The sequence below is a fragment of the Myotis yumanensis genome, unplaced genomic scaffold (assembly GCF_028538775.1).
Source record: "Myotis yumanensis isolate MYYU_CA2020_CCGP unplaced genomic scaffold, mMyoYum1.0.hap1 SCAF_1, whole genome shotgun sequence".
Classification (NCBI taxonomy): domain Eukaryota; kingdom Metazoa; phylum Chordata; class Mammalia; order Chiroptera; family Vespertilionidae; genus Myotis; species Myotis yumanensis.
In genome coordinates, this window is record NW_027223752.1 from 84,213,440 (window position 1) to 84,356,816 (window position 143,377).

Below are 143,377 nucleotides of genomic sequence, written 5' to 3' on the forward strand. Positions count from 1 at the left end.
TACAATGAGGTTCTGGGGGACTTACCAGGAATTTCACCTAAATACTTTCTGCTGGTAAAGCTGGCATGGCAGCCTTATCAGGAGCAATCTGAGATTCTCTGCACCCCTGAGGGTAGGAGGCTTACCCTGTGCTTCAAAAGGCAAAGCATCTCATGGGGAAAATGGAATGTGCACGTGGCAGATACTTTAGTAACAAAGGAAGAGCTGGGGCTCAGTCCTACAAAGCCCCCAGGAAAAACTGCTGGCCTCAGAAGAGGTGGTATTTTTCCCTCACTCTTCCACATACGTCATTCGTCATTCGTCCTGTTTTACTGTTGTGTGGTGATCGAACCAGACAGTGACACAGCCAAAGGAGAATTGAATGTGCACTATCCTGTGCTCAGTGGCAGCCTTGGGGACAATGTGCACATAGAGCTTCATTTGATGCTGTCAGGGACTGATGGGGACGATAAGACATGGTGCAAAATAGAGAAAGTGTGGCCTTTAGGGCAAGGATGAACATGGAGGTATAAGGAGAGGCATAGTGAGATGTAATAGCTCATAAATTCCTTAGTAGATACGAGACTGTTGATGAATCAAGGATAGAAAAGAAATGGCTTTTCAAGAGCTTCTTGGGATCCCCAGGGAATGGGGTTTGGAGGAAATTTTTAGAACTGATCAGTTGTCACCAAGTACATTTTTGTCAATCCAACAAAAAGCTTTATCTCTTCCTTTTTTCTGTCTCTGTATTTCATTTCTGGCTTTTTTTTAAAATATATTTTTTGTTGCTTAAATTATTACAAAGAGTATTACATATTTCTCCTTTTTTTCCCCCGCCCTTGACAATCCCCTGGCCTCCCCTACCCCACAGTGTCTTATGTCCATTGGTTATGCTTATATGCATGCATACAAGTCCTTTGGTTGATCTCTTACCTTTGATCTCATCCCCTTTGCCATTTAAAAATTACTTTTAAGTGGTGTTATGTGCAGCCCCCTTCCTAATAATCACTACTTTCCCCCCATTAAGTAACCTTTCTAGGAACATGACATTCTAAAAGTGGACAACAAATTAGGATTTCCAGTGTTGCCTTTTCATATGAAGAATGAATTTCATCTTTAGGAATCTCACTAGAGCCAGTGATGGCGAACTTTTTGAGCTCGGCCTTTCAGCATTTTGAAAAACCCTAACTTAACTCTGGTGCCGTGTCACAAATAGAAATTTTTTGATATTTGCAACCATAGAAAAACAAAGACTTATAGTTTTGATATATTTTATATTTCTAAATGCCATTTAACAAAGAAAAATCAACCAAAAAAATGAGTTCCCTTGTCACCTCTGACACGCGTGTCATAGATTCGCCATCACTGCACTAGACTCTCTCTAGGATTTGCATTTAGTTTTCAGTCATTAAAGAAAATTATAGTGAACCACATACCTGATGCGCACACCAATATTATCATCTGACATCTCGCCTCCAACCCAAACTGCAGCCAGACTGAGAGGAGGAGGGTACACACGATGTACTCAGGGAACCTGGGACAGGCGAACAATGGGAGCACTAGGGGTGGATCCAATGTGATAACCCTGTGCCATGGCTTCCTGATGAGAAGTAGACATTCCAACTTGACTTAGTCATAGTATAACCTTGACAATCCTTTCATTGCCTTAAATTGAATAAAAATAAAATAGTCTGTCATAGAAAAAGGAAGGGAAATGCTTGGGGGAATGAGTTAAGGCTGAGAACTCATTTTGATTAGTCAATAACCACAGCCTTGCAATTAACTGCTGTCACCACAAACCAACTTTCCGTGGTTCACTGTTTCTCAAGAGCAGTTGACTCCTTAGTCATTTAGCCACGTGAGAACCTCACTGAGAGATGACTGTGCCCCTGAGATTAAAGTCGGAAATGTTATTTTCTGCAAATTCTGAGACTCTTCATTGCTTGAACTGACATGAGGGAGCCAAATCTTAGGAACACTAGAGAAAGAGTCCCAAGGGAAGGGTTTTTACATAATACAGATGGCGATGGAAAGTCCATGCCTGGGCAATTGTTTCATTCAGAAAGGATGTATTAAGCATTTTCTCTGTGTGTGCCATTCTACCAAATAAGTGGTGAGCAATAATAGATTTAGTTTCTCATCTTGAGGAGTGAGACATACATTAGCCAAATAAACACACATGCATGATTATGAATGGTATCACGTATACTGTAGGAAAAAATTATGAGAGGACGTGACCAGTTAACCTGACCTTTTATAGGGTTTGGGGAAGACTTTTCTGAGGAGGCAACACTTGCAACACATCATGCAAACATACAGATGAAGATGGAAATGTTTCCTGATATGTTCAGGAATTTACCTCAAGGTAATTACACACCTGGAGGTTCTGGAGTTCCTGAGCATTATGAGAAATAATGAGAAATTTTGCTAACAATCAGTTTTTTTCTACTTTTCAGAAAATATGTAGAATTCCAAGACAATATGCAGTAATTAGTAGTTTGGAGTCTTGGAAAATTTAAAGCTTCTATTTAACCAAAGGCTTCATAACAGTGATGCAAAAACTTGGATTGGTAGATGATATTTACAATAACCTGCTGAAAATTGACATCTAAAATATATAAAGAAGTCTTTGAAAACCTTAAGGAAAATAAATCAAAAGTAAATGTACAAGGAATGTTGCATACATTCTCAGAAGAGCAATCTCAAATGACTAATAAGTACCTGAAAGTATAAAGGACCTCACCAGTAGTTAGGGAAATGGTAACAAAAAGCACTATGATTTACCACTTCACACCAAGTAGACTGACAAAAATTATTAAGTTTTACAATACTAAGCATTGTTGGGAGTATTAATTGGAACAAAAACTTTGTCAAGCAATTTAACAATACCAAAGACAACTGAAGGCACGTATATCCTATAACATGGTCATTCCACTTTAAGGACATACCCAGCCAACATTCCTGTACAAGTAAACATAGAAACATGATAAAGAATGCTCACTAGAATTGTTTTTTATTATAAAAAATTGGGAACTACCTAAATTTCCTGAGAATGGATAAATTGTGTTAATTGCACACATTGGGATGTTGTGCACACATTAAAATGAATGAACTATACATACACGTGTTAACATAGATAAATTTCAAAAATATATCATTGATTTGTTTCTTCCAGGGAGGGGAACAGGATGATTAAGAGTCAGAATTGAGAGCAGTATTTTTGTTTTTTGTTTTTAATGCTTTTGGAACCTAAATTTTGCATCAAGTAAACCTATTAAAAAACACAATTTTAAAAATGGTGAATAAGGAGTTCCCACCTAGAGGCGGTCAGCGGTGATCACGCTGCCTTCAGTTGAGTAACATCATTTCCTAGAGGGGATCTGAGCAGTTTCTTCCAGGTCTGCACGGATCTTGTTTTGTCAATGCTATCTTTCTCATTCTTATTTTACACCCTCATTTTGGTGGAGCATGTTCTCAGTAGTTCCTTAGAGCCCTTAGACTGGAAATTTTGAGATCTCAGATGTCTTAAAATGTCATTATTCTATCTCATACTTGACAGTTTGCTTGGGTATAGAATTCGACATCCCTTTGATCCATGATTTTTTTTTTAATTGCTAAAAGCATTACAAAGGGTATTACATATGTGTCCTTTTTTTTCCCCGCCCTTGACAAAACCCCGGCTTCCCCTACCCCCCAGTGTCTTATGTCCATTGGTTATGCTCATATGCATGCATACAAGTCTTTCGGTTGATCTCTTACCCCCCTCCCTCCTGCCCCCTAACCCTCCCCGGCCTTCCCGCTGCTGTTTGACAATCTGTGTGAGGCAGCTCTGCCTCTGTATCTATTATTGTTCAAAAATTTATAATGGTCTCTATTATCCATGAATGAGTGAGATCATGTGGTATTTTTCCTTCATTGACTGGCTTATTTCACTTAGCATAATGCTCTCCAGCTCCATCCATGCCATTGCAAATTGTAAGAGTTCCTTCTTTGGGATATGCCTCAGCTTTTGAGTGGCCCTTTGTCTACAACTGAGCAAGGTGGTGATAAAAGATCTAGCATTTCTACCATGATGGGGCCTCTCAAAAGAACACCGTGTGCTGGTACTCCCCGTGGGGCTGAGAGTCCTTGTCAGGTTTGCAGCCCAGTCTGACAGCTCTCTTGTCTGACCCTGCTCTGCCCTTCCCTGGCATAGGTATCACTCCTCAATAAATCTTTGCACTCTTAAAAAAAAAAAAATAAAATGGTGAATAATAAATGGTGAATAATAAAAATGTTGCAGAGGGCTGGTATAGAATTTTTTATAAGTTTTAATGCAGACCAGATAAAAAGCTACCACATCACTACTGCTCCCCTCATCGTTTATACCACCAAGCTCTCCTAGTTTAACTTTATCTAGATAGAGTCCAGACTCCTCCCTTGGCTTCTCAGCCTGGCCACTGCACTGCCTGGGAAACAAAGCTCTTGGTTTCTTCCATTATTTGCTTCTGACAATAGAGACAATAGGGGAAGAACAATACAGCAAGGAGCAGTGAGGTATCAGAACCTATACAGCTGGGAGAGGCGATGGGCATCAAGCTCTCACTCTCCTTCCACCTCTGGGGATAAACCTGCATGTGCAGAGCAGCCCCTGCCCTGGGCAGCCTTCTTGGGAACCCCAGCTCCTCTGGCTGATCCTTTATTTATTTTTTTTTTATATATTTTATTGATTTTTTACAGAGAGGAAGTGAGAGAGATAGAGAGTTAGAAACATCGATGAGAGAGAAACATCGATCAGCTGCCTCCTGCACATCTCCTACTGGGGATGTGCCCGCAACCCAGGTACATGCCCTTGACCGGAATCGAACCTGGGACCTTTCAGTCCACAGGCCGACGCTCTATCCACTGAGCCAAACCGGTTTCGGCACCTCTGGCTGATCTTGCCAGCTCTTCTTCCTTCATCAAAACAGTTTTCTTCCTTCTGTCAGAAAATTATCACACTGTGTGTGTTAAGTTAGATCAAGGTACTTTGCTGAAATCCGTTGTATACATTGTCAGAATAAATATGTAACTTGGCTGATGACTACCATGTGACTCGCTCAGATTTGTAAGTCCTGGTGACTCTGAGTTCAGCTCTCTAGTGAGGGGGAGCTGACCCTTCCCTTGTTCCCCTTCAGCTGGATGCCAAGGACTAAGCTTTAATGCTCAGTTGACAGTGTCTCAGATTACTAGTTCAATCTCTTCTCTCTTCATTAAGTTCCTCTACTTTGCCTCCTACTAGCCTAGATTTTCCCTGTCTTTGGAGACTGACCCAATCTTCAAACTTCTTAGAAGAGCTGATGGGGAAGAAAATTGTCCTTTTCTTAACTCACTGAAAGCTTGTTGGATATCTAGACCTTCTGCTGATATCTGGTGATCCCAAAGGCCCTTGGCCACTCTATCCGGACCTCCCAGGTCAGACAGGTGAGCCTTGTTCTTAGGTTCCCCTTGGTCTGCTCATAGTTCTTCCTGCTCAGGAACTTGTTCTTGCTTCTATCAAGGCCTATATGCCTTTTAATTGGGCTGATGTTTATGTTTGAGTGATTTTGAGAGTCTGAGTGATTTTGAACCCAATACAGAGAAGGACTAATGTCCGTGGAGTGAGATATCCCAAACTCAACTCTCCAGGTGACTTTGAGCTGTCCCTGCCTCACATTTCTCCCCAGCTCCATTTAAAAGCTTTGTTATGATCACTTCTGGAGTTCGTGATATTTGTGGTAGGCAGAATCCTAAAAGGCAGCCCAGTGAGCCTCACCATTGTATAGTCTACTCCTCTTTGATTGCAGCTGTGTTAGAGTAGGCAGATAGAAAGATATGGGTAGGGAGAGCCGGGGGGGGGGGGGGGGGGGGGAGGCGGGGAGGCAGCTGGGGCTTGCGGGAAATAAGTGCGAGATGTGACAATCTGAAAATAGTCAATGGACGTGTAGGCCCCTACGGAGCAGGAAAGATTCAGAGCCCTCCAGAATGTGGTCTAACTAGTGTCATAACACATAGATGAAGGAGCCTGATAGCTTATTATTATTATTATTATTATTATTATTATTATTTTATAGAGAGAGAAGTGAGAGGGATAGAGAGATAGAAGCATCGATGAGAGATGAAAATCATCAATAGGCCGTATCCTGAACACCCCCTACTGGGGATTGAGTCAGCACTGGGGCACACATCCTCATCGGGAATTGATCCAGGGACCTCCTGGCTCTTGGGATGATACTCAACTTCTGAGCCACACCAGCTGGGATAAAGATGTATTTTTGAGACAAGAAGAGGGGGTGACTTGCTCCTTGCCTAGGGTTTTTTCAGGCTATGCATAGAAATCCTCTAAACTCCCAAATACCAGTACACTTGGTTCAGTCTCAGCCAAATGAACTGCCTGCGCAGGGTGCCCTGTTCGGTTTTGGCTGGCTGAGTTGTCTGCTCAGGTCCTATCTCTTTCCTACAAATAAATCCTCACCTGCTTTTGCTGCCATTTGTAATCTCTTGTTTAAATTCATTTTTACAAGCAAGACAAGCACTGTGGGCATAGAGTACTGTCTCTGGCCAGAGATTATTCCCGGCCAGAGACCCCCATAGCATACTGTTCTCATTAGGTGCCGTGGCTCAGCTTTCAGATTTCAAAACTCTAAGTCCTCTGATCACAAGGTTAGAGAAGAGGCGATTTTGCTCTGCCTTATGTCCAAGATTGTTAGGGCAAGGCAGTAATTGTGGATAACTGGGGAGAAAGGACTGTGAGCGAAAAACAAAAGCAACACTGAGCGTCTGATGATGAACTAGTGCTGAAGACAAGAGGCACAGCTTCCTTCTGATCTGTGCAGCGGACACCCTCAGGTCCTCCTCATGATTTGTCAGGGCCATATAAGGGCTCCAGAATACACTTGTACTTAAACTTTGATCCAGCTGGGGGGTGCATAGGTTGGCCACCTAGCACTCTGGGTCCTCACAGTTGCTTTAGTCAGTCAGTGAGAGAAACCGAGACACGTAAGAGGAGTGGGGATGACCAGCCTTTGGGACCCCTTCCATAACCTGCACACTTTGACCCACTGGAGTGACCCCTTAAGGATTCTGCTCCCAGTCATGACTTCCTCACACCCTCACTCCGGAGCATTATTTTTTCACACATGCCTTGTTATGATTTAATGTACTTCGCCTGCCCACCTGGTCTTCTGGATTTACATTGTCACCATCCTCTTGGTATAAATAGTACTTTGTGGGAAATTGTTGCATTTGCTGCAGAAATAGGGGCAGACACCACATGTTAGAGAAATATGAGCTCCAATTCCCTGAGAAGGAGACAGATACTACCCTTCTCACTTGCACTTTTCAACCCTATCGTGAGAGACATTGGCCTGATGTGCTTAATAGGCATGTCCTTGTTTGCACCTAGACATGGTATAAGCCCCATGACTTATGAGCATGTTGAGGGCCTTATGTTCGGTTTCTTTGTCCAACTTCTTTGAGCCTGCCAATGGAGCCCCTTTGTTCACACTATCTCTGGGCTGCATGGGACTCAGGTCTCCATTACTCCACCCTATAGGTTACTGATCCCTGACTTTCACACTCTTAAGAGCTTTTCCTGATATCTAGAAAAGGCAGATGAGGGCAGTAAGAGATCCTTAATTTGTAACTGTAGGGAAATCTTTGGAGTCATTCCTGAGTCTAGGCTCCCCACCTTTCTTTTGAGTAAACATGGCCGCCTTCATTTCTTTAAGGATTTAACATGCATGAGACCAAGGAGGCCCAGAAATAAAAATACAGGGGAAATAATTGAAAATAAGTGGCAAGTTTCTCTTTCCTCCAGTGCCCACAAAGAATGTGTTACATTATTTTATTCTCATAATAAAACATACGGGGAGGGGTGATCAAACCCATCTTTAAGCCAATTAGCTGGAATAGCCATCCTTCCATTTTTACAAGATCATGGGCTCTAGCAAGCCCAGAAAGCATATTTTAGGGAACAGTACCAGGCCTGCAAGAATAGGGGTATATCCCACAGGAGTCCACTTTAGAGAGGTACAGAAATTATGGAGATGCCATCATAGGAAAAATAGAGAAGGCCTCCTTGTAGGTCAGCACATGGACCATGAGGTAAGGCATACTAGTCTGCGGTCTAGGTTGGCTAGGAGGTAGGGATGCCTACTCCTCAGCAGAGAAGAAAAAGTCCCCTGCCTGACAGAGTAATCCATACTCTCCATAACTAGTCAAATGGAGATCGTTGGTAAGCCTGCCCTCATAATACAGACAGGGTACACAGACGCATGGTAAGGCTAGCTAGTCTGAGGTCTGGAGTTAACTAGTATTTTTCTTGTTTAACCTGATACAGATGGGAAATACCACCTCTATTCTCTAAGACTTGCCTTTGTGATGCATTTTGAAAAAAATGGGATAAATTTGACCTCCAAACTCTAAAAAGAAATAGATTCATCTTTTTCTGCCACACAGTTTGGCTCATAAATTAGAGGATCATGAAAAAGGCAGTCTAAATTACAGTACAATTTTACAACTTGATTTATTTTGCTGCTGACAGAGCAAGTGGACAGTGGTGCCCTATGTCCAAGCATTCATGGCTCTACAAAACGACCCTAGAATATGTAAGGGTCTCAAACTAGACCCTGCCAAGCTTGCTGTAACGGTCCTAAACCCCACCTACTCTTCAGGGAGCCCAGCCCCTCCATACCCAGGAATCTCACCCAAGGATCTCTTCCCATTACTAGAGGCCATGGGACCTTGGGATGTAATTAGAGTACAAGTTCCCCATACTATGCAAGATTTAATGACAATCAAGGAAAAAGTAGAAAGTTTCACAGATGACTCTGACAAGTTTATAAATGAATAGAGAAAAATCACCCAGTCTTTCAATCTAACTTGGAGAGACATTAATCTATTTCCACATGAAGCATTAACTGGCTCTGAGAAAGATATGGTTTGCAGAATTGGAAGGGGATACGGTACTGGATTAAATGCTGAAAATCCGAACTACCCCTTGGGAAATGAGGCTATCTCTTGGGATGACCCAAACTGGGGCTATGATTCTGAAAAAGACATATAGTCTCAGGACCATAGGTTATATTGTTTACTTCAGGGACTGAAGGGAGCAAAGGAAAAACCAGTCAATTATAATACATTGGCTATGATTGACCAGGAACATCAGGAAAATCCTACAGCCATTTTTAGAAAGAGAGAGAGGCAATTGTTAAATTCACTGACCTGGATCCCAGTGACCCTGTGGCACGGTCCATAGTGCTAAAGGACAGATTTATAACCCAATCCACCTCAGACACAAGGAGGAAATTATAGAAATTGGGCATGGGCTTGTCCACTCCCCTTGCTGATATTTTAACAGCCAGCACAGTCTTTTACAGTGGAGACCAAAAGGAGGAAGAGAGCGCCCAGACAAAGGAGGAAAGTGAGGAGGAAAAACAGGCACAATTATTAGCTGCATTATAAGGATACCGGCCACAGCAGGGAAAGCCCCGCCAATGCTTAGGCCAGAGACAAAAGGCCCTCCTGGCTCTCCTGGTGTTTGTCACCAATGCGGAAGCCTGGGCACTGGAAATGAGAATGCCCACAGAAGGGCTCCTGTGGGCCTTGCCCTCTATTATCACATGACAGGCCATTGGAAATGGGACTGCCCCGAGGGCTGGAAGGCCTGAAGGTCAGATTCCCACTCCTTAATGACCTTGAATTGATGGGACCCTCATTCTCTGTCAGCTCCTGCTGAAACCATGGACATTACCTGGATGAAGCCAAGGGTCACCTTAGATGTGACAGGTAGGCCTGTTATTTTCCTTCTTCATATGGAACCGCTTACTCTGTGCTAATTTCCTACTCTGGGAAACTTTTCTCACAAACCAGACAGGTAATGGGAATGGAGAAAAAACCATCTTCAGACATTCATTTCTAACAATACCTGAATGCCTCACCCCTTTGTTGGGGAGAAATCAAAATGAGAACTAGTATAATCTTTTCTGGTCCTGAAGAAACAGTAAACCTTTTAATGTTAGAATCAACAATTAAGATAAGCTATGAGGGAAAACCTAGACTTAGACATAGATCCACAGCTTTGGGCAGCAGGCACACTGAGTCGGGTTACATATTACAATTGGTCATGATTAGATTAAAATGTCCTACAAAATTTCCTCAAGAAGCTATGTCCTATTAATTCTAAGGCAAAAGTAGGCCTACGAGAAATTATATCCAGATTCCTTGAACATGGCCTTTTAATCCCCTACAATTCTCTCCATAACACTCTTATTCTACTGATAAAGAGAAAAGATGGGAACTGTTGATTTGTTTGGGACTTAAGAGTAATTAATGAGGCAGTAGTTCCTATCCACTTTTTGTTCTAAATCCCTATTCTATTCTCAGCAGAATACCATGAGGAACATAATGGTTTTCAGTGCTAGATTTAAAAGAACCCCTTTTCTGTATGCCATTAGACCCAGCCTGCCAATTTTCATTTGTCTTTGAATGGACAGACACACAAGGGTTTCAACAACAACTTACTTGGACCGTCTTTCCTCAAGGCTTCAGAGATAGCCCCCTTGTCTTTGGGCAAGCCTTAGCAGAGGATTTAAAGGACCTAACTCTTGAGCGGGGGTGGGTGGACAGATCTTGCAATATGTTGATGAACTTATCTGTTCCACACTGAAGAATTCAGCAGGAACATTTAATCCAGACTTTAAAATTTTGGGCACAAAGGGGATGTAAAATCTTTAAGGAAAAGGCACAGCTCTTAAAACAAAAGTTAAATTACTTAGGCTTAATTCTCATACCTGGAGAAAGAATTTTAACTCAAGAGAGAGCACAGACAATATAAATATACCTGGACCCATCACGGCTAGACAACTAAGGGCCTTTTGGGAGACTAATAGGACATTATAGGCTTTGGATGTTGGGGAATGAAGAAAAGGTCAAACCCCTGAATAATACTCTATAGGAAATATAATTTGAGGAAAAAAACAGGAAAGGGCTGTATACTGGTACTGTGTGCTTTCTGCTTCAACAGCCATTAAGGGTCTGGGCACTGACAGCTGGATACCCCACACTCCAGTAAAGATGTATTCCAACCCAGATAAAGAACAAACCATAGAATCATCCTCCAAAACCTGGACAATAGAGCCATTAGAAGATTTAAAACTACCCTTAAAAAAAGAAGTTACCTTTCAAGAAAATTTCACAAAAGATACGGATTAATAACAGGATTTTAAAGCAGCCTCTATTCTAGCTTGTTGCTTTTATAGGTTTGTTTTATAGTGTTTGACCCATGCATGTGGCTTTGTACTTTTCCTTCAGGCTGGAACTAGAATTCTCTTAAATGGCTATATAATCATTCCCCTCATTCGCTTGTTCATCTACACACCACCAGCCACCCCATTTGAGGCTTGCTTTAACCCTTTCCATACTCTATGTTAATCAATCCCTTCAGGTACAAGATAACATCAGAATCCCCATCACACAAGACAAGGACTTCAAAAACAGATATAAAACCCCTGTTGGTGGAATCCCCTCACTTCCGACATCCTCCAATGAACAACTCCTTTTATTCTAATACTACTGGGACTCTTAATAACCCTAATTTTTGGACCCCAAATTCGGAACACCCTTGTCTCCTTTGTTTGAGAATGACTCAAATTATATTGGCTCAAGGATTTCAACCAGGCCCAGAAATACACCTATCCTCTTTCAATTAGCCCATGCCACCAAACCCACTAGGTCAGGCTGCATAACGCTTCTACTCCACCCTAACCAGCCACTCTCAGACAGAGAGTAAAGGGTATCTGGCCAACTCACCTCTACATCCAGATTCAGCAGAGAGTAGCTTCAGAAGTCAGAACTATGCCCTTCAGCCTCCCAAATGAATTTGGCCTATGTCTCTTGAGGGGGAAAAGCCTGGGAGAAGCAGCTGGGGCTTGGAGGACATAAATGAAAAAATGTGACAAACTGAAAATGGACAAAGTAGGTGAGCAGGAAAGATTCAGGGTCCCCTATGTGAGCAGGAAAGATTCTGAGTCCCCCAGGTTGTGGCCTTATAGCTTAAAGAAATATTTTTTTTGAGACATGAGGGAGGGGGTGACTTGCTCCCTGCCTATGGGGCATTCCAGCCCACAGGTATAAATCCTCTAAATTCCCAAATATTAGTGCGCTCGGTTGTTCTCAACCATCTGAGCTGCCTGCTCAGGGTGCTCAGTTTGGTTTTGGCCAGCTGAGTTGCCCACTCAGGTCTTATCTGAGTGTATCTCTTTCCTACAAATAAATCCACCTGCTTTTGCTGCCATATGTAGTCTCTTGTTTGAATTCCTTCCTACAACAAGACAAGAACTGTGCAACAGGGTACTGTCCTTGTAGACCGCTGACAGTTGGAATCTGTGAATATAATGAGATAGCACTTCCGTGATTACTTTAGAGTGTATGGCAAAAGGGAGATGATCCAGGTGGGCCCAACCTCACGATAGGAGCCCTTCTAAAGCAGAGAGTATTCTCCTGCTGGTTGCAGAAGATGAAGTCATAGATACCCTAGCATGAGGAGGAAATGCACCATTACTGGCTAAACGATTGAGGGGGCTGTGTGGCAAGGAGTGAGGGCAGCGTTCAGGAGCTGAGAGCTGCCACCTCACAAGGAGATGGGGCCCTACAACTGCCGAGAACTACATCTGGCCAACATCTTGAATAAGGCTGGCAGCTGAGTCTCCTCCAAATCCTCCAGATGAAAGCCTACACTGGGTGAAACCTTGATTTTTGCCTTCAGACGCCCTGAACAAAGAACCCAGTTGAGCCTGCACAGACTTCTTATAGGACTATGAGATAACAGTTATTTTAAGCTGCTAAATGACTTAAATTATATTTTCTGTTACCCAGTAATAGAAAATAAATAGAGCATTTATCAGAGTCAATCCACTTCCCATCTTTTCATCTTTTTTTAATGCTCACCTGAGGATATGTTTTTATTGATTTGAGAGAGAGAGAGAGAGAGAGAGAGAGAGAGAAAGAGAAAGAGAGAGAGGAGACATCAGTGTGAGAGGAAACATCAAACCGTTGCCTCCCATATGTGCTCTGACGGGGGATGTAACTGCAGCTTCAACCAACTGAACCACCTGCCAGGGCTGTAAGTTTTTCATTTCAAATGGCAAAGCTGCACAAATGGTATGACTATATATTTGGCCTTCCCTTTGCTCCTTTCCAGTTATTCATAACTGGGTTCATTACAATGGTATAACCCTCCCCCACCCCTGAGAAAAAATTGCCAGGAAGCTGAAATTTAGATGATAGCCCTGTAGTCTGGTGAAATGAGTACATGTCTGTCAGTGACACCTGGGAACAGGTCATTGGCCAGAGTAGGCATGACCACTGCAAGTGTGGGAAGATTTCTGACACATAAGGTCCTAAACAAAGAAGTTCCCCCTCTTGGCCCTTCCTCTCTTGGGACTCTTGTTGCAGGGGGTGCACACTCTGGCTGCTGCATTTGTCCACACGGCCCACGGTCATGTGGACCCCACACAATGGACTAATGGACTGCAACTAGCCTGCTGCTGTATCAGACCTAGCTGCATCAGGGAATGGAAACTCTGAACTATGGCTCTGTTTTCGCTCTGTCGAATCCTCAGCACCAGATATTCCAGGACTGTATTAAGGGGGAGGGACTTAAACACCAAGGGATGTAACTCCATGAAAATAAACTTTCTACCATATCTCATTCTCCCATGGGGCCTCCAGAAATGCTTATTCTACCAGCACCACAAGAACTCCACTCACACTAACATAGAGAAAGGCCATCCATGCATTTCTCCAATAACAGATGGATCTGAAAGAATGCAGGTGGGGCTGACAGCATGGAGAAGGAACCCATTAACCAAAGTGGGTGCCAGCTCTGAGGAGCCACCAGGTATAACTACTGCACAAGCAAGCAACAATTTTCTAACTACTGGACCCCAGCATGGGCTGGAGTGTTGCAAATTCACCCTCTGGAGGAGCACTGTGTTTACAGTGACCATAGGCCCTTGTAGGCTCTCAGAAACCCTATTTCTCCCAGCTCTGGCAGCTCCCCTCTTTTCTTCCCCAGGGAGAAATATCACAGCCTAGAGCAAGCATGTCAAACTTGCTGCCCACAAGGAATATTTTTGCGGCCCAGCCAATATAACAGTATGTAAGAAATGTTTTAATAAAAATTTCATAACTTAACTTCTTCAATATCCTGTTATACATAACTAGAGGCCCAGTGCACAAATTCATACACAGATGAGGTTAATCGGCCTGGCCAGCGATCAGGGCCAATCAGCGTTGGGCCAGTTGGGGCCTGCCAGCTTGCGGGGGAAGGGTGGAGGTGTGGGAGATTGGCCTCTGGCCCCTGGGAAATGGGCCTCATCTACTACCACCCTTCCCTGGTTCCCTGTCCCAGCCTAGGGCCCGAAGGCCCCCATGGGGTTAGGAGAGGAGGCAACAGTTGCTGGGTCTGGTGCAGAAGGAATGACGCTAGATGCTGCTGTCTGGCCATGGGAGGTTGGCTGTGGGAGTGCACTGACCACCAAGGGAAGCTCCTGGGTTGAGTGTCTGCTCCCTGGTGGTTAGTGCACATCATAGCGACCAATCGTTCTGATCATTCTGGTTTTTCAGGTCATTTGGTCGTATTGGTTGCTTAGGCTTTTATATATACACTAGTGGCCTGATCCTGTGGGATCAGGCCTAAACTGGCATTGGGACAACCCTCTTGCAATCCGGGACTGCTGGCTCCTAACTGCTCACCTGCCTGCCTGCCTGATTGCCCCTAACCACTTTGCCTGCTCATCTGCTCGCCCCCATCTGCCCGGCTTCCAGCCTGCTTGCCTCCAACTGCCCCCCCCTGCCAGCTTGATTGCCCACAACTACCCCACTCTACCAGCCTACTTGCCCCCAATTGCCCCCTCTGCTGACCTGCTCAACCCCAACTGCCCTTCCCTGCCAGCCTGCTTGCCCTCAACTGCCACCTCCCTGCTGGACTGCTCACCCCCAACTGCACCCCCCTGCCGGCCTGCTCACCTCCAACTGCCCCAGCTGCTGACCTCATCACCCCCCACTGCCCCCACCGCTGACCTGCTTGCCCCCAGCAACCCCCTTTCTGGCCTGCTAGCCCCCAACTACCCCCCTTGCCTGCCTGATCGCCCCCAACTGCCCCCTGCCCCTGCTGGCCTGATCACCCCTAACTGCCTCTGCCTCATCCCTGCTACCATGGCTTTGTCTAGAAGGTCTCCCCATCTAATTTGCATATTACCCTTTTATTAGTATAGATTATCAATAACGAACTACAACATTCACTAATGACTGATTACTATAATAGTGTTGCATTCATTTCTCTTATGCGCCTTATGTGCAGGCACACCATTTCTCTCCACTAATATTAGCAGTGAATATTTTAGCAGCTGATAGCCACGTCAGTAGTCTTGGACTGACTTGTTTGGTGTGCAACAGGAAATATTTCGCTTTCAGAGAACAAGATTGTGGTGGGCTGTTTCTGTTTCCCGCAACCCGCACGGGAAAACGACAGGTTCTTGAGCGGAGGAGCTGGGGATTAAGAAATTAAAGAAAGACCAAGATGCAGAAATAGATTTTAAGCTGGGGCCAGGTGGGCGCCATCCTCTCTGATGGAGAGGCTGCAAAGCTGCTGAGCCACACAGCAGGTTTATTTTAAAGGCCTAGATTTACATATTTAGTTCTGCCCCTGCCTGATTAACATGTCCAGCCTTATTGGGGAAGCATGTTCCCAGGGCGTGGCTCTGCCTATGCTGAGTTCAGCTGACAATAATTATAAGAAAATGCCTAGGTGCCTCCCAGGTGGCCCTCACACAAGATAAATAGGTTTATTTGCATTGTGCTTATTTATTTGTGCAGTTATTCAGTGTCTGGTAAGTTAATGTTCAAGAAAAAAATATTAATTGTTATTAAAATGTTCTATTATTTTATGTTAACAATGACTCATTTATTTCAGCCCTTTGTATTCAGCATGTGTCTGTTGAAATAAACCTACGTTTCTATGAAAATTGAAGCTTTTGTTTATTTGCGGCCCACATAAGCTTAAACCTTGTTTATTTGGCCCATGTTAGCCTTTGAGTTTAACATGCTTGGCCTAGAGAGTGAAGGAGCCCCCTCCTGCCTGGGTCTCCAAGTTCCAATTCTTTTTGTTTTATTTTATTTTTTTAAATACATTTTTATTGATTTCAGAGAGGAAGGGAGAGAAAGAGAGAGATAGAAACATCAATGAGGAGAATCATTGATCAGCTGCCTCCTGCACACCCCCTACTAGGGATTAAGCCTGCAATCTGGGCATATGCCCTTGACTGGAATTGAACCTGGGACCCTTCAGTCCACAAGCTGACACTCTATCCATTGATCCAAACCACCTAGAGCTCCAAGTCCCAATTCTTACCCAAACACCCATGTCCTCACAGCCAAGCTGGGAAAAAGCTCAGTATCACCTGCAAGGAAATTTCTTTTCTTCCGGGTTTCCCCCACACAGTTGAATGGCCCAGTAGTAATAATGGCACAAGTGGCATTCGCACTCCCCATCCTTTTGCAAGGCCAGCTCTACTTCCTACAGAGTGTCTGAGCATGTGCCCTTCAGGGTGACCTTCCCCCAGCTGGCCACAGTGCACTTCTGTCCTGGCCTCAGCATGTCCTTGTCGCTGGGCAGTTCGAGGTTCCTCACAGCACCAGTTTGCTTATTTTTTCTCTCCACCTGATGGGAAAGGGCCAAGGGAGCCCAGGTCAGCCTGTAGCCCCTGGGTCTGGACACCTGAGTCACAGAGACTGGCCAGGTGGCCGGGATGGGAAGGGAGGAAGGGAAGTGCTTCATTCGTTTGGAGAGAAAACAATGTGGACTCATAAGAACAAGAGCAGCAGGAGGTTTCCTTACCTGTAGTAACATGACGTCATAAGAGAAGTTCTTAGGATTATTATCTGGATGGGGGATGGCGCTTTTCACCAGGATGACCTGTTGGGTGTTCCCCTGCTCCTCAATGGTGTGGGCCCCCAGGGTGACACTGATTGACCTGCACAGAGAGCTGAGTGTGTGAGTGGCGGGGAGGGGGAGGTAGAGTCACAGGTGATATAGCACAGGAGTCTTGAAGGCAGGTGATTTCAGGGCAGGGCAGGGATGCAGCTAGGGAAAATGGAGGCCACAGGAAGACAGGGCCTGAGTGAAGCTGCTTTTCAGAGACACTAAGGTTAGGTAACCGAGAGCTCTCCCTTACCCTCATTTATTTCAGCCCTTTGTATTCAGCATGTGTCTGAAATATCACAGGGAATACTGTGTTTGCATTTTGACCTAATGCATGTATTCATGGTCTCTGCTCCTTTATTTGCCCATGGTGGTCCCTACCTCTTCTCTTTTTCTCTCAGCTTGAAATTTTACTTAAAAAATCTTTATTGTTGAGAGTTTTATATATGCTCTCCTTCCCCCGCCCCCCTCCATTGACCACTTCTAGCCTGCCCCCACACCCCATTCCAGGCCGTCACCACCCTGTTTTCTGTGTCCATGGGTTAGTTGTATATGCATACAAGTTCTTTGGTAGATCTCTTCCCACCCATCCACCGACCCACCCCTGCATTCCCTGTGAGATTCGACAATCTGTTCCATGCTTTTCTGTCTCAGGATCTATTTTGTTCATCAGTTTATTTTGTTCATTAGATTCCACATATGAGTGAGATCATGTGATACTTGTCTTTCTCTGACTGGCTTATTTCACTCAGCATAATACTCTCCAGTTCCATCCATGCTATTGAAACTGGTAAGAGGTCTTTCTTTTTTATTGCCATGTACTATTCCATGGTGTAAATGTACCACGGTTTTTTTGTTTTTTTTTTTTATCCACTCATCTACTGATGGGCTCTTGGGCTCTTTACAGATTTTAGCTATTATAGATTGTGCTGCTATGAACATAAGGGTGCATATATTCTTTCTGATTGCTGTTTTGGGTTTCTTAAGATATATTCCTAGAAGTGGATCACTGAGTCAAATGGCAGTTCCATATTTAATTTTTCTGAGAAAACTCCGTATTGTTTTCCATAATGCTGTGCCAGTCTGCATTCCCACCAGCAGTGTACTAGGGTTCCCTTTTCTCCACATCCTTGCCAGCATTTGTCATTTGTTGATTTATTGACAGTAGCCATTCTGACAGGTGTGTGGTGATACCTCATTGTTGTTTTGATTTGCATCTCTCAGATGATCAGTGACTTTGAGCATTTTTCATATGCCTCTTGGCCATCTATATGTACACTTTGGAGAAGTGTCTATTTAGGTCCTTTGCCCATTTTTTAATTGGATTGTTTGTCTTCCTTTTGTTAAGTTGTATGAGTTCCTTATTTATTTTGGATATTGATCCTTTATCAGATGTATCATTGGTACATATGTTCTCCCCTACAGTGAGCTCATTTTTCATTTGGTTGATGGTTTCTTTTGCTACACAGAAGCTTTTTATTTTGGTAGTCCCATTTGTTTATTTTCTTCTTAGTTACCTTTGCCCTAGGAGATGTATCCATAAAGATATTGCTACAAGAGATGTCTGAGATTTTGCCGCTTATGGTTTCTTCCAGGATTTTTATGGTTTCACTAGTGGCCCGCTGCACAAAATTTGTGCAGGGGAAAGGGGGTGTTCCTCAGCCTGGCCTGCACCGCCTCCAACCTCTCAAAGGATGTCCTACTGCCGGTTTACAGGGATTGGGACTAAACTGGCAGTCGGACATTCCCTCTCACAATCCGGGACTGCTGACTCCTAACAGCTCACCTGCCTGCTGGCCTGCCTGATTGCCCCTAACCACTCTGCCTACCAGCCTGCTTGCCCCCAAATGCCCCCGCCAGCCTGATCACCCCCTATGCCCCCCGTGCCACTGTGCTCACCCCCAACTGCCCTCCTGCTGGCTTGCTCACTCCAAACTGCACCCTCCCGCTGTCTTGATCACCTCCAACTGACCCCCACTGAAGGCCTGCTTGCCCCCAATTGGACCCCCTGCTGGTCTGCTTACCCCAACGGCCCCACCCCCCACCAGCCTGATCACCCACAACTGCCCTACCTTCTTGGCCTCTAATCGCCTCTACCTTGGCTCCGCCACCATGGCTTTGTCCAGAAGGTCTCCTGGAAGGTCTCTCAGTCTAATTAGCATATTACCCTTTTATTAGTATACATAGAGGCCTGGTGCATGGGTGGGGGCCGGCTGGTTTGCCCTGAACGGTGTCTCAGATCAGAGTGGGGGTTCCCTTGGGGCATGGGGCAGCCTGGGTGAGGAGCCTGTGATGGTTTGCAGGCCAGCCACGCCCCCATGGGGTGAGGGTCCCTGCTGGGAGTGTGTGGCCAGCCTGGGTAGGGGTTGAGGGCTGTTTTCAGGCTGGCCACACCCCTTCAGGGTGGGAATCCTTGCTGGGGTGCCTGGCCAGCCTGGGTGAGGGGCTGATGGCTGTTTTCAGGCTGGCCATGGCCCCCAGCGACCCAAGCTCCCAGCCCCTCCTTTTTTTCTTTTTTTTTCAGCACCTCCTTGAGCAGAGGGAAGGGATTTATTTATCTTCTATAATTGAAACTTTGTAGCCTTGAGTGGAGGCCAGGGCTGGCCAGGGCAGGTGGGAAGCTTGACTTCCTCCATCACCAGGGGCAACCCAAACCTCCTGCTTGCTCCAGCTCCATGGCTGCCGCCATCTTGGTTGGGCTAATTTGCATACTTGCTCCTGATTGGCTGGTGGGCATGGCTTGTGGGTATAGCAGAGTGACACCAATTTGCATGTTTCTCTTTTATTAGTGTAGATGGCTTACATTTAAGTCTTTTTTTATCCATTTTGAATTTATTTTTGTTTGTGGTGTAATTTGGTTGTATAGTTTCATTTTTTGCATGTATCTGTCCAATTTTCCCAACACCATTTATTGAAGAGACTGTCTTGACTTAATTGTATGCTCTTGCCTCCTTTGTCAAATATTAATTGAGCATAATGGCTTAATCTATATGCCTGTTCTTGTGCCAGTCAAAGCCACTGTATTCAAAACAGCCACTGTTTTTGAATACAGTGGCTTTGTAGTATAACTTGATGTCTGGTATTTTGATCCCTCCAGCTTTGTTCTTCTTTCTCGAAATTGCTGCAGCTATTTGGGGTCCTTTTTAGTTCCACATAAATTTTTGGGGTATTTGTTCTAGGTCTGTGCATTATGCCATTGGTATTTTAATAGGGTTTGCACTGAATCTACAGATTGCTTTGGGGGGTATGGACATTATATTGATGTTAATTCCACCAATCCACGAACACAGTATGTTCTTCCAATTGTTTATATCTTCTTCTTTCTCTTTTTTCAGTGTCCCATACCTTTTTGAGTACAAATCCTTTATCTCCTTGGTTAACATATTCCTAAGTAACTACTTTTTTTTTTTTTACAATGGTAAATGGGATTGTTACTTTAGTTTCTCTTTCTGAGAATTCATTATTGGTGTATAACAATACCATATATTTCTGGGTGTTAATTTTGTATCCTGCTACATTGCTGAATTCGTTTATTAAATCTAGTAGATTTTTGGTGGAGTCCTTAGGGTTTTCTATGTTCAATATCATGTCACCTGCAAATAATGAGAGTTTTACTTCCTTCTTTCCAATTTGAATACCTTTTGTTTTTTCTTCTTGTCTGATCATTGTGGCTAGGACTCCCGGTACTATGTTAAATAAGTTTGGTCAAAGGGAACATCCCTGTCTTTTTCCTCTTCTTAGGGGAAATGTTTTAGTTTTTGCTCATTGAGTATGATGTTTGGTGTAGGTTTGTCATATATGGACTTTATTATGTTGAGGTATGCCCTCTATTCCCACTTTGCTGAGAGTTGTTTTGTTTTTTTTTTATCAGAAATGGGTGTTGGATTTGTAGAATGCTTTTTCTGCATCTCTTGATATGATCATGTGATTTTTGTCTTTCAATTTTTTTATGTGATGTATCACATTTATTGATTTGCGAATTTTTCCAGCCTTCCATCAGTGGTATAAATCCTACTTGGTCATGGTGTATGATCTTTTTGAAAAAAATGCTGGGTCCCTTTTTCTAATATTTTGCTGAGGATTTTAGCATTTATGTTTATCAGGGTTATTAGGCTGTAATTCTCTTTTTTTGTAGTATCTTTATCTGGTTTTGGAATTAGGACAATGTTAGCTTCAGAAAAAGAGCTTGGAAATGTTCCTTCTCTTGTATTTTTTGGAATAGTTTGAGGAGTATAGGTCTTATTTCTTTTTGTAATGTTTGGTCACACTCCCTGGTAAAGCTGTCCAGATAAGGCTTTTGTTTGCTGGAAGTATTTGTTATTACTACTTCAACTTTATCAATTGTTATTAGCCTATTTTGATTTTCTGATTCTTCCTGATTCAGTTTGGAAAGATTGTGTTTTTCTAGGAATTTTTCCTAGAAAAATTTCCATTTCATTCACATTGTCCAGCTTGTTGGCATATAGTTGTTCATAGCATTTGCTTACAATCCTTTGTATTTCTGTGGTGTCAGTTTTATTTCGCCTCTTTCGTTTCTGATTTTATTTATTTTCGTCCTCTCTCTTTGTTTCTTGATGAGTCTCGTTAAAGGTTCATCAATCTTGTTTATTTTTTCAAAGAACCAGCTCTTAGTTTCATTGATCTCTTGCATTGTCTTTTTAGTCTCTCTGTCATTTATTTCTGCTGTAAACTTTATTATTTCTTTCTTTTTAGTTACTCTGGGCTTTCATTGTTGTTCTCTTTCTAATTCTTTAAGTTGTACGGATAAATATTTCCTTTTTTATTAAGAACTTCCCTCTCAGGATTGCTTTTGCTGTGTCTCAGAGATTTTGGGTTTTGTGTGTTCATTTTCATTTGTTTCCAGGAAGTTTTTGATTTCTTTGTTGATCTCATTGGTAATTCCTTCATTGTTTAATAACATGTTATTTAGCCTCCATGTGTTTGAATGTTTTTGAGTGTTTTTACTGTAGTTGATTTCTAATTTCATGTCATTGTGATCTGAGAAGATGCTTGATATGATTTCAATCTTCTTGAACTTGTAGAGACTTGTTTTGTGTCCTAACATAGGGTCTATCTTTGAAAATGACATTTGTGCACTTGAAAAGAATGTATATTCTGCAGTTTGGAGGTGAAATGTTCTATAAATGTTAGTCAAATCCATCTGATCTAGTGTGTCAGTTAGAGTCACTGTTTCCTTGTTAATTTTTTGTCTAGAATATCTATTCAGTGAAGTTAACCAGGTGTTTAAAGACCCTTATTGTTGTCAATCTCTTCCTTAAAGTCCTCTAGAAATTTTTTTTTGAAAATTATATATTGAGGTGGTCTATATTGGGTTCACATATATTTACCAGGGTTATGTCATCTTTTAAGATCAATCTCTATAGTATTATGTAGTGACCTTTACTGTCTCTTGTGATGGCCTTCATTTTGAAGTCTATTTAGTAAGATATGAGTTTTGCTACCCCAGCTTTTTTTAAATTTACATTTGCATGGAAACTATTTTTTTTTAAATTTTTTCATTTTCATTCTGTGAGAGTCTTTTGTCCTTAGATTGTTCTCTTGCAGACAGCATTTAATTGGGTCATGTTTTCACATTCATTCAGCTACCCTATGTCTTTTTATTGGAGCACTTAATTCACTTATATTAAAGGTTATTATTGATAAGTAGTTATTTATTGCCATTTTAATTCTTTATGCCTATGTTACTCTTTCAATTTTTCTTCTCAATACAGCAATCCCAGTAGCATTTCTTTTAAAAAAATCTTTATTGTTGAGATTATTACAGATGTCCCTCTTTTTCTCCCCCATAGCTCCACTCCACCCAGGTCCTACCCCACCCCAGGCCCTTGACACCTTATTGTCTGTGTCCACAGGTACTGCATACATGCATATAAGATCTTTGTCTAATCTCTTCCCACACCCACTCCCCTCTGAGAATTGTCAGTCTGTTCCATTTCCTTGCCTCTTATTCTATTCCATTCACCAGTTTATTCTGTTCATCAGATTTTTTATTCATTAGATTTTTAGATTCACTTGATAGATATGTATTTATTATCACTTTGTTGTTCATAATTTTTTATCTTTACCTTTTTCTTCTTCTTCCTCTTCTTAAAGAATACCCTTTAGCATTTCATATAATACTGGTTTGGTGATGATGAACTCCTTTAGCTTTTTCTTGTCTGTGAAGCTCTTTATTTGACCTTCAATTCTAAATGATAGCTTTGGTGGGTAGAGTAATCTTGATTGTAGGTTCTTGCTATTCATCACTTTGAATATTTCTTGCCACTCCCTTCTGGCCTGCATAGTTTCTGTTGAAAAATCAGCTGACAGTCATATGGGTACTCCCTTGTAGGTAACTAACTGTTTTTTTTTCGCTTGCTGTTTTTAAGATTCTCTCTTTGTCTGTAATTTTTGGCATTTTAAGTATGATGTGTCTGGACATAGGCCTGTTTGGGTTCTTCTTTTTGGGACTGTCAGAACCTCCTGAACTTGTGAGACCTTTTCCTTCACCAAATTAGGGAAGATTTCTGCCATTATTTCTTCAAAAAGGTTCTATATCCTTTGCTCACTTTTTTCACTTGCTGGTACTCCTATTATGCAAATATTATTACATTTCATGTTGTTCCATAGCTCCCTTAAGCTGTCCTTCTGTTTTATAATTATTTTTTTTCCTTTTTGATTCTCTGAGTGAGTGGTTTTTTTCTACCCTGTCTACTAATTCACTGATCTGATCCTTGGCTTCCCCTAATCTGCTGTGTAATCTTCCTAATGTGTTCTTTATTTTTGGTATGTCATTCTTCTTTTTTGACTGGTCTTTTTCATAGTTACTATATCTTTTTCTTTGCTGTTTAGCATCATTGCTATCATTATTCTGAACTCTATCTGATAAATTTATTATCTCCATTTCATTTAGCTCTTCTTCTGGAAAATTCTCTTGTTCCTTCAACTGGGGCTTGTTGTATTTTTTGGCTTCCCATTTTTGGCTGCCTGTTTGGGTTTGTGTCAATGTATTAGGTAGATCTGCTATGACTTTCAATCTCTAGTGCAGTACAATGTCAGATGCTGTTTGTGACTGGCCCTGAGTACCCTGATTGGAGCTATCAGCAATCCATAGCTTGTGGCTCCCTCTGCTGGGGCTGGGTGTTTTTGGAAATGACCAAGATGTGCATCAAGGTCTGGTTTATATATCTATATATCTATGTATCTATATATCTATATATCTATATATCTATATACCTATATATCTATGTCTATATCTATATCTATATCTATATCTATATCTATCTATATCTATCTATCTATCTATATATCTTTTATTGATTTTTTACAGAGAGGAAGGGAGAGGGATAGAGAGTTAGAAACATCGATGAGAGAGAAACATCGATCAGCTGCCTCCTGCACACTCCCTACTGGGTACGTGCCCGCAACCAAGGTACATGTCTTTGACTGGAATCGAACCTGGCACTCTTGAGTCTACTGGCTGATGCTCTATTCACTGAGCCAAACCGTTTAGGCCAAGGTCTATGTTTTTTTAGCCCTGGGCCAAGAAGGAGACCAGGCCAACACTCAAAGCCTCCAGAGTTCCACCTCTGCCTGTAGTCTGATTGTTTTTAAGTCTTGATTAGATTCAGGCTATTGACCACAGGATTGGGCAATAGGTTGTCCCACAGGGTGGAGCAATGGCTCCCCCCACTCCTGACAAAAGTTGTCTGGGTGGTAAATGCCTGCCCAAGAAAGATGTCCTCTACAGTGTGAGGAAATGTCTCAGCACAGGAATCTGGGGTTGCTGCCTTCTGAGCCCCAACTCCAGTGGCCCCATATGTGAATTCTGCTCATACAGCTCTAGTCCACTGTGTCCTCCTTCTGGCAGAGCCCAAGGTGAGTGGTTGCACACAAAACTTTGAGCATGGGCCTGCATTTTCAGCTTGCTAGCAGACAGCAACTCTGCTGCTTTTCACAGCCAGATGTTATGTGGGAACCTTTCTCAGTTCTGGTGCTCTGGACTGGGGGCCCATCTTGGGGTTTAGACCACAGAGTTCTCAGTGGGAACCCCCCACCCACCACAGCTGAGATATCTGTCCAGAACTTCAGCTCCTGTCTGTGGTAGTTCAGCCAACCCTTTTGTGCCTCTGCACTTCCTACCAGTCTCTATGCCAGGGGTCCTCAAACTACGGCCCGTGGGTCACATGCAAATACAAATATTGTATTTGTTCCCATTTTGTTTTTTTACTTCAAAATAAGATATGTGCAGTGTGCATAGGAATTTGTTCATAGCTTTTTTTTTTTAAACTATAGTCTGGCCCTCCAACGGTCTGAGGGACAGTGAACTGGCCCCCTGTTTAAAAAGTTTGAGGACTCCTGCTCTATGCAGTCTTCACTTTTCATTCTTGCCTATCAGGGTTTTCTCCAGCTAGTCTTCAGTTGATTATTCAGGATGGTTCTTCAGTATTTCAGTGGTGATTCCAGTTTTGTCCTGGGAGAGTTTCATTGTAGCTTCTACTTAATCTATTGCCATCTTGGAATCTCCTCCCTCTCTTCTCAACTGTGTCACTTGCTGTTACCTCTGACCCTCTGAGCCCAAATCTTACTTGTACTACTTCTAATGCTCTCACTGCTCCAGTCATGATTTCAGGTGGCTCCTCTGATGAGCTCTTATTGGCTTGAGTTACCAGGAGCCTGGGGAGCTGACCTGGCCTACAGCCTGTGGGAAAGAAAGGGTCCTTGCGGTGGTCTTAGGAGTGACCAGCTGTCAGGACAAAGTTCACTCACTAGAAAACTGCCACTCCTAGTCTCCTTTGCATTTTGACTGTGAATGTAGGCCATGTAGGAATGGGAGTGGGAGTGGGGCTTGGCTTCATGTCCCCTGATGATCTCCTCTGAAGGATAAAGCTTGAAGGTGGGTGACTGCCAGTGTCTGTGCTCAGGAGAGAAGGCTTAGGAAGGTGCTGATTTGGTGCTCTAAAGACAATGGGGGGGGACTCTTAGGTCCTCCTCTAGCCCAGGAACCTTCTCTGAACCTCAGGCCTCAGAATCCTCCTCTAAGAACAGGGTACAGTGCTTGCTCTCCAAGTCCTCCTCAGACACATGAATGGAGGAGACAAGGCCTATCTTGCAGATGGTGGAGCCCCAAGGGGTGGAACAGGACTCAGTGAGTCTCCCTGATGTTCTGAGCCTGTGTTGACACCTGATTGGTGCTGTTTCTATTAACCTACCCATGAGCTCATGGAGTCAGATTTTCTAAAGTCCTCTTGTGCTAGTGCCTAATACATCCTAAGTTCTTAGTAAACATTTGTTGGCTGCATGAATGATGGACTCCAATTAGCTTTTGCCTGATGTCTGATGGGATTCAAGGCCACAGGGATGGGGAGAGGGCACAGCCAGAGAGAGTGGAGTAGCCGAGGGCCTGGGAAGATGGGGAGGTGAGGCTGGACATGGGCAGCTCAGGCTGTGGTGGAGCCAAGGCTGCCAGGAGCTTCTGTGCAGTCATCCAGCCACATCTCAGATCAGTCACACCTGGCTCTTCTCCTGGGCATGGCCTGCAGTCATTTTCAACATGACGGGGAGACCAGGTGCTTTTTATTCTTGTGTGAGAGAACTTTGTTGTGACACCTGTTCACTGCAATGGAAGGTGAAAGGCCAAAACCAGCCAGACCTCCTGAGAAATTTAACTGGCTTTTAAGCTGGGACCAGAGAAAACTTCCACGACTATAGCTGGTGTGTCTGAGGTGCCCTCTCCTGGTTTGGAGTGAGGGGTTGTAATTACTTGTCTTTTGTACTTTCACATATTTTGCCAAATACCTTTCTCTGAAAAACTCATTTTCTAGGAGATAACAAAGAGACTAATAGCTGTTAAACCTTTTAGTGCACATCTTCTTTATGGGGATCCTTGTTGAGTGTTTATTCAGCATCTGACTTGTTAGTCTGGGGTGGGATGGGACCAGGCATTCAGAGAGTTCCTGGGCTCAAAAGAAGGGAAAGTCCCTGCCTGTGCTGGGCAGAAGGGGCAGAAGTACAGGGGGTTTGATGGGGGAGGGTGGGGGGCTAAGGCCTTTGGAATGGGGATGGTCACTTACCAGTCCCAGCCTAGAGGCGGGAGGGAGGCAGAAGAAAGACAAACAAGGAGTGGCTACATTTTCCCCAAAGGCCTGCCCAGGTCGAAGCTGCTGGTGTTTCTTGTGTCTAGACACACACCCCTGAGGGGAGCAGTGAGTGTGGCTCAGTGACTTCCCGCACCTCCTTGACTACGCCCCTCTAGTTTTGCTGGGTGTCATCACACCAGGTGTTTGTGGAAGTTCTCAAGCTTGGTTTGGTGACAATGGCACTGTCACCACATTTGCACTCCCACTGCTAAGTCACAAGGTGCAAGAAGAAGGAATAAGAACATGAGGGCCTTGGCTGCAGCCAGCAGGGGCTGGAACCTCAGAAGTCCCTCAGTGACTACACCAAGCCTGTTTCCATGTCTGGGCTCCTGGCTCTTTTCCATTCTGATGAAATCATGAATAATCATTTAACAGGCCAGGTCCAGGTATATGAGAGACATGGCTCCTGCCCTTGAGAAGCTGATATTAGCTGCAGTGATAATCTGTGGCTGGGGTATGAGAAGGGAAGGGCTATAGGGAGGGCTTTGCTCGGTGGTGTGAGGTAGAGGGTGGACTCGCCTGAGGACCAGGTGGCCTGCACACACCCAAATACCTCAAATGGTAGCTCCCTTTCCTCTTTTACCACCACTCCAAACTCTTATTTTTGGAATATTTGGAATCCCCTTTTAAAATGTAAATATTGTATGACACAGAGGGCTTTATTACCGCACAATTTTGAACAGAAGTCCTGGACTATTGCTCATCGGCTCTAGTGTCCAGAGAACCCTGTCTCTGATGTCCCTGGCCTAGCAGTTACATACATTTACAAACACATTATCCCAACACTCTCACGTGTGACAGCAGAAGGAAGAGCAATGGAAAGGAAGGCACTAGGAGTTCTCAACAGCCCAGCCCCAGTTCTGTGCAAGGAGCAGCACCTTATTAATACATAGAGAAACATGCTGAAGGGTCAATGATGATGATTTCTGTGGGGTGGACATCACAGTATTTTTCATTTTCTTAGTTACATGTTCCACATTTAACTATTTTTCTAAGATGAATATGTTTATGTTTATTCCCCAAATACACTTCCCATAGTTAAAGCACACTCATCTATGGCAGATATTAACAAGGCACTATTTAATTTGTACTCTGCCCTTCTAGAAGTTGTATATTTTAAAATGTGACTCCTTTTCTCAATCTAGTCATAAAAAAAGATTTTTTTGTTTTGTTTTTGTTTTTGTTTTTGGGGTGGGGAGACAAACAGACAGACAGACAGATGAACAATGAGAGCTGGGGAGAGGCTGGCTGAGACGGAGATGAAAGGGCACCCTCAGGGTCAGTGTTGGCTGCAGGTGGAAGGGCTGCCAGGACACCAGGGGCTGCACTGGGCTCTGCACTCCAAACAGGGCTGACAGGCAGTTGACCTAGGCCTGGGAGCAATGAAAGGCCTCCTGACCTTCCAAGGCTTTTATTCTATTTGATTTGTAGGGGGCAGTGCTGCATGGGGCGAGCTACACCTTTCCATAATCTTTCCACTGATTTCTGGAGAAGTGGCCCCTTACCTTAGAGCAGCGGTTCTCAACCTGTGGGTCGCGACCCCTCTGGCGGTCGAACGATCCTTTCACAGGGGTCGCCTAACACCATTCTGCATATCAGATATTTACATTATGATTCATAACAGTAGCAACATTACAGTTATGAAGTAGCAACGAAAATAATTTTATGGTTGGGTCACAACATGAGGAAATGTATTTAAAGGGCTAGAAGGTTGAGAAACACTGCCCTAGAGCTTGTTTTTGGATCCTACATCCAATTTCTGGGTTTTTTTTTGTTGCTGTTGCATATTGGCATTGGAGCTATGTGGGGGAGGGTGTAAGTGTGGCTTGACGTAGGAGGATAATGTGGATGAGACAAGAGGGTCCTCTAGAAGAAGGTCACTTTTGGGAGGACATGTGTCTCCCTTTTAATGATGGAGTTTGCATTCTGCCTGGCAGGGGAGCTGGCAATGGGAGGAGTATTGGGAAAGAGCTGGGGAGCAAGGCAGCATGAATTTCATTCTTGATTGGAAGGTGAGGTTCACTGAAGGGGGAAGCTCAAACATGAGAAATGTGAACGGATGGTTGCCGGACACACAGTGGGTAACTAGCTCTGTAGGCAGAAAGAGAAAAGACGGAGCTGGCCCTGGCCTCCTCAAAGCCTGAAGGGTGAGTGGTCTCTCTTAGGAGCAGCATGGGAAATCAGGGACAGGGCAGGCCTTGTCACCTTCCTAGGGCTGGGGTTTTCAACTTGAATCTGATGGTCTTTTTTTTCCTCCTTCAGGAAGCCTTTACCCACCAACAGCTGTGGGACAGCCTCTCCTCTCCAGAGACTGGGCAGTGGAAAAGCTGAGGACATAGGGCTATGGCTAGTTCCCACTACTTCAGGTCGCCTGCAAGCTTGGTCGTACCCAGGGCTGGGCATGGATGATGCTGTTGATCTCAATTTAAAAGCAGATTGATACTTTTCTGGGTCCCCCACACAGATCTCTGTGTCTCAGTTGTAACAGCATCTGTAGCAAGAGATGCACTACTTGTCCCATTGGATTTCCAGCTCTACCTCATGCAGTGTGGCTGTGCTGGTGTTCAGGTCGAGTCGCCCCCAGCTGGCCACCATCCCTGGCTTCACCTGCTCTCCCCTCCTGGGCAGCCTGAGGAGGCTCAAGGCAGCAGTCAGGGTGGCCTTCCTCTGCAGCTGAAGGCAGAGGACAGGAGTTCTCATTGAGCAAGGGCCCAGGGACTCCAGGACAGTCATAGCCTTGGGACAAGGAAAGGGGTCACACTGGGAAGGAAGGACTCATGAGATGAGAAACCCCAGGCTTAAGGTGTGCAAGAGCCAGGGGAACGATGAGCCCTACCTGCAGCAACATGATGTCATTGACTTTGGGGTGATAGTTTGAGTGGCGGATGGCTGTTTTCACAGGGATGACCTCTGTTCACGCTTCCTGATGTTGTGGGCGCCCAGGATGACTGTGATGGACCTGCAAAGAGACAGCCAGGGACGTGGAGGCTCAGCAGATACAGCCCAGGGGCCAGGAAGGAAAGAGGACAGCTGGGGGCAGTGCAGGATTGGAGTGGGGAGGAATTCTAGGGGATGGGGCTGGTAATGGAGCATGCCTGTGCCCTGTGCTGTTGGCAGCTCAGGCTAGGTGTCATTTCCTGGAGCGGTTCTTGGGTGCTCAGTCACACCCTGAGCTTGTCTTTCTCTAAGCAAAACTGTGAATTTCTCACATTTGTACCCTGATCTTCAGGGCACAACCTTAGCCTCTTTCCTAAGCCCCTTTGATCAGTCCCTCCAGTCTTCAACAGGCCACTTGCATCGACCTGTCCCTCTCTCCCCAAAGCTGACCTGTGCTCTGAAGTGCTCCTCTGTGCCCCTAGGTCTGCAGCCCCTGAGAAGAGAGTTCCCTGTGAGGTGCCTGCAGAAGGGTGGGGCCCAGGCTGCGCTCCTTACCTTCCCCAGCAGTGAGCTGCTGTCAGCACAAAGTCCTCACGCACAAGGAAACCCCCACATCTTTTTCTGTCTGAAATCCTGATCCGAAGAAATGCCATGTAGGGACGAGAGTGAGGCTTGACCTCATGACCCCCGATGATTTTCACTGCAAGAAAAATTCTACTGTGCCTGCTGTGCCCATGGAGCCAGAGGCTGGAGAGAGGGACACTGGGAAGGACAGGGGCAGGCGGGGAGGACTTGGGTGGCAGATAGTGATGTCTGCAGTCATCAGCCATAACCAAGAAGACATCCTGCAGGTTCCTTGGGCAATATTCCTGGCTTACTACCCAACATTCCTGACCCTTGAGACTGAGATACTCAGTCTGACAAAGAGAAGAGCAGTCCTAATCCCTCCATTCCTGTTGCAGCCATGCATGTGGGCAATGGGATTTGTGTCTGGAACAAGCAGTTTAGTGCCTGTAGAGCATGGAAAATCCTTCCTCCCATGCTCCTTGGTCCTCTCCCTTCTTTTGAACAAACTCAGAGCGATTGCTGGTTTGTACTATTCAGCAATAGTACAAATAGGACTGAAAAATTACCAGAGAGAACTTGAGATCAAACCAGCCTGAGGGGACAAGGATGCCACCAACTCTGAGATCAACTGGATCCTCAGCTTCTTTACAAAGCTTGGAGATAAGGGTGAAGATTGAGGATAGATTTTAAGACACTGAGTTAAGCCTGTAATGCTATGAACTTCCCTCCCAGGATTGCTTTCGGTGTGTCCCAAAGATTTTGGATTGTTGTGTTTTCATTGTCATTTGTTTCCAGGATGTTTTTTCATTTCTTATTTGATGTCTCTGGTAAACCAATCATTGTTTAATAGTATGCTATTCAGCCTCCAAGTGTTTGAATTTTTGTGATTGTTTTTACTGTAGTTGATTTCTAATTTTATGCCACTGTAATCTGAGAAGATGCTTGATATGATTTAAATCCTCTTGAATTTGAAGAGACTTTGCCTGTGTCCCAGTGTCTATCTTTGAAAATGTCCCATGTGCACTTGAGAAGCATGTATATTCTGTAGTTTTGGGGTGGAATGTTCTAAAGGTGTCGATTAAGTCCAGCTGATCTAGTGAGTCATTTAGGATTGATGTTTCTTTGCTAATTTTTTGTCTAGAGGATTTATCCAGTGACGTTAATGGGGTATTAAAGTCCCTTACTATGATTGTGTTGCTGTCAATCTCTCCCCTGATATCTTCCAGAAGTTTTTTTTTTTTTTAAATGTATTTGGGTGCTCCTGCATTAGGTGCATAAATGTTTACCAGAGTTATATCCTCTTGTTGTATGAATCCCTTTAGAATTATGAAGTGGCCTTTCTTGTCTCTTGTTATGGTCTTCACTTTGAGGTCTATTTTGTCAGATATAAGTATTGCTACCCCAGCGTTTTTTCTATTTCCATTAACCTGATAGATATTTTTCCATCCCTTCAGTTTCAGTCTGTGTGAGTCCCTTGTTCTGAGGTGAGTCTCCTGTAGACAGCATATATATGGGTCATGTTTTCTTATGCATTTAGTCACTCAATTTCTTTTGATTGGAGCACTTAATCCATTTACATTTGATGTTATTATTGATAGATATTTGTTTGTAGCCCTTTCTGGACTTTATGCCTGTATTCTTTCCTCCCTTTCTATTTCTTCTTTTTACAGCATTCCCTTTAGCATTTCTTGCATTGCTGGCTTGGTAGGGATAAACTCTCTTAGGTTTTTTGTTTTGTTTTGTTTTGTTTTTTTGTTTTTTTGTCTGCGAATCTCCTGATTTCCCTTTCAATTTTGATTGATAGTCTTGCTGGATAGAGTATTCTTGGATTCAGACCTTTGCTTTGCAGCACTTTCCTTCCATTACCTTGTAGCTTGATGTGTTTCTGTTGAGAAATCATTTGATAATCTGATGGGGGATCTTTTGTAGGTATCTCTCTCTCTCTCTCTCTCTCTCTCTCACAGCCTTTAAGATTCTATCTTTGTTGTTAACATTTGCCATTGTAATTATGACATGTCTTGGTGTGGGTCTTTTGGGATTCATCTTACTTGGCACTCTCTGTACTTGTGTAACTTTTTTCTTCCCCATATCAGGGAAGTTTTCTGTCATTATTTCTTCAAATAGATTTTCTAATCCTTGCTGCTCTTCTTGTCCTTCTGGTAGCCCTATTATATGTATGTGTTGTGTTGTGCCAAAGCTCCCTTGCCTTTCGATACAGAGACAGACAGACAGTCACACACACACACACAATGGGAGGTGGAGAGAGGCTGGCTGAGGCCGAGATGAAAGAGCACCCTCAAGGTCAGTGTTGGCTGCCGGTGGGTGGGCTGCCAGGACACCAGAGGCTGCACTGGGCTCTGAGCTCAAGACAGGGCTGTGCCAGGCACTCGAGCTGGGCCTGGGAGGAATGAAAATCTTCGTGAGCTTCTCTGATTGGTGGGGAGAGGGCTGCATGGGGTGAGCTATACATTTCCATGATCTTCCCACGAATTTATCTTTGGGTGGAGAAGTGGTCCCTTACCCGAGAGCTTCTTACAGGACCCTCCACCCAATTTCCGGATTCTTTTACGCTGCATATTGGCATTGGGGCTGCGTGGGGTAGGGTGTAAGTGTGGCTTGAAGTAGGAGGGCAATGTGGATGAGTTTAGGGGGTCCCCTAGAAGAGGGTCACTTTTGGGGGGCAGATGTCTCTCCTTTTCCTGATGGAGCTGACATTAGGCCTCGCAGGGGATTTGGCACTGGGAGGCGTATTGGGAAGGTGTGGGTAGCAAGGCAGCATGAATTTCATTCTAGACGTGGAAGGTGCGTTCCATGAAGGGAAGCTCCAACAGACAGGAGTTATGAACAGATGATTGCCACACACACAGCAGGTAACTAACACATGTTTTGGTGAACACAGGAGGAATCAGTGACTTCCACTCTAGAGATGCAAGTTTATTAGGAGACTGGCAGCCTCCCGTCAACCCCTCTGCACAGAGCAGTTCTGGGCTGCACCCTAGAGGAGACAAATAGATCAGTTCCTGGTGCCTCAGTCTGGTCTCTGCAGTTGAAAACGTCTCATTGTTCTTTCTATCCAGGGCAGAAAGCTGGAGATCTTCATTTCAATATGAGGAGTTTTCCCATATTTGTTCCCAAAGGAGACAATGCCCTGGGCCATGTGAACACACATGAGGGGACCCCCAGAGTCGCCCTGTGGGCAGAGAGAGAAGACATTGAGTTGGGTCTTCCCCTGGCCCGCCCTCCTCGTTGCCCTGGGGTGTGTGGTCCCTGTTAGGAGCTGCATGGGAGATCAGGGTCAGGGCAGGCCTTGTCTACTCCCTAGGTCTGGGGTTTTCCATTTGACTCTGATGGTCTTTTTCCCCCTCTAGGAAGCCTTTGCCCACCAGTGGCTGTGGGACAGCCTCTCTGCTCCCCGGAGAGACAGGACCAGAGATTGGACATAGGGATATGGCTAGTTTCCACGGCGCCAGGTTGCCTGCAAGCTTGGTTGTGCCCAGGGCTGGGCATGGACAATGCTGGAGATCTCACCTTAAAAGTAGACTGGTTCATTTCTGGGTCCCCCACACAGATCTCTGTGGTTCCGTTGTAACCGCGTCTGTAGCAAGAGATGCACTGCTCATCCTGTTGGATTTCCAGCTCTACCTCATGCAGAGTGTCTGTGCTGGTGCTCAGGTCGAGTCGCCCCCCGCCGGCCACTCTGCACACCATCCCTGGCTTCACCTGTTCTCCCCTCTTGGGCAGCCTGAGGAGGCTCATGGCGGCAGTCAGCATGGCCTTCCTCTGCAGCTGAAGGTAGAGGACAGGAGTTCTCACTGAGCAAGGGCCCAGGGACTCCAGGACAGTCATAGCCCTGGGACAAGGAAAGGGGTCACACTGGGAGGAATGACAGGAAAGAGGTCACAGGAGATGAGAAACCCCAGGCTTAAGGTGTGCAAGAGCCAGTGGAGCAATGAGCCCCAACTGCAGCAACACGATGTCATTGACTTTGGGATGATAGTTTGGGTGGCTGATGGCTGTTTTCATCGGGATGACCTCCTGGGTCCTCTCATGCTTGCTGATGTTGTGGGCGCCCAAGATGACTGTGATGGACCTCCACAGAGACAGCCAGGGACGTGGAGGCACAGCAGATACAGCCCAGAGGCCAGGAAGAAAAGAGGACAGCTGGGGGCAGTGCAGGATTGGAGTGGGGAGGAATTCTAGGGGCTGGGGCTGTGCACTGAGCATGCCTATGCCCTGTGCTTGTTGGCACACGCTAGGTATCATTTCCTGGAGCAGTTCTTGGGTGCTCAGTCACACCCTGAGCTTGCCTTTCTCTAAGCAAAACTGTGAATTTCTGGCCCAGTGGGAACTAGTCATATCCCTATGTCCAATCTCTGGTCCTATCTCTCCGGGGAGCGAAGAAGTTGCCCCACAGCCACTGGTTGGCAAAGGGGCACAACCTTGGCCATCTTCCTAAGCCCCTTTGATCAGTCCCTCCAGTCTTCAAGAGGCCACTTATATCGACCTGTCCCTCTCTCCCCAAAGCTGACCTGTGCTCTGAAGTGCTCCTCTGTGCCCCTAGGTCTGCAGCCCCTGAGAAGAGGGTTCCCTGTGAGGTGCCTGCAGAAGGGTGGGGCCCAGGCTGAGCTCCTCACCTTCCCCAGCAGTGAGCTGCTGTCAGCACAAAGTCCTCACGCACAAGGAAACCCCCACATCTTTTTCTGTCTGAAATCCTGATCCGAAGAAATGCCATGTAGGGACGAGAGTGAGGCTTGACCTCATGACCCCCGATGATTTTCACTGCAAGAAAAATTCTACTGTGCCTGCTGTGCCCATGGAGCCAGAGGCTGGAGAGAGGGACACTGGGAAGGACAGGGGCAGGTGGGGAGGCAGATAGTGATGTCTGCAGTCATCACCCATAACCAATAAGACATCCTGCAAGTTCTTTGGGCAACATTCCTTGCTTACTAAGTGACTTGACCCTGAGACTGAGATACTCTCTCTGACAAAGAGAAGAGCAGTCCTGATCCCTTCATTCCTGTTGCAGCCATGCATGTGGGCAATGGGATTTGTGTCTGCAACAAGCAGTTTAGTGCCTGTAGAGCATGGAAAATTCTTACCCTCAGGATCCCTGGTTCTCTCTCCCTTTTTGTTCCCAGACTCATGGAGCTCCTGCTGGTTTGTACTGTTCAGAACATTGGGACTAAAAAATTACCTGAGAGAACTAGAGACTAATCCAGCCTCAGGGGACCAGGATGCCACCAACTCTGGGACCAACTGGATCCCCAGCTCCTTTACAAAGCTTGGAGAAGGGGGTAGAGATTGAGGATAGAATTTAAGACATTGAGTTAGAATGTTATGGCCCTTGCTTTGATTACGGAAGCCTGTCCCCTTTGCCAAGATGCGATTTCCTGTGGAATTATTTCTCATTTTGAGCATCCAACCTTCTTCCAGATGCCTTTGCAAAAGAGCCCACTTTCCAGATGGGAAGGGACAGGAGAGCACCCATGGGCCCTCCTCAGGAGCAGCCCTCTGCCCTGCCATCCCTGCTGCTGTCACTCAGCATTAGTCTTGCTGGTCTTTGAGGGAGGTAATATCTAGAGTTGGAAAAGCACCTGGGGATGGTCCAGGGCCAGACGTGTCTGAGTGTAGCATGTGAGCAGGGCTGTGCCAGTACCAAATGGCATTGGGCTTCTGCTGGGGGTCAGTCACTCAGCTGCCTGCGCCTTGGGAGCCAGAAGAAAGGCCAGCAGGAGCAGAAGTGGCTGCATCTCCTCAGGAAGCTGCCCAGGTCAGAGCTGCTGGTGCTTCCTCCTGGTCTTCTGAGCCCAGGGTTCTCTGGCCTTTATCACCCATGGCCCTCTCTGAGTGTGTCACACCGCGGTGTTGTCAAGGTCTTGGGCAATGTGGGTTCATGTGAAGGAGGGAGAGGAAATTACATTCAGATAAAAGTCAACACTGTCAGTTTCACTTGTGTTCAGGTGTCAGAACCTGTATTATTCCCAATTCCTGGCACGTGGTAGGTGCACAATCAGCATTTGTTCACTGATTGATGGAAAAACTGTGCTTTCCAGTCCTCCTGCAGAGAGCAGCCCTTTCTAACTCAAAAGGTAGGTAGAGCCCATGGTGGCCAGCACACAGCCTGAGCCTTGAGGCCAGCAGTGAGGAACAGGCTGCAGGGGACTAAGGCTCCTGAGTGACCAGGAGTCAGTGGACTCTGAGAACATGGTGGGGACACTGGACTAGATGTGAGGGTGGAGCTGGCTCTGCCCAGTGAGAGATGGGGCCAGGTGTTCTGCAGACACCCTGTTGCCCTGTCCTCCAGGGCCCTGCATGGGGTCAACACATGGGGTAACCCTCTGCTAGGGCATAAGCTGGGTGGCAGCTCAGTGACCAGGCCCTGCTGGAACCTGGGCACTCTGGGTGTCCTCGGTGGGAGGGATATGTAGAAGTGGGAGCTCAGACCAGTGTGGTCTGTGGGGCGCAGGGTTGGTGGACTCTGAGGATGCTCAGTGGTCAGCAGGGATGAGAAGGAGGGGCAGCCAGGAGACTGGAGGCCAAGCTAGGCCCTGAGCTCAGAGGAGGGCAGAAAAGGGCAGGGAGAGAAATTCAGCCCAGGAGGGAGTGAGGAGCTTCTCAGGACTTCCCTCCCTCCTCCACCCCTGTCTCTCCTCACCAGCCCCCAGACCCCAAACCTGCCACCCCCTGGTTGCTGGAGAACAATGTCCTGCTCAGGAAGGCCCTCCTCTCCCCTGTGCGGTGGGGCCTCCTGAGCTGCAGCCCAGGCTGTGCCTGCTTGGCGCCCAGCACCCACGTGCTAGTCCTTTCCTCTCAGCATGTAACACAGAGGAGGAAGTAAGAGCTTCACACTGAGCCAGGGGCCTGAGAGATTCATGTTTTCTCCTAACGGTGCTCCTCTCTGTCCTGGCAGAAGGCCTGGCCCTGAAAGTGCAGGTGTGGCCAAGAAGGATCTGGGAATATCTTTGCACGAGGTTTGGGGGTGGTGGGGGAAGGGGAAGAGGAGGAAGTAGAACAGAGAAGAATTGTGCTATTGGTCTTCTGAGCACAGAGCTAGGGCCTGTGAATGAGGGTCAAAGAATAAGCAAATCATCTGAGAGTCATTTATTTGGTTGCTGGCACCACCTCCCTCCCCGCAGTGTGGTCCTGGATTAGCTCCATTATTGAAGATAGTCTGGGTCATGCAGTTGGAGGCTTTCCATGGTTTCCTTTATCCAGGGAAGGAAACTGGCAACTTTGGTGTAGACCTCAGGGGGTGTCCCATCTTCAGGTCCATTAGAGACAATTCCTTGGATCTTATTTTCACACAGGAGAGGCCCCCCGGAGTCCCCCTGTGGACAGAGAGAGGGGAGGACTGAGTAACTTCTCCTGGCCCTGCCCTTGACCCCTCACCCCAAGCCCCTCTCGGAGAAGGCTGCCTTGCATGGTTTCCCCCTTGGAGATAAGCAGGCAGGCAGGTCCCTGTGGTCCCCTCAGCCTGGACATTGTCACTTCTTCACTTCACCTCAGTTGGCAGCTCCCTCTGCTCCCCCAAGTCCCTGTTCCTCTGGCTATGAAGGTGCTGCAGGACTGTGGCTGCAGCCTACAGTGTAAGGACCGGAGAGCCGGCAGGTGGGGCTGACACTTGGCATGGAGAAGGAGCCCATTAACCAAGGAGGAGCCGCTTACCTTGGAAGCCACCAGGTATAACTACTGCACACCCAGGGAATAGTTATCTAACTGCTCTGTCCCAGCTTGGGCTAGTATTACAGATTCACCATCTGGAGAAGCACCATGTTTAGAGTGACCATAGGCTTTTGTAGCCTCTCAAAGGGCCTATTCCTCTCAGCTCTGGTGGCTCTCCTCTTTTCTTCTTGGGGAGAAAGATCATAGCCTAGAGGGTGAAGGATTCCCCTCTTTCCTCAGGTCCCAGTCTGTACCCAAACGTCCTTCTTCCCATAGCCAAGCTAAGCAGATGTTCAGTATCACCTCAAAGGAAGACTTCTTTTTTGAGTCCCCCACACAGAGTTGAATGGTCCTGTTGTAATCGTCGAAGACTTTTTCACACTCTGAATCATTTTGCAGGGTCAGCTGTACCTCCTGCAGAGTCTTTGAGCCAGGGCCCTTCAGTGTGACCTGGCCCCAGCCGGCCACAGTGCACTTCTCTCCTGGCCTCGGCAGGTCCTTGCCCCTGGGCAGTCGGTGGGGCTTCACAGCGTCAGTTCGCTTGATGTTTCTCACCAGCTGGTGGGGAAGAGGCAAGGGAGCCCAGGTCAGCCAGTGCCTCTGGGCTTGGAAACCATGATGGGACCCCTGAGTTACTGGGACTGGTCAGGTGACTGGAGTGGGAGGAAAGGAAGCGACAGGTCAGTCAGAAGAGAAACAATGAGATCTCAGAACTGCAAGAGCAGCAGGAGGTTTCCTCACCTGCAGTAACATGATGTCATTGGAGAGTGTACTGCCATCATAGTCTGGGTGTGGGAAGGCTCTTTTCACTGGGATCTTCTGCTGGGTCTTCTCCCGCTTTTCGATGTTGTGGGCACCCAGGGTGACTGTGATTGAGCTGCACAGAGAACAGAGTGGTTGAGTTTGCCGGTGAGGGAGAGAGATATATCCTAGAGATTATGAATGGTAGGTGATAGCTGGTGCAGGGCATAGGGGCCAGGGACTTGGTGATTCTGCTTCTCAATGACACTGAGGTCAGGGAGCTGGGAGCTCTCTGTTGCCCCCAGGAAATGTCATGAAATTACTTGCATTTGCATTTTGACCCTAATGCATGTGTTCATAGTCCACCGCTGCTTTTTTTGGACAGTGTGGTTGTTCTCTTCTCAATTGTGTTCCTTGCTGTCACCTCTGACCCTCTGAGCCAAAAGCTTACCTGTCCTATTGCTCAGGCTCTCATTGCCCGGTCATGTTCTCTGATGGCTCCTCTGATGAGGTCTCATGGGCTTGAGTTACCAGGAGCCTGGGGAGCTGCCCTGGGCTGCAGCTCCTGGGATGAAGGGCAGGGTCCCTGTAGGGGTCTCAGGAGGTGTAGCCTGGTTGCGTTCCCTTACCGTCCATTGCAGTGAGCAGCTGTCAGAACAAAGTTGTCACCCACAAGGACACCGCCACACCTGAACATTTCCTCCTCATCTCGAATGCGAAGGAAGGCCATGTAGGGTCTGGAGTGGGGCTTGGCTTCATGTCCCCCGATGATCTCCCCTGAAGGAAAATTCTGTTGTACTTTTGTGGTGTCCCCCACTCCTTCGCCCCGCAGAGTGCACCAGGCAGGCATTGGCTTGATGACTCATATGGCTGGCCACTTGGGAGCCTAAGGTGGCATAGAGCTGGGAGTAGGTAGTGAGGGGCCTCCACTTTCTCATCTGGAAAAGGGAACAGCAACAGGCTGGGACTGTGACTTTGCCTGCCACATAGTTGGTGAGAATATAGGTCTCAGGAACAGGGAAGGCCTGGAGGCTCCTGAAAATTCCTCTCCTGACTTCGCTTGGTGTTGGGTGAGCTTTTGAGGCCCCTGTGGTGCTGTGACATCCAGGCAGTGTGCTTTGCAGTGTCCAGGACTTAAGTTTAGGGATCTAGATGCTGACATGTGGGGAGATACCAGGTAAGTGTTTGTGGCTGCTTGGAGGGATGGCTTCCAATGGGCCTCTGGAGTTGGGTTGGTAAGGCCAGTGCTGTGGGATTCTGGAAAGCAGAGAAGTTTGGGGCTGCCAACCTCACTGGCTCATCCTTTAAGGAGAGGACCTCATAAAGGCCTGGGAAGAAAAGCAGAGCTGGCGAAAGGGACTGAGGGGCCTTGAGATGGAGCAGAGGAAACAGCAGTCTTCTGGGGACAGTGACCCCACCAACTGTGGGGTCTGCTGAGCTCTGGGCTTCTCTCCTAAGCAGACCCTGAGGACAGCACCTGTCTCATCACAGACATGGAGGCCAGGACTGCTCTGCCCTCTGCAGTTTCCCAGCCTCTGCCATGCACTTCTAGGAAGTTCCACTCTCCACCTGGCACAGGTAGGGCCTGGGGAGGGCATTGTGCCCCCCCAGCTTTTCTTGAGAATAGGCTTCTGTCCTGTCATTTCTGTGTGTAGCTCATCCAGCATAATGTGTGTGGGTCTGAGATGGGATGGGAGCTGGGGTTCAGAGCATTCCTGGTGGAGAGCTGGATCAGGGATGTGCAGAAGGGCCAGGAGGTCTGTGCCCACTGTGGATGGGTTGGGCCTGTGAGGGTGGGGATGGTCACTCACCTGCCTCTGCCGAGGGGAGCAGGAAAAAGGCCAGCAGGAGCACGAGCAGGGGTGGCTGCATCTTCCCAGGAAGGCTGCTCAGGTCGGAGCCCCTGGTGATTCTCTGTGCTTTGTTTTCACGCCCAGAAGAGGATGGAGGTGTATGTGGCCTTGTGATCTGAGTCCCCCTCTGGTTTTATAGTGCTTCATCCCAGAAGGCTTTCTATGAAGCATCCCCACCCCCAGCCTCCTGCCTGATGATGGTCTCTGTGTGGTTGTGTGAGAAGTATGCAGTAACCACATCAGTACCCACAGCTGATGACTCAGAGCAGACACCTGAGCAGACTCCAGCCCCAAACAAGAACCCAAGCATACAAGGTGGGGCCTGTGGCATGCGGTATTGATCAGCGGAGGTACTGGAGCCCCAAACCTGAGTCCCTAGTGCTAGAATTACCAGTTCCTGATCTCCATGCAACTAAGCTCATCAGGGTAATTTCTTTCCACATGTGTTTAGGTCCTTCTCTGTCCAATGGCCAAACATAGCGGAGATGTGTCTCCTTCCTTTAAAGCAGCGAATTTCAACGTTTTTCATCTCATGGCACATGAACTAATTACTAAAATCCTGAGGCACACTAAATACATATTTTTTCCAGAGCTCACAAAAAAGAGTTATATTTTTGATTGATTTAAGAGAAGTAATTAAATAACCTTTTTGCTCCAAAGGGATTTAAAAAATATACCAGGTGCCTTTCCCTGTATATAAGAATTTCTGGTACCAAAAATTAACTAATCACACACAACTATATTAGCAATGTGACCAATAAAATGCAACTTTATTATATGACCCATATGTTTATAGGGCAAGGCAGGGCATTCACACCGGATAACTATTGTATTGACTGTTGTCATTTTTTAAAATATATATTTTTTATTGATTTAAGAGAGGAAGGAAAAGGAAGAGAGAAATGAAACATCAATGATGAGAGAGAATCATTGATCAGCTGCCACTTGCAGGCCCCACACTAGGGATTCAGCTTGCAACCTGGGCATGTGCCCTGACCAGGAATTGAGCCATGACCTCCTGGTTCATAGGTCAACACTCAACCACTGAGCCATGCCAGCTAGGCTGTTGGCATCTTTTTATTTGATGACTTAAGGGAAAATAGGTTAGTGACCCTGACTAAATAGCCTGGTATTGCATGTTTTAAAAGTTCTTGTGGGACTGTGGTTGAAAATCACTGCTTTAGAAAGAGCTGAGCATCTGATGGGGGAGACAGAAACATCAGGAAGCAGAGTACTGAGTGGAAAGTGCTATGGTAGAGTGATGCAAAGGGAGGAACCGAACATCACCACCATCTACTAAATAGACAGAGCAACCCATTCATCATCACAGTTTCCTCCCAAGGGGTTTTATTAACAAACTAGAGGCCCAGTGCACAAAAATTTGTGCACTAGGAGGGGGTCACTCAGCCTGGCCTGCACCCATTTGCAGTCCAGGACCCCTTGGGGTATGTCCACCTGTCGACTTAGGCCCACTCCCCGGGGGATCAGGGCTAAGCTTGCAGTCAGACATCCTTCTGGCAGCCAGGGAGCCCTCGGGGGATGTTCGACTAAAGGCTTAGGTCCCCAAGGGATCAGGCTTAAACCGTTAGTTGGACTTTTCTTAGTGCTGCCATGGAGGTGGGAGAGACTCCTGCCACCACCACTGCGAGGGCCAGCCATCAGCCAGCTTGGCTGAGTGGCACTCCCCATATGGAAGTGCACTGACCGCCAGGGGGCAGCTCCTGCATTGAGCGTCTGCCCCCTGGTGGCCAGTGCGCATCATAGCAACCAGTAAATCTGCCATTCAGTCAATGTGCATATTAGCCTTTATTATTATTACTAGAGGCCCGGTGCACAAAAATTTGTGCACTCTGGGGAAAGCAGTCTGGGACCCCTTGGGAGATAATGACCTGCTGGCTTAGGTCTGCTCCTGGGTGGCAGAGGGCAGGCCCAATCCCTAGGTGCAGCCCCTGGTCGGGCTCAGAGCAGGGCTGATTGGGGAGTTGGGGTGCCGCCCCCTGTCATGCACAGAGCAGGGCAGATGGGGAGGTTGCGATGCCACCCCTAATCACACTCAGGGTAGGGCCGATTGGGGGGTTGGGACACCACCCCCTGTCACACTCAAGGCAGGATTGCTAGGGAGGTTGCGGCGCCACACCCTGTCATGCACAGAGCAGGGCTGATCAGGGGGTTGGGGTGCTGCCCTCTGTCATGCACAGAGCAGGGCCCATCAGGTGGGTTGGGGCTCTGTACCCTGTCATGCACAGAGCAGGGTCGATCAGGGGCTTGGGGAGCTCCCCCCTGTCATGCACAGAGCAGGGCCCATCAGGGGGTTGGGAAGCTCCCCCCTGTCACGTACAGAGCAGGTCCGATCAGGGGGGTGAGGAGCTCCACCATGTCACTCACAGAGTAGGGCCAATAGGGGAGTTGGGGCACCACCCCCTGTCACAAAGAGAGCAGGGCAGATAAGGGGGTTGGGGTGCCGCCACTGTCACACTCAGGGTAGGGCCAATGGGGAGGTTATGGCTCTACCCTGTCACACACAGAGCAGAGCCTGTGGGGGGGAGGTGGGGGCGCCGCACCCTGTCACACACAGAGCCGCAGGGCGATCAGGGGGTTGGGGAGCTCCCCCCTATCAGGCACAGAGCAGGACTGATCAGGGGGTTGGGGTGCCTTCCCTTGTCACGAACAGAGCAGGGCGGATAGGGAGGTTGTGGCCCCGCCCCCTGTCACACACAGAGCCGCAAGGTGATCAGGGGGTTTGGTCACTGTCCCCTATCACATTGATCCTGGTGTCGGGAGGCATATTACCCTTTTACTATATAGGACAGAGGCCTGATGCACTGGTGGGGGCCAGCTGGTTTGCCCTGAAGGGTGTCCTGGATCAGGGTGGGGGTCCCACTTGGGTGCCTGGCCAGCCTGGATGAGGAGATGATGGCTGTTTGTCACTGGTCACACCCCCTTGAGGGTGGGGGTCCCCACTGGGGTCCCTGGCCAGTCTGGGTGAGGGGCTGAGGGCCATTTTCAGGCTGGCGGGTGACTGAAGCTCCTAACCTCTCCTTTTTTCTTTCTTTTTTTATTCTGTGCCAGCTTTAGCTCTGAGGCTTGGCCCCAGCTCTGAGGCCTCAGCTGCTGAAAGTAGGTTTCTGGCCTTTGTTTACCTTCTGTATTTGAAACAATGTTGAAGTCCTGCTGGCTGAAGCTCGGCTGACTAAAGCAGGTTTCTGGGGTTTTGTTTAGCTTCTATATTTGTAATAATGTTTCTTAGAGTTGCAGCTCAGAGGCCGGCAGCAGCAGGGGGGGAACCTGGCTTCCTCCGTCACTGGAGCAAGCAAGCCTCCCTGTTCGAGTCAGCTGCCTGGCTGCCAGGCGCCATCTTGGTTGGCAGTTAATTTGCATATCTCACTGATTAGCCAATGGGAAGGGTAGCAGAGGTACAACTAATTACCATGTTTCTTATTTATTAGATAGGACTAGAGCACCAGTGCACAAAAATTTGTCCACTTGGGGAGGTTAAGGGGGGGGGGTCCCTCAGCCCGGCCTGTGCCCTATCGCAGTCTGGGAACCCTCGGGAGGTAACGACCTGCTGGCTTAGGCCTGCTCCCAGGTGGCAGAGGGCAGGCCCAATCCCAAGGTGCAGCCCCTGGTTGGGCTCAGAGCAGGGTCGATTGGGGAGTTGGGGCGCTGCCCCTTGTCATGCACAGAGCAGGGCGGATCGGGAGGTTGCGATGCCACCCCTAGTCACACTCAGGGTAGGGCCGATTGGAGGGTTGGGGCACCGCCCCCTGTCACACTCAAGGCAGGGTCGATAGGAGGTTGCAGCGCCACCCCCTGTCACGCACAGAGCAGGGCCAATCAGGGGGTTGGAGTGCTGCTCCCTGTCATGCAGAGAGCAGGGCCCATCAAGGGTGTTGGGGCTCCATACCCTGTCACGCACAGAGCAGGGCCAATCAGGGGGTTGAGGAGCTCCCCCCTGTCACTCACAGAGTAGGGTCAATAGGAGAGTTGGGGCACCGCCCCCTGTCACACACAGAGCAGGGCTGATCAGGGGGTTGTGGCTCCTCGACTGTCACACTCAGGGCAGGGCCGATGGGGAGGTTATGGCTCTACCCTGTCACACACAGAGCAGGGCCCGTGGGGCAGGGGGGTTGGGGCGCCTCACCCTGTCACACACAGAGCAGCAGGGAGATCAGGGGGTTGGGGAGCTCCCCCCATCAGGCACAGAGCAGGGCTGATCAGGAGGTTGGGGTGCCTTCCCCTGTCACGAACAGAGCAGGGCGGATAGGGAGGTGTGGCCCCGCCCCCTGTTACACGCAGAGCCGCTGGGCGATCAGGGGGTTTTGGCGCTGCCACCTGCCACTCCGATCTTGGTGCCGTGAGGCCTCCTGGCTCCGCTGATCCCGGTGCTGGGAGGCATATTACCCTTTTACTATATAGGATTGAGGCCTGGTGCATGGGTGGGGCCTGGTTGGTTTTCCCTGAAGGGTGTCCTGGTTCAGGGTGCGGGTCCCCACTGGGGTGCCTGGCCAGCCTGGGTGAGGGGCTGAGGGCAGTTTTCAGGCTGGTTGGTGACTGAAGCTCCCAACCTCTCTGTTTTTTTTATTCTGGGCCAGCTTTAGCTCTGAGGCTGGCTCCAGCTCTGAGGACTTGGATGCTGAAATCAGGTTTCTGGCCTTTGTTTACCTTCTGTATTTGAAACAATGTTGCGGTCCTGCTGGCTGAAGCCTGGCTGACTAAAGCAGGTTTCTGGGGTTTGGTTTAGCTTCTATATTCTTTACAATGTTGCTTAGAGTGCAGCTCAGAGGCCAGCAGCAGCAGGCGGGGAAGCTTGGCTTCCTCTGTCACTGAAGCAAGCAAGCCTCCCTGTTCGCATCAGCTACCTGGCTGCTGGCCACCATCTTGGCTGGCAGTTAATTTGCATATCTCCCTGTTTAGCCAATGGGAAGTGTAGCAGAGGTACGGCTAATTACCATGTTTCTCTTTTATTAGATAGGATTATTATATAGGATGTCCCTATTTCCTCCCTTTTGCCCCCTCTACCCAGCTCTTGCCCCCCACTGCTCTCTGGCCATCACTATACTGTTGTCTGTGTCCTTGGTTTGTGCATATATTGTCTTTGGCTAATCCCTTCTTTAAATTCACTTCTTTAAATTTTTATTTTCGGATAAGTGCTTATAACTGCAGTATTATATATTTTCTATTATATCATTTAGAATTAAGATATTTTTTAATTGAACCCTTGTAAATTTTAGCACAATTTAATAAATTATGCTAGAAGGAATTAGGAGATTTTTCATGTAATGCAGATACATTTCAATTAATATTTTATTAAATTTTTAATGTTTTAATTTGAAATAATCTCATACATGTAAAAAAAAACCTATAAAATACTACAGCATATTATATGTACCCTTCACCCAATTTCTTAGGTGTTAATAATTTAAACATAACCATTATACAACTAACAAAATTTGGAATATATTTTTCTTATAATCTCTTTAATGTTACTTAATCCATTTACTTTGTTTTTGTTCATCTTCACCCAAGGATATTTTTCCATTGAATTTTAGAGAGAGTGAAGTGAAAGGGAGAAACACATTGATCGGTTGCCTCCTGCACATGCTCTGATAGGGACTGGGGATCAAGTTAGCAACTTACGTACATGCCCTTGACTGGAATCGAACCTGGGACCCTTCAGTCCATGGGCTAATGCTCTATCCACTGAGCAAAACAGGCTGCAGCTTAATTCATTTACTTTTAATCTACATGTGTCTTTATATTTAAAGTGGGTTTTGTTTTTGATTCACCCTCATAAGCTGTCTTTTAAATGGTGCATTTATGCCACTGACTTTCAGAGTGATTACTACCGGCTTCTGGGGCTTCTGGGGTAGGCAGGCTTCTTTTTAATTTTTTTAAATTTTTTTTTTTAACTTAACTACACACAACAAATACTTTGATAGAATCTAAAATACCAAAATAGCTGAGCAACCTTTTTTTTAAGATTTACATTTGTACAGAAACAATCTGTGGAACACCTCACCTCAAAACTAAGGTATCTAAAAACAGGAATTCATCAGTGTCGCTTTAAATAAGTGTGTGATTATGAGTTGCAGTTCCCATTTTCAACTGAAATGTGTCTCTCTGCTGCTTCCCTTCGGTCCAAAGCTTAAGGCCTTGGGAAAGTGGCTGAGGGAAAAAGGGTGGCTGCTCTCCTATCCTTCTCATGTGTGGAGGACAGTGATTGGAAAAGGGTTGTCATGGAAGCCAGGAAGTAAAGAAATCAATTGCACATCTCTAGTTGCCAAGGGTCAAAGTCATAGCACGTCTTTCCACAACTCCCTATCTGTAGATGTAAAGTTCCGTTATAATGGCCCAAATGCTGTCCCCTCCCCGCACGCTCCTCGCCTTCACTAATCATGTCAGTTATTATGGGTAGGCTGTGGCTATGGTCCATACGTCCTCCCTAAAGGCCGGTCATTTTGTCACATTTAGGTATCATTTTTTGCATTATGTCACTTAGATGCTGTGTCTTGTGCCCAGTTAGGATCTACCACCCGCTAAGAAATGCGTCACCCCATCCTCGAATCCCCAAAGTGCCTAAGAGTGAAGACCCCTTGGAGACAGTGACTTTGGTGGAGCACCTCCCAGAGATGCCTAGATCGTGCCATTGATCTTAGTCCACTTGTAGATGTCCTGCTCGCACACTATGTTGGAGTTGATGAGCAGGTATCTGTCGTCCACGCAGAAATGCTTCTGGCAGGTGGCACATTTAAAACACTCCAGGTGATACACCTTGTCTTTCACCCACATCGTCATCTCATAGGCATGGATCAGCTTGTCACAGGAGGCACAGAGACCATCTTGACCAAAAAGCCTGAGATAGTCCCTCTGGCAGAGTTTATGGCCCAGCTTGTAGTAGAGGCGCCGGCCCACCTCACCTAGCCCGCACCCGCAGAGGTCACAGCTGAGACAATCCTCGTGCCAGTACTGGTCGATGGCCTTCAGAAAGTAGTGGTCCCCAATGTTCTGTGGCAGCCTCCACATGTCAGCAGGGACGGGGGGATCTGCAGCACCTCATCCACGGGCTCCTCAGACGGGTCCGGGCTCTTCCTCTCTATGGCCGAGGTGGTGGGGCACTCCCTTTGTGGCTCAGTGCTGGGCTGCAGCCAGGACTCGGACCCCCTTGGGTGCTCGGGCGCCGCCACTCCTGCGCCTCTTCTGGCCGGGGCGCTCCGGTGATGAACTTGCCCCTCCGAGCTCAAGGACAGTCACTGCGCTCCCTGCCTCTCCACCAGTTCCTTCAAGTCCAGGATGGAAAATAGCTTCTTTTCAGAACTGTTGTTCCACAGATGATGTAATTTGGTGGCTTCTCCAATCAGATCGAGGCTGTCACTCCTCTGCCTCCTCAGCTAATTGCCCTTCTTCACACGTGTTGCTAGTTCCTGTTGCCTATGCCACCTTCTTTCCCTGACCGGACAATCACAGGTCCTGGTGGACAGGAAGGCTTAGGGCTGATGGGGCCTTCCCACTTCTGCTCAAGGCCAGTTGCTGTTTGTTGAGTGTGTTGCAAACCCATGGTTGGGGGAGCTGGGCCCCCTGCGGCCCTGCTGTCTATCTGATGTGTGGAGTCTTCGCTCCTGCACTGAGCTCTCAGACCACATGCGCTCTATGTGGAATCTCCAGATTTCCAGGGGAGGTCCTCTGTGCTGTGCCAGATGGCAAGGCTGGGTGGCCCCAATCCTGCTCAGACCCTCAGGCTCTGGCTCAGAACGTCGCAGGCCAGCTTCTGGGGCTTCTGGGGCTTGCCCTGCCTTGACACCCAGGAGCCGCTGATTGGGTGGTCCCAGGAGGCAAGATGGGGCCGGCTTCTGGGGCTTCTGGGATGGGGCTGCCTTGCTGCCCAGGACCCACCAATTGGGTCTGGCGGCCAGGTGGGGCCAGGCCTGCCTTGGATGGCAGCACGTTGGCGGCTCGCACTGTCCCGCCCTGCCTGCAGTATGCAAATTAGCTGCCATCTTTCTTGACAGTTAATTTGCATATCATGCTGATTAGCCAATGGGAGGCGTAGCAAAGGTATGGTCAATTACCATGTTTGTCTATTATTAGATAGGATGCTCCATATGTCTTGTCAACATTTTTAACAAAAGTACTGTCCTTGACATGTAGTGGCCTAGAGTAAGGAATCATTGTGGCCCTTGTAGTTGAACCACTGATTGGCTTAGCCTAGGCCATCCTTACTTTGAGTTGGCTGAGTTCAGTCCCACCCAAACCACATGAACTAGGAGTGGAAAGGGCTGTTTCCTCAATGGAAGTTCAGGTTACTAAATTGTAGATATCGATTAAAGTGAGAAAGCGTACTTGTCAACCAAAGATCAGTAATTGTCCTTTCAGTGTCCTCTGTGCTCTGTGCAGAGCCACACTTCTGCTAGAGCAGGCTTGGCACATAATAGGCTCACACTTACTAAGCAAATTATGCTGATGATCTCATTACACAGTGAAGGACTGTTGCTTCTAAACAGCCTTGGCTCAATTCTGTTCAAAGTTCAACTAAGCTTCTCTGAGTGGTTAGAGTCTGATAATTTAAATGTCCACCTTTACGTTTTCTGTTTTTTACAATTTTTCTATGAGGAATATTATGTATCAAAATACATAATTTCAGTGTAAACCTCTTCGTTGTCATAGCACATACACTCCAAGCCTGTCCTTGTTTAAGTCAGTCTGCCTCGTAGTAGACATTTACAAAATAAAGAACCTTTCTGATGACAGTGGTAAATATCCTCATTAAGAAAAGTTGGCCTTGCGTCCTGCAGCTTTGGCAGCAGCCTCTGGTCATGTCTTTGTTTCTTCTTTTGTCCAGCTCCAGTTTTGGCATTTTTCTGCTGAGACTGAATCTTCTGCTTCTACTGTCTCAGACCTTAGTTGATACACCTGCAACTGCTTTTCTAAAAAACTGTTAATCAGCAAAAATAAAGGGGCTACAGGATCCCTCATTTTATGCTGTGACTTTTTGGGCTTCATGCAAAGACAGTTCTGTGTAGATGTACAGTTGACTCTAATTTGAAAATATGAAAATCAGTCCATTCTTGTCATAAATCTTTTTTTACAATTATAATTATATTAGAGGCCTGGTGCACAAAAGTTTGTGCACTCGGGGGGGGGGGGGGGGGAAAGGGGGTCCCTCAGCCTGGCCTGTGCCCTCTCGCAGTCTAGGACCCCTCAGGAGATAACGACCTGCTGGCTTAGGCCTGCTCCCGGGTGGCAGAGGGCAGGCCTAATCCCTAGGTGCAGCCCCTGGTCGGGCTCAAAGCAGGGCTGATTGGGGAGTTGGGGCGCCGCCCCCTGTCATCCACAGAGCATGGTGGATTGGGAGGTTGCGATGCCACCCTCAGTCACACTCAGGGTAGGGCCGATTGGGGGGTTGGGGCACCGCCCCCTGTCACACTGAAGGCAGGGTCGATGGGGAGGTTGCGGCGCCACCCCCTGTGACGCACAGAGCAAGGCCAATCAGGGAGTTAGGGCACCGCCCCCTGTCACACACACAGCAGGGCAGATCAGGGGGTTGGGGCACCACCCTCTATCACCCACAGAGCAGGGCCGATCAGGGTGTTGGGCGCCGCCACTGTCACACTCAGGGCAGGGCCGATGGGGAGGTTATGGCTCTACCCCATCACACACAGAGTAGGGCCCCTGTGTGTGTGTGTGTGTGGGGGGGTTTGGGGCACTGCCCTCTATCACCCACAGAGCAGGGCCGATCAGGCGGTTAGGGTGCCACCACTCTCACACTCAGGGCAGGGCCGATGAGGAGGTTATGGCTCTGCCCTGTCACACACAGAGCAGGGCCTGTGGCCGATGGGGAGGTTATGGCTCACCCTGTCACACAAGGGCGATCAGGGGGTTTGGGCGCTGCCCCCTGTCATGCTGATCCGGTGCCAGGAGGCCTCGAGGCTCCGCTGATCCCGGTGCTGGGAGACATATTACCCTTTTACTATATAAGATAGAGGCCTGGGGGTGGGCTGGTTTGCTCTGAAGGGTGTCCTGGATCAGGGTGGGGGTCCCCACTGGGGTGCCTGGCCAGCCTGGATGAGGGGATGATGGCTGTTTGCAGCTAGTAACACACCCTTCAGGGTTGGGGTCCCCACTGAGGTGCCTGGCCAGTCTGGGTGAGGGGATGAGGGCTGTTTTCAGGTTGGCAGTTGACTGAAGCTCCCAACCGCTCCTTTTTTTCTTTTTTATTCTGGGCCAGCTTTAGCTCTGGCTCTAGCTCTGAGGCTTCCGCTGCTGAAACCAGGTATCTGGTTTGTTTCAGTTCTATAATCGAAACCATGTATAACTCCAGCTCTGAGATCTGCCGCCTGAAAGCTGGTTTCTGGGGTTTTGTTTAGCTTCTATATTTGTTACAAAGTTTCTTAGAGTTGCAGCTCAGAGGCTGGCAAGTCAGGTGGGGAACATTGGAGTCTGCAGTCACTGGAGCAAGCAAGCCTCATGTTCGCTTCCAGCTGCCTGGCTGCCGGCCGCCATCTTGGCTGACAGTTAATTTGCATAAGGATATGCTGATTAGCCAATGGGAAGGGTAGCGGTCGTATGCTAATTACTATGTTTCTCTTTTATTAGTGTAGATTGATGTTCATATTGTATAAAATGACTCATTTAATAAAGCGACACTTTAATTAAAGGAAAGGAAAATTTGGAAAGTAGAAAAGAAAAATGTCACCAATTTGCCCAAACCTGCAACACAATCCTACATAATAAAGAACTAATATGCTAATGGTCCTGACACCCTCATGCCATAACAACTCATCAGCAGGAGGCTGCGTGCCCCTGGGTAGCGGGGCAGAGCCACCGCATTGCCTCGGGGATGGGGCGGAAGTGGGGAGGTTCCTGGAGGAGGCAGAACCATCCTGTGGCGGGGAGGGCGGGGTGAGAGCCCATAGTGCTCCACTCACCAGTCCTTCACCACCCACCGCTTGCACTCAGCATGCCCGCCACCCACCTGCCAGGGGAAGGAGTGCAGTGCACACTGCCAGGAAGTGGCGCTTGAAACTACAACAGGCGGGAGACTTCCACGCTCTCCTCCAGGGCCATGATGGGCTGGAGCCTCCGCATTGCTCCAGAGATGGGGCGGATGTGAAGAGGCACCCTGAGGAGGTGGGATCAGCCCGAGGCAACTCGTGGGACCAAGGGGCTTGAAGCAGCCAGAGAAGGTTGGAAGGGTCGGGGATGGGACCAGGTGCACTCAAGCTCTGGGTGGAGAGATTAGGGTGACAAGGTGGAGCAGTGGGCAGCTGGGTGGGGCACACAGATGTGCGGGCCATTTGATTTCATGTGCTGGGTCACTTGTGTTACCATAAGAAGTGCATTTTAAGTACTTGGGATCATGCTATATATACAATGTTATATATATTTTATATACAATATTGCTTTTTAAATCTTCACTTAACACTCTGATGTAAGAATTTTCCTGTGTTCTTAAAAATCTTATTCAATGAGACTGTAGTCTCTGTTCCTAGTTATTAAAACTTATAACATGCAGTTAAGTTTTGAAATTAATGAAAAATTTTAAAAACAATTTAATCACAGAGAAAACGATTAAAATGATCTGATTTCAGATTGTTCATTGATAATCATCTTTACTGTATTGAGGTATGAACTAACATATTTTGCTCTCATGTATATTGGCATTTTTAAAAAATAAAAAGGATTATATTAAATATAAGATTATGTTATAACATTTATTAAATATTGGGGTGAAATTCACATAACATAACATTAATTATTTTAAAGTGTACAATTCAGTGGCATTTAGTGTATTCAAAATGTTGTGCAATCACCTCCTCTCTTTAATTTCAAAGCTTTCTCATGACCCCAGAAGAACATTTCATCACACACATTAAGTTGTGTTTACCCACAAATTAATTGGTACTTAATCACTTTCCATTCTCCCTCTCCCAACCCTTTCCATTCTTCCTCTCCCAATACCCAACCCTGGCTTTTGGCAACTACTAGTCTCATTCCTGTCTCTGATGGATTTGCATATCCTATCAAATAAAAGAGAAACATGGTAATTAGCTGTACCTCCGCTACCCTTCCCATTGGCCACTCAGTGAGATATGCAAATTAACTGCCAACCAAGATGGCGGCCGGCAGCCATGCACTGAAGTGAACAGGAGGCTTGCTTGCTTCAGTGATGGAGGAAGCCAGGTTCCCTGCCTGCTGCTGCCGGCCTCTGAGCTGCAACCCTAAGCAACTATGTTACAAATATAGAAGCTTAAAAAAACCAGATACCTGCTTCAGTCAGCCGGGCTTCAGCCAGCAGGACTGCAACATTGTTTCAAATACAGAAGGTAAACAAAGGCCAGAAACCTGCTTTCAGCAGCCGAGGCCTCAGAGCTGGAGCCAAGCCTCAGAGCTAAAGCTGGCCCAGAATTAAAAAAAAAGAAAAAAAGGAGAGGTTAGGAGCTTCAGTCACCCACCAGCCTGAAAACGGCCCTCAGCCCCTCACCCAGACTGGCCAGGCACCCCAGTGGGGACCCCCACCCTGAAAGGAGTGTGACCAGATGCAAACAGCCATCATCCTCTCCCCCAGGCTGGCCAGGCACCCAGTGGGGACCCCACCCTGATCCAGGACACCCTTCAGGGCAAACCAGCAGGCCCCCATGCATGCACCAGGCTTCTATCCTATATAGTAAAAGGGTTATATGCCTCCCAGCACCAGGATCAGCGGAGCAGCGAGGCCTCCCGGCACCGGGATCAGCATGACAGGGAGCAGCGACCAAGCCCCCTGATCGCCCTGCAGCTCTGTGTGTGACAGGGGGTGGGGCCACAACCTCCCTATCTGCCCTGCTCTGTTCGTGACAGGGGAAGGCACCCCAACCCCCTGATCAGTCCTGCTCTGTGCCTGATAGGGGGGAGCTCCCCAACCCCCTGATCGCCCTGTGGCTCTGTGTGTGACCGGGTGCAGCGTCCCCAACCCCTCCTCCCACGGGCCCTGTTCTGTGTGTGACAGGGTAGAGCCATAACCTCCCCATTGGCCCTACCCTGAGTATGACAGTGGCGGCGCCCCAACCCCCTGATCGGCCCTGCTCTGTTTGTGACAGGGGGCAGTGCACCAACTCCCCTATTGGCCCTACTCTGTGAGTGATAGAGGGTAGGTCTCCAACCCCCTAATGGGCCCTGCTCTGTGCATGATAGGGGGCAGCGCCCCAACCCCCTGATCGGCCCTGCTCTGTGCATGACAGGGGGTGGCACCGCAACCTCCCTATTGACCCTGCCTTGAGTGTGACAGGGGGCGGTGTCCCAACCCCCCAATCGGCCCTACCCTGAGTGTGACTAGGAGTGGCATCGCAACCTCCTGATCCGCCCTGCTCTGTGCATGACAGGGGGTGGCACCGCAACCTCCCTATTGACCCTGCCTTGAGTGTGACAGGGGGCGGTGTCCCAACCCCCCAATCGGCCCTACCCTGAGTGTGACTAGGAGTGGCATCGCAACCTCCCGATCTGCCCTGCTCTGTGCATGACAGGAGGCGGCGCCCCAACTCCCCAATGGGCCCTACTCTGAGCCCGACCAGGGGCTGCACCTAGGGATTAGGCCTGCCCTCTGCCACCCGGGAGCAGGCCTAAGCCAGCAGGTCATTATCTCCCGCAGGGTCCCAGACTGGGAAAGGGCACAGGCCGGGCTGAGGGACCGCCTTTCCCCCCCGAGTGCACAAATTTTTGTGCACCGGGCCTCTAGTCTATATATTTAACGAGCCAGGGGCCATTGCAATGGAACAGATGACCGAACAGGCTGAGTGGGGCGACCAGGCTGGCAGGGGGGTTAGTGAGGGACAACCAAACAACTGAGCAGCAGGCTGCATGGGGTGACCATGCTGGCAGCAGGTTAGTGAGGGACGACCAAAAGACTGAACAGCAGGCTGTTTGGGGCAACCAGGCCAGCAGGGGGGGTTAGTGAGGGTCAACCAAATGACTGAACACCAGGCTGCGTGGGGCAACCAGGCCGTCAAATTAGTGAGGGACAACCAAACAATTAAACAGCAGGTTGCGTGGGGCGACCAGGCTGGCAGGGAGTTCAGTTGGTAGCATCCAGGCTGGCAGGGGGGTCAGTGAGGGACAACCAGGCCAGCAGAGGGGAGCAGTGGGGGCAAGTTAGCCGGCAGGAGGGGCAGTGATGGGCAACCAGGCAAGCAGGGGCGGCAGTGAGGGGCGACCAGGCCAGCAGAGGGGAGCAGTGGGGGGCAACCAGGCCAGCAGGGGCGGCAGTGGGGGCAACCAGTATGGCAGGCAGAGGCAGTTAGGGGTGATCAGGCTGGCAGGGGGGCCAGTAGGGGAAATCAGGCAGGCAGGCAGGTGAGCAGTTGGGAGCCAGCAGTCCCAGATTGTGAGATTGTGGGATGTCCCACTGCCGGTTTAGGCCTGATTGGACATCCCCTGAGGGGTCCCAGATAGGAGAGGTGCAGGCTGGACGGAGGGCCCCTACCCCTGTGCATAAATTTTGTGCACTGGGCCTCTAGTTCTGTATATTTCATATGAAAGAAATCATGGAATATGTGAACTGTTGTGTTTGGCTTCTTTTGCTAAGCATAATGATTTTGAAGTTCATCCAAATTGTAGCACATATCAATATTTTATGCAGCAAAATACTATCCTGTGTGTGTGTGTGTGTGTGTGTGTGGTGCCTGTCTTAATTTATCTCTTTATCTTAAATAGACATTTGGGTTGTTTCCACGTTTTGGCTATAGTGACTAATGCTGTTATAAATATTTGTGTAAAAGCTTCATTGTTGAGGATATGTTTTCATTACTCTTGGCTATATACCTAGAGATGGAATTATTGGGTCTTACGGTAATCCTAAGTTTCAGTTTTTGAGGAATCACTAAACTGTTTGTTGTACCATATTACATTCCCACCAGCAACGTACAAATACTTCCATTTATTTACATCTCGCCAATACAGTTATTATTATTGTTATTTATATTATTTATTATAGTCATCTTAGTGGGTATGGAATAGTATCTCATTTTTGGTTTACATATTATTAATAACTAATGAGGTTTAACATCATTCCCTGTGTTTGCTGGGCATTTGTGTATCTTCTTTGGGGAAATGTTGACCTTTCTCACCATCCTCATTCCTGTGTCCCTCAATATTTTCATTGGGTTTTCAAGAGTTCGATCTTGAACACAGCCACTCTGACATGCTATGCCCATTAGGCTGAAACTGAAAAGGCGAGAGTTCAGGGAAACCTTTCTTCTAACTTTAATGTCTAGTCAAATGGCCAAGGCCATGTCGGAAAGTTCTCCAAAATCCAGAATTAGAAATATGAATTAACAGGGGAAAGCTTACTGAGGTGGCAGACAGGTACCTTCCTAGGAAAGAACTCAACCTGGGGAAAGCCTCACTGGAGAGACTAAGTTACTTTCAAGACGTGATCAAAGTTGAATCAAACTAAGATATGCTAAAATTAGTCTGGACTTGTGATTTTAAGAATTTGTGTCTTAGCATAAATTAATAATAAGCTTATATCTGGAAAATAAGATGAGTAATCAGATAAAATAAGATATGATTAGTAAAAATGAACAACTGAGAAAATAATATATAACATCTTAATGCTGGCTAATATTTATTGATCTCTGACTGTAGAGTCTCTCTTAACCCTTTGAGTTAGTTATTAATATTTCATCCATGTCACAAGCGAGAAATCTAAGACCCTGCGAAGGTAGGGGGCTTGCTCTATATCACTCAGCTCATAAGAGGGGAGGGGAAACAGTGTTTAGAATGCAGGGGTGTGGTTCCATACCCTGTGATCTTATCCACAGCTCTACAAACATCATCATGTATTATATTGTTCCAGGAATCTGCAGGAAAATTAAAGGGATGTTGAAAAATAAATGTTTCTGTCTCTATATCTAATGTGGGACTCTTGTTCTCTTAGAAGAGGAAGGTATCTCAGTGGCTACCATATTGTGATGGAAAAGTTCATTTGGATCATGTATTCCCTTTGCTCTTATCTTTTATCCCCTGATGTTCTTTCCCAACATGCAGCAGAATGTCATGCCTGGCCCATGTTGGGCAATCAATCCCCTTGGGCCTTAGCCTCCCACCAAATCATATCTAGTGCTTATTCCAAGTGGACAGGGGCATTCGTTGTAGGCAATGACAATGGCACAATGAAATGACACTCACACATGGCATTTGAGGCTGCTGCTATAAGCCAATTTCCCTGAGCCTGATCATTCTCAGGTTATGCCTGTAATTAGAACCTACAGGTATAATGGACCAGAACTTGGCTGATCTGATCTGTCCATGAGACTCCACTGTGTTGTTAAGAAGAGATTCCTCCCTCAGGTAGGGTTAGCTCTACATTCCTATTAGGAGGGTGGAGTGACATTCAGAATTTTTGGAGTGTTTACATGACATCAAAAACAGTTACAAGGGAGATAATCTGTCAGTGAAAGAGAACCTGGGCTATGTGTTGGAGTGGAGAAGATTGTGCTTCCATCTGGCCCCTGTAGTAGTAAGGATGGGGAGAGAGGGCAGGGATGAGGAGAGAAAAAGGTCTATAGGACAGACGCACATCTATGAGATTTCCAGAGTTTTGGCACCCACTAGAACACTTTAATTTTTTATATGGCCCAGGCAGCAACAAAGTGCAATGTTGGGGATACTTCAGTAAAACTCTGGAGTGTATTTATTGAGTGGAGAGAGGACTATAATGAAAGGGGGAGGAGAAGTGAGCTTGGGTGAAGACAGTGTGCTCATCCTCACCAAACTGGTATTAGTATAACAATAGAGACCCCCAAATCAATTGGTGTTGACTGTGCTTCTTGGTAGGTGACAGTTGAAATGGAGCCGTGTTTTGAGTTGTGATGTTGCCTCAGAGGTGACCTTGAATCAACATCCCCCCCCATTCCCCACCTGAAGATCTTTATCTCCCCCGGAACTTAGCCCACCAAGGTCATTTTTCCGCTCAAAGCATTTAGTTCCCACAAGGCCTGAAGGTCACACCTCACCCGTCTGGTGTGAATAGGTTCTTTCTCTTCCCATCTCACTCTGGGTGTGCACTGCCTTACCATTTCTGTACCGGATGTGGCCAATATTTGGTTTGTGGTAGGTAAGAGGGATGCTGCTAAAACATTTACCAGAATCTCTGGTATATGACTGCTAAACTGGGGGGTCTTTCTTTCTGTCTATTTCTCAGTTCAGGACAGATGTAAAAAAGTATTGTGTTTGGAAAAATCTAATTCACACCTGAGGATGCTTGTGCACATCCCCATCTGTCCCCCAGTCTTGGCATGACATATTCTAGTTGTAGATATTCCCCTGCTGTTAAGTTCCTCTGTTTCTGTTCAAATACCAGGAAGCAACACTGGAGCCATAAGTGAACAAAGAAGAAGATCTGGAGCATCCCAGCCAGCCCTTCAGGGTCTGCCCAGAACTCAGGTATTACAGTAACCTTCTGGGCCTCTGAGAGCCGTGTACCAGTGGAACTGTGGCAGGAGGATTTACTATGCTAACAATGAAGTAGGAGGAAGAAATAATAAGAGGAAGCAGAAGTTAATGAAACAAGAAATCACAAAACAGAGGTTTAATAAAGCAAAGATAAATTATTTGAAAAGGCTAATAAAATTGACAAACGTCTGGAGACTATCATCAAGAAAAAAGAGAGACGGTGCAAATATTTATTATGAGGAACTTAAAAGGAAATATTTTTTTAATAAATGCTTCAGATCATTAAAAGATAAGCCAAGAATATTATAAAGAAAACTTACACTAATATATTTAAAATTTAGACAAAATAGAAACGTCACTGCTAATTTCGGGAATACTCAAATCATCAACAAATGGCATCAGCAATTAATAGTTTTCCACATAATGAACTGATCTAGATGGCTTTACTTTTCAGATACAAAACTTGCACTAAAGTGAAAAATAAAGGACCCAATCTCATTTTATGAGACCGGCATAACCTTGATACAAACAATAGAATAAGAAAGAGAATTTACAGGCCAACCTTATCACATTTACAGTCACAAGCACCCTACACAATGTATCAACTGTGAAAATTAGCCTATCAATATATAAAAAGCTAATACAATATGAGCCAGTTAGATTTACCCTAAAAATGTAGATCTCATTTAACCTTAGATAGGTCAAGTAACATAATTTGCTGCACAAATTGGAGAGAAATCTTATCTTAATAAGAGAAACATAACAGAGAAATCTGATCTCAATAAACATTTCATAAAATTCAACATTCACACATGATAACAAACATACCCTTTTGGCAGATCAAAAGGGGAAGAAATTTCCTTAATGTAATACACAGTACCTGTATAACTCTGGCCGAGCTGCTCAGTTGGTTGGAGCGTCATCTCATTCACCAAAGGGGTGTGGGTTCCATTCCTGGTAAGAGCCCAAACCAAAGATGGGTGTTCAATTTTCCTGGTGCATGATGGAGGCAACTGATAGATGTTTCTCTCACCACTCCCCATTCATCTCTTTCTAAAAATCATTAACATATCCTCAGGTGAGGATGAAAATAAAACAAACAAAAAGACTATAAGCTGTGAAAATGATTAATGAAGCCCTCATCTAGAAAGAAAACCAAGTCCTAGCTAGTTTTGTTCAGTTGATAGAGTGTCAACCTGTGGACTGAAGGGTCCCAGGTTCAATTCCAGTCAAGGGCACATGCCAGGGTTGTGGGCTAAATCTCAGTAGGGGGTGTGTAGGAGGCAACCAATTCAATGATTCTCTCTCATATTTATGTTTCTATCTGTCTCTCCCTCTCTCTTCCTCTCTGGAATCAATAAAAATATATATATTTTTAAAAAGACAACCAAGGTTTCCGTGTTTCCCAGGAGAATGTTAGAAAGCCTTTTTCACCAGGTGCCTTACACACCAAGTGTGTGATACTGGTATCCTCTTTTCATTGGGAGGCTTGTGTTTGGAAATGATCCAAATGGGATCATTTCGGGGACGTCTACACAGATGAAAGGGGAAGATGATGAGGAGTAGGTCTGAGGGGAAACCCAGGGCTGGGCAGAGATGGAGAGGGTTTGCAGGTCGATGGGCACTTTTCTACCTTTAATCCCAGGTCCCTGCACAAAGCACTCTAACTCTGCTATCTGCCTCTGTGTTTGGGGCCCCAGTGTTCTCTTGTCCAGGGGAGATCATCAGCGCACAGAGGCCCGGCTGCAGTCTTGCCCTGATAGGCACTCCTGCAAATTACTGTTCTGTGGTGGGTCCAGGTGCGAGAGAGGTTGTTGTGATGACCCCTCACTGAGCTGGATGGTGAAAAAGCTTTGGTTTCTTAATCATGTTTTAGACAACCAGAATCAGAAATTTATGGGGCCAGTTTGGGCTCAAAGGATCTATTTATTTTGTAAGAAAAACTGAAAAAGAAGATGCTATTCTGGGATGTTACCTGTTGATATTTCTTCTTGGTCCTCTCACTGGGAAAAGTTTATGCCTTATCCTTACTATCCAGAGGCAGGTTCTCCAGGTCATCCCACCAAGTACCCCCCTTTTTGTATTAGTCTTCACCTGAGGATATTATTTTCTATTGATTTTCAGAGAGAGTGGAAGGGAAAGAAGGAGGAAGAGAGAGAGAGAGAGAGAGAGAGAGAGAGAGAGAGAGAGAGAGAGAGAGAGAGAAAGAAGCATTCATTGATGTGAGAGACACATTAATTAGTTGCCTCCTGCACACACTCTGACAAGGGACAGGGATCGAAACTGTAACCCAAGTATCATCCTTACCTGCCCTTGACTGGGAATTGAACCCAAGACCCTTTGGTGCAGTGTGGACATACTGACCACTGAGCCCAGTAGTCAGGGCTACATGTCCCTTTTAAAAGTCCTCACCCAAGGACTTTTAGTGATGAGAGAGAGAGAGAGAAATGGATGTGAGTGAAAAACATTGATCGATTGCCTTCCTTACATGACCTTACTGGGGACTGAACCAGCAACCTAAGTAAGTCCCCTGACCAGGAATCCAGCCCACAAACATTTTTTTGTACCAGAGGATACTCCAACCAACTGAGCTACCTTCCAGGTATCCAAGTCCCTTTGTTAAGATTAAACAAGTTGGGCTACTTCTCTCTCTTTCTCTCTGTCTTCCATTTATTCTAGTTGCCCCTCCACTGGCTTCCTGAGGTGTAAGATGACAGCAACCAAAGAGCTGTGATTTCCCATAATCCCACAGCTAAAATTCAGCCAATCCCCAAACATCCCCACTTCTAAAACTCCATGAAATTCTGGATTTCCAATTTCCCAAGTCCTATATACATTTAGATCTTGCTGGGTTCAGAGACACTCTTCTTTACAAGTACAGCTCTCTCCTACATTCAGATTTTTGTCTCAGACAATCGAATGCTCTCCCCTTCCTGTGACACTCCTCACAATGGCTCTGGAGAAGTCCCATATGCTGAGTGACCACGCTTGCTGAGCAACTTCCTTGTCTCTTAGCAACTTGCTGTGAAGTAGTGACCAGCTGTGGTAATATCACTATCTTATGCACTGCATCTGACCTTGACCCATTCTCTGTCCTCCCTGTCACTGCCTGGGCTTGCACCTCCTAAATAAATGGTTGCCACTGTTATCCTTGCTTCAGGCTCTGTTTCTATAGGGGTCAGGACAGGTCAGAGCAAGGAAGTAGGATTTTGGATATTCTTCTCCTTGTATCTCAGGCTGGAAGTCATGCTCAGAGAGTCTTCTCAGAAATTACAAACAAGATACCCCCGCCCCACCTGGATATTCGTCCATTGAAATATTTTCTTCTCATAATATCCCCTCCTGGCAATGTTTGGGTATTTCTTCTGGTTACTTAATCATGGTTTATGATGCCTTTCCTTCGTGATTTTTACAATGAGTTTCTGGGAGACTGACCAGGAATTTCACCTAAATACTTTCTGCTGGTAAAGCTGGAATGGCAGCCTTATAAGGAGCAATCTGAGATTCTCAGCCCCCCAGAGGGTAGGAGGCTTATCCTGTGCTTCTAAAGGCAAAGCATCTCATGGGGAAAATGGGATGTGCACATGGCAGATACTTTAGTAACAAAGGAAGAGCTGGGGCTCAGTCCTACAAAGCCCCCAGGAAAAACTGCTGGCCTCACTCTTCCACATACGTCATCCTTCCTGTTTTACAGTTGTGTGGTTATCTAACCAGACAGTGACACAGCCACAGAAGAATTGAATGTGCACTATTGTGTGCTCAATGATAGTCTTGGGGACAATGTGCACACATACCTTCATTTAATGCTGTCAGGGAATGATGGGCATGTTAAGACATGGTGCAAAATAGAGAAAGTGTGGCTTTTAGGGCAAGGATGAACTTGGAGGTATAAGGAGAAGCCTAGTAAGGCATAAACTGATAGTTCATAAATTCCTTAGTAGATAGGAGACTGTTGAAGAATCAAGGATAGATAAGAGAATGGCTTTTCAGGAGCTTCTTGGGATCCCCAGAGAATGGGACTTGGAGGAATTTTTTAGAACTGATCAGCTGTCACCAAGAATATTTTTGTCAATCCAACAAAAAGCATTATCTCTTCCTTTTTCTGTCTCTGTGTTTCATTTCTGGCTTTTGATCACATTGCCTTGCCCATTTAAAAATTACTTTTAAGTGGTGTTTTGCCCCTTCCTGCATATCACTACCTTCCCCCTATTAAGTTTCCTTTCTAGGAACATGACATTCTAAAAGTGGAGGACAACTGAGTATCTTCAGTGTTGCCTTTTCATATGAAGAATTAATTTCATCTTTAGGAATCTCATTAGAATCTCTCTCTCTCGGATTTACATTCTAATTTTTCCTTCATTATATAAAACTAGAGGCCCAGGGCATGAATTCATGCATGGGTGGGGTCCCTTGGCATGGCCTGTGGGGATTGGGATGCCTGTGATCCTGCCTGCTGCTCCTGCTCATCCAGACCAGCTGTACCTGCCATGGGCTCGCACCCAGTCAGTCCTGATTGGGAGAGGCTTGCACGCACTGCAGTGGTGCTCACCAGCTGTGAGCCCTGCATCTGGCTCCCATCTGAGCAGGGTTGGGGAACAGGACACAATCAGCCCTCTAGGCAGGTGGTGGGATGCTCCTGCTAGCCTAGGATCAAGATATCCTGCTGACATTAACGCTGGTTGTCGGGAGCCACCTGGCAGCTACTTTTATATCGTTTCTTCCTTGTGGAGCATCTAGGGAGGGGAAATGGCCAGGATGTCCAAGGCTGACTTCCAAGAGGCTGGCGGTGCTGTTGGGATTGTGCCCGCAACACCGGGTCCGTCGGTGCCTGGCTTGTTCTCTGGAGATTGGACCTGCAGGACTACTGAGGGAGTGAGTGGATGTTGCAGGGCTGGGGGGCCACCAGGATGGGTTGATCAGCTGAACTGGGCAGTTAGCTGAGTGGCACTCCCAGTTGCTTAGGCTTTTATAGATATAGATTTACCTCATGCTCCACACCAACATTATCATCTGACATCCCACCTCCAACCCAAACTGTAGCCAGTTGATGGGAGGAGGGTACACATGATGTACTCAGGGAAACCTGGATCGGACAAACAATGGGAGCACTATGTTTGGGTCCAATGTGATAAACCTGTGCCATGGCTTCCAGAAGTGGACATTCCAACTTGCCTTAGTCACAGTATAACTTTGACAGTCCTTTCATTGCCTAAAATTGAATAAAAAACAAAATAGTCTGTGACATTGAAAAAAGAAGTGAAATGCTTTGAGGATGAGTTAAGGCTGAGAACTCAGTTTGATTAGTCGATAACCATAGACTTGCAATTAACTGCTCTCACCACAAACCAGCTTTCTATTGTTCATTGTTTCTTAAGAATTGTTGTTTCCTTGGCATTGTAGCTATGGTGAGAACCTCACTGAGACATGACTGTGCACCTGAGATCAAATTCTGACACTCTTCATGGTTTGAACTGACATGAGGGAGCCAAATCGTAGGAACACTGGAGAATGAGTCCTTAAGGGAAGGGTTTTTACATAATACAGACGGAGATGGAAAGTCCATGCCTGGGCAATTGTTTCATTCAAAAAGGATGCATTAAGTACTTTCTCTCTGTGTGGCATTCTACAACACAGTGGGAATTAGATGGTAAACAGTAACAGATTTAGTTTTTAGTCTTGAGGAGTGAGACATACATTAGCCAAATAAACACAAGTGTATATGATTATGGGTGGTGTCAAATACTCTGGAGGGAAATAATTATGAGAGAATATGACTGGTTATAGGGGTTGGAGAAGACTTTGCTGAGGAGGCAACACTTGCCAGTCATGCAGTTGAAGATGGAAATGTTCCCTGATATGTTCAGGTATTTATCTTAAGGTATTCACACACTTGGAGGTCTGGAGTGCCTGAGCATTATGAGAAATAATGAGAAATCTTGGCAACAATTGATTTTTGTATTTCCAGAAAACATGCATAATTCTAAGATAATAGGCAGAAATTAGTAATTTGGAGTCTTTGAAAATTTAAAGCTTCTATTTAACCAAAGACGTCATAATAACAACGCAAAAAACTTGGATTGGTAGATGATATTTACAATAACCTGTTGAAAAATTTGTATCTAAAATATATAAAGAAGTCGTTAAAAACTTTAAGGAAAATCAATTGTAAATGTATAGGGATGTAACAGACAATTCTCAGAACAATTTCAAATATCTTGTAAGTATCTGAAAAGATAATGAACCTCACCAGCAGTCAGGAAAGTGGTAATAAAAAACACTATGATTTTCCATTTCACACCAAGTAGACTGATCAAAATTATTAAGCGTTACAATACTAAGTATTGTTGGGAGTATTAATTGGAACAATACATTTGTCAAGCAATTGAGCAAGACCAAAGACAACTGAGGGCACGCATATTCTATAACCTGGCCATTCCACTTTGAGGATATACCCAACTGACATTCTTGTACAGGTAAACATAGAAGGATGATAAAGAATGCTCACTGCAATTGTTCTTTATTATAAAAAATTGGAAACAACATAAATTTCCTGAGAATGGATAAGTCGTGTTGTCTGCATACATTGGAATATTATGCACCCATTAAAATGAATGAATTATAACTACATGTATCAACATGGCTAAAACTCAAAAATATATCATTGTTTTGTTTCTTCCAGGGAGAAAACAGAATAACTATGAGTCAGAGGTGATAGAAGTATTTTTATTTTGTTATGCTTTTGGAATCTAAATTTTGCATCAAGTAAACATTTTTAAAAAAATCCAATTAATTTTCAATTTGTTGAATAATAAAAGGTTGCAAAAGGCTGGTATAGAATTTTTTTTTAAGTTTTAATGCAGACCAAATAAAGAGCAACCAGCTCACTACAACCAAACGTTCATAGTTTAACTCAGAGTCCAATCTCCACCCATGGCTTCTCAGCCTGTCCACTGCACTGCCTGGGAAACAAAGCTTTTGATTTCTTCCATTATTTGCTTCTGACAATAAAGTCAACAGGGGAAGAATAATATAGCAAGGAGTAGTAAGGACCTACACAGCTAGGAGAGGCTGTGGGCACTGAGGTCTCACTCTCCTTCCATCTCTGGGGATAAACCCGCATGTGCAGAGAAGCCCCTGCCCTTGGCAGCCTTCTTTGGGAAGCCCAGGGCCTCTGGCTGATCTTGTCAACTGTTCTTCCTTCATCAAAATAGTTTTCTTCCTGCTGTCAGAAAATTATCACACTGTGCGGACTGAGTTAGATCAAGGTACTTTGCTGAAATCTGTTGTATACATTGTCAGAATAAATATATAACTTGGCTGATGCCTACAATGTGACCCGCTCAGATCTCTAAGTCCTGGTGACTCTGAGTGCAGCTCTCTGATGAGGGAGAGCTGATCCTCACCTTGGTCCCCTTCAGCCAGATGCTAAGGACTAAGTTTTAATGCTCAGTTGACAGGGTCTCAGATCACAAGCTCAATCTCTTCTCTCATTAAGTCCCTCTTTGCCTGCTGTTAGCCTAGATTTTCCTTTTCATTTGAGGCTGAGCCAGTCTTCAAACTTCTTAGAAGTTTGCAGAGAAGAAAATACTCTTTTTCTTAACCCACTGAATGCCTATTGAGTGTCCTGACCTTCTGATGATATCTGGCAATCCCTAAGGCCCTGAGCCATCCTATCCTGACCTCCCAGGTTATACCAGTGGGCATTGCTTTTAGGTTCCCCTTGGCCTGCTCAGAGTTCTTCCTGCTTATAAACTTGCTCTTGTTTCTACCAAGGCCTAATTGGGTTTATGTTCATGTTTTCTGAGAGTCTGAGTGATTTTGAACCCAATACAGAGAAGGACTAATGTCCATGGAGGGAGCTATCCCAAACTCAACTCTTCAGGTGACTCTGAGCTGTTCCTAGCTCACATTTCTCCCCAGCTCCACTTAAAAGCTTTGTCATGGTCACTTTTGGAGTTCCTGGTATCTGTGGTAGGCAGAATCCTAAAATGCCTCCCCATGAGCCTCACACCTGTAGAGTCACCTCCCCTTTGAGTGTGGTTGGAATCTGTGAATATAATGAGATATCACTTCCATGATTACTTTAGAGTGTATGACAAAAGGGAGATGATCCAGGTGGGCCTAACCTCACCACATGGGCCCTTCAAAAGCAGAGAGTTTTCTCCAGCTGGTTGCAGAAGATCAAATAGTAGAAAACCCAAGCATGAAGAGGGTTTCTGCCATTGCTGGCTAAAAGATTGAGGGGGCTGTGTGGTAAGGAATGAGGGCAGCCTTCAGGAGCTGAGAGCTGCCACTTCCACCACCTGGTAGGCAGCAAGGAGATGGGGCCCTACAACTGCGAAGAACTGTGTCCTGCCAACATCCTGAATAAGCTTGGCAGCAGATTCTCTTCCAAATCCTCCAGATGAAAGCCCAGACTGGCTGAGACCTTGATTTTGGCCTTTAGAGACCCTGAACAAAAATTCAGTTGAGCCTGCACAGACTTCTGACCTATAGAACTGTGAGATAACAGTTATTAACAGTTATTTTAAGCTGCTAAATTTTGGTAATTTCTTACATAGTAATAGAAAATAAATACAGTATTTGTAAAAGATAATCCACTTGGCACTTTTTAAAATCTTTACCTGAGGATTTGTTTTTATTGACTTTAGAGAGAGGAAGGGAGAGAGAGAAAGAGAGAGAAAGAGAGTGAGAGAAACATCAGTGTGAGAGAGAATCATTGATCCCTTGCCTCCTGTATGTGCCCTCACTAGGGATTAACCACAGCCTTTTTTGGTTTATGGGATGATGCTCTAATTGCCTGGGCCACCTGGCCAGGGCTGTACATCTTTTAATTCAAATCACAAAGCTGCAAAGATGGCATGACTGTATATATTTATATACTAGAGGCCCGGTGCATAGTTTCGTGCACCGATGGGGTCCCCACAGCTGGCCTGTGCCCTCTCTCAATCTGGGACCCCTTGGGGGATGTTGGAGAGCCAGTTTCATCCAGGACCTCCAGGATGCACCAGTGGGGTCCTTCGGCCTGGCCTGTGGGGATGGGGCTGAATCCGGCCCGGTGCATGGATTCTTGCACTGGTGGGGTCCCATATATCTGTGCACCAGGCCTCTAGTATGCATATAAGATCTTTGGTTAATCTCTTTCCACCCTCTCTCTTCTCCCCTTCCTCTGGCTATGAAGGTGCTACAGAGCTGTGGCTGCAGTTGGGTCCTGTGTAAGGACCCAAAAGCAGGCAGGTGGGGCTGACACTTAGCATGGAGAAGGAGCCCATTAACCAGCTCTGAGGAGCCAACAGGTATAGAGTAACTACTGCACACCCAGGGAGTAGTTATCTAACAACTGTGCCCCGGCTTGGGCTTGGGTTGCAAATTCACCCCCTGGAGGAGCACCGTGTTTAGAGTGACCATAGGCCCTTGTAGGCTCTCAGAGACCCCATTTCTCCCAGCTCTGGGAGTTCCCCTCTTTTCTTCCTTGGGAGAAAGATCACAGACTAGAGGGTGAAGAAGTCTCCTGATGCCTGGGTCCCCAGCTCCCAGTTTCTCCCCAAATACCCCTCTCCCAGAGTCAAGATAGTCAGATGCTCATTATCACCTGGAAGGAAGCCTTATTTTCTGATGGGTCCCCCCCACACAGTTGAATGGTCCTGTTGTAATAACAGCGTAAGTGGCCTTTACACTCCCCATCCTTCTGCAAGGTCAGCTGTACCTCCTGCAGAGCGTCTGAGTATTTTCCCCTTAGGGTCACCTTCCCCTAGCCAGCCACAGCGCACTTCTGTCCTGGCCTCAACCTGTTATTGGCCCTGGGCAGTCATCAGAGGGGCTTCACAGCATCAGTTTGCTTGATGCTTCTCTCCAGCTGATGGGGAAGAGGCAAGAGAGCCCAGGTCAGCCTGTGGTGTTTGAGCCTCGACACCAAGGCACACCTGAGTCACTGGGACTGGTCAGGTGACTGGAATGGGAATGAAGGAAGGGAAATGCTTCATTCTGTTGGAGGGGAAACCATGTAGACTCAAAAGAATAAGAGCAATAGGAGGTTTCCTTACCTGCAGTGAGATGATGTCCTTGGAGAAGTTCTTATGATTATAGTCTGGGTAGTGGATGGCTCTTTTTACCAGGAAGTACTGCTGGGTCTCCTCCTTCTTTTCAATGTTGTGGGCCCCCAGGGTGACATTGATTGATCTGCACAGACAGCAGAGTGTGTGAGTTTGGGGGGAGGCAGAGTCAGAAGGGATAAGCCCAGGGGCTGTGAAGGGCAGGTGATAGCCGGGGCAGGGCAGGGCTGCAAACAGGAGAAATCGAGGCCACAGGGGACAGTGGCTGAGTGATTCTGCTTCCCAGTGACATTGAGGTTAGGGAGCTGGGAGCTCTATCTGGGCTTCAGGAAATATGAAATTGCTTGCATTTGCATTTTGACCCTAATGCATGAGTTCATGGTCCACCACTGCTTTATTTGCTCAGTGTGATCCTTTTCTTCCCAACTATATTACTTGCTGTCACCTCTGACCTTCTGAGCCCAAAACTTTCCTGACCTATTTCTCAGCCTCTCATTGCTCAGCCATGATCTCAGAGAGCTCCTCTGATGAGGTCTTATGGGCTTGAGATACCTAGAGCCTGGGGAGCTGCCCTAGGCTGCAGCTCCTGGGATGAAGGTCAGGGTCCCTGTAGGGGTCTCAGGAGGTGTGGCCTGATTGCAGCCTCTTACCTTCCATTGCAGTGAGCAGCTGTCAGAACAAACTTATTTACCACCAAGACACCAGCACACCAGGACTCCTTCTTATCTTTAGTAAGTCATGTGGGGTGGGAGTAGGGCTTGGCTTGGTGTCCCTCAGTGATCTCCCTTGAAGGAAAAGGGTGTTGCGCTTGTGTGCACCCACTAAGTCTACCAGGCAGGCATGAGCTTGATGACTCAGAGGGTTGGGCATTGGGGAGCCTGGGCAGGGAAAGGGAAGAGCAGTAAGCTGTGTCTGTGACTTTGCCTGCCACATAGTTGTAGGTGAGAATTCTGGTCTTAGGGGCAGAGAAGGCCTGGGGGTTCCTGGAAATTCCTCTCCAGACTTCGCTTGGTGTTAGGTGAGCTTCTGAGGTCCCTGTGGTGCTGTGATGTCCAGGGAAGTTCACTTTTCAGTGTCCTAGACAAGTTTAGGGATCTAGATGTTACAGAGCTGTCATAGGGCCTGTCATGTGGGGAGTTTCTCGTGTTTGTAGACTGCTTGAAGGGATGGCCCCATTGGGCCTCTGGAAGAGTAATAAAAACAGAGTTTGAGGAAGGACCGAGGGGCCTTGAGAAAGAGCAGAGGAAGCAGCAGTCTTCTGGGGACAGTGACACCACCAACTGTGGCATAGCTGACCTCTGGACTTTTCTCCTAAGCAGACCTTGAGGACAGTACCTGTCTCATCACACACATGGAAGCCAGGACTGCTCTTCTCTCTGCAGTTTCCCAGCCTCTGCCATGCACTTCTAGGACAGTTCCACTCTCCACAAGGCACAGGTAAGACCTGGCGAGAGTACTGCACCTCCAGCTTTTTTTGAGAATAGGCTTCTGCTCTGACATTTCTCCCTGTTGGTCATCCAGCATCATGTGTGTGGGTCTGAGATGGGATGGGAGCTGGGGTTCAGAGAATTCCTGCTGAAGAGCTGGATCAGGGATGTGCAGAAGGGACAGGAGATCTGCATCCACTGTGGGATGGGTTGGGCTTGTGAATTTGGGGATGGTCACAACTGCTTCTGCTGATGGGAGTAGGAAAAAGGCCAGCAGAAGCACAAGCAGGGGTGGCTGCATCTTCCCAGGAAGCCTGCCCAGTTGGAGCTGCTGGTGTTTCTCTGTACTCTCTTTTAGCTCTCAGAAAATAATAAGGTAGGGATGGGCTGTGTGACCTGAGTCCTCCTCTGGTTTTGTAGTGCTTCACCCCAGAAGCCTTTCTATGAAGCATCCCCACCCCCAAGCCTCCTGCCTGATGATGGTCTCTGGGTGGTTGTGTGAGGAGTATGCAGTGACCACATCAGTTCCCACAGCTGATGACTCAGAGTAGCCTCCTGAGCAGACTCCAACCCCAAACAGGAACCCAAGGGTGCAGGTGGGGACTGCAGGATGTGGTATTGACCAGTGGAGGTACTGGAGCCCAGAAACCTGAGTCCCCAGTGAGAGAAGCCCCAGTGCCTCATCTCTATGCTACTAAGTCCATCAGGATAATTTATTTCACGCATCTGTGTTTAGGCCCTTTGGTATCCTATAGGCCAAATATATTGGAGAGCTATCTCCTTACTTAGAGAGCTGACCATCTGTTGGGGGAGACTGAAACATCATGGAACAGAGTACCATATGGGAAGGGCCATGGTAGAGTGATGCACGAGGGAGTAACAGAGCATGGCCACCATCTACTAAACCAGTGATGGCGAACCTTCTGAGCTCAGCGTGTCAGCATTTTGAAAAACCCTAACTTAACTCTGGTGCCCTGTCACATATAGAATTTTTTTTTGATATTTGCAACCATAGTAAAACAAAGATTTATATTTTTTATATTTATTTTATATATTTAAATGCCATTTAACAAAGAAAAATCAACCAAAAAAATGAGTTCTTGTGTCATCTCTGATACGCATGTCATAGGTTTGCCATCACTGTCCTAAACCAACATAGCAACACATTGATCATTACATCTTCCTTCTCAGGGCATATTTAACATCTTTTAATGTTCAAATGGTTAGAGCAGTAAGTCCATCTGTTATTGGAGAATTGCACGTTCGGAATTTCTCCATTGCTAGTGGGAGTAGGGTTCTTGGGGCCCTGCTGGAATAAGTATTTTCAGAGAACCCCATGGGAGGATGAGATGTGGTAGAAAGCTTTATTTGCATGAAGTTATATCCCTTGGTTTTAAAGTCCCATTTCCCTTACATCAGTCCTGAAAGGGTGCACCTTGGGGCTCAGCAGAGCTCAAAGCAAAGCCATTGTCCAAAGTTTCCATTCCAATGTGGAGCTGGGTCTGGCACTGCATCGGGCTAGTTCCCAGTCCCTCAGTCCATCATGTGCTGTGTCCACATGGCTGTTGGCCATATGGGTGTGTTCAGAGTATGAGAGCCTTGTAAGGCACGAGTCAGGTGCAAGCAGCAAGACAGAAGGGCAAGAGGGCCAAAGAGGGAACTCCCTTTGTTCAGGAGCTTCTGTAGCTTAGATTTTGTACCCTTGCCATTGCCATGCCTATTCTGGCCAATGACCTGTTCTCAGGTGTGACTGGCAGGTGATCACATTTCCTGTGTTATTCAGACCTTACTGGTTATGCATCTATGCTTTCTTTGTCCAATCCCTTCCCCCAGGATTTGCAGGAAACAGACCTGGAGAGTGTGAAACTGCAGCTCCTGACACAAATAGCATGTCTATATTATCTGGCCTTCTTTTTGCTCTTTTCCTGTTAATTAATTAATTAATAATCAAGCTAATTATAATGGTATCACATCTATTTTATTTGTATTTTTAACAAAATCCTGCTATTGACATGTATTGGCCTAAAGTAATAAATCACTGTGGCCATAGAAAAAAGAGAATATAGTATAAGATTTTATTAGTACCTTAGTATTTGGGGTAACTTGAATTTATTGTTACTTATATTTTTCCAACACTTAATTTTGTTTTAAAGACATTAGTCTAATTTTAAAGCAAAAGGAAACAACCTCTGCACATGTGGTAAAGGGGAGTAAAACCTATGCCTCCAATGATCTGGACAGAGATGTGAGGAAGTGATTTCACTACCAGTGACCTTGTGACCTAGGATTTCATGCTAACCTTCCCACTAAAACAAATAAAAACAGAATTTTTAAAGTGTCTAACAACTGTCAAAACCTCAAAGAAATGCCAATGTAGGAGTGATTATCAGGCCCAAAATATAGTAATACTGGGAGTTCAATTATATAGCTATTTATCTGAGGGCATTTGCTGAACCCCAAACCTTTGAACCTAAGTTTAATGACCATATAAAGTTAGGGCCTTAAGCTTGTGTTATTGTGATGGATGTGTACCAAAGCAGCTCACAGAATCAAATACACATCTAGAGAAAATTCATTTAATTCCAGATTAAAACCTCACATGAAATTATTTTGCAAATCTATATATATAAAAGGCTAATATGCAAAGTGTCCCCTCGGGGGTTTGACTGGGAGACCGGGAGTTTGATTGCTCTCTATGATGTGCCCTGACCACGAGGGAGCGGCATGGAATGGAAGAAGGCCCCGGCTGGCAGCTGGGGAAGAAAGGCCCTGATCACCAGCCAGGTCTAGGGACCCTACTTGTGCATAAATTTTGTGCACCGGGCCTCTAGTATAATTATAAACATATGGTCAAATGTAACCAAGATCAACAGGCAAGCAAAGAATTGACTAAGAAACAATGACAATAAGACCAGCAAACAAAACAAAACAAAACAAAACAAAATAAAAAAACAACTACTTTAAATATGGGGACAATATTATTTGTATAATCTGATACAGATTACAAAACAAGTGTGTTGAAATAAAAACAAGATTTAAAAGAGTTGCAGGGAACATAAACTTTTTAAAAGAGACATACCATTTGAAAAATGAACTAAATACAATTTTTAAAGTGAAAAACATAATAACCAAAATTAAAGTCACAGTGAATAAAGTAATTACAGGTTAAAAGAAGTTGAAAAGAGAATTTCTAGCCTAAAGCAGCTTAGAAATAGGTGCCAATAATGGAGCACAGAGAGGCATAAAGACAAAATATAGAAAATAATAGAATTAGAAGGTTGAACATGTGTTTAATTGAAGTTCTCGAGAAAAAAAAAGAAGAGGAAAAGGGATAATGTGATAGTGGCTGAGATTTTTTCAAAACTGATGAACAACATCCAATGAAAGTTTAGGAAATGTAATTAAAATTAAAGTAAAAAAATAAAAAGAAATCAACACTAGATACCAATGTCATAAGAAATGGCTGAAATCTTAAGAAAGGGAGATTAGAAAAACCAGGAATGCAGGAGAGGAAAATGGCGACCAGCAGGAAGGTAGGGAGGGAGAGAGTGTGAGAGCGCAAGGAAGTGATAGAGGAGTGTGTGGACGTGTGTGGTGTGTGTGTATGAGCTAGGGACAGTTAGATTCTGCAGGTCTTCTAAGGGGCTGCTAAACCCGGCAGTCTTAGGAGGCTGAGTCCCGCTCCAAGGGCAGACACTCCTGGGTGGCCAGCACAGGCACAGCAACCACACCATCTTGGAAAACAGAGCTGCTTGAGACTAGGATCCTGGCCTCAGCACCACCCAGTCTGATCTCAGACGCATACCAGGACCCTGCAGTCACTGGGGACAGAGACCTGTGACCACAGCTACAGACCTGCAGACACCAAAAGTTCAGAGATCCCCGCGGCAGATCCATGAGTAACAGAGCCCATCCCCCCTTCCTGCAGGCTTGGGGGCAGCGCCAGAGTAACTAACTGATAGACCCACCCCTTGCTGAGGCCTCAGCGCTGCAGGAACTTTGGCCAGGAAGTGCGGGAGCACCTGGAACTGATCCTACAGGCACTGCGGGCTTAGGAACCCTGGGCTGGGAGCAAACACCCTCGAACAGGAATTTGTCCGCTAGCTAGCACAGGCCCAGGGACCCCGTGTCTCGGGGCAGGAGGCAGCACCAAGCACCAGTGACTTGACTGTGTTTCTTATCACCTGCGCTTGAGATCCTGATTCCCTGTGCATTCATACTAAGAGCCAGTGAATCCAATTCCTGGTGCAAGGGCACACAGAGACCCTGATTCTCAAGGCGAGGTTGTGCGAAGCAACAGAGACTCTGATACTGGTCTCTTGGGAACTCTGACTCCTGGCGCATGCTAGGCGGTTCTGGTTTTCAACATGGTGCAGGCAGGGTCCACGATTCTAAGGGCACATACAAAGCCACATTGAGCGCTGGCAACACTGACTCAGAGCGAGCCTGGTTCCCACCAACCAACAACAACCACACATCTTAGTGTCAGAGCTCTTCAGTGACACTAGGGTGGTGGGAGGCTCCCACTACACACGACCCAGGCCCACGCAACTCAACGTTTGAACCATCGGGAGATAATCAGAATGAAGAGACGATACAACACCCAGAGGAAAGATAATGAGGAATCACCAAGAAAGGAAATTAATGAAGTTGAAGCATGCAACATGACAGAAAAAGAATTCAGAATAATGGTTGTACAATTCATTCACCGGATGGATGAGAAAATCAACAACCTATGCAAGAATCAGGAAGAAATGAAAAGTGATATAGCTATAATCAAAAACACCATGGAAAGTTTCAACAGCAGACTAGAAGAAGCAGAGGACCGAATTAGTGAGTTAGAAGATAAGGCAGAGAAACAAGCTCAATCTGAAGAACAACTGGAGAAAAAAATTAAAAAACAGGAGGAGAGCCTAAGGGAGCTTCAGGACAACATGAAACGAAGTAACATACGCATAATAGGGCTGCAAGAAGGACAAGAAGAGCAGCAAGGATTAGAAAATCTATTTGAAGAAATAATGACAGAAAACTTCCCAGACATGGGGAAGAAAAAAGTTACACAAGTACAGAGAGTCCCAGGCAAGGTGAACCCCAAAGGACCCACACCAAGACACGTCATAATAACGATGGCAAATGTACAAGACAAAGAGAGAATCTTAAAGGCTGCAAGAGAGAAACAGAGAGTTACCTACAAAGGATCCCCCATCAGATTATCAAACGATTTCTCAACAGAAACACATCAGGCCAGAAAAGAATGGACAAAAATTTACAAAGTGATGCAAAGCAAAGGACTGAATCCAAGAATACTCTACCCAGCAAGGCTATCATTCAAAATTGAAGGGGAAATAAGAAGCTTCACAGACAAAAAAAAAACTAAGGGAGTTTATCACCACCAAGCCAGCCATGCAAGAACTGCTAAAGGGACTGGTGTAAAAAGAAGAAATAAAAAGCCCAGAAAGAAAACAGCCACAAGAAAATAGAAATAGCTACAAACAAGTACCTTTCAATAATAACTTTAAACGTAAATGGACTAAATGGCCCAATCAAAAGACATCAAGTGACTGAATGGATAAAAAAAACATGACCCATACATTTGCTGTCTATAAGAGACCCACCTCATTAGAAGGGACTCACACAGACTGAAAGTGAAGGGATGGAAAAATATCTTTCAGGCAACTGGAAATGGAAAAAAAGCTGGGGTAGCAATACTTATATCGGACAAAATAGACCTCAAAGTGAAGGCCATAACAAGAGATAAGGAAGGCCACTTCATAATACTAAAGGGATCAGTACAACAAGAGGATATAACCCTGATAAACATATATGCACCCAATGCGGGAGCACCCACATACATAAGAAAACTCCTGGAAGATATCAGGGGAGAGATCGACAACAATACAATCATAGTAGGGGACTTTAATACACCACTGACATCACTGGATAAATCCGTTAGACAAAAAATCAGCAAAGAAACAGCAATCCTAAATGACTCACTAGATCAGAAGGACTTAATTGACATCTTCAGAACACTTCACCCCAAAGCCACAAAATATACGTTCTTCTCAAGTGCTCATGGGACATATTCAAAAATAGACCACATATTGGGTCACAAACAAAGTCTCCCCAAATTCAAGAAGATTGAAATCATACCAAGCATCTTCTCAGACCACAAAGGCATAATATTAGAAATAAACTACAATAAAAACAACTCAAAATACTCAAACACTTGGAAGCTGAATAGCATGTTATTAAATATTGATTGGGGTACCAATGAGATCAAAGAAGAAATTAAAAACACCCTGGAATCTAATGACAATGAAAACACAACAATCCAAAACCTTTGGGACACAATGAAAGCAGTCCTGAGAGGGAAGTTTATAGCTCTACAGGCCTACCTCAACAAACAAGAAAAAATGGTAATAAATCATCTAAATCTACAGCTCAAAGAACTAGAAAGAGAGCAACAAGAAAAGCCCAGAGTGAGCAGAAGGAAGGAGATAATAAAGATTAGAGCAGAAATAAATGACATAGAGACCAAAAAAACAATACAGAAAATCAATGAAACCAAGAGCTGGTTCTTTGAAAGGATAAACAAGATTGACAAACCTCTAGCCAGGCTCACCAAGAAGCAAAGAGAGAGGACCCAAATAAACAAAATAAGAAATGATAAAGGCGAAATAACAACAGACCCCACAGAAATACAAATGATTGTTAAAAAATACTATGAACAACTCTACTCCAACAAACTAGACAACCTGGAGGAAATGGACATATTTCTAGAAAAATACAACATTCCAAAACTTAATCAGGAAGAATCTAAAAATCTCAACAGGCCAATAACTCTGGAAGAAATTGAAGCAGTCATCAAAAAGCTTCCAGCAAACAAAAGCCCAGGACCAGACAGCTTCACAGGGGAGTTTTACCAAACATTCAAGGAAGAACTAAAACCTATCCTCCTCAGACTACTACAAAAAATCCAAGAGGAAGGAACACTTCCAAGCTCATTCTATGAAGCCAGCATCACCCTAATACCAAAACCAGGTAAAGACAACACAATGAAAGAGAATTACAGGCCAATATCCCTCATGAACATAGATGCCAAAATCCTCAACAAAATCTTAGCAAATCCGATCCAGCAGTACATCAGAAGGATCATACACCATGACCAAGTAGGATTTATCCCAGGGATGCAAGGATGGTACAATATCTGCAAATCAATAAACGTGATACATTACATAAACAAATTGGAGGGAAAAAACCACATGGTCATATCAATTGATGCAGAAAAAGCGTTTGACAAGATTCAACACCCATTTTTGATAAAAACTCTCAGCAAGGTGGGAATAGAAGGATCATACCTCAACATAATAAAAGCCATATATGACAAACACACAGCCAACATTATACTCAATGGACATAAACCATTTCCCCTAAGAACAGGAACAAGACAGGGCTGCCCACTCTCACCACTCCTGTTTGACATAGTCCTGGAAGTATTAGCCATTGCAATTAGAGAAGAAGAAGAAATAAAAGGCATCTAAATTGGAAAAGAAGAAGTAAAACTGTCCTTATTTGCAGATGACATGATATTATAGTTAAAAAACCCTAAAGACTCCATCAAAAAACTATTAGACTTAATAAAAGAATTCGGCAATGTAGCAGGATACAGAATTAATGCCAAGAAATCTATGGCATTTCTGTACACCAATAGTGAACTTGCAGAAAGAGAGACTAAAAAAGCAATCCCATTTACCATCGCACCAAAAAAAATTAAGCTACCTAGGAATAAACTTAACTAAAGAGGTAAAAGACCTCTACTCAGAAAACTACAGGACGTTGAAAAAAGAGATAGAGGAAGACATAAAGAGATGGAAGAACATACCATGTTCTTGGATTGGTAGAATCAACATCATTAAAATGTCCATACTGCCCAAAGCAATGTATAAATTCAACGCACTTCCCATTAAAATACCAACGGCATATTTCACAGACCTAGAACGAACTCTTCAAAAATTTATCTGGAATAAAAAACGACCCCGAATAGCTGCAGCGATCCTGAGAAAGAACAAAGTAGGTGGGATCTCAATACCAGATATCAAGCTGTATTACAAAGCCACTGTTGTCAAAACTGCCTGGTACTGGCACGAGAACAGACATATAGATCAATGGAATAGAATAGAGAGCCCAGAAATCAGCCCCAACCAATATGCTCAATTTATATTTGACAAATGAAACAAGAACATACAATGGAGTCAAGATAGTCTCTTCAATAAATGGTGTTGGGGAAATTGGACAGATACATGCAAGAAAATGAAACTAGACCACCAACTTACACCATACACAAAAATAAACACAAAATGGATAAAGGACTTAAATATACGACGGGAAACCATAAAAATACTAGAGGAATCTAAAGGCAACAAAATCTCAGACATATGCCAAAGCAATTTCTTCATCGATACTGATCCTCGGGCATTGGAAACTAAAGAGAAAATAAACAAATGGGACTACATCAAAATAAAAAGCTTCTGCACAGCAAAAGAAACCATCAACAAAACAACAAGAAAGCCCACTACATGGGAGAACATATTTGCCAACATTATATCTGATAAGGGCCTAATCTCCAACATTTATAGGGAACTCATACAACTTAACAAAAGGAAGATAAACAATCCAATCAAAAAATGGGCAAAGGACCTAAATAGACACCTTTTAAAAGAGGACATTCAGAAAGCCAAGAGACATATGAAAACATGCTCAAAGTCACTAATCATCTGAGAGATGCAAATCAAAACAACAATGAGGTACCATCTCACACCTGTCAGAATAGCTATCATCAACAAATCAACAAACAACAAGTGCTGGAGAGGATGTGGAGAAAAACGAACACTTGTGCACTGCTGGTGGGAATGCAGACTGGTGCAGCCACTATGGAAGACAGTATGGAGTTTCCTCAAAAAACTGGAAATGGAACTCCCATTTGACCCTGTGATCCCACTTCTAGGAATATACCCCAAGAAACCAGAAACACCAATCAGAAAGGATATATGCACCCCTATGTTCATAGCAGCACAATTCACCATAGCTAAAATCTGGAAACAGCCTAAGTGCCCATCAGTAGCTGAATGGATTAGAAAACAGTGGTACATCTACACGACGGAATACTATGCTGCTGTTAAAAAGAAGGAACTCTTACCATTTGCAACAGCATGGATGGAACTGGAGAGCATTATGCTAAGTGAAACAAGCCAGTCAATGAAGGAAAAATACCACATGATCTCACTCATTCATGGATAATAGAGACCATTATAAACTTTTGAACAATAATAGATACAGAGGCAGAGTTGCCTCAAACAGACTGTTAAACTACAGCAGGAAGGCCGGGGAGGGTGGGGGGGCAGAAGGGGGGGGAGTAAGAGATCAGCCGAAGGACTTGTATGCATGCATATAAGCATAACCAATGGACATAAGACACCGGGGGGTAGGGGAGGCCAGGGGAATGTCAAGGGCGGGGAAAAAGAAAGGAGACATATGTAATACTCTTTGTAATAATTTAAGCAATAAAAAAAATTATAAAAAAAAACAATAAAAAAAAAACTATTAACAACAACAACAAAAAAAGACAAAAACCAGGAATGCAGAATGCTTTGCTAGCTGAGACGCTCTTCTATTTCCATCATGTTAGAGGTCTAAGTATGAAACCTGTCCTGTCCAACTTCCTCTAGAAAGTCTTACGTTTAACTCTGGCTTTCTAATTTGTCAAAGCAAAAACTGGAATATAATAAGCCATGTACTTTTCATTATGTGAAAACAAAGAAAGTTCGATAGGGCATCAAGTGAGACAAACATTTTTACTACTTTAATATATTTGTTCTCTTGTTTGTTGACTCTCTTTCCTACTAGAATGTAAGATTGATTAGGCAAAGGAGTCTGCCTCTCTTGCTAGCCAGTTCCCACTATCGAGGCTCTCAAATATTAGCTGTTTGATGGGATAAATGGTTTCAACAATTAATTATGTGGTCTTTATCCAGTAAACTGTAGATAAAATCTGAGACTCAACAACCATTTTACAAATAAATCCACCTTAAATATATAATCAGAAAAGCATGGATTTATGAAATGCCACAAATAGGACAGCCTAAATATTAAGATTAAAGTTGTGTAGACCAGATAATCAGGTGATTGACTGCACAACCCATTTTAATGGGCTGTGGACAATGTACACAAATGGATTTTTGCATAGTCAAAATTGAACTTCAACTCCCGATTTTTGGTCCATTATTATTTCCATTGGGAATCATCTCTCCTCTACTCCATATTAGTTCCCTGTTATTTTCACTAACATAATAGGAGAAAGATTGTCAAGTCTGATTGGATTTATGAGATTAAAAATATTTTATCTGTTAGAAGTAATAAATAATTCACAGTAGGAAGAAAATTATATTCAAATAGCTCGGAATAGGATAGGACACACACAAAAAAAGAAAATAAAAGAAAGAGAGATTAGTAGAGAAAGAAAGATGACTTTCAAAGAATGGTGATTAAAGGCTGAATTCTCAACAGCAACAATGAGTGAAGGCCACCCAGGAAAAGGCAACTTCATAATCCTTTGGCAAGATTTTTAGACACATCTTATAAATTGATTAGTAATGGTATAGAAGTTATGAATAGCTGATGAAAGAATGAGCATATATAGGACACACTGACCAACAAATGCAGATTACACACTTTACAAACACATATAGAATATTTACACAATATTGACCATAGATTAGGCCATAGGTTAGATCTTAAAAAATGTTTAGAGACTTAAAATTACGCATCAAGGTTATTTAGCTAGAAGCTCATAACGTGAATATGAGAAGAAAATTCTTATATTTTTAAGAGTAAAGATATAGACTGTCATGAGTCAAAGTCGAAATCATGAGACCTAATATGGCTGCGGTCTAACAAGTGCCCTTGCTCCCAGCCAGAGACTGGATTTACAGCTAAAATATTGTGCACTCAGCTTGAAAACAAAAACAAAAACACAAGAGAAGTATAGCTGATTGGATGCATTTTGTCTAAGGAGCACTGAGGAAACATGGAGAATGGTAAGAGAGGGGGAATCATAAAAGGAGGAACCCCCCTGGAGCTGGTGCTGGGCTGGGAGGCCCAAGCAATAGTGACTACAAAGCTTCCTCCCCTTGGGAGTGTGGCCTGGCATCCAGAGTATGGATCTCAAACCCTGATTAGCAGCAAAATGGGAAGCAGAGGCCCTGCAGCATCAGGCAAAAGGATCCGGGGGAACTACCTGCCTGGGAGGCTGGGCCCACACCTTCCCACTGAAACCACACACCTAATGTTGGCAGCCCCAGCAGGAGAGATTCACTGCTGGGAAGGATGTGCTGCAGTGTGTGGCTCCAGAATAGAAAAGGGCCTGTGTGCTGCATCCACAGTAACCTATAGAGACCCTCTGCTTTCCTGAAAGGCATTGTACAGAGCCCCACAAAACATCTATATTGTGTGGCGTGGGAAGGGGAAGAGGATCAGAGAGGGATTGGAGCTGGAGACAGGCAGATCAGGAATTGTTGTGCTTCACTGAGAGCTGAGATTCTGAGTGGAGCTATGGATCAGTGTTACAGAGATCAGCTGTGGGGAGAGAGGGGAGACCTGCATGGGGCTGACTTTGTAACCCCTCCTGCTTGGACCTGAGGTGCAAGGACACCAGCTTCTAACAAAGCAGGCTTTTTGGTTTGTTTCTTACTTTGGATGTGTTTATTTTTGGACAGCATCCCATGGCACCACCAGAAAGGTTTATATTGGGGAATCAGACCAGCGAGAGCTGGGTTTTGTATCTGCATTGTGGAGAGGCTGACCCCAGCACCCTGTCAGTTCAGCCAGCCAGTTACTGGGAAAGGAGAGGTAGAATATCTCTACCTCTCTTGCAGGCTGGGAGCTATCCTGCTGGGCACAGTTTGGTGGGGCTAGGCCTCTAGGGAGACTAGCTCAGAGGAGCTATACCAAGAATATGACCCTCAGGAACTATTGTTTGCCATGAGGAAATGCCTAGCCCTCCTACTTGGGGCTGGGCAGGTAACATGTTCACCAGAGACTCTTGTTATTAATCCCACTGAGCCCCGAGCAGTTGAAACTGCCCGTACAGAAAGGGCAGCAGACTATATGCAACCTGCACCTGCATCAGGTCATTATGGTTAGAGGATATGGTAGAGATTGAGGAATATGGCTCTGAGGCAGAGATTCATTTCCTCTCAATGAGTGCCTGAAGGTAAAATCTCTAAGTAAGGGGTCCTCCAGCCCTAGCTATGCTAGCCTCCTTCTACCCTGAAAACTCTTTTTGGAAGACACTGGAGAAAGACCAAAGCAACTGCAGGACGGAGAAGGAGCAGATGACAGAAGAAGGGGCTCCTCAGAGAGCCTTAGACTGGCCAGCTAGAACAGGACACTGAGAGCCAGACTTGGACAGCTCCTGACATGGGCTGACACAAAAGTACCTCCCAGAAGGCCGGAAATTAGCATACAAAACAGTGAGCCACAGACAACATAAGCTGCCCAGACAATCTTCACTTGGCTGGCTTAAAAAAGTTTTGTTTTGATTGTTTTCTTTTGTTGTTCTTTTTTTCAATGTTTTCTTTATTTTTTCTGCTTTATTACTTTGACATTTTTATTGTAATTGTTAAGTTTTTTGCTTTTATCTTTTATTTCTTTCCTCTCTCTCTCATTTTTAAACATATATTTTTATTGATTTCAGAGAGGAAGGGAGTGGGAGAGAGAGATAGAAACATCAATGATAAGGAGTCATTGGTCGACTGCCTCCTGCACCGCCTCCCCACAACCACTGGGGATCAAGCCTGCAACCCAGGCATGTGCCCTTGACCAGAATCGAACCCGGGATCCTTCAGTCCAAAGGCAGATGCTCTATCCACCGAGCCAAACCAGCTAGGACTCTTTCATATGTCTTACTGGTCCCCTTCCTTTAGTTACTCTATCTTTGTCTGCCCCTCCACCCCAACACCTTTTTCTTAGCCATTCTTTCTTTTTATTACCTGTCTCTCTCTTCTTGTTACTTTTGCATAACTTTTTTCTTCTATCTTCTTGTTTTTTTTGAAGTCTTCCTTTTCTTACTCTCTACTCTTATTTTTTGCTTTCCATTCTTTCCTTTCAGAATTTTTTTCTGCCCCATTTATTGTTCAGTATCCTCTTTACTTTTTATTGTTTTGCTATCAACAATATTATCCTTTTCTCTTCTTTTAAAAATTTAAATTATTTATTGAAAATATTACATATGTCTCCCCCTCCCCTCATTGACCTCTCCCTGCTCGCTTCTGCCCCCAACACATGCCCTCACTTCCCTAGTGTCTGTGCCCATTGGTTATGCTCATATGCATGCATAAAAGTCCTTTGGTTGATCTTTTACCACCCCATCTGCTACCCTCCCCTGCCTTCCCTCTGAGGTTTGATGGTCTTCTCATGCTTCTATGTCTCTGTATCTAATTTTGTTCATCAGTTTATGTTGTTCATTATATTAAACATATGAATGAGATCATGTGATATTATCTTTCTCTGACTGGCTTAATTTGCTTAGCATAGTGCTCTCCAGATCCATCTATGCTGTTGCAAATGGTAAGAGTTCTTTCTTTTTTTACAGCAGCATAGTATTCGGGGGTGGGGGCATGTCTGACTGCCAGTTTAGGCCCGATCCTGCAGCAGGATCATCCCTCTCACAATCTGGGACCGCTGGCTCCTAACTGCTTGCCACCTGCCTGATCGCCTCTAACCACTCGCCTCCTTTCCTGATGTCCCCTAACCACTTCCCTGCCTGCCTGATCTCCCTTAACTGCTTGTCTGCCTGCCTGATCTCCTCTAACTGCTCCCTGAAGGGTGGGGCCAGCTGGGGCAAGGGGCCATTGTCATTCTGGTCTCTGGTCATTCCACCGTTTCGGTTGCTGGGCTTTTATTATATAGGATGGTGAAATTTAGAAGGCTTTTATTTTGAGAGTGAAACAATACAAGGACACCTGGATAGATAGCCACAGTCATAATTTCTCTTCAACATTGTGCTAAATATTTTAACTATTGGAGTTAGGCCCAGAAGTGGAAGAATAAGAAAAGGAATTGATATGTAATCTGTATATAGAGAATGCCACAGAATCCGCAGATAAATTATTAGAATTAAGAAGACAGTTTAAGAAATTTGCTAGAGATAAAATGAATTTAAAATGAATCATATGTCTATATGAAATTTTGAAAAATTAACTTTTGAAAAAGGTAATATTTAAATTGCATGAACATTATCAAATAACTAAACATAAAGCTAAAAGAAGATGTGCAAGCTCTCTTTGGTGAAAATTATAAAATTGTTTTAAGAGATACTTAAGAAGTCCTAAATATAAAGATATTCTATGTTTGTGGATTGGAACCAAAACATTTTTAAAAATTTCATTTCTCGAAAAAGTGATGTGTACCTTGAGGTATTTTATAGAACTGAATTGATTCTAAATATATTGGAAAAACAACTGGCCAACAATAGCCAAGATGGGGTCCTGTTGCCCCTTAACTCCTGCACCATTTACACTTCACCTGCTCAACTCACAGGTGCATTCAGCTCTTCTCTCACCTGTGCTTCTGCCAGGGCTGGGAGCCCCAGGGAACACTTGGCACATGGATGTAGGGACGGTCTAGTGTGAAAAATGAGCTTTTATTTGCTTTCCAGCTTACACTTAAATGTGCTGGGTTTTGTTCCTCATATGCTTGTGGTTCATTTGTTATTCTTTTTAAGGAAGCTGTTTTTCCTTTCGATGTGGGTCCCACTTGACTGCTTGTTTGTGCAGCTGTTGTGAATTTGTTGTGTTCTGTCACTCCAGCCATGGGTGGTGCTGTTTGGAGGATACAGGCCTCTGAAATAGGGTCATCTGGGTCACAATGAGCTGCCTTGCACTTGAAATGTGGCATTTTGTGGGTTTGCGGGCTGAGGCTAATGCCCCTACCTGTGCTGTAAGTAAAGGTAAGGCTGCCCTGGCTGCCTCCTCCCTCACCTCCCGGCATGGACTCCACTGAGTGGATTGGAAAACTCAGGAAACATAGGCGTCCATTTCACACTGTCATTCTGGAATCAAACACGATCAGGCATGTGAAATTGTATGTACAATAAAGAGAAAACACTGAGAGTTTATTTATTTTCAAGACAAAATTTCTTGTGGATTTCAAGTACAGACATATCTGTGCTAAACCCATCTGCCTGGTGGAGGAGAGGAACCAGGAAAATTTGGAGAAAATTCCTCATCACGGCAAGTGTCCCAATGGCAGGGACAGAGCCTGTTTGTTCCTGCCACAAAGATAGAAGGACATTTGATCTATTGTTGGATGGCAAAGTGGTACTTGATAGCCATGAGGCTCACAAAGGTGCCATAACCCAGGTAGCCAGCAGGGGGAGGAAGGACCTCTGGCCAGGCCAGGCTGAAAGGGATGAGCTCTTGGGGGATGCTGGGCTGGAAGGCACTGAGCTGGTCCTGCCCAGGTGGGAAGTAGATTCTGGCTCTTCTGATAGGCATCAGGTGGGCTGGCAGTTCAGGTCTGGTGAGGAAGCAGTAGAGGAGAATTCACACAGGACATTGGGAACTGGTTAGATAAATGAGAGAGAGGCTGGCTCAACATAAGGTGGTCTGGGTGGGGGGTGGAGGTGGGGGTAGAATCTGGTGTCCAGATAGAAAACAGGGGCTGGTGTGGGAAGGTCAGCCAGGCAGGAAGGAGGCTGGATGAGTTCAGTGCTGTCCCGGGGCAGGGCAGGGAAATGGGACCTGAGTAGGCTGAGAGTCCGCATAGGAGTATCTGATTCTCCTGAGCAGACAGTCCACACTGTGGGAGAGTCCTGCCCCCACTGGTGAGCGTGACCCGGGAAACAGGAAACAGTGCCCATGGCATGGCCCCCTGGCCTCTAGGGCCCCAGAATTATTCCCCTTCCACTGACCTGCTCCTCCTTCAGCAAAATTGTTGGGTGGTGGGGTGGTGATAGAATTTATCTTAGATAAGAAGTTTCTGAGGCCCAAAGAGGACCATTTCTGAGGAGAGAGGTATTTTCTGTTTTTAAATAATGGACCTCCCAGAGGGTTAAACACCAAAGAGGTGTGCTTGCAAAATGGATGAGAAACTATACTGTATGGGGTTTAGGGAGGATGAAGGCTGGGGGGAGAAAGGAGGAAGCAAGCCCAGAATTGACAGCAGAGAACGCATGGAGCGGTGTTGTTGCCTATTGAAAGGGGTTCACTGAATAAGACTTCTGTGGCATTGGCTCCAGAGGTGTGTTTATTAGGCCCTGTACTCCACACTGCCCGCCCCATGGATTCTTGCCTCTGCCCCCACACGGATGGTCAAGCCAAGAGGATAGTCAGCCTCACACCTGCTGTTAGAGGCTCTTCATTGTGCTCTGTATCCAGGGGAGGAAGTATGAGCTGTTCATGAAGACTCCTGGAGGTTTCTTTTCTCCGCAGGAGAAAATCCCCTGGGCCTGTTGTTACATGTGAGGGGGCCCCGGAGTCTCCCTGTGAGCCAAAAGAGGAAAGACTGAGCTGGACTCCTCAGGGTCCTGCCCTCCCAGCTGCCCAGGGGTGGGTGGTCTGTGTTGGGGGGCTGTGAGGGGTTCAGGGTCAGGGCCAGCCTTGTTGCCTCCCTTGGTCCCCAGCTCCAGCCTGGCTTTGACTGTCCCTTCCAGCTTGACTCATGCTAAGCCTTTCTCTCCAATACCCAGGGACACTCGGGATAACACTGCTGTGAGATGACTGATTCTTCCTCACCTCCAGCCCTGATCCACCCAGGGGAAAACACCAAAGACTGGGTTTGTGGACCAGGCTGTCCAAACTGTCAGGACAAGGCATGAAGAGATGACCGCTCCCATACCCCAGAGCTTCCCAAGTTCTATCTTCTGGGACCTGTGAAGGTAAATGCTGAAAGTTGACTCCAAAGCCAGTCTTCCTCTCCCCTGGCTGTCCTTCCCCAATCTGGTGACCTTGTGGTGGTATCTGGGGAAGTGGAGTTTGCATTCCTAATTTTTCTGAAAGGCCACCTCCTGCAGAGTGGTTGGTAGAATACCATCTCCATGGGCTCTCAGCCAGCCACAGTGCTCTTCTGTCCTGGCCTCACCAGCCCTCGACCCTGGGCAATTGTAGGGGCTTCACAGCTTTAGATAATTTGATGTTTCTTCCCAGATGATGGGGAAGAGATAAGAGAGTCCAAGTCTGTCCATGGCCTCTGGGCCTGGACACTGAGATGAAGCTGCAGTGTCTTCCTTCACCCTGAACCAGTGGGACAGGTCAGACAGCCGGGAAAGGAAGAAATAAAGAAACACATCACAGTGAGAGGAGGAAGAATGAGAACCCAGAACTGCAAGAGCAGCAGGAGGTTTCCTCACCTGCAGTAACATGATGTCTTTGGAGAAGCTCTTAGCATTATGGTTTGGGTGCGGGATGGCTCTTTTCACCAGGATGACCTGCTGGGTGTTCCCCTGCTCCTTGATGGTGTGGGCCCCCAGTTGACACTGCCTGAGGTGCACTGAGAGCAGAGTGGGGTCTGGGAGTGGGGGTGGGGTAGAGTCAGAGGAGATACAGCCTAGGAGGGGTAAAGGGCAGGTGACAGCTGGGGCAGGGTAGGGGAAACCGAGGCCATAGGAACCAGAGGGCTGAGTGACTCTGCTTCTTAATGACACTGAGGTTAGGGAGCTGGGAGCTCTCTCCTGCACTCAGAAAATATCACAAAATCACTTGTGCTTACATTTTGACTCTTATGCATTGTTCATCATCCACTACAGCTTTATTTTCCCAGTGTGGTCCCTCCCTCTCTTCTCAACTACCTCACTTGCTGTCACCTCTGACCCTTTGAGCCCAAAGCTTACCTGTCCTATTTCTCAGCCTCTTGTTGCTCCGACATGATCTCAGAGGGCTCCTCTGATGAAGCCTCATGGGTTTGAGTTACTAGGATCCTGGGGAGCTGCCCTGGGCTGCAGCTCCCGGGATGAAGGACAGGATCCCTGTAGGGGTCTCAGCAGGTGTAGCCTGGCTGTAGCCTCTCACCTTCCACTGAAGTGAACAGCAGTCCGGACCAAGTTCATGCTCACAAGGATACACCACACCTGGTCTCCTCATCCTGAATGTGAATGTAGGCCATGTAGGAGCTGGAGTGGGGCTTGGCTTCAAGTCCCCTCTGAAGAGTAAGGCTTGAAGGTGGGGACTGGCAGTGTCTGTGGTCAGGAGGGAAGGCTTAGGAAGGAGATGATTGAGGTGGGTGGTCTAGGTGCCCTAAAGACAATGGAGGGTGGGTCTCTTAGGTCCAGCTGTGGCCCAGTAACCTTCTCTGAACCTCAGGCCTCAGAATCTCCCTCTAAGAACAGGGGCACAGTGCTTGCTCTCCTAGTCCTCCTCAGACACACGTATGGAGGAGACAAGGCCTATTTTGCAGATAGTGGGGTCCCAAGGGATGGAACAGATCTCAGTGTGTCTCCTGATACTCTGAGCCTGTGTTGGTGCTGTTTTTAATAATCTACTCCATGTGCCTAATACATCCTAGGTTATCAGATAACATTTGTTGGCTGCATGAATGATGGACTCCAATTAGCTTTTGCCTGATGTCTGATGGGGTTCAAGGCCACAGGGATGGGAGAGGGCACAGCCAGAGAGAGTGGAGCAGCCGACGGCCTGGGGAGCAGGGCAGGTGGGGCTGAACATGGGCAGCTCAGGCTGGGGAGGAGCCAAGGCAGCCAGGGAGCCTCTGTGCAGTCATCCAGCCACAGCTCAGATCAGTCACACCTGGGTCCTCTCCTGGGCATGGCCTGCACTCACTTTCAAGATGAGGGGGAGACCAGGTGTGGTGAGTTTTTGTGCCAGAGAACTTTGTTGTGACACCTGCTCACTGTAGTGGAAGGTGAGAGGCCGCAGCCAACTTACACCTCCTGAGAAATTTAACTGGTTCTTAAGCAGGGTCCAGCTTTCATGACAGTAGCTGGTTTGTCTGAAGTGCCTTCTTCTGGGTCGGAGTGAGGGGTTTTATTTATTTATTTAACTAATTAATTAATTTATTTAAATATATTTTTATTGATTTTCAGAGAGGAAGATATAAACATCAATGATGAGAGACAATCGTTGATTGGCTGCCTCCTGCACACCCCCCACTGGGCATCGAGCCTGCAACCCAGGCATGTGCCCCTGACCAGAATGAAACCCGGGACCCTACAGTCTGCAGGCCAATGCTCTATCCACAGGGCCAAACCAGTTAGGGCGAGTGAGGGGTTTTAATAATGTGTTTCGTAGCTTCACATCTTTTGTCAAACACTTTTCTCCACCAAACTCATCTTCTAGGTAATAAGAGAGAGGCTAATAGCTGCTGAACCCTTTAGTGCACACCTTCCTCCTGGCCATCCTTGCTGAGTGTCTGTCCAGCATCGGACTTGTTAGTCTGGGGTGGGATGGGACTAGGCATTCAGAATTCCTGGGCGCAAATGGAGGAAAAGTCCCTGCCTGTGCAGGGCAGAAGGGTCAGAAGGACAGGGGGTTCGATGGGGTCCAGGGTGGGGTGTGCCTCAGGTTTCTGGAATGGGGATGGTCACTTACCAGTCCCAGCCTAGAGGAGGGAGGGAAGCAGAAGAAAGACCAACAAGAGCAGGAGTGGCTGCATCTTCCCCAAAGGCCTGCCCAGGTCAGAGCTGCTGGTGTTTCTTGTGTCTAGACACGAACCCCTGAGGGGAGCAGTGAGTGTGGCTCAGTGACTTCCCGCACCTCCTTGACTGCGCCCCTCTAGTTTTGCTGGGTGTCATCACACCAGGTGTTTGTGGAATTTCTCAAGCTTGGTTTGGTGACAATGGCACTGTCACCACATTTGCACTCCCACTGCTAAGCCACAAGGTGCAAGAAGAAGGAATAAGAACATGAGGGCCTTGCCTGCAGCCAGCAGGGGGCTGGAACCTCAGAAGTCCCTCACTGACTAAACCAAGCCTGTTTCCATGTCTGGGCTCCTGGCTCTTTTCCATTCTGATGAAATCATGAATAATCATTTAACAGGCCAGGTCCAGGCATATGAGAGATGTGGCTTCTCCCCTTGAGAAGCTGATATTGGCTGACGTGATAACCTGTGGCTGGGGTAAGAGAAGGGAAGAGTTATGGGGAGGGGTGTGCTCGGTGGTGTGAGGTAGAGGGTGGATTTGCCTGAGGACCAGGTGGCCTGCACACACCCAAATACTCCAAATGATAGCTCCCTTTCCTCTTTTATCACCACTCCACTTTCTTATTTTGGGGATATTTAGAATCTCCTTTGTAAATGTAAATATATGAACAGGGGGCTTCTCTTACCCCACCATTTTGAACAGAAGTCTTAGACTTTTGTTCATTGGCTCCCATGTACAGAGAACCCTGTCTCTGATGTCCCTGGCCTAACAGTTACATACATTTGCAAACACATTATCCCAACACTCTCACCAGTGTGACAGCAGAAGGAAGAGCAATGGAAAGGGAGGCACTAGGAGTTCTCAACAGCCCAACCCCAGTTCTGTGCAAGGAGCAGTACCTAATGAACACATAGAAGAAGTGTGGGAGAACATGCCGGAGGATCAGTGATGATGATTTCTGCGTGGTGGAGGCCTTGGTAATTTTCATTTTCTTATCTACATGTTCCACATTTAACTATTTTTCTGTGATGAATATGTACTACTTTTTATACCCAAAAGACGTTTTCCCTGGCCTGCCCTCCTCGTTGCCCTGGGATGTGTGGTCCCTGTTAGGAGCTGCATCGGAGATCAGGGTCAGGGCAGGCCTTGTCTCCTCCCTAGGCTTGGGGTTTTCCATTTGACTCTGATGGTCTTTCTCCCCCTCTAGGAAGCCTTTGCCCACCAGTGGCTGTGGGACAGCCTCTCCGCTCCCCAGAGAGACAGGACCAGAGATTGGACATAGGGATATGGCTAGTTCCCACTGCACCAGGTTGCTTGCAAGCTTGGCTTTGCCCAGGGCTGGGCATGGATGATGCTGGAGAACTCACCTTAAAAGTAGACTGGTTCATTTCTGGGTCCCCCACCCAGATCTCTGTGGTTCTGTTGTAATGGCGTCTGTAGCAAGAGATGCACTGCTCATCTTGTTGGATTTCCAGCTCTACCTCCTGCAGTGTGGCTGTGCTGGTGTTCAGGTCGAGTCGCCCCCAGCTGGCCACTCTGCACACCATCCCTGGCTTCACCTTCTCTCCCCTCTTGGGCAGTCAGGGTGGCCTTCCTCTGCAGCTGAAGGCAGAGGATAGGAATTCTAATCGAGCAAGGGCCCAGGGACTCCAGGACAGTCATAGCCCTGGGATAAGGAAAGGGGTCACACTGGGAAGAAAGGACTCAGGAGATGAGAAACCCCAGGCTTAAGGTGTGCAAGAGCCAGGGGAACCATGAGCCCTACCTGCAGCAATATGATATCATTGACTTTGGGGTGATAGTTTGAGTGGCGGATGGCTGTTTTCACTGGGATGACCTCTGTTCACGCTTCCTGATGTTGTGGCCGCCCAGGATGACTGTGATGGACCTGTACAGAGACAGCCAGGGACGTGGAGGCACAGCAGATACAGCTCAGGGGCTTGAAAGGAAAGAGGACAACTGGGGGCAGTGCAGGGTTGGAGTGGGGAGGAATTCTAGGGTATGGGGCTGGTAATGGAGCATGCCTGTGCCCTGTACTGTTGGTAGCTCAGGCTAGGTGTCATTTCCTGGAGCAGATCTTGGGTGCTCAGTCACACCCGGAGCTTGCCGGTGTCTCAGCAAAACCATAAATATCTCACATTTGTACCCTGTTCTCCAGGGCACAACCTTGACCTCCTTTCTAAGCCCCTTTGATCCGTCCCTCCAGTCTTCAACAGGCCACTTGCATCGACCTGTCCCTCTCTCCGCAAAGCTGACCTGTCTTCTGAAGTGCTCCTCTGTGCCCCTAGGTCTGCAGCCCCTGAGAAGAGGGTTCCCTGTGAGGTGCCTGCAGAAGGGTGGGGCCCAGGCTGAGCTCCTCACCTTCCCCAGCAGTGAGCTGCTGTCAGCACAAAGTCCTCACGCACAAGGAAACCCCCACATCTTTTTCTGTCTGAAATCCTGATCCGAAGAAATGCCATGTAGGGACGAGAGTGAGGCTTGACCTCATGACCCCGGATGATTTTTCCTGCAAGAAAAATTCTACTGTGCCTGCTGTGCCCATGGAGCCAGAGGCTGGAGAGAGGGGCACTGGGAAGGACAGGGGCAGGCGGGGAGGACTTGGGTGGCAGACAGTGATGTCTGCAGTCATCAGCTATAACCAAGAAGATGTCCTGCAGGTTCCTTGGGCAACATTCCTGGCTTACTACCCAACATTCCTGACCCTTGAGACTGAGATACTCAGTCTGACAAAGAGAAGAGCAGTCCTAATCCCTCCATTCCTGTTGCAGCCATGCATGTGGGCAATGGGATTTGTGTCTGGAACAAGCAGTTTAGTGCCTGTAGAGCATGGAAAATCCTTCCTCCCATGCTCCTTGGTCCTCTCCCTTCTTTTGACCAAACTCAGAGCGATTGCTGGTTTGTACTATTGAGAACATTGGGACTGAAATATTACCAGAGAGAACTTGAGATCAAACCAGCCTGAGGGGACAAGGATGCCACCAACTCTGAGATCAACTGGGTCCTCAGCTTCTTTACAAAGCTTGGAGAAGGGGGTGGAGATTGAGGATAGATTTTAAGACATTGAGTTAGAAAGTTAGTGGGCCTTGCTTTGATTTTGGAAGCCGGTCCCCTTTGCCAAGCTGCGATTTCCTGTGGAATTATTTCTCATTTCCAGTGTCCAACCTTCTTCCAGATGCCTTTGCAAAAGAGCCCACTTTCCAGATGGCAAGGGACTGGGAGAGCACCCACGGTCCCTCCTCAGGAGCAGCCCTCTGCCCTGCTATCCTGCTGCTTTCACTCAGTTTCAGACTTGCTGGTCTTTGAGGGAGGTGGGATGTAGAGTTGAGAAAGCGCCTGGGGATCGACCAGAGCCAGAATGTGTCTGAGTATATGTAGCATGTGAGCAGAGCTGTGCCAGTGTTGCATGGCATTGGGCTTCTGGTGGGGGTCAGTCACACACCTGCCTGTGCCTTGGGAACTAGAAGAAAGGCCATCGGGAGCAGAAGTAGCTGCATTTCAGAGCTGTTGGTCTTCCTCCTGGTCTTCTGAGCCCAGGGTTCTCTGATGATATGGCCTTTATCATATAGGGCTCTCTCTGAGTGTGTCACACAGCTGTGTGATCAAGTTCTTAGGCCTCAGTGCACTAAGGGGTTAATCATGTAAGCACAGGCAGCTCTTGACTCGGTGGTGATTATGCCAACTGAAAACAGGAACCACAGGTTATTGATATGGTGGTTCATGATGGTGCATCAGCCAGCAGGAGGTGCTGAGCCCCAGAAATTTGAGTGTCTTAACACATGCAAGGACCCTCATGTCCTTGGAACTCTCTTGACAAAACAATCAGTGATCAGATAAAAATTGTGAGGGCTCTATTATCCTAAACCTAAAACCAGATAAAGACATTACAAAGAAAGTGAATTATAGGTCAATACACTTGATGGACATAGATGCTAAAATCCTCAACAAAATATTCACAAATGCATCCAGCAATATATTAAAAAGATCATACACCATGACCAAGTAGGATTTATTTCATGGATGCAAGGCTGTTCCAATATTTGCAAATCAATAAATATGATACATCACAGAAGCAAACTGAATGACAAAAATCACATGATCACATTAATAGATGCAGAAAAAACATTAGACAAAATCCAACATCCATTTTTCATAAGAACTCTTAGAAAAGTGGGAATAGAGGGATCATAACTCAACATAAAAAGACCATATATGACAAATCTACAGTCAATATCATACCCAATGGACAAAACCTAAAATCTTTCCCCCTAAGAATAGGAACAAGATAGGAATGTCTGCTTTCACCACTCTTATTCAAATAGTTCTGGAAGTCTTAGCAACAGTGATTAGACAAGAGGAAAAAAATAAAGGCATCCAAATTGGAAAGGAGGAAGTGAAACTCTCATTATTTGCAGATGTCATGATTTTGCACATGGAAAACCTTAATACCTCACCAAAAAAACTTTGATTTAATAAATAAGTTTGGCATTGTAGCAGTATACAAAATTAACACCCAGAAATTGATGGCATTATTTTTGCAATTTATAAAATCTTTATTGTTGAAAGTATTACATAGGTTCTCCTTTCTCCCCATTAGCCTCTTCCAGCCCGCTCCTATCCTCTCCCCCATCTAGGTCCTCACCACCCGGTTATCTGTGTCCATGGGTTATGCATATATGCATACAAGTTCATTGGTTGCTGCTCTCTTCCCACCCACCTTCCCCTGCCTGCCCTCTGAGTTTTAAAAGTCTGTTCATGCTTCTATGACTCTGGAGCTATTTTTTTATCATCAGTTTATTTGGTTGATAGATGCCACATTTGAGTGAGATCATGTGATACTTGTCTTTCTCTGACTGGCTTATTTTGCTCAGCATAATACTCTCCAGTTCCATCCATGCTGTTAAACATGTTAAGAGTTCTGTCTTTTTTATTGCCATGTAGTATTCCATTGTGTAAATGTACCATACTTATTTTATCCACTCAACTGCTGATGAGCACTTAGGCTGTTTCCAAGTCTTAGCTATTGTAAATTGTGCTGCTATGAACATGGGGGTGCATATATTCTTTCTGATGAGTGTTTCAGGTTTGTCAGATATATTCCTAGAAGTGGGGTCACTGGGTCAAATGGGAGTTCCATTTTAAAATTTTTGAGGAAACTCCATACTGTTTTCCATAGTGGCTGCACCAGTTTGCATCACTACCAGCATTGTGCTAGGGTTCCCTTTTCTCCAGAACCTCACCAACACTTGTCATTGATTGATTTGTTAATGATAGCCATTCTGACAGGTATGAGGTGATATCTCACTGTGGTTTTGATTTGCATCTCTCAGATGATTAGTGACTGATAATTTTTTCATATATCTCTTGGCCTTCTGCATGTCCACTTTGGAAAAGTGTCTATTTAGGTTCTTTGTCCATTTTTAAATTGGATTGTCTTCCTTTTGTTAAGTTATATGAGTTCCCTATATATTTTGGAGGTTAACTCTTTATCAGATGTATCATTGGCAAATATGTTCTCCGATGCAGTGGACTCTCTTATTATTTTGATGATGGTTCCTTTTGCTGTACAGAGCTTTTTATTTTCATGAAGTCCTATTTGTTTATTTCCTCCTTATGATCTCACTTATATGTGGAATCTAATGAACAAAATAAACTGGCAAACAAAATAGACCCAGAGACATTAAAGTATGCAACAGAATAACATATTTCTGAGAGAAGTGGGGAAGGGGGCAGAAAGAGATTAACCAAGACTATATATGCATATATGCATAACCCATGGACACATACAATGGTTAGGTGAAGGCCTTGGGTGGGGGCCAGAGCAGGGTGGAGCGAGTCAGTAGAGGAAAATTAGGGGGCATCTGTAATACTTTCAAATATAAAGAAAAATTTTAAAAATATGAGGGGTGTGGTTGGAGGGATGGACTGAATGGTGTGGCAGTGATGATGAAGAAGGCTTGTTCTAGTGACTAAAGAGCTGAGTCGTTTAACAAAACTAACAAAAAAACATTTATTTTGCTCAGGAATCTGCATTTGTGCTGGGTTTAGTGTGGATATCTCACCTCAGGTGCCCTTGATGGCAGGGGAGGCTTGAGGCCTGGAGTCTGGGATCAGCTTAGGACTGACTCCCACCTGCCCAGTGGCTGGTGCCTGATGTCTGTGGGCATGTCCGTTCCCCCCTGTGAGGATCTGTCATGTAGTCTCTGCATGGGATTGTTCAGTCTTCTTTGCAGCATGATGGTGGCTTCTGCAGAGTGAGCCTCTCTTCCAAATTGACCCTGGCAGACACATTCTTTTTTTTTTTTTCTTCGACTCTGAAGTCATATGGTATCCATTCCACCTTATTCCACTTCTTGGGCAATCAAAAGCCCTCACCCAGGTTTAAAAAGGAAAGACACTGCAATCATGTAATGGAGACTGTGGTGTGGGATGGGTGATACATGGTGGCAACACAAGCAAATTCAAAATACAGACATCAAACTTGGAAATAAATTCAGTGGTGGAGTGAATCTATCTACTATGTAAAGAACTCTGAAAATGCAGAAGGAAAAGGCCAAAAACTGATAGAAGACTGGAAAAAAACCTGCACAAATCTCAGTTAAATGTATTTTAAAAATAATGAAGAGTTTCTACTTCACTCACATTAATGAAAAGAAAAAAGTAAATAGAAATTTTACTGAGGCATGTTATCTTATCTCATAGGTGACCAGATTTTCAAAAGTTAAACAGCACACTTCATGGGCGTGGCTTCTTTTTTTAAAAAAATTTTTTATGGGTGTTGCAGGATATCCTTTTCTTTAAATAGTTTAACTTTCATCCTACCCAAATTGGGTCTTACATTTTTTTTAAACCCAGACTGACAATATCTGCCTGTTTATTGAAGTGTTTAATCTGTTTACACTTAATGTAATCACTGCTAGGATTGGGTTGAAGAATAACACATTCGATTTGATATCTATTAGAGTGATTTACTCTTTGTTTCTTCGTCCTTCTCTTCATGACTTCTTTGGTTTTATCTCATTTTGTCTTTTTTATTGGCTTTTAGTTATATCTCTGTATTACTTTTGTGGTTACTCTAGGATTACAATATGCCTCCTTCACATACCACCATCTACTATGAATTCATGTTATACCACTTCATATAGGAACAGTGTAATCATGCATTTCTATGTATCCTCTCCCCATCATTTCTATTTAGTCACATCTTATACTATTTTTATTGTCTAAATTTTTACATATGTCACCTTTTTCCCCAATTAACCCCCCCTCCCCACAACCATTCCCACTCTGGGCAAGCCCCCACTGCCCCAGTGTCTGTGTCCATTGATTATGCTAATGTGCATGCATACAAATCCTTTGGTTGCTCTCTAACCCCCCCTCTCCTATTATTTGTCTCTGGATCTATTTTTGTTTATCAAATTATGTTGATCATTATATCCCATATGTGAGTGAGATCATGTGATATTTATCTTTCTCCGACTGGCTTATTTTGCTTAGCATAATGCTTTCCAGTTCCATTCATGGTGTTGCAAATGGTAAAAGTTCCTTCTTTTTTACTGCAGTGTAGTATTCCATTGTGTAGATGTACCACAGTTCTTTAATCATCTCATGTGCTGATGGGCACTTAGGTTGTTTCCAAATCTTAGCTATTGTAAATTGTGCTACTATGAACATAGGGGTGCATATATCCTTTCTGATTGGTGTTTCTGGCTTCTTGGAATATATTCCTAGAAGTGGGATTACTGCATCAAATGGGAGTTCCATTTTTAACTTTTTGAGGAAACTCCATACTGTCTTCCACAGTGGCTGCACCAGTCTGCATTCCTACCAACAGTGAAGGAGGGTTCTTTTTTCCCCTCATCCTATCCAGCACTTGTCATTTATTGATGATAGCCATTCTGACAGGTGCTAGATGGTACCTCATTGTTGTTTTGATTTGCATCTCTTGGATGATTAGTGACTTTGAGCATGTTTCCATATGTCTCTCAGCTTTCTGTATGTCCTCTTTCAAAAAGTGTCTACTTAGGTCCTTTGCCCATTTTTTTTTATTGGATTGGTTATCTTTCCTTTTGTTAAGTTGTATGAGTTCTCTGTAATTTTTGGAGATTAAACCCTTATCTGAAATAGCATTGGCAAATATGTTCTCCCATGCAGTGGGCTTTCTTATTGTTTTGTTGATGATTTCTTTGGCTGTGCAGAAGCTTTTTATTTTGATGTATTCCCAGTTGTTTATTTTCTCCTTACTCTCCATTGCCCTAGGAGCTGTGTCGGTAAAGATATTGCTACGACATATGTCTGATATTTTGCTGCCTATAAAGTCTTGTAGGATTTTTATGGTTTCTCATCCTACATTTAAGTCCTTTATCCATTTTGAGTTTGTTTTTGTGTATGGTGTATGTTGGTGATCTAGTTTCATTTTTTTTGCATGTATCTGACCAAATTTCGCAGTACCATTTATTAAAGAGACTGTCTTGACTCCATTGTACGCTCTTGCCTTCTTTGTCAAATATTAATTGAGTATAATGCTTCAGTCGATTTCTGGGTTCTCTCCTCTGTTCCATTGGTCTATATGTCTGTTCTTGTGCCAGTACAAGGCAGTTTTGGGAACCGTGGCTTGGTAATATAGCTTGATATCTGGTATTGTGATTCCTCCAACGTTGTTCTTCTTTCTCAGGTTTGCTGTGGCTATTTGGGGTCTTTTTTAATTCCAGATGAAGTTTTGGAGAGGTTGTTCTAGATCTTTGAAATAGGCTGTTGGTATTTTAATGGGGATTGCATTGAATCTATGGTATGCTTTGGGTAGTATGAACATTTAAATAATGTTGATTCTACCAATCTATGAACATGGCATGTTTTTCCATTTGTTTATGGCTTCCTCTATCACTTTTTTTAGAGTACAGGTCTTTTACCTCCTTAGTTGTTTATTCCTAGTTATCTTAATTTTTTTTGGTGCAATGGTAAAAGGGATTGTTTTTTTCGTTTCTCTTTCTGTGAGTTCATTATTGGTGTATAAAAAGGCCATAGATTTATGGGTGTTAATTTTGTATCCTGCTACATTGCCAAATTTATTTATTAGATCTAGTAGTTTTTTGATGGAATCTTTGGGGTTTTCTATGTACAGTATCATGTCATTTGCTAATAAGGACAGTTTTACTTCTTCTTTCCCAATTTGGATGCCTTATATTTCTTCTTCTTGTCTGATCACTATGGCTAGCCCTTCCAGTACTATATCGAACAGGAGTGGTGAAAGTGGGCATCCCTGTCTTTTTCCCATTCTTAGGGGAAATGGGTTCAGTTTTTGCCCATTGAGTATGATGTTGGCTGTAGGTTTGTCATATAAAGCTTATATTATGTTGAGGTATCATCCCTGTATTCCGATTTTGCTGAGAGTTTTTTTTTTTTTTTTATCAAGAAAGGGTGTTAGATTTTGTCAAATGTTTTTTCTGCATCCATTGATATGATTATGTGACTTTTGTCTCTCAATTTGTTTATGTGATGTATCACATTTATTGAATTGCGGATATTGTACCATCCTTGCATCCATGGAATAAATCCCATTTGGTCATGGTGTATGATCTTTCTAATGTAATGCTGGATCAGATTTGCTAGAATTTTGTTGAGGATATTAGCATCTATGTTCATCAAGGATATTGCCCTGTAGTTCTCTTTTTTTGTGGTGTCTTTATCTGGTTTTGGGATTAGGGTAATGCTGGCTTCATAGAACGAGCTTGGAAGTGTGCCTTCTTCTTGAATTTTTTGAAATAGTCTGAGGAGGATAGGTTTTAGTTCTTCTTTGAATGCTTGGTAGAACTCCCCTGTAAAGCTGTCCAGACCAGGGCTTTTGTTTGCTGGAAGCTTTTTGTCCACTGCTTCAATTTTTTCAGTGGTTATAGGCCTATTCAGGTTTTTTTATTCTTTTTGATTGAGTTTTGAGAACTTGTATTTTTCTAAAAATATGTCTATTTCATCTAGGTTGTCCATTTTGTTGGAATAGATTTTTTCACAGTACTTTTTTCATAATCCTTTGTATTTCTGTGGGATTGGTTGTTACTTCACCTGTTTCATTTTTTATTTTGTTTATTTGGGTCCTCTCTTTTTGCTTCTTGGTGAGTCTGGCTAGAGGTTCATCAATCTTGTTTATCCTTTCAAAGAACCAGCTCTTGGTTTTGTTCATCTTTTCTATTGTTGTTTTTTTTTTGTGTGTGTGTGTGTGTGTGTGTTTTGTTTTGTTTCTACTTCATTTATTTCTGCTCCAATGTTTATTATTTCTTTCCTTCTGCTCACACTGGGATTTTCTTGTTGATCTCTTTCTAATTCTTCAAGTTGCAGAGTTAGATGTTTTATTACCAGTTTTTTTGTTTGTTCTTTTTTGTTTTTGTTTTTTGTTTTTTTAGGTAAGTCTATAATGCTATGAACTTCCCTCTCAGTATTGCTTTCAGGGTGTCCCAAAGATTTTGGATTGTTGTGTTTTCATTGTCATTTGTTTCCAGGATGTTTTTTATTTCTTGTTTGATGTCTCTGGTAAACCAATCATTGTTTAATAGTTTGCTATTCAGCCTCCAAGTTTTTGAATTTTTGTGATTGTTTTTATTGTAGTTGATTTCTAATTTTATGCCACTGTAATCTGAGAAGATGCTTGATATGATTTCAATCCTCTTGAATTTGGAGAGACTTTGCCTGTGTCCCAGTGTGTGGTCTATTTTTGAAAATGTCCCATGTGCACTTGAGAAGCATGTATATTCTGTAGTTTTGGGGTGGAATGTTCTAAAGGTGTTGATTAAGTCCATCTGATCCAGTGAGTCATTTAGGATTGATGTTTATTTGCTAATTTTTTGTCTAGAGGATTTATCCAGTGATATTAATGGGGCATTAAAGTCTCTTACTATGATTGTGTTGCTGTCAATCTCTCCCCTGATACCTTTCAGAAGTTTTTTTTAATGTATTTTGGTGCTCCTGCATTAGGTGCATAAACGTTTACCAGAGTTACATCCTCTTGTTGTATCAATCCCTTTGGAATTATGAAGTGGTCTTTCTTGTCTCTTGTTATGGTCTCCACGTTGAGGTCTATTTTGTCAGATGTAAGTATTGCTACCCCAGCTTTTTTTTCATTTCCATTTGCCTGATAGATATTTTTCCATCCCTTCACTTTTAGTCTGTGTGAGTCCCTTGTTCTGAGGTGGGTCTCCTGTAGACAGTATATATATGGGTCATGTTTTCTTATGCATTTAGTCACTCGATTTCTTTTGATTGGAGCACTTAATCCATTTACATTTAATGTTATTATTGAGAGGTATTTGTTGGTAGCCCTTTCTGGACTTTATGCCTGTGTTCTTTCCTCCCTTTCTATTTCTTGTTTTTACAGCATTCCCTTTAGCATTTCTTGCATTGCTGGCTTGGTAGGGATAAACTCCTTTTTTTTTTTTTTTGTCTGTGAAGCTCCTGATTTCCCTTTCAATTTTGATTGATAGTCTTGCTGGACAGAGTATTCTTGGATTCAGTTCTTTGCTTTGCATCACTTTGCATTATTTCCTTTCATTACCTTCTAGTTTGATGTGTTTCTGTTGAGAAATCATTTGATAATCTGATGGGGGATCCTTTGTAGGTAACTCTCTGTCTCTCTCTTGCAGACTTTAAGATTCTATCTTTGTTGTTAACATTTGCCATTGTAATTATGACGTGTCTTGGTGTGGGTCTTTTGGGATTCATCTTGCTTGGGACTCTCTGTACTTGTGTAACTTTTTTCTTTCCCATATCAGGGAAGTTTTCTGTCATTATTTCCTCAAATAGATTTTCTAATCCTTGCTGCTCTTCTTGTCCTTCTGGTAGCCCTATTATATGTAGGGGTTGTTTTGTCCCAAAGCTTCCTTAGGCTCTCCTCCTGCTTTTTAATTTTTTTCTCCAATTGCTGTTCGGCTTGTTTCTCTACCTTACCTTTTAACTCACTAATTCAGTCCTCTGCTTCTCCTAGTCTACTGTTGAAACCGTCCATGGTGTTTTTGATTGTAGCTATATCACTTTTGATTTCTTCTTGATTTCTGCATAGGTTGTTGATTTTTCATCCATCCAGTGTATGAACGGTACAACCATTACTGTGAATTCTTTTTCTGTCATGCTGCATACCTCTGTTTCACTAATTTTCTTTCTTGGTCATTCCTCTTTTTCTTTCCTCTGGGGATTGTTTCATTTTCTCCCTATCTGTCACCAGAAAGTTCAAAAGCCAAGTTGCCGGGGCCTGGGCCATGTGCAATGGGAGTTTTGCGCCACCCGTGTGTCACTGATCAGTTCGGACACCAAGACATGTGGCTGCTGTAGGTTGGTGGGAGCCACGCTCACCCAGTATCAGGGTCACCAGCACTCATTGTGGCCTCGTGCATGCACCTAGAATCAGGGACCCCTCCTGCGCCATGCTGAAAAAGAGATCCCGCTGGTGTGTGCTGAAAATTAGAGTCCCCCACTGCATTCCAGGAGTCAGAGACCCATGTGCCTGCACGGAGCATCAAGTATCAGAGTCTCTGTTGCTTGGTGAGGCCTCATGCCAACAATTAGGGTCCCTGCGTGTGCATGTGCCGAGAATTGGAGTCACTGGCACTTAGTGTGCGTGCACTGGGAATTAGGGATCCCAGGCATGCACGATAAGAAGCAGAGTCAAGTCACTGGTGCTCAGTGCTGCCTCTTGTGTGGAGAATCAGGGTCTCCAGACTCTTTGGGGAACCAGGTTGCACAGCCAACCTGTGTTGGCAGGAGGTCCATTCCTGTGCTGCGAAAAACAGACTTCCTTGTGCACTTGCCCAGAATCAAAGTCAGGTGGAACTGCCGTCCTGTGTGGGTATGAGGTCTAGTTGTGTGAGTGTGCGCTGCAGGAAACAGCCTCCCAGTGTCCATGCCCCCAGGCTCAAATTCAGGTAGCAGAGCTGCCCTGTGTGGGTAAGAGGCCTGCCTGCATGGGGTGGGTCTAGCAGTTCCTATGGTTCTGCAGCGAACCTGCAGAGAGGGGGATGGGCTCTGTGACTCACAGAAATCTGTAACTGGGGTGTCTGGATTCTTGGTGTCTGTGGGTCTGCTGCTGTGATCACAGGTCTTTGTTCCTAGTGGCTATAGGGTCACGGTTTGCATATGAGACCAGATTGGATGGTGGTGAGGCTAGAATCCTAGTCTTAAACTGTTCTGTTTTTCAAGATGGCATGGTCTCTGTGCCCGCGTTGGCTGCTCCTGGAGTGTCCGCAGTGGCAGTGGGGTTTCACCATCTAAGACTGCCCGGTTTAGCTGCCCCTTGGATGATCTGCAGGATCTAACTGTCCCTAGCTCACACACACACACACACACACACACACACACATCACACACATTCACACACTCCTTTATTGCTCCCTCACTCTCTCACACTCTCTCCCTCCTTACCTTCTTGCCGGTTGCCATCTTTCTTCCATGCTGAGATTTTTTTTGTTTCAGTTGCAAATCAGTAGCTGAGTGACAAGACTGCTCTTTCCAGGTAAATGTGCTCAAGATCATTGAGACATTGTGTTGCTGCATGAATCGTGTACAACTAGATGGCAAAGACCAGGCCATTGAAGGTTACATGAGCCCAGAGCATTTGCCCCATGTCAGAAGAGAGTGCTGTGTGTATTAGGGTCAGGAGGGTGTTAGGCCAGACCTGGAGCTTATGCTCTGCTCCCAAGCAATGCCCATATTAGTGGCAAGATGTGGAGGAGTGGCTGGTGAGGTGAGCCCACCACAGGGAGATCTTAGCAAAAACATCACATTCTCTATGTGTGGCCTCCTAGATAAGGATTTTATAATGTTGAAAAGTCTAGGTCATATTAGAAACTATGAAGGAGCAGCACCCATGATGGCCTAAAGAGAAGAGGTGTTTCTCCACTTTCCTGACCACATGACCCTCTCTGATTTGACTTTGATTGTGCACAGGCAGGAGCTTTTGATAATGAGAGGGACCATGTTGTGGCCTGTCCGAAGGTCAGACTTTAACTACCCTCTAGCAGATACATTTTATAGGTTTTCCTACTATTTGATCTGTGCAATTGTTATTAGTGGAAGTGGGATGTCCACTAGTGGAAGTGAGGAATAACTTTCCCCACAGGGTGCTTGGGGTAGGGTTCTTATGATAGCTTTAGAAAATGAATTTTCTAAGACTTGTACAGGAGAATGAGTGAATTTTATTTGCATGGAGTTATGTCCCTCAGTTGCAAAAGTCCCATGTCCTTTAAACTGGACCTGGAAAAGGTGCAGCTGGGGATTCAGCAGAGCTAGAAGCAAAGCCAGTGTCCAGAGGTTGCATTCCACGGTGGAGTAAGTCCTGCAGAGCATCAGGCTGGTTGTAATCCATTAGTTCACTGAGTGTGGGCCATGTGGGCCAATGCAGGGGAGCAGGCCCTCTGCCACAAGAGAGCCAGGAGCGCAAGTGGCCGAGAGAGGGAACTCTGTTTTTCCGGGAGCTTATGTAGCTCAGATTTGATGCCATTGCAGGGGCCATGTCTATTCTGGCCAATGACCTGCTCCCAGGTGTGACTGACAAGTAACCACCTCTCCTATGGCATTCAGACTTACTGGGTATGCTTCCATTCTTTATTTGTCCACTCCCTTCTCCCAGGATCTGTGGGGAACAGACCTGGAGAGTGTGAAACTGCAGCTTCTGGCACAAATGGCATGCCTATATTATCAGGCCTTCTCTTTGCTTCTTTCCTGTCAATTAATTAACAACTGGGATAATTATAACAGTATCACAGTGACATTCATGCCTGCTACTTTTACTGTATTTTAAATTGTATTTTCCAATTACAGTCCACTTTCAATATTATTTTGTATTACTGTCAGGTGTAGAGCAGAGTAATTAGAAAATTATACACTTTACAAAGTGTTATCCCCAATATTTCCAGTACCCACCTGGCACCACGCATAGTTATGACAATATTATTGACTGTGTTCCCTATGCTGTACTTTGTATCTTAGTCACTATTTTCTAACTTCCAATTTGTATTTTCGCCTTTTTTACCCAGTCCCACAAACCCCTTCCCCTTTGGCACCGATCAGTCTTCGTATTTGAGTTCGTTTCAATTTTTTTGCTCATTAACTTGTTCTTTAGATACTACAAACAGATAAAATCATATGGTATTGGTCTTCCTCAGTCTGACTTATTTCCCTTAACATAATACTCTGTGGGTCAATCCATGCTGTCACCAATTGTATCTGCTACTGTTATGGCTCATGGAAATGAGGCTGCTGCCCTGCCTGCTCTCCACCTGCTGCCCTCTCCCCGAGGTGAAGAGGATGAGCCAGTGAACAGTTTGGGGGCTGCAGGTCTAGAAACGAAAGAACTAAAGTCATTTCCAAATTCCACATGCTGCTTGCTGTTCTGGAGACCCAAGTGATACAATTCCAACAGAGTGTAACCAGCAGTAGAAATAAAACACAAATACTTACTCTGGTGAAATCTGAAATCCAAGCCTTGTGGGTTCATGTGAAGGAGGATGAGAAAATTCCATTCAGATAAAAGTCAACACTGTCAGTTTCACTTGTGTTCAGGTGTCAGAACCTGTATTATTCCCAATACCTGGCACTTAGTAGGTGCACAATCAGCATTTGTTCACTGATTGATGTAAAAACTGTGCTTTCCAGTCCTACTGCAGAGAGCAGCCCTTTCTAACTCAAAAGGCAGGTAGAGCCCATGGTGGTCAGCACGCAGTCTGAGCCTTGAGGCCAGCAGTGAGGAACAGGCTGCAGGGGACTAAGGCTCCTGAGTGACCAGGAGTCAGTGGACTCTGAGAACATGGTGGGGACACTGGGCTGGCTGTGAAGGTAGAGGTGGCTCTGCCCAGTGAGAGATGGGGCCAGGTGTTCTGCAGACACCCTGCCGCCCTGTCCTCCAGGGCCCTGCATGGGGACAACACAGCCCTGGTCCCCTGATAACCCTGTGCCAGAGCATAAGCTGGGTGGCAACTCAGTGACCAGGCCCTGCTGGAACCTGGGCACTTTGGGTGTCTTAGGTGGGAGGGATATGCAGAAGTGGAAGCTCAGACCTGTGCGGTCTGTGGGGCGCAGGGTTGGTGGACTCTGAGGATGCTCAGTGGTCAGCCAGGAGACAGGAGGCCAAGCTAGGCCCTGAGCTCAGAGGAGGCAGAAAAGGGCAGGGAGAGAAATTCAGCCCAGGAGGGAATGAGGAGCTTCTCAGGAGTTCCCTCCCTCCTCCACCCCCGTCTCTCCTCATCAGCCCCCAGACCCCAACCCTGCCACCCCCTGGTTGCTGGAGAACAATGTCCTGCTCAGGAGGGCCCTCCTCTCCCCTGTGGGGTGGGGCCTCCTGAGCTGCAGCCCAGGCTGTGCCTGCTTGGTGTCCAGCACCCACGTGCTAGTCCTTTCCTCCAAGCTCCTAACAAAGTGGAAGAAGAAGACCTTCACACTGAGCCCAGGACCTGAGAGATTCATGTTTTCCCTAATGGTGCTCCTCTCTGTCCTGGCAGAAGGGCGGGCCGAGCAGGTGCAGATGTGGCCAAGAAGGAGCTGGGAGTAGCTTTGCATGGGGTTTGGGGGGTGGTGGGGAAAGGGGCAGAGGAGGAAGTAGAACAGAGAAGAATTGTGCTATTGGCCTTCTGAGCACAGAGCTAGTGCCTGTGAATGAGGGTCAAAGAATAAGCAAATCATCTGAGAGTCATTTATTTGGTTGCTGGCACCACCTCCCTCCCCACAGTGTGGTCCTGGATTAGCTCCAGAGAAGATGGTCTGGGTCCTGCAGTTGGAGGCTTTTCATGGTTTCCTTTATCCAGGGAAGGTAACTGGTGACTTTGGTGAAGACTCCTGGAGGTTTCCCATACTTGTTTCCATAGGAGACAATGCCCTGGATCCCATTTGTACACAGGAGAGGCCCCCCGGAATCCCCCTGTGGACAGAGAGAGGGGAGGACTGAGTAACTTCTCCTGGCCCTGCCCTCGACCCCTCACCCCAAGCCCCTCTCAGAGAAGGCTGCCTTGCTTGGTTTCCACCTTGGAGATAAGCAGGCAGGCAGGTCCCTGTGGTCCCCTCAGCCTGGACATTGTCACTTCCTCACTTCACCTCAGGTGGCAGCTCCCTCTGCTCCCCCAGGTCCCTGATCCTCTGGCTATGAAGGTGCTGCAGGACTGTGGCTGCAGCTACTGTGTAAGGACCGGAGAGCCGGCAGGTGGGGCTGACACTTGGCATGGAGAAGGAGCCCATTAACCAAGGAGGAGCCCCTTACCTTGGAAGCCACCAGGTGTAACTACTGCACACCCAGGGAATAGTTATCTAACTGCTGTGTCCCGGCTTGGGCTAGTATTACAGATTCACCATCTGGAGGAGCACCATGTTTAGAGTGACCATAGGCCCTTGTAGCCTCTCATAGGGCCTATTCCTCTCAGCTCTGGCTGTCCCCCTCTTTTCCTCTTGGGAGAAAGGTCATAGCCTAGAGGGTGAAGGATTCCCCCCTTTCCTCAGGTCCCAGTCTGTATGCAAACATCCCTCTTCCCATAGCCACGCTAAGCAGATGTTCAGTATCACCTTAAAGGGAGAGTTCTTTTTTGTTGGGTCCCCCACACAGAGTTGAATGGTCCTGTTGTAATTACGATGACGTAAGTGGCCTTCACACTCCTCATCCTCCTGCAGGGTCAGCTGTACCTCCTGCAGAGTGTCTGAGCAAGGGCCATCCCTTGCGACCTGCCCCCAGCCGGCCACAGTGCACTTCTCTCCTGGCCTCGGCAGGTCCTTGCCCCTGGGCAGTCGGTGGGACTTCACAGCGTCAGTTCGCTTGATGTTTCTCACCAGCTGGTGGGGAAGAGACAAGAGAGCCCAGGTCAGCCAGTGCCTCTGGGCCTGGAAACCATGATGGGACCCCTGAGTTACTGGGACTGGTCAGGTGACTGGAGTGGGAGGAAAGGAAGGGACAGGTCACAGTCAGAAGAGAAACAATGAGACCTCAGAACTGCAAGAGCAGCAGGAGGTTTCCTCACCTGCAGTAACATGATGTCATTGGAGCGTTTAAGCTTATCATAGTCTGGGTGTGGGATGGCTCTTTTCACTGGGATCTTCTGCTGGGTCTTCTCCTGCTTTTCGATGTTGTGGGCACCCAGGGTGACTGTGATTGAGCTGCACAGAGAACAGAGTGGGTGAGTTTGGCTGCGAGGTTGAGAGATCTATCCCAGGGATTATGAATGGCAGGTGATAGCTGGTGCAGAGCATAGGGGCCAGGGACTTGGTGAATCTGCTTCTCAATGACACTGAGGTCAGGGAGCTGGGAGCTCTCTGTTGCCCTTAGGAAATGTCATGAAATTACTTGCATTTGCATTTTGACCCTAATGCATGTGTTCATAGTCCACCGCTGCTTTTTTGGACAGTGTGGTTGTTCTCTTCTCAATTGTGTTCCTTGCTGTCACCTCTGACCCTCTGAGCCCAAAGCTTACCTGTACTATTTCTCAGGCTCTCATTGCCCGGTCATGTTCTCTGATGGCTCCTCTGATGAGGTCTCATGGGCTTGAGTTACCAGGAGCCTGGGGAGCTGCCCTGGGCTGCAGCTCCTGGGATGAAGGGTAGGGTCCCTGTAGGGGTCTCAGGAGGTGTAGCCTGGCTGCGTTCTCTTACCGTCCGTTGCAGTGAGCAGCTGTCAGAACAAAGTTGTCTCCCACAAGGACACCACCACACTTGGACCTTTTCTCCTCATCTTGAATGCGAAGGAAGGCCATGTAGGGTCTGGAGTGGGGCTTGGCTTCATGTCCCCCGATGATCTCCCCTGGAGGAAAATTCTGTTGTACTTTTGTGGTACTTCCCCCCCCGCCCCGAGTGCACCAGGCAGGCATTGGCTTGATGACTCATATGGCTGGCCACTTGGGAGCCTAGGGTGGCGTAGAGCTGGGAGTAGGTAGTGAGGGGCCTCCACTTTCTCATATGGAAAAGGGAACAGCAACAGGCTGAGACTGTGACTTTGCTTGCCACATAGTTGGTGAGAATACAAGTCTCAGGAACAGGGAAGGCCTGGAGGCTCCTGAAAATTCCTCTCCTGACTTCGCTTGGTGTTGGGTGAGTTTCTGAGGCCCCTGTGGTGCTGTGATGTCCAGGGCAGTGTGCTTTGCAGTGTCCAGGACTTAAGTTTAGGGATGTAGATGCTGACACATGAGGAGTTCCCGGTAAGTGTTTGTGGCTGCTAGGAGGGTTGGCTCCCAATGGGCCTCTGGAGGAGGGTTGGTAAGGCCAGTGCTGTGGGATTCTGGAAAGCAGAGAAGTTTGAGGCTGCCAACCTCACTGGCTCATCCTTTAAGGAGAGGACCTGCTAAAGGCTTGGGAAGAAATGCAGAGCTGGAGAAAGGGACTGAGGGGCCTTGAGATGGAGCAGAGGAAACAGCAGTCTTCTGGGGACAGTGACCCCACTGACTGTGTGGTCTGCTGAGCTCTGGGCTTCTCTCCTAAGCAGACCCTAAGGACAGCACCTGTCTCATCACAGACATGGAAGCCAGGGCTGCTCTGCCCTCTGCAGTTTCCCAGCCTCTGCCATGCACTTAGAGGAAGTTACACTCTACACCTGGCACAGGTAGGGCTTGGGTAGGGCATTGTGCCCACTGGCTTTTCTTGAGAATAGGCTTCTGTCCTGTCATTTCTGCCTGTTGGTCATCCAGCATCATGTGTGTGGGTCTGAGATGGGATGGGAGCTGGGGTTCAGAGCATTCCTGGTGGAGAGCTGGATCAGGGATGTGCAGAAGGGCCAGGAGGTCTGTGCTAATGTGGGATGGGTTGGGCCTGTGAGGGTGGGGATGGTCACTCACCTGTCTCTGCCGAGGGGAGCAGGAAAAAGGCCAGCAGGAGCACGAGCAGGGGTGGCTGCATCTTCCCAGGAGTGCTGCTCAGGTCGGAGCTGCTGGTGTTTCTCTGTGCTCTGTTTTTATGCCCAGAAGAGGAAGGAAGTGTGGGTGGGCTCTGTGACCTGAGTCCCCCTCTGGTTTTGTAGAGCTTCATCCCAGAAGGCTTTCTATGAAGCATCCCCACCCCCACACCTCCTGTCTGATGATGGTCTCTGGGTGGTTGTGTGAGGAGTATGCAGTGTCTACATCAGTACCCACAGGTGATGACACAGAGCAGCCACCTGAGCAGACTCCAGCCCTGAGCAGGAACCCAAGGTTACAAGGTGGGGCCTGCGGCATGTGTTATTGATCAGTGGAGGTACTGGAGCCCAGAAACCTGAGTCCCTAGTGATAGAACCCCAGTGCCTCATCTCCATGCAACTAGGTTCATCAGGGTAATTTCTTTCCACATGTGTTTAGGCCCTTCTCTATCCAATGGCCAAACATAGTGGAGATGTGTCTCCTTCCTTTATAGCACCAATTTTCAACTTTTTTCATGTCATGGCACATGAACTAATTACTAAAATCCTGTGGCACACTAAATATATATTTTTTGCAGAGCTCACAAAAAATAGTTATACTTTTGATTGATTTAAAAGGAGTAATTAAATATCCTTTTTGCTCCAACGTGGCTTAAAAAAATATCCCGTGCCTTTCCTTGTATATAAGAATTTCTGGTACCAAAAATTAACTAATCACACACAGCCATATTAGCAATGTGACCAATAAAATGCAACTTTATTATATGGCCCATATGTTTATAAGGCAAGACAGGGCTTTCACACCAGATAACTATTGTGTTGACTGTTGTCATTTTTTAAAATATATATTTTTTATTGATTTCAGAGAGGAGGAAAAGGAAGAGAGAAATGAAACATTAATGATGAGAGAGAATCATTGATCAGCTGCCTCTTGCAGGCCTTACACTAGGGATTGAGCTTGCAACCTGCGCATGTTCCCTGACCAGGAAGTGAGCCATGACCTCCTGGTTCATTGGTCAACACTCAACCACTGAGCCACGCCAGCTAGGCTTTTGGCATCTTTTTATTTGATGACTTAAGGGAAAATAGGTTAGTGACCCTGACTAAATAGTCTGGTATTGCATGTTTTAAAAGTTCTTGTGGGACACTAGTTGAAAATCGCTGCTTTAGAAAGAGCTGAGCATCTGATGGGGGAGTCAGAAACATCAGGGAGCAGAGCACTGAGTGGGGAGGGCCATGGTAGAGTGATGCAAGGGGAGGAATAGAATATCACCACCATCTACTACACTGACATAGCAACCCATTCATCATCACAGTTTCCTCCCGAGGGGTTTTATTTACAAATGCACCATCTGTCTTGTCAACATTTTAAACAAAAGTACTCTCCTTGACATGTAGTGGCCTAGAGTAAGGAATCATTGTTGCCCTTGTAGTTGAACTACTGATTGGCTTAGCCTATGTCAACCCTACTTTGAGTTGGCTGGGTTCAGTCCCACCCTAACCACATGAACTAGGAGTGGAAAGGGCTGTTTGCCCAAAGGAAGTTCAGGTTTCTAAATTGTCGATATCGAGTAATGTGAGAAAGCTTGCTTGTCAACCAAAGAGCAATAATTGTCCTTTCAGTATCCTCTGTGCTCTGTGCAGAGCCACACTTCTGCTAGAGCAGGCTTGGCACACTAAGGCTCACACTTGCTAAGCAAATTATGCTGATGAGCTCACTACATAGTGAAGGACTGTTGCTTCTAAACAGCTGTGGCCCACTTCTGTTCTAAGGTCAACTAAGCTTCTCTGAGTGGTTAGAGTCTGATAATTTAAATGTCCACCTTTACATTTTCTGTTTTTTACAATTTTTCTATGGGGAATATTATGTATCAAAATACATAATTTCAGTGTAAACATCTTCCTTGTCATACCACCTACACTCCAAACCTCTTCTTGTTTAAGTCAGCCTGCCTCGTAGAAGACATTTACAAAATAAAGTACCTTTCTGATGACAGTGGTAAATATCCTCATTAAGAAAAGTTGGCCTGTGTCCTGCAGAGAGCACAGTGTCTATTAAGGCAGCTTAGGCAGCAGCCTCTGGTCATGTCCTTTTTTCTTCTTTTGTCCAGCTCCCGTTTTGGCATTTTTCTGCTGAGACTGAATCTTCTGCTTCTAATGTCTCAGACCTTAGTTGAAAACCTGCAACTGCTTTTCTACAAAACTGTTAATCAGCAAAAATAAAAGGGCTACAGGATCCCTCATTTTGATGCTGTGACTTTTTTGGCTTCATGCAAAGACTGTTTTATGTAGATGTACAGTTGACTCTAATTTGAAAATCTGAAAATCAGTTCATTCTTGTTATAAATTTTTTATAATCATAATTATATTTATGTTCATATTGTATAAAATGACTCATTTAATAAAGTGACACTTTAATTAAAAAAAGGAAAATTTGGAAAGTAGAAAAGAAAAATGTCACCGATTACCCCAAACCCCAACACAATCCTACATAATAAAGAGCTAATATGCTAATGGTCGTGACGCCCTCATGCCATAACAACTGATCAGCAGGAGGCTGCGTGCCTGTGGGCTGTGGGGCAGAGCCGCCGAGTTGCCTCGGGGATGGGGCGGAAGCAGGAAGGTCCCTGGAGGAGGCAGGACCATCCTGTGGCGGGAGGGCAGTGTGAGAGCCCATAGCGCCCCACTCACCAGTCCTTCACCACCCACCACTTGCACTCAGCATGCCCGCCCCCCACCTGCCAGGGGAAGGAGTGCAGTGCACACTGCCAGGAAGTGGCGCTTGAAACTCTGCAGCAGGTGGGCGGCTTCCATGCTCTTCTTCTGCACCATGATGGGGTGGAGCGGCCACATTGCTCCGGAGATGGGGCGGAAATGCGGAGGCTCCCTGAGGAGGCGGGACCAGCCAGAAAACTCCTGGGACCAAGGGTGGGGCTTGAAGCAGGCAGAGAAGGTTGGAAGGGTCGGGGATGGGGCCAGGTGCACTCAAGCTCTGGGTGGAGAAATTAGGGTGTCAATGTGGGGCAGTGGGTAGCTGGGCGGGGCACGCAGATGTGCGGGCCATTGGATTTCGTGTGCTGGGTCACTAGTGTTACCATAAGAAGTGCATTTTAAGTACTTGGGATCATGCTATATATACAATGTTATATATATTTTATATACAATATTACTTTTTTTATCTTCACTTAACACTATGAGGTAAGAGTTTTCCTGTGTCCTTAAAAATCTTAATTAACGAGACTGTAGTCTCTGTTCCTAGTTATTAAAACTTTTAACATGCAGTTAAGTTTTGAAATTAATGAAAAATTTTAAAAACAATTTAATCATAGAGAAAACGATTAAAATGATCTGATTTCAGATCATTGATAATCATCTTTACTGTATTGAGGTATGAACTAACATATTTTGCTCTCATGTATATCGGCATTTTTTTTAACAAAGGATTATATTAAATACAAGATTATGTTATAACATTTGTTAAATATTGAGGTGAAATTCACATAACATTAATTATTTTAAAGTGTACAATTCAGTGGCATTTAGTGTATTCAAAATGTTGTGCAATCACCTCCTCTCTTTAATTTCAAAGCTTTCTCATGATCCCAGAAGAACATTTCATCACACCCATTAAGTTGTGTTTACCCACAAATTAATTGGTACTTAATCACTTTCCATTCTCCCTCTCCCACCAATACCCAGCCCTGGCTTTTGGCAACTACTAGTCTCATTCCTGTCTCTGATGGATTTGCATATCGATATATATAAATAGCCAGGGGCCATTGAAACTGAATGGATGACTGAACAGGCTGAGTGGGGCAACCAGGCTGGCAGGGGTTAGTGAGGGACAACCAAACAATTGAGCAGCAGGCTGCATGGGGCAACCAGGCTGGCCGCGGAGGGGCAGTGAGGGGTGACAAACGACTGACCAGCTGGCTGCGTGGGGTGACCAGGCTGGTGGGGGGACAGTGAGGGGCAACTAAATGACTGAACAGCAAGCTGTGTGGGGCAACCAGGCCGGCAGGGGGTGCAGTTGGCAGCAACCAGGCTGCCGGGGGGAGGGGAGGCAGTGAGGGGCGACCAGGCCAGCAGAGGGGAGTAGTGAGGGGCAACCAGGCCAGCAGGGGCAGCATGAGGGGCAACCAGGCCAGCAGGGGTGGCAGTGGGGGCAACCAGGCCAGCAGGTGGGCAGTTGGGGGTGACCAGGCCCGCAGTGGGGGCAGTAGGGGGCGACCAGGCCAGTAGAGGGGGGCAGTGAGGGGTGACCAAGCTGGTGGGGCAGTAGAAGACGACCAGGTCGGCAGGAGGGTGCAGTTAGGGGTGACCAGGCCAGCAGAGGGGAGCTGTTGGGGGCAACCAGGCCAGCAGAGGTGGGCAGGTGGGGGTGATCAGGTTGGCGGGAGGGCAGTTGAGGGCAACCAGGCTGGCAGGCAGAGATGGTTAGGGGTGATCAGGCTGGCAGGGGGGCCAGTAGAGGCAATCAGGCAGGCAGGCAGGTGAGCAGTTGGGAGCCAGTGGTCCCAGATTGTGAGAGGGATGTCCAACTGCCGGTTTAGGCCCAATCGGACATCCCCCTGGTGGTCCCAGATTGGAGAGGGTGCAGGCTGGACTGAGGGCCTCCACCCCTGTGCATGAATTTTGTGCACCGGGCCGCTAGTTCTGTATATTTCATATGAAAGAAATCATGGAATATGTGAGCTGTTGTGTTTGGCTTCTTTTGCTCAGCATAATGATTTTGAAGTTCATCCAAATTGTAGCACATGTCAATATTTTATGCAGCAAAATACTATTCTGTGTGTGTGTGTGTGTGTGTGTGTGTGTGTGTGTGTGGTGCCTGTCTTAATTTATCTCTTTATCTTAAATAGACATTTGGGTTGTTTCCACCTTTGGGCTATAGTGACTAATGCTGTTATAAATATTTGTGTAAAAACTTCATTGTTGAGGATATGTTTTTATTAGTCTTGGCTATATACCTAGAGATGGAATTATTGGGTCTTATGGTAATCCTAAGTTTCAGTTTTTGAGGAATCACTAGACTGTTTGTTGTACCATATTACATTCCCACCAGCAACGTACAAATACTTCCATTTCTTTACATCTTGCCAATACAGTTATTATTATTGTTGTTATTATTATTTATTATAGCCATCTTAGTGGGTATGGAATAGTATCTCATTTTGGTTTTGGTTTACATATTATTAATAACTAATGAGGTTTAGCATCATTCCCTGTGTTTGCTGTGCATTTGTGTATCTTCTTTAGAGAAATGTTGACCTTTCTCACCATCCTCATTCCTGTGTCCCTCAATATTTTCATTGGGTTTTCAAGAGTTCGATCTTGAACATAGCCACTTTGACATGCTATGCCTATTAGGCTGAAACAGAAAGGGCGGAGAGTTCAGGGAAACCTTTCTTTTCACTTCAATGGCTAGTCAAACGGCCAAGACCATGTTGGAAAGTTCTCCAAAATCCAGAATTAGAAATATGAATTAACAGGGGAAAGCTTACTGAGGTGGCAGACACGTGGAAAGAGTATGAAAAGGTATCTTCCTAAGAAAGACCTCAACCTGGGGAAAGCCTCACTGGAGAGATTAAGTTTCTTTCTAGACGTGATCAAAGTTGAATCAAACTAAGAGATGGTAAAATTAGTCTGGACTTGTAATTTTAAGAATCTGTGTCTCAGGATAAATTAATATTAAACTTATATCTGGAAAATAAGATATGAGTAATCAGATAAAATAAGATATGATTAGTACAAATGAGAAAATAATGTCTAACATCTTAATGCTGGCTAATATTTATTGATCTCTGAGTGTAGATTCTCTCTTAATCCTTTGAGTTAGTTATTAATATTTCTTTCATGTCACAAATGAGAAATCTAAGACCCCGCGAAGACAGGGGGCTTGCTCTATATCACTCAGCTCATAAGAGTGGAGGGGAAACAGTGTTTAAAATGCAGGGATGTGGTTCCATAGTCTGTGATCTTAACCACAGCTCTACAAACATCATCATTTATTATATTGTCCCAGGAATGTGGGGGAAAATTAAAGAGGTATTGAAGAATAAAAGTTTTGTCTATATGTCTAATCTGGGACTCTTGTTCAATAGGAAGGGAGGTATCTCAGTGGCTACCATATTGTGATGGAAAAGTTCATTTGGATCATGTATTCCCTTTGCTCTTATCTTTTCCCTGATGTTCTTCCCCAACATGCAGCAGAATGTCATGCCTGGCCCATGATGGGCAATGAATCCTCTTGGGCCTTAGCCTCTGACCAAATCACATCTAGTGCTTATTGCAAGTGGGCAGGGCCATTCCTTGTAGGCAATGACAATGGCACAATGACATGACATTCCCACACTCTCACATGGCATTTGAGGCTCCTGCTATAAGCCAATTTCCCTGAGCCTGATCATTCTCAAGTTATGTTGCAATTAGAACCTACAGGTATAATGGGCCAGAAATTGGCTGATCTGATGTGCCCATGAGACTCCGCTGTGTTGTTAAGAAGAGATTCCTCCCTCAGTTAGGGTTAGCTCTACATTCCTATTAGGAGGGTGGAGTGACATTCAGGATTTCTGGACTGTTTACATGACATCAAAAACAGTTTTAGGGAGAGACCTGTCAGTGAAGGAGAACCTGGGTTATGTGTTAGTGTTGGGAAGATTGTGCTTCCATTTGGCCCCTGTAGTAGTAAGGATGGGGAGAGAGGGCAGGGATGTGGAGAGAAAAAGGTCTATAGGACAGATGCACATCTATGAGATTTCTAGAGTTTTGGCACCCACTAGAACACTTTAATTTTTTCTATGGCCCAGCCAGCAACAAAGAGCAAGGTTGGGGATACTTCAGTAAAACTCTGGAGTGGGTACATGTCTGGGGTGATGAGTGGAGAGAGGACTATAATGAAAGGGGGAGGAGAAGTGAGCTTGGGTGAAGACAGTGTGCTCATCCTCACCAAACTGGTATTAGTATGACAATAGAGACCCCCAAATCAATTGGTGTTGACTGTACTTCTTGGTAGGTGACAGTTGAAATGGAGCTGTGTTTTGAGATGTGATGTTGCCTCTGAGGTGCCCATGAATCAACATCCCCCCCCCCCCCACTCCCCACCTAAAGATCTTTATCTCCCCCAGAACTTAGCCCACCAAGGTCATTTTTCCCCTCAAAGCATTTAGTTCCCACAAGGCCTGAAGGTCACACCTCACCCTTCTGGTGTGAATAGGTTCTTTCTCTTCCCATCTTACTCTGGGTGTGGACTGCCTTACCATGTCTCTACGGGATGTGGCCAATATTTGGTTTGTGGTAGGTAAGAGGGATGCTGCTAAAACTTTTACCAGAACCTCTGGTATATGACTGCTAAACTGGTGGATCTTTCTTTCTGTCTATTTCTCAGTTCAGGACAGATGTAACAAAGTATTGTGTTTGGAAAAATCTAATTCACACCTGAGGATGCACGTGTCACATCCCCATCTGTCCCCCAGTCTTGGCATGACATCCTAGTTGTAGATAGCCCCCAGCTGTTAAGTTTCTCTGTTTCTGATCAAATACCAGGAAGCAACACTAGAGCCATAAGTGAATGAAGCAGAAGATCTGGAGCATCCCAGCCAGCCCTTCAGGGTCTGCCCAGAACTCAGGTATTGCTGGGCCTCTGAGGGCTGTGTACCAGTGGAACTGTGGCAGGAGGATTTACTATGCTAGCAATGAAGTAGGAGGAAGAAATAATAAGAGGCAGCAGAAGTTAATGAAACAAGCAATCACACAACAGAGGTTTAATAAAGCAAAGATAAATTATTTGAAAAGGCTAATAAAATTGACAAACGTCTGGAGACTATCTTCAAGAAAAAAGAGAGAAGGTGCAAATATTTATTATGAGGAACTTAAAAGGAAATATTTTTTTAATAAATGCTGCAGACCATTAAAAGATAAGCCAAGAATATTATAAAGAAAACTTACACTAATATATTTAAAATTTAGACAAAATAGAAACATCACTGCTAATTTAGGTAACACTAGAACTATCAAAGAAATGGCATCAGCAATTAATAGTTTCCCACATAATGAACTGACCTTTACTGGCTTAATTTTTCAGATACAAAACTTGCACTAAAGTGAAAAATAAAGGACACAATCTCATTTTATAAAGCTGGCATAACCTTGATACAAACAATAGAATAAGAAAGAGAATTTACAGGCCAACCTTATCACATTTACAGTCACTAGCACCCTACACATTGTATCAACAGTGAAAATTAGCCCATCAATATATAAAAAGCTAATACAATATGAGCCAGTTAGGTTTACCCTAAAAATGTAGATCTCAATTAACCTTAGATAGGTCAAGTAACATAATTTGCTGCACAAATTGGAGAGAAATCTTATCTTAAAAAGAGAAACTTAACAGAGAAATCTGATCTCAATAAACATTTCATAAAATTCAACATTCACACATGATAACAAACATACCCTTTTGGCAGATCAAAAGGGGAAGAAATTTCCTTAATGTAATACACAGTATCTGTATAACTCTGGCCGAGTTGCTCAGTTGGTTGAAGTGTCATCTCATTCACCAAAGGGGTGTGGGTTCCATTCCTGGTAAGAGCCGAAACCAAAGTTGGGTGTTCAATTTTCCTGGTGCATGATGGAGGCACTAATAGATGTTTCTCTCACCACTCCCCATTCATCTCTTTCTAAAAATCATTAACATATCCTCAGGTGAGGATGAAAATAAAACAAACAAAAAGACTATAAGCTGTGAAAATGATTAATGAAGCCCTCATCTAGAAAGAAAACCAAGTCCTAGCTAGTTTTGTTCAGTTGATAGAGTGTCAACCTGTGGACTGAAGGGTCCCAGGTTCAATTCCAGTCAAGGGCACATGCCAGGGTTGTGGGCTAAATCTCAGTAGGGGGTGTGTAGGAGGCAGCCGATTCAATGATTCTCTCTCATATCTATGTTGCTATCTGTCTCTCCCTCTCCTTTCCTCTCTGGAATCAATAAAAAAATATATTTTTAAAAAGACAACCAAGGTTTCCATGTTTCCCAGGAGAATGTTAGAAAGCCTTTCTCACCAGGTGCCTTACACACCAAGTGTGTGATACTGGTATCCTCTTTTCATTGGGAGGCTTGTGTTTGGGAATGATCCAAATGGGATCATTTCGGGGACGTCTACACCAATGAAAAGGGAAGATGATGAGGAGTAGGTCTGAGGGGAAACCCAGGGCTGGGCAGTGATGGAGAGGGTTTGTAGGTCGATGGGCACTTTTCTACCTTTAATCCCAGGTCCCTGCACAAAGTACTCCAACTCTGCTGTCTGCCTTTGTGTTTGGGGCCCTAGAGTTCTCTTGTCCAGGGGAGATCATCAGCGCACAGAGGCCAGGCTGCAGTCTTGCCCTGATAGGCACTCCTGCAAATTACTGTTCCATTGTGGATCCAGGTGCAAGAGAGGTTGTTGTGATGACCCCTCACTGAGCTGGATGGTGAAAAAGCTTTCGTTTCTTACCAATGTTTTAGACAACCAGAATCAGAAATTCATAGGGTCAGTTTGGGCTCAAAGGATCTATTTATTTTTTAAGAAAAACAGAAAAAGAAGATGCTATTCTGGATGTTACCTCTTGATATTTCTTCTTGGTCCTCTCACTAGGAAAAGTTTGTGCCTTATCCTTACTGTCCAGAGGCAGGTTCTCCAGGTCACCCCTCCAAGTATCCCCCTTTTTGTATTAGTCCTCAACCGAGGATATTTTTTTCTATTGACTTTCAGAGAGAGTGGAAGGGAAAGAGGGAGGGAGGGAGAGAGAGAGAGAGCGAGAAACATTCATTGATGTGAGAGAGACACATTAATTAGTTGCCTCCTACACACACTCTGACAAGGGACAGGGATCGAAACTGTAACCCAAGTATCATCCTTACCTGCCCTTGACTGGAAATTGAACCCAAGACCCTTTTGTGCAGTGTGGACATACTGACCACTGAGCCCAGTAGTCAGGGCTACATGCCCCTTTTAAAAGTCCTTACCCAAGGACTTTTAGTGATGAGAGAGAGAGAGAGAGAAATGGATGTGAGTGAAAAACATTGATCTAATGCCTTCCTTACATGACCCTACTGGGGATTGAACCAGCAGCCTAAGTAAGTCCCCTGACCAGGAATCCAGCCCACAAACATTTTTTTGTACCAGAGGATACTCCAACCAACTGAGCTACCTTCCAGGTATCCAAGTCCCTTTATTATGATTAAACAAGTTGGGCTGCTCCTCTCTCTTTCTCTCTGTCTTCCAGCTATTCTAGTTGCCCCTCCACTGGCTTCCTGAGGTGTAAGATGACAGCAGCCAAACAGCTATGATTTCCCATAATCCCATAGCTAAAATTCAGCCAATCCCCAAATATTCCCCCTTCTAAAACTTCGTGAAATTCTGGATTTCCAATTTCCCAAGTCCTATGTACATTTAGATCTTGCTGGGTTCAGAGACACTCTTCTTCACAAGTACAGCTCTCTCCTACATTCAGATTTTTGTCTCAGACAATCGAATGCTCTCCCCTTCCTGTGACACTCCTCACAATGGCTCTGGAGAAGTCCCATATGCTGAGTGACCACGCTTGCTGAGCAGCTTGCCTTGTCTCTTAGCAACTTGCTGTGAAGTAGTGACCAGCTGTGGTAATATCACTATCTTATGCACTGCATCTGATCCTGACCCATTCTCTGTCCTCCCTGTCACTGCCTGGGCTTGCACCTCCTAAATAAATGGTTGCCACTGTTATCCTTGCTTCAGACTCTGTTTCTATAAGAGTCAGAACAGGTCATAGCAGGGAAGTAGGATTTTGGATATTCTTCTCCTTGTATCTCAGGCTGGAAGTCATGCTCAGAGCGTCTTCTCAGGAATTACAAACAAGATACCCCCACCCCCCTGGATATCCGTCCATTGAAATATTTTCTTCTCATAGTATCCCCTCCTGGCAATGTTGGGGTATTTCTTCTGGTCACTTAACCATGGTTTATGATGCCTTTCCTTCTTGATTTTTACAATGAGTTTCTGGGGGACTGACCAGGAATTTCACCTAAATACTTTCTGCTGGTAAAGCTGGCATGGCAGCCTTATAAGGAGCAATCTGATATTCTCAGCCCCGCTGAGAGTAGGAGGCTTATCCTGTGCTTCTAAAGGCAAAGCATCTCATGGGGAAAATGGGTTGAGCACATGGCAGATACTTTAGTAACAAAGGAAGAGCTGGGGCTCAGTCCTACAAAGCCCCCAGGAAAAACTGCTGGCCTCACTCTTCCACATACGTCATCCTTCCTGTTTTACAGTTGTGTGGTTATCTAACCAGACAGTGACACAGCCACAGAAGAATTGAATGTGCATTATTGTGTGCTCAATGATAGCCTTGGGGACAATGTACACACATACCTTCATTTAATGCTGTCAGGGAGTGATGGGCATGATAAGACATGGTGCAAAATAGAGAAAGTGTGGCTTTTAGGGCAAGGATGAACTTGGAGGTATAAGGAGAACTGAGTATTTTCAGTGTTGCCTTTTCACATGAAGAATTAATTTCATCTTTAGGAATCTCACTAGACTCTCTCTCTAGGATTTGCATTCTAATTTTTCCTTCATTATATAAAACTAGAGGCCCAGTGCATGAATTCATGCATGGGTGGGGTCCCTTGGCATGGCCTGTGGGGATTGGGATGCCTGTGCTCCTGCCTGCCGATCCTGCTAATCTGGCTCAACTGAGCCTGCCATAGGCTCACACCCAGTCAGTCTTGATTGTGAGAGGCTTGCTCGCACTGCAGTGGTACTCACCAGCAGTAAGCCCTGCATCTGGCATCCATCTTGAGGGGGGCGGGGGGCCAGGACACAATCAGCCCTCTAGGCAGGTGGTGGGATGCTCCTGCTGGCCTAGGATCCAGATATCCCGCTGACATTAACGCTGGTTGTCCGGAGCCACCTGGCAGCTGCTTTTATATCGTTTCTGCCTTATGGAGCATCTAAGGAGGGGAAATGGCCAGGATGTCCGAGGCTGACTTCAAAGAGGCTGGTGGTGCTGTTGGGATTGTTCCTGCAACACCAGGTCCGTCGGTGCCTGGCTTGTTCTCTGGAGATAGGACCTGCAGGACTACTGAGGGAGGGAGTGACTGTTGCAGGGCTGGTGGGCCACCAGAATGGCTTAATCAGCTGAGCTGGGTAAGTCAGCTGAGCTGCACTCCCACTGTGGGAGTGCTCTGACCAGCAGGGGCAGCTCCTGCTTTGAGCATCTGCTCCCTGGTGGTCAGTGTGTATATAGCGACTGGTCGACCGGTTGACCAATTGATGATTTGCTTAGACATATATTTATATATCTATATCTATATCTATCTATCTATCTATCTATCTATCTATCTATCTATCTATATATGATAGTACGCCACATATCTCATGCTCCACATCAACGTTATCATCTGACATCCCACCTCCAACCCAAACTGTAGCCAGTTGAGGGGAGGTGGGTACACATGATGTACTCAGGGAAACCTGGATCAGGCAAACAATGGGAGCACTATGGTTGGGTCCAATGTGATAAACCTGTGCTATGGTTTCCAGAAGTGGACATTCCAACTTGCCTTAGTCATAGTATAACCTTGACAGTCCTTTCATTGCATAAAATTGAATAAAAAACAAAATAGTCTGTGACAGTGGTTGGCAAACTGCGGCTCGCGAGCCACATGCGGCTCTTTGGCCCCTTGAGTGTGGCTCTTCCACAAAATGCCATGTGCGGGTGCACACATACAGTGCGATTGAAACTTCGTGGCCCACGTGCAGAAGTCGGTATTTTGTGGAAGAGCCACACTCAAGGGGCCAAGGAGCCACATGTGGCTCTCAAACCGCAGTTTGCCGACCACTGGTCTGTGACATCGAAAAAAGAAGTGAAAAGTTTGGGGGATGAGTTAAGGCTGAGAGCTCAGTTTGATTAGTCAATAACCACAGACTTGCAATTAACTGCTCTCACCACAAACCAACTTTCCATTGCTCATTATTTCTTAAGAATCGTTCTTTCCTTGGCATTGTAGCTATGGTGAGAACCTCATTGAGACATGACTGTGCACCTGAGATCAAATTCTGACATTCTTCATGCTTTGAACTGACATGAGGGAGCCAAATCGTAGGAACACTAGAGAAAGAGTCCCTAAGGGAAGGGTTTTCACATAATACAAACAGAGATGGAAAGTCCATGCCTGGACAATTGCTTCATTCAAAAAGGATATATTAAGTACTTTCTCTCTGTGTGGCATTCTACAACACAGTGGGAATTAGATGGTAAACAGTAACAGATTTAGTTTTTAGTCTTGAGGAGTGAGACATACATTAGCCAAATAAACACAAGTGTATATGATTATGGGTGGTGTCAAATACTCCAGAGGGAAATAATTATGAGAAAATATGACTGGTTACAGGGGTTGGGGAAGACTTTCCTGAGGAGGCAACACTTGTCAGTCATGCAAACATACTGTTGAAGATGGAAATATTCCCTGATATGTTCAGGTATTTATCTTAAGGTATTCACACACTTGGAGGTCTGGAGTGCCTGAGCATTATGAGAAATAAAGAGAAATATTGGCAACAATTAATTTTTGTATTTCCAGAAAACATGCATAATTCTAAGATAATAGGCAGAAATTAGTAATTTGGTGTCTTTGAAAATTTAAAGCTTCAATTTAACCAAAGGCGTCATAATAACAACGCAAAAAACTTGGATTGGTAGATGATATTTACAATAACCTGTTGAAAAATTTGTATCTAAAATATATAAAGAAGTCGTTAAAAACTTTAAGGAAAATCAATTGTAAATGTATAGGGATGTAACAGACAATTCTCAGAACAATTTCAAATATCTTGTAAATATCTGAAAAGATAATGAACCTCACCAGCAGTCAGGAAAGTGGTAATAAAAACCACTATGATTTTCCATTTCACACCAAGTAGACTGATCAAAATTATTAAGCGTTACAATACTAAGTATTGTTGGGAGTATTAATTGGAACAATACATTTGTCAAGCAATTGAACAAGACCAAAGACAACTGAAGGCACGCATATTCTATAACCTGGCCATTTCACTTTAAGGATATACCCAACTGACATTCCTGCACAGGTAAACATAGAAGGATGATAAAGAATGCTCACTGCAATTGTTCTTTATTATAAAAAATTGGAAACAACATAAATTTCCTGAGAATGGATAAATCGTGTTGTCTGCATACATTGGAATATTATGCACCCATTAAAATGAATGAATTATAACTACATGTATCAACATGGCTAAAACTCAAAAATATATCATTGTTTTGTTTCTTCCAGGGAGGAAACAGAATAACTAGGAGTCAGAGGTGATAGAAGTATTTTTATTTTGTTATGCTTTTGGAATCTAAATTTTGCATCAAGTAAACATTTTTTAAAAAATCCAATTAATTTTCAATTTGTTGAATAATAAAAAGGTTGCAAAAGGCTGGTATAGAATTTTTTTTTAAGTTTTAATGCAGACCAAATAAAGAGCAACCAGCTCACTACAACCAAACTTTCATAGTTTAACTCAGAGTCCAGTCTCCACCCATGGCTTCTCAGCCTGGCCACTGCACTGCCTGGGAAACAAAGCTTTTGATTTCTTCCATTATTTGCTTCTGACAATAAAGTCAACAGGGGAAGAATAATATAGCAAGGAGCAGTAAGGACCTACACAGCTAGGAGAGGCTGTGGGCACTGAGGTCTCACTCTCCTTTCACCTCTGGGGATAAACCCGCATGTGCAGAGCAGCCCCTGCCCTGGGCAGCCTTCTTTGGGAAGCCCAGGGCCTCTGGCTGATCTTGTCAACTGTTCTTCCTTCATCAAAATAGTTTTCTTCCTGCTATCAGAAAATTATCACACTGTGCGGACTGAGTTAGATCAAGGTACTTTGCTGAAATCTGTTGTATACATTGTCAGAATAAATATATAACTTGGCTGATGCCTACAATGTGACCCGCTCAGATTTCTAAGTCCTGGTGACTCTGAGTTCAGATCTCTGATGAGGGAGAGCTGATCCTCACCTTGGTCCCCTTCAGCCAGATGCTAAGAACTAAGTTTTAATGCTCAGTTGACAGGGTCTCAGATCACAAGCTCAATCTCTTCTCTCATTATTAAGTCCCTCTACTTTGCCTGCTGTTAGCCTAGATTTTCCTTTTCACTTGAGGCTGAGCCAGTCTTCAAACTTCTTAGAAGTTTGCAGAGAAGAAAATACTCTTTTTCTTAACCCACTGAATGCCTATTGAGTGTCCTGACCTTCTGATGATATCTGGCAATCCCTAAGGCCCTGGGCCATCCTATCCTGACCTCCCAGGTCAGACAAGTGAGCATTGCTTTTAGGTTCCCCTTGTCCTGCTCAGAGTTCTTCCTGCTCATAAACTTGCTCTTGTTTCTACCAAGGCTTAATTGGGTTGATGTTCATGTTTCCTGAGAGTCTGAGTGATTTTGAACCCAATACAGAGAAGGACTAATGTCCGTGGAGGGAGATATCCCAACCTCCACTCTTCGGGTGACTCTGAGCTGTTCCTAGCTCACATTTCTCCCCAGCTCCACTTGAAAGCTTTGTCATGGTCACTTTTGGAGTTCCTGGTATCTGTGGTAGGCAGCATCCTAAAATGCCTCCCAGTGAGCCTCACACTTGTATAGTCGCCTCCCCATTGAGTGTGGTTGGAATCTGTGAATATGAGATATCACTTCCATGATTACTTTAGAGTGTATGGCAAAAGGGAGATGATCCAGGTGGGCCTAACCTCACCACATGAGCCCTTCAAAAGCAGAGAGTTTTCTCCTGCTGGTTGCAGAAGATCAAATAGTAGAAAACCCAAGCATGAAGAGGGTTTCTGCCATTGCTGGCTAAAAGATTGAGGGGGCTGTGTGGTAAGGAATGAGGGCAGCCTTCAGGAGCTGAGAGCTGCCACTTCCACCACCTGGTAGGCAGCAAGGAGATGGGGCCCTACAACTGCGAAGAACTGCGTCCTGCCAACATCCTGAATAAGCTTGGCAGCAGATTCTCTTCCAAATCCTCCAGATGAAAGCCCAGACTGGCTGAGACCATGATTTTGGCCTTTAGAGACCCTGAACAAAGAACCCAGTTGAGCCTGCACAGACTTCTGACCTATAGAACTGTGAGATAACAGTTATTAACAGTTATTTTAAGCTGCTAAATTTGGTAATTTCTTACATAGTAATAGAAAATAAATACAGTATTTGTAAAAGATAATCCACTTGACACTTTTTAAAATCTTTACCTGAGGATTTGTTTTTATTGATTTTAGAGAGAGGAAGGGAGAGAGAGAAAGAGAGAGAGAGTGAGAAAGAGAGAAAGAGAGAGAGAAACATCAGTGTGAGAGAGAATCATTGATCCATTGCCTCCTGTATGTGCCCTCACTAGGGATTAACCACAGCCTTTTTTGGTTTATGGGATGATGCTCTAATTGCCTGGGCCACCTGGCCAGGGCTGTACATATTTTATTTCAAATCACAAAGTTGCAAAAATGGCATGACTGTATATATTTATATATTAGAGGCCCGGTGCATGGTTTCGTGCACCGATGGGGTCCCCACACCTGGCCTGTGCCCTCTCTCAATCTAGGACCCCTTGGGGGATGTTGGAGAGCCAGTTTCAGCCAGGACCTCCAGGATGCACCAGTGGGGTCCTTTGGCCTGGCCTGTGGGGATGAGGCTGAAACCGGCCCGGTGCACGGATTCTTGCACTGGTGGGGTCCCATATATCTGTGCACCAGGTCTCTAGTATGCATATAAGATCTTTGGTTAACCTCTTTCCACCCTCTCTCTTCTCCCCTTCCCTCTGGCTATGAAGGTGCTGCAGAGCTGTGGTTGCAGTTTACTGAGTAAGGACCCAAAAGCAGGCAGGTGGGGCTGACACTTAGCATGGAGAAGGAGCCCATTAACCAGCTCTGAGGAGCCAACAGGTATAGAGTAACTACTGCACACCCAGGGAATAGTTATCTAACAACTGTGCCCCGGCTTGGGCTTGGGTTGCAAATTCACCCCCTGGAGGAGCACCGTGTTTAGAGTGACCATAGGCCCTTGTAGGCTCTCAGAGACCCCATTTCTCCCAGCTCTGGGAGCTCCCCTCTTTTCTTCCTTGGGAGAAAGATCACAGACTAGAGGGTGAAGCAGTCTCCTGATGCCTGGGTCCCCAGCTCCCAGTTCGTACCCAAATACCCCTCTCCCAGAGCCAAGGTAGTCAGATGCTCAGTATCACCTGGAAGGAAGCCTTATTTTCTGATGGGTCCCCCCCACACAGTTGAATGGTCCTGTTGTAATAACAGCGTAAGTGGCCTTCACACTCCCCATCCTTCTGCAAGGTCAGCTGTACCTCCTGCAGAGTGTCTGAGTATTTTCCCCTTAGGGTGACCTTCCCCTAGCCAGCCACAGTGCACTTCTGTCCTGGCCTCAACCTGTTATTGCCTCTGGGCAGTCGTCAGAGGGGCTTCACAGCATCAGTTTGCTTGATGCTTCTCTCCAGCTGATGGGGAAGAGGCAAGAGAGCCCAGATCAGCCTGTGGTGTTTGAGCCTCGACACCAAGGCACACCTGAGTCACTGGGACGGGTCAGGTGACTGGAATGGGAAAGAAGGAAGAGAAATGCTTCATTCTGTTGGAGGGGAAACCATGTAGACTCAAAAGAATAAGAGCAGTAGGACGTTTCCTTACCTGCAGTAAGATGATGTCCTTGGAGAAGTTCTTATGATTATAGTCTGGGTAGTGGATGGCTCTTTTTACCAGGAAGTACTGCTGGGTCTCCTCCTTCTTTTCAATGTTGTGGGCCCCCAGGGTGACATTGCTTGATCTGCACAGACAGCAGAGTGTGTGAGTTTGGGGGGAGGCAGAGTCAGAAGAGATAAGCCCAGGGGCTGTGAAGGGCAGGTGATAGCCGGGGCAGGGCAGGGCTGCAAACAGGAGAAATCGAAGCCACAGGGGACAGTGGCTGAGTGATTCTGCTTCCCAGTGACACTGAGGTTAGGGAGCTGGGAGCTCTCTCTGTGCCTCAGGAAATATGAAATTGCTTGCATTTGCATTTTGACCCTAATGCATGAGTTCATGGTCCACCATTGCTTTATTTGCTCAGTGTGATCCTTTTCTGCCCAACTATGTTACTTGCTGTCACCTCTGAGCTTCTGAGCCCAAAACTTACCTGACCTATTTCTCAGCCTCTCATTGCTCGGCCATGATCTCAGAGAGCTCCTCTGATGAGGTTTTATGGGCTTGAGATACCTGGAGCCTGGGGAGCTGCCCTAGGCTGCAGCTCCTGGGATGAAGGTCAGGGTCCCTGTAGGGGTCTCAGGAGGTGTGGCCTGATTGCAGCCTCTTACCTTCCATTGCAGTGAGCAGCTGTCAGAACAAACTTATTTACCACAAAGACACCAGCACACCAGGACTCCTTCTTATCTTTAGTAAGTCATGTAGGGACGGGAGTAGGGCTTGGCTTCATGTCCCTCAATGATCTTCCTTGAAGGAAAAGGGTGTTGCGCTTGTGTGCCCCCACTAAGTCTATCAGGCAGGCATGAGCTTGATGACTCAGAGGGTTGGGCATTTGGGAGCCTGGGCAGGGAAAGGGAAGAGCAGTAAGCTGTGTCTGTGACTTTGCCTGCCACATAGTTGTAGGTGAGAATTCTGGTTTTAGGGCAGAGAAGTCTTGGAGGGTCCTGAAAATTCCTCTCCAGACTTTGCTTGGTGTTGGGTGAGCTTCTGAGGTCCCTGTGGTGCTGTGAAGTCCGGGGCAGTGCACTTTGCAGTGTCCAGGACTTAAGTTTAGGGATCTAGATGTTGCAGAGCTGTCATAGGGCCTGTCATGTGGGGAGTTTCTCGTGTTTGTAGACTGCTTGAAGGGATGGCCCCATTGGGCCTCTGGAGGAGTAATAAAAACAGAGTTTGAGGAAGGACTGAAGGGCCTTGAGATGGAGCAGAGGAAGCAGCAGTCTTCTGGGGACAGTGACACCACCAACTGTGGCATAGCTGACCTCTGGACTTTTCTCCTAAGCAGACCTTGAGGACAGCACCTGTCTCATCACAGACATGGAAGCCAGGACTGCTCTTCTCTCTGCAGTTTCCCAGCCTCTGCCATGCACTTCTAAGACAGTTCCACTCTCCACATGGCACAGGTAAGGCCTGGCGAGAGTACTGCACCCCCAGCTTTTTTTGAGAATAGGCTTCTGCTCTGACATTTCTCCCTGTTGGTCATCCAGCATCATGTGTGTGGGTCTGAGATGGGATGGGAGCTGGGCTTCAGAGCATTCCTGGTGAAGAGCTGGATCAGGGATGTGCAGAAGGGACAGGAGGTCTGCGCCCACTGTGGGATGGGTTGGGCTTGTGAATTTGGGGATGGTCACAACTGCTTCTGCTGATGGGAGCAGGAAAAAGGCCAGCAGGAGCACGAGCAGGGGTGGCTGCATCTTCCCAGGAAGTCTGCCCAGTTGGAGCTGCTGGTGTTTCTCTGTGCTCTCTTTTAGCTCTCAGAAAAGGAATAAGGTAGGGATGGGCTGTGTGACCTGATTCCCCCTCTGGTTTTGTAGTGCTTCATCCCAGAAGGCTTTCTATGAAGCATCCCCACCCCCAAGCCTCCTGCCTGATGATGGTCTCTGTGTGGTTGTGTGAGAAGTATGCAGTGACCTCATCAGTTCCCACAGCTGATGACTCAGAGCAGCCACCTGAGCAGACTCCAGCCCCAAACAGGAACCCAAGGGTGCAGGTGGGGACTGCAGGATGTGGTATTGACCAGTGGAGGTACTGGAGCCCAGAAACCTGAGACCCCAGTGAGAGAACCCCCAGTGCCTCATCTCTATGCTACTAAGTCCATCAGGATAATTTATTTCACACATCTGTGTTTAGGCCCTTCCGTATCCTATAGGGCAAATCTATTGGAGATCTATCTCCTTCCTTTGAGAGCTGACCATCTGTTGGGGGAGACTGAAACATCATGGAACAGAGTTACATATGGGAAGGGCCATGGTAGAGTGATGCACGAGGGAGTAACAGAGCATGGCCACCATCTACTAAACCAGTAATGGCAAACCTTTTGAGCTCGGCGTGTCAGCATTTTGAAAAACCCTAACTTAACTCTGGTGCCCTGTCACATATCGAATTTTTTTTGATATTTGCAACCATAGTAAAACAAAGACTTATATTTTTGATATTTATTTTATATATTTAAATGCCATTTAACAAAGAAAAATCAACCAAAAAAATGAGTTCGCGGGTCACCTCTGATACGCATATCATAGGTTTGCCATCACTGTACTAAACCAACATAGCAACACATTGATCATTACATCTTCCTTCTCAGGGCATATTTAACATCTTTTAATGTTCAAATGGTTAGAGCAGTAAGTCCATCTGTTATTGGAGAATTGCACGTGTGGAATTTCTCCATTGCTAGTGGGAGTAGGGTTCTTGGGACCCTGCTGGAATAAGTATTTTCAGAGAACTCCATGGGAGAATGAGATGTGGTAGAAAGCCTTATTTGCATGAAATTATATCCCTTGGTTTTAAAGTCCCATTTCCCTTACATCAGTCCTGAAAGAGTGCAGCTGGGGGATCAGCAGAGCTCAAAGCAAAGCCATTGTCCAAAGTTTCCATTCCAATGTGGAGCTGGGTCTGGGACTGCATCGGGCTAGTTCCCAGTCCTTCAGTCCATCATGTGTGTGTCCACATGGCTGTTGGCCAAATGGGTGTGTTCAGAGTATGAGAGCCTTGTAAGGCACGAGTCAGGTGCAAGAAGCAAGAGAGAAGGGCAAGAGGGCCAAAGAGGGAACTCCCTTTGTTCAGGAGCTTCTGTAGCTTAGATATTGTACCCTTGCCATTGCCATGCCTATTCTGGCCAATGACCTGCTCTCAGGTGTGACTGGCAGGTAATCACATTTCCTATGTCATTCAGACCTTACTGGTTATGCATCTATGCTTTCTTTGTCCAATCCCTTCCCCCAGGATTTGCAGGAAACAGACCTGGAGAGTGTGAAACTGCAGCTCCTGACACAAATGGCATGTCTATATTATCTGGCCTTCTTTTTGCTCTTTTCCTGTTAATTAATTAATTAATAATCAAGTTAATTATAATGGTATCACATCTATTTTATTTGTATTTTAAACAAAATCCTGCTATTGACATGTATTGGCCTAAAGTAATAAATCACTGTGGCCATAGAAAAAAGAGAATATAGTATAAGATTTTATTAGTACCTTAGTATTTGAGGTAACTTTAATTTATTGTTACTTATATTTTTCCAACACTTAATTTTGTTTTAAAGACATTAGTCTAATTTTAAAGCAAAAGGAAACAGAACCTCTGCACATGTGGTAAAGGGGAGTAAAACCTATGCCTCCAATGATCTGGACAGAGAGTGAGGAAGTGATTTCACTACCAGTGACCTTGTGACCTAGGATTTCATGCTAACCTTCCCACTAAAATAAATAAAAACAGACTTTTTAAAGTGTCTAACAACTGTCAAAACCTCAAAGAAATGCCAATGTAGGAGTGATTATCAGGCCCAAAATATAGTAATACTGGGAGTTCAGTTAGAAAGCTATTTATCTGAGGGCATTTGCTGAACACCAAACCTTTGAACCTAAGTTTGATGACCAAATAAAGTTAGGGCCTTAAGCTTGTGTTATTGTGATGGATGTGTACCAAAGCAGCTCACAGAATCAAATACACATCTAGAGAAAATTCATTTAATTCCAGATTAGAACCTCACATGAAATTATTTTGCAAATCTATATATATAAAAGGCTAATATGCAAAGTGTCCCCTCAGGGGTTTGACCGGGAGACCGGGAGTTTGATTGCTCTCTATGATGTGCCCTGACCACGAGGAAGCGGCATGGAATGGAGGAAGGCCCCAGCTGGCAGCTGGGGAAGAAAGGCCCTGATCACCAGCCAGGTCTAGGGACCCTACTTGTGCATGAATGTTGTGCACCGGGCCTCTAGTATAATTATAAGCATATGGTCAAATGTAACCAAGATCAACAGGCAAACAAAGAATTGACTAAGCAACAATGACAATAAGACCAGCCAACAAATCAAAACAAAACAAAACAAAATAAAAAATACTACTTTAAATATGGGGACAATATTATTTGTATAATCTGATACAGATTACAAAACAAATATGTTGAAATAAAAACAAGATTTAAAAGAGTTGCAGGGAACATAAACTCTTTAAAAGAGACATACCATTTGAAAAATGAACTAAATACAATTTTTAAAGTGAAAAACATAATAACCAAAATTAAAGTCACAGTGAATAAAGTAATTACAGGTTAAAAGAAGTTGAAAAGAGAATTTCTAGCCTAAAGTAGCTTAGAAATAGGTGCCAATAATGGAGCACAGAGAGGCATAAACACAAAATATAGAAAATAATAGAATTAGAAGGTTGAACATGTGTTTAATTGAAGCTTTCGAGAAAAAAAAAAGAAGTGGAAAAGGGATAATGAGATAGTGGCTGAGATTTCTTCAAAACTGATGAACAACATCCAATGAAAGTTTAGGAAATGTAATTAAAATTAAAGTAAAAAAATAAAAAGAAATCAACACTAGATACCAATGTCATAAGAAATGGCTGAAATCTTAAGAAAGAGAGATTAGAAAAACCAGGAATGCAGGAGAGGAAAATGGCGACCAGCAGGAAGGTAGGGAGGGAGAGAGTGTGAGAGTGCAAGGGAGTGATAGAGGAGTGTGTGGACACGTGTGGTGTGTGTGTATGAGCTAGGGACAGTTAGATTCTGCAAGTCTTCGAAGGGGCTGCTAAACTGGGCAGTCTTAGGAGGTGGAGTTCCGCTCCAGGCGCGGACACTCCTGGGCGGCCAGCAAAGGCACAGCGACCACGCCATCTTGGGAAACAGAGCTGCTTGAGACTAAAATCCTGGCCTCAGCACCACCCAGTCTGATCTCAGACGCATACCAGGACCCTGCAGCTACTGGGGACAGAGACCTATGACCACAGCTACAGACCTGCTGACACCAAAAGTTCAGAGATCCCCTCGGCAGATCCATGAGTAACAGAGCCCATCCCCCCTTCCTGCAGGCTTGGGGGCAGCGCCAGAGTAACTAACTGATAGACCCACCCCTTGCCGGGATCTCAGCCCTGCAGGAACTTTGGCCTGGAAGTGTGGGACCACCTGGAACTGATCCTACACGCACTGCGGGCTTAGGAACCCTGGGCTGGGAGCAATCGCGTGCGAACAGGAATTTGTCCACTAGCTAGCACAGGCCCAGGGACCCCGTGTCTCGGGGCAGGAGGCAGCACCAAGCACCAGTGACTTGACTGTGTTTCTTATCACCTGCGCTTGAGATCCTGATTCCCTGTGCATTCATACTAAGAGCCAGTGAATCCAATTCCTGGTGCAAGGGCACACAGAGACCCTGATTCTCAAGGCGAGGTTGCGCGAAGCAACAGAGACTCTGATACTGGTCTCTTGGGAACTCTGACTCCTGGTGCATGCTAGGGGGTTCTGGTTTTCAACACAGTGCAGGCAGGGTCCACGATTCTAAGGGCACGTACAAGGCCACATTGAGCGCTGGCAACACTGACTCAGAGCGAGCCTGGTTCCCACGAACCAACAACAACTACACAACTTAGTGTCAGAGCTCTTCAGTGACACTAGGCTGGTGGGAGGCTCCCACTACACACGACCCAGGCCTACGCAACTCGACGTTTGAACCATCGGGAGATAAACAGAATGAAGAGACGACACAACACCCAGAGGAAAGATAATGAGGAATCACCAAGAAAGGAAATTAATGAAGTTGAAGCATGCAACATGACAGAAAAAGAATTCAGAATAATGGTTGTACAATTCATTCACCGGATGGATGAGAAAATCAACAACCTATGCAAGAATCAGGAAGAAATGAAAAGTGATATAGCTACAATCAAAAACACCATGGAAAGTTTCAACAGCAGACTAGAAGAAGCACAGGACTGAATTAGTGAGTTAGAAGATAAGGCAGAGAAACAAGCTCAATCTGAAGAACAACTGGAGAAAAAAATTAAAAAACAGGAGGAGAGCCTAAGGGAGCTTCAGGACAACATGAAACGAAGTAACATATGCATAATAGGGCTGCAAGAAGGACAAGAAGAGCAGCAAGGATTAGAAAATCTATTTGAAGAAATAATGACAGAAAACTTCCCAGATATGGGGAAGAAAAAAGTTACACAAGTACAGAGAGTCCCAGGCAAGGTGAACCCCCAAAGACCCACACCAAGACACATCATAATAACGATGGCAAATGTACAAGACAAAGAGAGAATCTTAAAGGCTGCAAGAGAGAAACAGAGAGTTACCTACAAAGGATCCCCCATCAGATTATCAAACGATTTCTCAACAGAAACACATCAGGCCAGAAAAGAATGGACGGAAATTTACAAAGTGATGCAAAGCAAAGGACTGAATCCAAGAATACTCTACCCAGCAAGGCTATCATTCAAAATTGAAGGGGAAATAAGAAGCTTCACAGACAAAAAAGGGCTAAGGGAGTTTATCACCACCAAGCCAGCCATGCAAGAACTGCTAAAGGGACGGGTGTAAAAAGAAGAAATAAAAAGCCCAGAAAGAAAACAGCCACAAAAAAATAGAAATAGCTACAAACAAGTACCTTTCAATAATAACTTTAAAAGTAAATGGACTAAATGGCCCAATCAAAAGACATCAAGTGACTGAATGGATAAAAAAACATGACCCATACATTTGCTGTCTATAAGAGACCCACCTCATTAGAAGGGACTCACACAGACTGAAAGTGAAGGGATGGAAAAATATCTTTCAGGCAAATGGAAATGGAAAAAAAGCTGGGGTAGCAATACTTATATCGGACAAAATAGACCTCAAAGTGAAGGCCATAACAAGAGATAAGGAAGGCCACTTCATAATACTAAAGGGATCAATACAACAAGAGGATATAACCCTGATAAACATATATGCACCCAATGCGGAAGCACCCACATACATAAGAAAACTCCTGGAAGATATCAGTGGAGAGATCGACAACAATACAATCATAGTAGAGGATTTTAATACACCACTGACACTACTGGATAAATCCGCTAGACAAAAAATCAGCAAAGAAACAGCAATCCTAAATGACTCACTAGATCAGATGGACTTAATTGACATCTTCAGAACACTTCACCCCAAAGCCACAAAATATACGTTCTTCTCAAGTGCTCATGGGACATATTCAAAAATGGACCACATATTGAGTCACAAACAAAGTCTCCACAAATTCAAGAAGATTGAAATCATACCAAGCATCTTCTCAGACCACAAAGGCATATTAGAAATAAACTAAAATAAAAACAACTCAAAATACTCAAACACTTGGAAGCTGAATAGCATGTTATTAAATATTGATTGGGGTACCAATGAGATCAAAGAAGAAATTAAAAACACCCTGGAATCTAATGACAATGAAAACACAACAATCCAAAACCTTTGGGACGCAATGAAAGCAGTCCTGAGAGGGAAGTTTATAGCTCTACAGGCCTACCTCAACAAAGAAGAAAAAATGGTAGTAAATCATCTAAATCTACAGCTCAAAGAACTAGAAAGAGAGCAACAAGAAAAGCCCAGAGTGAGCAGAAAGAAGGAGATAATAAGATTAGAGCAGAAATAAATGACATAGAGACCAAAAAAAAAAAAAATACAGAAAATCAATGAAACCAAGAGCTGGTTCTTTGAAAGGATAAACAAGATTGACAAACCTCTAGCCAGGCTCACCAAGAAGCAAAGAGAGAGGACCCAAATAAACAAAATCAGAAATGATAAAGGCGAAATAACAACAGACCCCACAGAAATACAAATGATTGTTAAAAAATACTATGAACAACTCTACTCCAACAAACTAGACAACCTGGAGGAAATGGACATATTTCCAGAAAAATACAACATTCCAAAACTTAATCAGGAAGAATCTAAAAATCTCAACAGGCCAATAACTATGGAAGAAATTGAAGCAGTCATCAAAAAGCTTCCAGCAAACAAAAGCCCAGGACCAGACAGCTTCACAGGGGAGTTTTACCAAACATTTAAGGAAGAACTAAAACCTATCCTCCTCAGACTACTACAAAAAATCCAAGAGGAAGGAACACTTCCAAACTCATTCTATGAAGCTAGCATAACCCTAATACCAAAACCAGGTAAAGACAACACAATGAAAGACAATTACAGGCCAATATCCCTCATGAACATAGATGCCAAAATCCTCAACAAAATCTTAGCAAATCGGATCCAGCAGTACATCAGAAGGATCATACACCATGACCAAGTAGGATTTATCCCAGGGATGCAAGGATGGTACAACATCCGTAAGTCAATAAACGTGATACATCACATAAACAAATTGAAAGAAAAAAACCACACGGTCATATCAGTTGATGCAGAAAAAGCATTCAACAAAATCCAACACCCATTTTTGATAAAAACTCTCAGCAAGGTGGGAATAGAAGGATCATACCTCAACATAATAAAAGCCATATATGACAGGCCCACAGCCAACATCATACTCAATGGACATAAACTAACACCATTTCCCCTAAGAACAGGAACAAGACAGGGATGCCCACTCTCACCACTCCTGTTTAACATAGTCCTGGAAGTATTAGCCATTGCAATTAGAGAAGAAGAAGAAATAAAAGGCATCTAAATTGGAAAAGAAGAAGTAAAACTGTCCTTATTTGCAGATGACATGATATTATACTTAAAAAACCCTAAAGACTCCATCAAAAAACTATTAGACTTAATAAAAGAATTCGGCAATGTAGCAGGATACAGAATTAATGCCAAGAAATCTATGGCATTTCTATACACCAATAGTGAACTTGCAGAAAGAGAGGCTAAAAAAGCAATCCCATTTACCATCGCACCAAAAAAAATTAAGCTACCTAGGAATAAACTTAACTAAAGAGGTAAAAGACCTCTACTCAGAAAACTACAGGACGTTGAAAAAAGAGATAGAGGAAGACATAAAGAGATGGAAGAACATACCATGTTCTTGGATTGGTAGAATCAACATCATTAAAATGTCCATATTGCCCAAAGCAATGTATAAATTCAATGCACTTCCCATTAAAATACCAATGGCATATTTCACAGACCTAGAATGAACTCTTCAAAAATTTATCTGGAATAAAAAATGACCCCAAATAGCTGCAGCGATCCTGAGAAAGAACAAAGTAGGTGGGATCTCAATACCAGATATCAAGCTGTATTACAAAGCCACTGTTCTCAAAACTGCCGGGTACTGGCACAAGAATAGACATATAGATCAATGGAATAGAATAGAGAGCCCAGAAATCAGCCCCAACCAATATGCTCAATTAATATTTGACAAAGGAGACAAAAACATACAATGGAGTCAAGATAGTCTCTTCAATAAATGGTGTTGGGGAAATTGGACAGATATATGCAAGAAAATGAAATTAGACCACCAACTTACACCATACACAAAAATAAACACAAAATGGATAAAGGACTTAAATATACGACGGGAAACCATAAAAATACTAGAAGAATCCAAAGGCAACAAAATCTCAGACATATGCTGAAGCAATTTCTTCACCGATACTGATCCTCCGGCATTGGAAACGAAAGAGAAAATAAACAAATGGGACTACATCAAAATAAAAAGTTTCTGCACAGCAAAAGAAACCATCAACAAAACAACAAGAAAGCCCACTACATGGGAGAACATATTTGCCAACATTATATCTGATAAGGGCTTAATCTCCAACATTTATAGGGAACTCATACAACTTAACAAAAAGAAGATAAACAATCCAATCAAAAAATGGGCAAAGGACCTAAATAGACACCTTTTAAAAGAGGACATTCAGAAAGCCAAGAGACATATGAAAACATGCTCAAAGTCACTAATCATCGGAGAGATGCAAATCAAAACAACAATGAGGTACCATCTCACACCTGTCAGAATAGCTATCATCAACAAATCAACAAACGACAAGTGCTGGAGAGGATGTGGAGAAAAAGGAACACTTGTGCACTGCTGGTGGGAATGCAGACTGGTGCAGCCACTATGGAAGACAGTATGGAGTTTCCTCAAAAAATTGGAAATGGAACTCCCATTTGACCCTGTGATCCCACTTCTAGGAATATACCCCAAGAAACCAGAAACACCAATCAGAAAGGATATATGCACCCCTATGTTCATAGCAGCACAATTCACCATAGCTAAGATCTGGAAACAGCCTAAGTGCCCATCAGTAGATGAATGGATTAGAAAGCTGTGGTACATCTACACGATGGAATACTATGCTGCTGTAAAAAAGAAGGAACTCTTACCATTTGCAACAACATGGATGGAACTGGAGAGCATTATGCTAAGTGAAATAAGCCAGTCAATGAAGGAAAAATACCACATGATCTCACTCATTCATGGATAATAGAGACCATTATAAACTTTTGAACAATAATAGATACAGAGGCAGAGTTGCCTCGGATAGACTGTTAAACTACAGCAGGAAGGCCGGGAGGGTGGGGGGGAGGGGGGGGTAAGAGATCAACCAAATATTTGTATGCATGCATATAAGCATAACCAATGGACATAAGACACTGGGGGCTAGGGGAGGCCAGGGGAATGTCAAGGGCGGGGGAAAAAAAGGAGACATATGTAATACTCTTTGTAATAATTTAAGCAATAAAAAAATTATATTAAAAAACAATAAAAAAACTATGAACAAAACAAAAATAAAAAAAAAACAACAACCAGGAATGCAGAATGCTTTGCTAGCTGAGAAGCTCTTCTATTTCCATCATGTTAGAGGCCTAAGTATGAGACCTGTCCTGTCCAACTTCCTCTAGAAAGTCTTACGTTTAATTCTGGCTTTCTAATTTGTCAAAGCAAAAACTGGAATATAATAAGCCATGTACTTTTCATTATGTGAAAACAAAGAAAGTTTGATAGGGCATCAAGTGAGACAAACATTTTTACTACTTTAATATATTTGTTCTCTTGTTTGTTGACTCTCTTTCCTACTAGAATGTAAGATTGATTAGGCAAAGGAGTCTGCCTCTCTTGCTAGCCAGTTCCCACTATCGAGGCTCTCAAATATTAGCTGTTTGATGGGATAAATGGTTAAAACAGTTAATTATGTGGTCTTTATCCAGTAAACTGTAGATAAAATATGAGACTCAACAACCATTTTACACATAAATCCACCTTAAATATATAATCAGAAAAGCATGGATTTATGAAATGCCACAAATAGGACAGCCTAAATATTAAGATTAAAGTTGTGTAGACCAGATAATCAGGTGATTGACTGCACAACCCATTTTAATGGGCTGTGGACAATGTACACAAAAGGATTTTTGCATAGTCAAAATTGAACTTCAACTCCCGATTTTTGGTCCATTATTATTTCCATTGGGAATCATCTCTCCTCTACTCCATATTAGTTCCCTGTTATTTTCACTGACATAACAGGAGAAAGATTGTCAATTCTGATTGGATTTATGAGATTAAAAATATTTTATCTGTTGGAAGTAATAAATAATTCACAGTAGGAAGAAAATTATATTCAAATAGCTCCAAATAGGATAGGACACACACAAAAAAGAAAAAAAAGAAAGAGAGATTAGTAGAGAAAGAAAGATGACTTTCAAAGAATGGTGATTAAAGGCTGAATTCTCAACAGCAACAATGAGTGAAGGCCACCCAGGAAAAGGGAACTTCATAATCCTTTGGCAAGATTTTTAGACACATCCTATAAATTGATTAGTAATGGTATAGAAGTTATGAATAGCTGATGAAAGAATGAGCATATATAGGACACACTGACCAACTAATGCAGATTACACACTTTACAAACACATATAGAATATTTACACAATATTGTCCATAGATTAGGCCATAGGTTAGATCTTAAAAAATGTTTAGAGACTTAAAATTATGCATCAAGGTTATTTAGCTAGAAGCTCATAACGTGAATATGAGCAGAAAATTCTTATATTTTTAAGAGTAAAGATATAGACTGTCATGAGTCAAAGTCGAAATTATGAGACCTAATATGGCTGCGGTCTAACAAGTACCCTTGCTCCCAGCCAGAGACTGGATTTACATCTAAAATATTGTGCACTCAGCTTGAAAACAAAAACACAAGAGAAGTATAGATGATTGGATGCATTTTGTCTAAGGAGCACTGAGGAAACATGGAGAATGGTAAGAGAGGGGGAATCATAAAAGGAGGAGCCCCCCTGGAGCTGGTGCTGGGCTGGGAGGTCCAAGTGATAGTGGCTACAAAGCTTCCTCCCCTTGGGAGTGTGGCCTGGCATCCAGAGTATGGATCTCAAACCCTGATTAGCAGCAAAACGGGAAGCAGAGGCCCTGCAGCATCAGGCAAAAGGATCCCAGGGAACTACCTGCCTTGGAGGCTGGGCCCACACCTTCCCACTGAAACCACACACCTAATGTTGGCAGCCCCAGCAGGAGAGATTCACTGCTGGGAAGGATGTGCTGCAGTGTGTGGCTCCAGAATAGAAAAGGGCCTGTGTGCTGCATCCACAGTAACCTATAGAGACCCTCTGCTTTCCTGAAAGGCATTGTACAGAGCCCCACAAAGCATCTAAATTATGTGGCGTGGGAAGGGGAAGAGGATCAGAGAGGGATTGGAGCTGGAGACAGGCAGATCAGGAATTGTTGTGCTGCACTGAGAGCTGGGATCCTGAGTGGAGCTATGGATCAGTGTTACAGAGATCAGCTGTGGGGAGAGAGGGGAGACCTGCGTGGGACTGATTTTGTAACCCCTCCTGCTTGGACCTGAGGTGCAAGGACACCAGCTTCTCACAAAGCAGGCTTTTTGGTTTGTTTCTTATTTTGTATGTGTTTATTTTTGGACAGCATCCCATGGCACCACCACAAAGGCTTATACTGGGGAATCAGACCAGCGAGAGCTGGGTTTTGTATCTGCATTGTGGAGAGGCTGACCCCAGCACCCTGTCAGTTCAGCCAGCCAGCACTGGGAAAGGAGGGGTAGAATATCTCTACCTCTCTTGCAGGCTGGGCACAGTTTGGTGGGGCTAGGCCTCTAGGGAGACTAGCTCAGAGGAGGATATACCAAGAGTATGACCCTCAGGAGCTATTGCTTGCCATGAGGAAATGCCTAGCCCTCCTACTTGGGGCTGGGCAGGTAACATGCTCACCAGAGACTCTTTTTATTAATCCCACTGAGCCCAGAGCAGTTGAAACTGCCCGTACAGAAAGGGCAGCAGACTATATCCAACCTGCACCTGCATCAGGTCATTACGGTTAGAGGATATGGTAGAGATTGAGGAATATGGCTCTGAAGCAGAGATTCATTTCCTCTCAATGAGGGCCTGAAGGTAAAATCTCTAAGTAAGGGGTCCTCCAGCCCTAGCTATGCTAGCCTGCTTCTACCCTAAAAACTCTTTTTGGAAGACACTGGAGAAAGACCAAAGCAACTGCAGGGCGGAGAAGGAGCAGCTGACAGAAGAAGGGGCTCCTCAGAGAGCCTTAGACTGGCCAGCTAGAACAGGACACTGAGAGCCAGACTTGGACAGTTCCTGACATGGGCTGACACAAAAGTACCTCCCAGAAGGCCGGAAATTAGCATACAAAACAGTGATCCACAGACAACATAAGCTGCCCAGACAATCTTCACTTGGCTGGCTTAAAAAGTTTTGTTTTGTTTGTTTTCTTTTGTTGTTGTTCTTTTTTTCAATGTTTTCTTTATTTTTTCTGCTTTATTACTTTGACATTTTTATTGTAATTGTTAAGTTTTTTGCTTTTATCTTTTATTTCTTTCCTCTCTCTCTCATTTTTAAACATATATTTTTATTGATTTCAGAGAGGAAGGTAGTGGGAGAGAGAGATAGAAACATCAATGATAAGGAGTCATTGGTCGGCTGCCTCCTGCACCCCCCTCTCCACAACCACTGGGGATCAAGCCTGCAACCCAGGCATGTGCCCTTGACCAGAATCGAACCCAGGACCCTTCAGTCCGCAGGCAGATACTCTATCCACTGAGCCAAACCAGCTAAGACTCTTTCATATGTCTTACTGGTCCCCTTCCTTTACTTACTCTATCTTTATCTGCCCCTCCACCCCAACACCTTTTTCTTAGCCATTCTTTCTTTTTATTACCTGTCTCTCTCTTCTTATTACCTTTGCATAACCTTTTTCTTCTATCTTATTGTTTTTTTTTAAGTCTTCCTTTTCCTACTCTCTACTCTTATTTTTTGCTTTCCATTCTTTCCTTTCAGAATTTTTTTCTGCTCCATTTATTGTTCAGTATCCTCTTTACTTTTTATTTTTTTGCTATCAACAATATTATCCTTTTCTCTTCTTTTAAAAATTTAAATTATTTATTGAAAATATTACATATGTCTCCCCCCCCCCATTGACCTCTCCCTGCTCGCTCCTGCCCCCAACACATACCCTCACTCCCCTAGTGTCTGTGCCCATTGGTTATGCTCATATGCATGCATAAACGTCCTTTGGTTGATCTTTTACCACCCCATCTGCTACCCTCCCCTGCCTTCCCTCTGAGGTTTGATGGTCTTCTCATGCTTCTATGTCTCTGTATCTAATTTTGTTCATCAGTTTATGTTGTTCATTATATTCCACATATGAATGAGATCATGTGATATTATCTTTCTCTGACTGGCTTATTTCGCTTAGCATAGTGCTCTCCAGTTCCATCTATGCTGTTGCAAATGGTGAGAGTTCTTTCTTTTTTACAGCAGCATAGTATTCTGGGGGGTGTCTGACTGCCAGTTTAGGCCAGATTCTGAAGCAGGATCATCCCTCTCACAATCGGGGACCGCTGGCTCCTAACTGCATGCCGCCTGCCTGATCGCCCCAACTTCTCTGCCTGCCTGTCTGATAGCCCCTAACCACTTGCCTCCTTTCCTGATTGCCCCTAACCACTTCCCTGCCTGCCTGATCTCCCTTAACTGCTTGTCTGCCTGTCTGATTGCCTCTAACTGCTCCCTGAAGGGTGGGGCCAGCTGGGGCAAGGGTCCATGGTCATTCTGGTCTCTGGTCGTTCCACCGTTTCGGTTGCTGGGCTTTTATTATACAGGATGGTGAAATTTAGAAGGCTTTTATTTTGAGAGTGAAACAATACAAGGACACCTGGATAGATACCCACAGTCATAATTTCTCTTCAACATTGTTGAAGTTTTTTGCTTTTATCTTTTATTTCTTTCCTCTCTCTCTCTTTTTTAAACATATATTTTTATTGATTTCAGAGAGGAAGGGAGTGGGAGAGAGAGATAGAAACATCAATGATAAGGAGTCATTATTTTGCTTAGCATAGTGCTCTCCAGATCCAAACATTGTGCTCAATATTTTAACTATTGGAGTTAGGCAGGAAGTAGAAGTGGGAGAATAAGAAAAGGAATTGATATATAATCTGTATATAGAGAATGCCACAGAATCCACAGATAAATTATTAGAATTAAGAAGACAGTTTAAGAAATTTGCTAGAGATAAAATGAATTTAAAATGAATCATATGTCTATATGAAATTTTGAAAAATTAACTTTTGAAAAAGTTAATATTTAAATTGCATGAAAATTATCAAATAACTAAACATAAAGCTAAAAGAAGATGTGTAAGCTCTCTTTGGTGAAAATTATCAAATTGTTTTAAGAGATACTTAAGAAGTCCTAAATATAAAGATATTCTACGTTTGTGGATTGGAACCAAAACATTTTTAAAAATGTCATTTCTTGAAAAAGTGATGTGTACCAAGAGGTATTTTATAGAACTGGATTGATTCTAAATATATTGGAAAAACAACTGGCCAACAATAGCCAAGATGGGGTCCTGTTGCCCCTTAGCTCCTGCACCATCTACACTTCACCTACTCATCTCACAGGTGCATTCAGCTCTTCTCTCACCTGTGCTTCCGCCAGGGCTGGGAGCCCCAGGGAACACTTGGCACATGGATGTAGGGATGGTCTAGGGTGAAAAATGAGCTTTTATTTGCTATTTAGCTTATGGTTAAATGTGCTGGGTTTCGCTTCTCATATCCTTGTGGTTCATTTGCTATTCTTTTTCAGGAAGCTGTTTTTCCTTTCGATGTAGGTCCCACTTGACTCCTTGTTAGTGCAGCTGTTGTGAATTTGTTGTGTTCTGTCACTCCAGCCGCGGGTGGTGCTGTTTGGAGGATACAGGCCTCTGAAATA

At 45.2% G+C, this 143,377-nt stretch overlaps 3 protein-coding genes and 4 pseudogenes across 3 annotated transcripts; all 7 read right to left on the reverse strand.

Annotated features, from left to right (window-relative positions):
• Positions 1-16,435: 16,435 nt before the first annotated feature.
• On the reverse strand, positions 16,436-30,806 carry LOC139008279 (granzyme B-like; annotated as a pseudogene).
• Positions 30,807-33,571: 2,765 nt separating this feature from the next.
• On the reverse strand, positions 33,572-36,293 carry LOC139004134 (granzyme H-like). Its single transcript, XM_070406892.1, has 5 exons — positions 36,235-36,293; positions 35,178-35,336; positions 34,505-34,633; positions 34,072-34,351; positions 33,572-33,733 (listed from the first exon to the last, which is right to left on the reverse strand). The coding sequence occupies exons 1-5, from the start codon at positions 36,291-36,293 to the stop codon at positions 33,572-33,574; spliced, it is 789 nt and encodes a 262-aa protein (XP_070262993.1).
• Positions 36,294-37,629: 1,336 nt separating this feature from the next.
• On the reverse strand, positions 37,630-40,913 carry LOC139004141 (mast cell protease 1A-like). The gene is made up of 5 exons (XM_070406904.1): positions 40,758-40,913; positions 39,576-39,723; positions 38,947-39,082; positions 38,509-38,763; positions 37,630-37,871 (listed from the first exon to the last, which is right to left on the reverse strand). Exons 1-5 carry the CDS (start codon positions 40,816-40,818, stop codon positions 37,701-37,703), a joined length of 771 nt encoding a protein of 256 aa, XP_070263005.1. The 5' UTR covers positions 40,819-40,913; the 3' UTR covers positions 37,630-37,700.
• A 6,519-nt stretch (positions 40,914-47,432) lies between these two features.
• On the reverse strand, positions 47,433-51,881 carry LOC139008372 (rhombotin-2 pseudogene; annotated as a pseudogene).
• Positions 51,882-67,797: 15,916 nt separating this feature from the next.
• LOC139008468 (granzyme B-like) lies at positions 67,798-92,841 on the reverse strand (annotated as a pseudogene).
• A 13,152-nt stretch (positions 92,842-105,993) lies between these two features.
• Positions 105,994-109,229, reverse strand: LOC139004148 (granzyme B-like). Its single transcript, XM_070406916.1, has 5 exons — positions 109,120-109,229; positions 107,945-108,092; positions 107,317-107,452; positions 106,868-107,131; positions 105,994-106,232 (listed from the first exon to the last, which is right to left on the reverse strand). Exons 1-5 carry the CDS (start codon positions 109,178-109,180, stop codon positions 106,056-106,058), a joined length of 786 nt encoding a protein of 261 aa, XP_070263017.1. The 5' UTR covers positions 109,181-109,229; the 3' UTR covers positions 105,994-106,055.
• A 17,171-nt stretch (positions 109,230-126,400) lies between these two features.
• Positions 126,401-128,614, reverse strand: LOC139008533 (granzyme B-like; annotated as a pseudogene).
• Between the last annotated feature and the right edge of the window lie 14,763 nt (positions 128,615-143,377).

Excerpts from the sequence above, each read along its gene's own strand:
- LOC139004141 (XM_070406904.1), bottom strand. The coding sequence starts at position 40,818 with ATGCAGCCACCCCTGCTCGTGCTCCTGCTGGCCTTTTTCCTGCTCCCC. Across the intron at positions 39,724-40,757 it reads GCTCCCCTCGGCAGAGGCAG|GGGAGATCATCGGGGGACAT; the intron begins GTGAGTGACCAT and ends ATTTTCCTTCAG. Across the intron at positions 38,764-38,946 it reads ATGACATCATGTTACTGCAG|CTGGTGAGAAACATCAAGCG; the intron begins GTGAGGAAACCT and ends CTTCCCCACCAG.
- LOC139004134 (XM_070406892.1), bottom strand. The coding sequence starts at position 36,293 with ATGCAGCCACTTCTGCTCCTGCTGGCCTTTCTTCTGGCTCCCAAGGCG. Across the intron at positions 35,337-36,234 it reads CCCAAGGCGCAGGCAGCTGA|AATTTTTCTTGCAGTGAAAA; the intron begins GTGACTGACCCC and ends CAGGCACAGTAG. Across the intron at positions 33,734-34,071 it reads TGAACCAGTCTACTTTTAAG|GGCGACTCTGGGGGTCCCCT; the intron begins GTGAGATCTCCA and ends CTCTGCCCACAG.
- LOC139004148 (XM_070406916.1), bottom strand. The coding sequence starts at position 109,180 with ATGCAGCCACCCCTGCTCGTGCTCCTGCTGGCCTTTTTCCTGCTCCCC. Across the intron at positions 107,132-107,316 it reads ATGACATCATGTTACTGCAG|CTGGTGAGAAACATCAAGCG; the intron begins GTGAGGAAACCT and ends CTTCCCCACCAG. Across the intron at positions 106,233-106,867 it reads AAAAGAACTCTCCCTTTAAG|GGGGATTCCGGGGGGCCTCT; the intron begins GTGATACTGAAC and ends CTCTGTCCACAG.